Source organism: Barbus barbus (assembly GCF_936440315.1).
Source record: "Barbus barbus genome assembly, chromosome: 2".
Classification (NCBI taxonomy): Eukaryota; Metazoa; Chordata; class Actinopteri; order Cypriniformes; family Cyprinidae; genus Barbus; species Barbus barbus.
Window position 1 is genome coordinate 1307643 of NC_136730.1, and position 137358 is coordinate 1445000.

The 137358-nt window shown below is 39.6% G+C and overlaps 5 protein-coding genes across 6 annotated transcripts in view; 3 read left to right on the forward strand and 2 right to left on the reverse strand.

The window, feature by feature from the left end:
* The window catches only part of LOC306877996 (butyrophilin subfamily 1 member A1-like), a 29152-nt gene extending 16122 nt beyond the window's left edge, over nt 1-13030 (forward strand). Inside the window, exons 2-7 of the mRNA XM_079430074.1 lie at nt 2579-2935; nt 6157-6282; nt 6369-6389; nt 6618-6656; nt 9855-9896; nt 9994-13030. Coding sequence (XP_079286200.1) covers nt 2579-2935; nt 6157-6282; nt 6369-6389; nt 6618-6656; nt 9855-9896; nt 9994-10589 — 1181 coding nt within the window. The 3' untranslated portion in view covers nt 10590-13030. The remainder of the gene's footprint in view (nt 1-2578; nt 2936-6156; nt 6283-6368; nt 6390-6617; nt 6657-9854; nt 9897-9993) is intronic.
* Nucleotides 13031-59287: 46257 nt separating this feature from the next.
* Nucleotides 59288-73724, forward strand: LOC306888478 (butyrophilin subfamily 1 member A1-like). The gene is made up of 9 exons (XM_079446815.1): nt 59288-59611; nt 59720-59773; nt 68432-68791; nt 70295-70588; nt 70947-71051; nt 71139-71159; nt 71603-71641; nt 72582-72623; nt 72722-73724. The coding sequence occupies exons 2-9, from the start codon at nt 59722-59724 to the stop codon at nt 73321-73323; spliced, it is 1515 nt and encodes a 504-aa protein (XP_079302941.1). The 5' UTR covers nt 59288-59611; nt 59720-59721; the 3' UTR covers nt 73324-73724.
* Nucleotides 73725-80354: 6630 nt separating this feature from the next.
* Nucleotides 80355-120072, reverse strand: LOC306888467 (uncharacterized protein). 2 transcript variants are annotated; one of them, XM_079446795.1, is made up of 10 exons: nt 119949-120072; nt 113060-113169; nt 111924-112008; nt 111065-111260; nt 110910-110978; nt 108401-109308; nt 106402-107168; nt 104191-104388; nt 99274-99529; nt 80355-80478 (listed from the first exon to the last, which is right to left on the reverse strand). In XM_079446795.1, exons 1-9 carry the CDS (start codon nt 120059-120061, stop codon nt 99279-99281), a joined length of 2697 nt encoding a protein of 898 aa, XP_079302921.1. In that variant the 5' UTR covers nt 120062-120072; the 3' UTR covers nt 80355-80478; nt 99274-99278. The 2 variants fall into 2 exon arrangements, with proteins under 2 accessions (XP_079302921.1, XP_079302920.1); XM_079446794.1 differs by lacking the exon at nt 80355-80478 and having other exon boundaries at nt 99095-99529.
* On the forward strand, nt 84760-95391 carry LOC306888487 (C-type lectin galactose-binding isoform-like). The gene is made up of 4 exons (XM_079446825.1): nt 84760-84812; nt 91207-91575; nt 93129-93214; nt 93373-95391. Exons 1-4 carry the CDS (start codon nt 84779-84781, stop codon nt 93511-93513), a joined length of 630 nt encoding a protein of 209 aa, XP_079302951.1. The 5' UTR covers nt 84760-84778; the 3' UTR covers nt 93514-95391.
* A 6700-nt stretch (nt 120073-126772) lies between the features above and the next one.
* On the reverse strand, nt 126773-133573 carry LOC306881813 (uncharacterized protein). Its single transcript, XM_079436098.1, has 3 exons — nt 133300-133573; nt 131477-131791; nt 126773-128181 (listed from the first exon to the last, which is right to left on the reverse strand). Exons 1-3 carry the CDS (start codon nt 133381-133383, stop codon nt 128026-128028), a joined length of 555 nt encoding a protein of 184 aa, XP_079292224.1. The 5' UTR covers nt 133384-133573; the 3' UTR covers nt 126773-128025.
* Between the last annotated feature and the right edge of the window lie 3785 nt (nt 133574-137358).

Here is a 137358-nt window from a genome sequence, read left to right on the forward strand (position 1 = left end):
ATTTGAACTTTATTAAAATTATTTATTTATTTATTGTGTTGGATATATTTTGTTCCTTTGTGCAGTGGCTCAGGAGATGAGGCTTTGAGTCTGTATAAATATCAACAAGCTAAAAAAAATAGTTTTTTCAGATAATGTAATCTTATTAAAACTGATTTTATAAAACTGGTATCGAAAAAAGTACCGTTCAGGAACCGGTATCGAACTCAAGGTATCGGTATCGAAAATTTTTGAACGATACCCAGCCCTACTTGCCAGTATGGCAGTTTTTTGGATATTATAAGTCTGACCGTAGTCAGACCAAATGTCGTCTGCAAATTATGCAAGACCGTCGTCCCCGCCAAGACTGGTAATACCACGAACTTGATGTACAACCTTAAAAGCAATATCAATAATTATCGATATCGACCGATATGAAACACTTATATCGTGATACAGTTTTCAGCCATATCGCCCAGCCCTAGTGGTGATTGTGAAATGGTGATCAGGTGTGGGTGTGATAATTGAGAACAGCTGTGCGTGATTAGGGAGTGCAATGGATGGTGGGAAATGGAGTCCAATGTGCTTGTGAGTGAAAATAGTCACTGTGGTGAACGGGTGACCTCTGGTGGTGAGTAAACTGAAGTGCATGGCCAGGATTCGTAACAATAGTAGGTCATCCGGGTATTTCATGCATACAGCAAATGTACATACTATGAGCAGCATACATACTGGATGCTGCAGAAATAGTAAGAGTAGTATGATAGTATGGCATTTCGAACACAGCCCCAGTTATGTTTTTTAGTTCATGTAAAGTGGTTTAGGATAATCTGAGAAACTAAACTCTCTACTCTTAACTAACTTTTTTAAAAATTACTGACAAAAACTTCAGTTGTAGGCTATAAAGTCAATAGTGTGCAGTGTTGGGGAAAGTTCCTTTTAAAAGTAATGCATTACAATATTGCGTTACTCCCTAAAAAAGTAACTAATTACGTTACTTAGCTACTTTTTATGGAAAATAATGCGTTACGTTACTTTTGATTGTTTGATTGATTGTTTTTAATACAAGAAATTACATTAATACAAAAGCCCTGTATCTTGTGAAGGAAAAGTAAATTCACGTCTGTAAAGTAAAAATTGTGGCCTAATGGTTAGAGAGTCGGACTTGTAATCCGAAGGTTGTGGGTTCGAGTCTCCGGCCGGCAGGAATTGTAGGCAGGGGGAGTGAATGTCCAGCGCTCTCTCCATCCTCAATACCACGACTGAGGTGCCCTTGAGCAAGACACCGAACCCCCAACTGCTCCCCGGGCGCCGCAGCATAAATGCTGCCCACTGCTCCGGGTGTGTGTTCACGGTGTGTGTGTGTTCACTGCTGTGTGTGTTCACAGTGTGTGTGTGTGTTCACTGCTGTGTGTGTGCACGTTGGATGGGTTAAATGCAGAGCATGAATTCCGAGTATGGGTCACCATACTTGGCTGAATGTCACTTCACTTCACTCACTTCACTAAAACTCAGGATAAGAAGGTTTAACACTCTTCAGCAATAAAAAAACAATGAAGCACAATTGTTAGTTTATCTAAAGTCATTTTTGCTTATTAGTATGGCTGAACTGGATCATCAAAGGTCAGCAGCAAAGACATTGGTTAATAAAATGGGATAAGATACATTTGTGTTGTTTAACATTTAATTATTGCAGTTTGCGTCATATTCTGAGTTTGCATTTCACTGTTTTAATTCATTTTGATGAATACTAAATCAGTTTTTTGCGAGTGGGATGAATTAATGCACATTCACATTTAGTCTAGAACTACAGTAACAGCATGTTCACACAGCACACTGTCAGTCAGTAAATGAGAAACTTTTTTGAAAAAGTAACTCAGATATTTTCTTGTAAATTAAAAAGTAATGCGTTACTTTACTAGTTACTTGAAAATTACGTAACTCACGTTACTTGTAATGCGATACTCCCAACACTGATAGTGTGTGAAGCACACCCGATCAGTTTTCTGTTCGTCAATGCAGATAATTCACGAATTCCACAATCTGAGCGGGAAATCGTACGCTCTTACACGAAATTCCCGATTACCTGGATTCCTAGTAAAATAACTGGATTTCGTCAGTGAAAATATGCTGATTATAAAAAAATATATTTAAACTTTACTACAGATTGAAGATTAACACACTGTATCCCTGTGTCCCAATGTTCATACTATCCATCCTAAATAGAATGTGAGATTACAATAAGTGTGTCCCAAAGCATAGTATGTTGAAATGAGTATGCCAAAAGTCCCCGGATGGTCCACTATTTCAGGTCAATAAGCGTGGATCCGTGCACACTCTAATGGCTAAAATTGCCCACAATCCATTACGCTTTGGCGAAGGATTTGGTCCAGAACTACAAACACGTATAAAACGCGTTAGAAAAACTACAAACGTGGTGGATGCGGGGGATTAACCTTAGGTAGAGAGGTTTGCAAAAAGGGGTTTGAGTGTGATCTTTTTCTTCACCAAAAGAGTACATACTTTAAGGTCAAAGTATAAGTAGGCACATTGGGATGCAGCATTCATTTCACTGAGCGTGTCTTTCTGTGTCTCTCAGAGTCGTTCACTGTAGTGGTTCCTGGTGATCCTGTAGAGGCTCATGTGGGATCCACAGTGATTCTGCCCTGCTGGATCTCTCCTCCTGAGAACGCTGAAGCTCTGGAGATCCGCTGGTACCGCCAGGACTTCAACAACCCCATTGTCTTCTATCATGATGGGAAGATCCAGGACATCCAGGAATGTTTCAGGAACCGAAGCTCTTTGACTCCACGGTCAGATCAGTCTGGTGGACTGAAGGATGGAGACATCTCTCTACGGCTGGAGAAACTCACATTTCAGGATGAAGGTCCATTTCACTGCTATGTGAGTGGAGAAAGTTCATATGGAAGCAAAGTCGTAGATCTCAAAGTCACTGGTGAGTCAAAAACTACAATTCATTATCAGTGGTGGCTGGCCAATAAAGGGCAATAGAGCTCTGCCCTCCCTGAGCCATGCACACAAAATAATAATAATAAATTATAGAACTTGAGGTTTGTATGATACGATATTATTGAAAATCATCTGTGTAAAATATATGCTTTTCATATATGTCTTTTCTGCCTGTCGGCATGTCTGAAGTTCAGCTCTGGGACAAAATCACCTTCTGGAGGTGGGTTTATATAACCGTTTAGCCAATAGCTGTAAACATATTCAAGACATGACATAAAAGTTAGCGATCAGCATCCTCAACATCCTCAAATCTTATCCAAACATGAGCCACTGCTAAAGTCAGGACTGGACTGTATGGGCTGAATAAAGCAAGCCAGTTTCTCACTAATAAAGTTTTGATGGATGGCAAATGTAATAGAGGTAAAGACGACTACAACAACATACACTTCCGTGTCCTTTAGCATTAATATACAACATCACATATACAACTGCATGCTCTCTGCATTAAAACATAAGGATCTATTTTGGTTTTGGTCTAAACAAAATGAGCAGAAAGGCTTATTGAAAAATTGTAAATTCATTATCTGCCAGCTGTTTTTATAAAAAGATAAAAAAATACTGGCGATATATGAAAAACAATTTAAATGGAAAAAACGGGAGGGTTGACAGGTATGATATACAGTCAGGTTAAAGGTAGGGCAGGTGATTTTGGTAAAGGTAGCGATAGCAAACTAGCTTTGAAAACAAGACCCCACCCTCTCTGTGTAATCACTCTGCATAGCCACGCCTCCAAAACACACAAACACACTCCGTCAGACCAGAGACCTGTGACACGATGAGAGATGGCGTTGGTGGAGGATTGCAACGCTGTCAGATTACCTAACATCTCGCTGGAACGCGCTGATAAGCATGTCTGCTCAAACAGTGTGCGCAGAGATATGCAAATACATATTTTGACAGGCAGGCATGACAGCCTATCTCAATATTTGGACCGAACATTTTTATTGGATGAACATTTTACTGTCCTATGCCTTCCACAGATAATATAAACACATACAAATAAATTCAGAACACTTCATTTAGTGATTGCTATCAGGATGTGAACAGACTTTCAATTAGCATAACAAAATATGTTTTTGAACCAAATCACCTGCCCTGCCTTTAAAGGAACACTCCACTTTTTTTTTAAAAATAGGCTCATTTTACAATTCCCCAGTTTTAAACTGTTCAGTTTTAGCGTTTTTGAATGCATTCAGCCGATCTCCGGGTCTGGAGGAAGCACTTTTAGCGTAGCTTAGCATAGATCATTGAATCGGATTAGACTGTTAGCATCTCACTCAAAAATGACCAAATAGTTTCGATATTTTTCCTATTTAAAACTTGACTTTTTTGAAAGTAGTCCCCAGCTATATCATAACTAGTTAGCTAGCTGGGGACTACTTTCAGGCGCTGGTAATATCACTGCTCCTGCTGCACTCGAGAGTATAGTTCCTAGCCATATCGGTCTAGAAAATCACAACTTTTCATTTTCCGTCAGTCTTAGCACACGATGTAACTACAGAAGAGTCGAGCTTTAAATAGGAAACTCTATTTAAAGGGGAAGTCGTGGGGAAGTCGTGGCCTAATGGTTAGAGAGTCGGACTTGTAATCCGAAGGTTGCGGGTTCGAGTCTCCGGCCGGCAGGAATTGTAGGTGGGGGGAGTGAATGTTCAGCGCTCTCTCCACCCTCAATACCACGACTGAGGTGCCCTTGAGCAAGGCACCGAACCCCCAACTGCTCCCCGGGCGCTGCAGCATAAAATGGCTGCCCACTGCTCCGGGTGTGTGTTCACGGTGTGTGTGTGTTCACTGCTGTGTGTGTGCACGTTGGATGGGTTAAATGCAGAGCACGAATTCCGAGTATGGGTCACCATACTTGGCTGAATGTCACTTCACTTCACTATGGTCATTTTTGAGTGAGATGCTAACGGTCTAATCCGATTCAATGATCTATGCTAAGCTAAGCTAAAAGTGCTTCCGCCAGACCCGGAGATCGGCTGAATGGATTCAAAACGCCAAAACTCAACTGTTTAACTCCAGGGAGTTGGAAAATGAGCCTATTTTTTTAAAAAGTGGAGTGTTCCTTTAAGCTGGTTGGTTTAGTGGTCTGTTGGCATCTCCTTGTGCTTCTGTTTGGTATTGCAGCTTGATTAATATAACATTTTTTTCCTCACAGTTTTTGCTGTTGCACTGTATGCATAAATTATGAAGAAAAATAATAATAATAATAATAATAATTTACCTTGAGCTTGCAGAAAATATAGTTTTGTGCGAATCATCCTCAAACTCAATCCTGACCTTGGTAAAACAATTATTTTTGTTTAAAATGTTTCCAGTCTTAATACTTTTCCTTCTGTTACACTAGGATAAATCACACTGTGGTGTTGGCTAAAACTGTTGAATGTGGCACAGCCGTACCAAGAGAATATTCCACCAGCCGTACACTGTTCATTATGCTTTCATGGATCTACGCCTCATTAAAGGAGTAGAGGAGAGTGGGGTGATTTGAACCTGTGGGGAAGTTGAGACACTCCTTGTGTCAAGGCAGCCTTTAACAAAATTGGTGATGTGACCACACGCATTTGAAGATTTATCCATTTTACTCTCCCTGTGATGGAGAGATCAGCTCAACTTACCCTCTCCCTATTTACCCCTCACTGGGGGCAGGTTGAGCCAAGAGACCACTTTGTTTTGGAAAGCCATATTTTGAAAGCAGTTTATTTCAGATCTAAAGTGATTGTTCCCAGGGATGCACCACATCCTGAAATGTATGTACATATTTAAGTTGGACCAATTGCTGTCATGTGCTCGCTTTAAACGCACCGTAAGTAAAAACTGACACAACTCACCCCGCTCTCTCCTGGTTCACGATGCTCCAAACTCATGTGCTTCCCATTCCACTGGTGTTTATCAGATTCAGTAATGTGTCCATATGTTCTGTTCAGTATATTCTGAGGCATTTTAGTCACGCAGTCACTTTTTGTGAAGAACAGACTGACATTGAACTTATTTTAGGAAAACTTTAACATTATTTAGCCAAGTCTATTGTGAACATATGAACTGAACATGAGCATTAATGCTAATGGCATTTCATGCTGACTTTCACTGTTGTTGTTGTTTTTTAAACTTAACTTAATATTTTTTATGTATTAATATGTTTTGTTCCAGAGAGTTCTGTCTCAGATCCATCAGATTCATCAGGTCCATGGAAGGCTCTTTTCTTCACCCTCCTTGTCTTTGCTCTTCTGGGTTTGGTTGGGTTTATCCTCTACAAGTACAGAGAGAAACTGACAGGTACAGTCTGCTTTAAAGATTTTAAAAATATGGTTTTCAGAAGGTTTTTTTTCTCATGTGTTGATATTTTTGTATCTGTTCTGCAGGGAAGAAACCAGCTAAAGAAAGTAAGTAACATGAACTCATTTATTCATGAATCTGATGAACCCCGTCAGACACAGCGTTACAGGAAGAAAATGCCTGTTTTTGAGAAGACTTTCTGATACAGCTAAAGAGGTCTATGTTTTATATGCCAATCAATGCCTGAGAGGATTCAAATGTAATTTAATGTGGTTTATAGAGTCTGGAGTATTTGTGATAATTAAACTTTCCATTGCTATTTTCTCTCATTTCAGATAGTGAGGAGGGAACGATGGAGAAACTGATAAAAGAAGGTATTTGAAGACATTTGTTCTTTGCTATGTTTTTTATTTTACTTTACCAAATCAAATCAAATTGTATTTCTATAGCACCAATAAAAACAGCAGTATTTGACCACTGTGCTGTACAAATATACAAAAGATAAATATCTAAAAAGAGTCAGAAGAGGACAAAAAGACTGCAAAGCAATAGCATAAGGAGTTTACATTAAAAAACACCAATCAGAAAATCCTACTTTAAAAATCAAAGACAGATGTAAGCCTGAGAGACAAGCTTTTAACTTGGATTTAAATTCAGACTCTGTGGAAATTAGTCTTATGGATAGGAAGACTCTTCCACAGTTTTGGACCAGCACTAGAAAAAGCCTGGCTATCCCTCGACTTGAGTCTTTGTTGAGATGACCTTAATAATCTAGCAGTATTGTATTAGATTCAAAAGATTAGAAAGATATTTTGGAGCTAATCCATTCAGAGCTTTAAATACAGAAAGCAGAATTTTGAAATCAATTCTATAACAAATGGGCAGCCAGTGCAAGACTGTAATATTAGGGATATGTGATCAATTTTCCGCGTGCCAGTCAAAAGTCTGGTTGCTGCATTTTGAACCATCTGAAGACAACTAATATTGGATTGACTCATTCCAATATAAAGAGAATTACAATAGTCATGTCTTGATGAAATGAATGCACGAATCACTCTCTCAAACTCTGCTAATGTTAAGAAACTCTTTCGACAATAATCTTAATTGGGGAAAAAAAGCTAGATTTAACTACAGCATTTATCTGTCTATCAAACTATCAAAAATAACACCATCAAAAGCATCTGGAACAACTGTTGGCCCAAACATAATAACCTCAGTTTCTCAGTCAAGAAAACCAAAACTTAATATCAGACAAGCATGCCGATAATGAGCTCAAGCCTTAAGGGCAAAAAAATTAGAGTGTCATCAGGGTAAAAGTGAAATGACACCCCATGTTTAGAAAAACAGCATATACACCGAGAACAAGACCAAGTCCAGAATGGAGCCCTGAGGCTCAAAACAGAAGCCGAAGAAGAAAGCCCATCGAGACAAATGGGTTTTTCTGTGGTCCACAGTATCAAAGGCAGCACTTAAGGCTAAAAGTACGAGTATCACAGAATCCCCCGGGTCAACAGACTACAAAGTTGTTATATGATCAAATCTTTAATAAAGCTGACTCAGTACTATGGTATTTCCTAAATCCAGATTGAAAAACTCTGCAGTTGTTCCAACATATCTTTCTCTAAGATTTTAGACAAAAAAACATTTGAAAATAGGTGTATAATTGTGAGGATGGTTGGGTCAAGATTTTCTTTTTTTTAAGCAAATGTTTAACAGTTGCGTGTTTTAGGTATTTAGGAACTACACCTGTGAGAAGGGACTTATTTATTATAGCCAAAATATTAGGCCCAACAACATCAAAGACCGCCCCCCCCCCCCCTCTCCAAAAATACAAACACTTGTTGGAATAGTCATGCAGACGTGCTGTCTTTCAGCTGCTTAATAATATCCTAAAGTGAATTAAGAGTAACTTGCTGAAAAGATGAAACACACACACAGAGAGAACAGATGGATCACAGCTTAAAGACACAATATTCTGTCTCACATCGACATTTTTTTCTGTGTAAAATCTGTCACATAGACAGCACTCACGTGACTCACAACTGAGGTTAAAACCGTGAAAATCATGGTAACACTTTCTATGAAGCTCATATTTATAATACATTATAAGGGCATTCTTAAGGCATTATAATGAATGCATTATAAACAACCTTATAATATGTTATATCATTTTATAAATAATCATTACAACAATTATAATACATTAGAATTCTTACGCATTTGTGGTTATAACTGTTAAGATTATGATTATTTATAACACAACGAACACCATATTAAATCTACGTTTACATTGATAATGGACTATATATGTTGACATTATTAAAGATCAGTACAGTGCATCTTGTAAGTGGTTAGGTGTGGAGTGTTATTTGAGTGTTCCCTGTGAGGCTAATATAAAAAAAAATGCAATGTTTATATGTTAGGTTACATTTTATTTTGATGTCCCCTTAGTTTATTGACTATAAGCAACTCTGTAACTACGTGTCAACTAACTGTCATTAGAGTATTAGTAGGCTCAGGTTAAGGTCAGGGTAGGCAGATGATGACGTACTCATAAAGTTCCTTATAGTCAGTTTGTCTGATGGGGAGCCATCAAAATAAAGTGTTAGCATATATTTATCAGACATACTGCTAATACTCTCATGACTGCTAGTTGACATGCAGTTTGCAGAGTTACTTAACAACAGCTGTCTGAAGGATACCATCAAAATAATCAAACTGTATTAAAATAAAAACAGTTCAAAGAAATCTGATCTTATGGCTGTTTGAGAGAAAAAATATTACTATTATATTATTATTATTATTACTATACTTATAAGTGGCCATTGATGGCTTTAAGTAAAGTTTTTTCTATTTATTTATGTCACAAAAAGGGACAGTGTACGTTAATCAACATTCATGAATGTAAATGTATCCAAATGAGCCCAAAGGCTAGTTTTCATTGGATTCCCTTTGCCAGATGTTATAAGGACAAAAAACTAGAGGAAAAAAGAAACAAGATAGAAGAGATGGCAAGATATGAGACTTATAATACATTATAACTATGAGAAATATAATGTTCACTGTGTTATAAAGCATCATACTCTTAAAAGCTATAAGCACTAATGAGTAAATATTATAATACATTAAAACTGTTCTTATGAATATTCATATGTGTTATAGCTGAAATAAACATGAATATGGCATATTTGATGAGTCTGAGTGGAGTAATGTGGTAGATGCGAGTGGAAACAGACTGAACTATCCACACACATTCAATAAACCAGCACTGATTTCACAACAAGAGCAATCATGATATTTATGAACCTGTTTATTTCATTGAGGAACATCAAGAGGTCTGAAAGCATCAGTGAAAATGCTTGTTTTTACAATTTATCATATCATTTATCATATTTCATAAGTAATTTTATCAGAATAAAGAGCACCTTGTGTGACATTCCCACTGTCACACAATTATTCACTTATTGTTATTACTGTTATTTACTTTCCAGAACAGACTCGTTTGTTTGATACTGTAGATGTTCTCAATTATAGCTGTAGTTTACTCACAAATGTTATCTTTTTTATTTTAGTTGTGGAAGACGTGACTATAGAAGAACTGAGGAGACATGCAGGTATGATGTAATCTCAGTTATATATGCATGTGTGTGTCAATACCATATCATATACAATAAGCATTAATAATTGTTGCTGATGTATTTTTCCTCACAGTTGAGATCACTATAGACCGTGAGCGTTCACATCCAGATCTGAGGGTTTCTAAGGACTGTAAAATCCTGAGGGACAGTCCAGGATATAATCACACTGGAGAGGGATTTCCATATCAATTATGTGCATTTGGAGCCCAAAGAGTCAGCTCTGGTCGTCACTATTGGGAGGTAGAGCTGGCACTTAACAATACACCTCCTAAAATCTACTGGTGTATTGGTGTGGTGAAAGAGGGAAGTTCTGCTTCAAGAGACAGATCTGCTTTAACTCCATCAGCTGGTTTCTGGTTCTTGTGTTCAGACGGTCCTAATGGCTTTCACACCAACACTGATCCACCAGTTAAACTCTCTCTGACACCGAGACCTGAGCGACTGGGAGTTCTGTTAGATTATGATGACGGTCAGCTGTCATTTTACAACGTCACAGAGAGAAAACATCTCCTGACCATCAGCAGCAGATTCTCTGGATCAGTCGTTCCTCTGTTCAATCCTGGTGTGGGAGACAAGAGTGTACTTAAAATCCTGGATTGTCCAAAACCTGAAGAATCAGCTGCAGAGTCCAGTCAGCCTTTACTGAGTAACAACAGCTCAGACGCCTGACTGACCACTGCAGTGTGTTTAAACTGGATGTAAAGGAGGATGTATGTGCACAAAAACACAAATCTTCATCTGATCACAAGGTCATGGGTTTGATTCCCAGTCTACTTACGTAACATATTTCTGATCTTTGGTCAAAGTGTTCAAGTGGTCATAAAGACCTCAAGAATGTGTAGAACAGGGCTGGACATCTCAGGATGTGTTTACTCAGCAAGTCTTAATGCACAGATCTGATCTTTTGACCATATCTGATTTTTTGGCCCATCCGTTTACTTTCATTTTAGACACAACTTGTATCCAATATCCATGTTTATATTAATTCCTGCCCAAACTGATTGTCTGCAATGATAACTTTACAGTGCACATGGTAGACCTTTGGGTTTTTAATGGCTGTTATTTCTATAATTCACATCAAGTGGCCATTATTATTTTCCAGCATGAACAACAGCAGTCATGGATGGTCTGCAGCACAAAATCTGACTGAACAGATAAAGACTGAAAAATAACGGTAATTTTCATTTGTTAGGCTATTTTATCTGCAGCTCGTTAGAGGTAGATTTCTTTAGTGAAATAAAGTAACGCCAAGATGATATTTATAGAAAATAATTACCATTGCTGAGAAATATGATGTAGCTTTTAGGAGTGAAGCTGTTGTATTTATAAAACTCATGGGGCAGGGTTTGTGCAGATGTTTGTGTTTACACGTGTGCAGCAAATTCTGTCCATAGGATGTTGTTCCAGAACTGTGAAGGCTTTTTTAGATGTCGTTTGGCAAACTCCTCTAATCTGGCCTTCCTGTTTTTGAGGCTCACCAATGGTTTACATCTTGTGGTGAACCCTCTGTATTCACTCTGGTGAAGTCTTCTCTTGATTGTTGACTTTGACACACATACACCTACCTCCTGGAGAGTGTTCTTGATCTGGCCAACTGTTGTGAAGGGTGTTTTCTTCACCAGGGAAAGAATTCTTCGGTCATCCACCACAGTTGTTTTCCGTGGTCTTCCGGGTCTTTTGGTGTTGCTGAGCTCACCGGTGCGTTCCTTCTTTTTAAGAATGTTCCAGACAGTTGTTTTGGCCACGCCTAATGTTTTTGCTATCTCTCTGATGGGTTTGTTTTGTTTTTTCAGCCTAATGATGGCTTGCTTCACTGATAGTGACAGCTCTTTGGATCTCATCTTGACAGTTGACAGCAACAGATTCCAAATGCAAATAGCACACTTGAAATGAACTCTGGGCCTTTTATCTGCTCATTGTAATTGGGATAATGAGGGAATAACACACACCTGGCCATGGAACAGCTGAGAAGCCAATTGTCCCATTACTTTTGGTCCCTTAACAAGTAGGAGGCACATATGCAAACTGTTGTAATTCCTACACCGTTCACCTGATTTGGATGTAAATACCCTCAAATTAAAGCTGACAGTCTGCAGTTAAAGCACATCTTGTTCGTTTCATTTGAAATCCATTGTGGTGGTGTATAGAGCCAAAAATGTTAGAACTGTGTCCATGTCCCAATATTTATGGACCTGACTGTATGTTTATGGGTCATACAGATACTCTTATGTATTGAACTATGAATGTTTATGTGCACACAGGAAAATCAGGTACTATAGCCTTCACATTGTGCATTTACTTTTCACACTAAACAGAGGAATAATTTAACAGAATAAATGTGAATGTATGTAATGGTGAACATTCAGCTTCTGTCTACACAGATGATGAGGAGAATTGTTTTTACAGTCTTTAGCACATCATAAAGAGTCTTTCTCAAGCACTGAACTCTTCCATAATGGGGACTGGGACTGTTCTAATATGATCTAAGTGTGCTGAAGTCATATGATAGTTTTGTGAGCTGAACAGAACTCAAACTGACACAACAGACCAGGTTTCTCAATACAGACTCCAAACACAAGAGCAGAAGTGACTCAGTGTGAGATACCTGTCCAGAGACACAGCACACTACTAAGTTTTGGCTTTATATATGACACTTTCACTTAACATTTTCTGAAAATCATGCTCAAATGGACTTAGGTTTTTGATGAGTGAATATGTGTTTTGTCCATCATTAGAACAGCCACATCTGAGAGAGTAAATTAATCACATTACATTTTCATTAATTTACAGGTTATAAAATCATTTTTCATGTTTTGTAATACATTTGGCCAAACTCTCATGATATAAATGATGAACCACTATGCACAGGATATATGCTAAGACTCTTCTCCACTTTTCAAACACACAAAAACATGAGCCGTTATAGGCAACTAACCCTGACTGCATTTCAAAGGTGAATCCTGTATTTATTTGAGGGATGAGGGATATATGTCACTCCTGAAACTCTGCTGAATGTACAGAAATTGTGGCCATTGGTATTTTTTAACATTTACATTTAAATGTTTTAAAAAACATTTACAAAAAAAAAAAACTATTAAATGGGAACACTGAAAAAACATTTACAGTGCCTTCTTTGTTTTATTTACATTACAGACCATCACTAATACTATTCCTTTTATTATAAAACAAATATTTGTTAATGCATTATTTTATTGTAAAGGCAATAAAATAATACATTAGTGGAAATAACCCAGTGTATCAGTAGTATTTAACCCTACAAGATAATTAATTTCACAGGTTGGGTCAAATGAGAGACTCGGTAACTTGGGAAAAACAGCACTTTGGTCAAAGGTAATCCAAAGGTTGTAGGTTCGAGTCTCGGGCCGGCAGGGATTGTAGGTGGGGGGAGTGAATGTCCAGCGCTCTCTCCACCCTCAATACCACGACTGAGGTGCCCTTGAGCAAGGCACCGAACCCCCAACTGCTCCCCGGGCGCCGCAGCATGGCTGCCCACTGCTCCGGGTGTGTGTGTGTGTGTGTGTGTTCACTGCTGTGTGTGTGTGTGTTCACTGCTGTGTGTGTGTGTGTGTGTGTGCACGTTGGATGGGTTAAATGCAGAGCATGAATTCCGAGTATGGGTCACAAATACTTGGCAGTATGTCACTTCACTAAACCAACCCAGCACATGTTCTGCATTATCAGCAGGGTTAAGGTTGGGTTATTTTTTAACCCAGCAGTTGTTACAGGGTAATAATCTAATTACGAGATCATCTGACCATAATTTTAGAAAGCGAAAGTTAAAAAAGGTGTCTAACGGCTCAAATTCATCTAAAATAACCACATTACTGTGATTTAACGGACGATCTCGTCTCTGGTGAGTTTGTTTCCTCATTAAATACAACAGTCTGATTGTGTCTCTCATATCATTTTTCTCTGGGAAAATCTTCCTCAGAGTTTGTTTTATGTGAGTCTGTCTGTATTTTCAGAGGCATGTTGTGGATTATTATCGCTTTACTGGTGAATCTCTTCATAGAGACTTCAGGTAAGAACACACACACGCCTGCATTTCATTCAGTGTTCCCTTACTATAGCCTAATCAAACCATTGTTTTATTATAGCAAATGTGTAGCTACCATGTTTTTTTTTTTTTGGTGCATTGATTACCATTTGTTTATCCATAGATTCACTACAAATACCATGATTAAACGATGGTAAATGTAGCAAAACCATGGTTAATTTGCGGTTACTATTGTTTAACTATAACCATGTTTTTTGGTTTTATTTGTAGTAAAACCATGGTTCATTTTTGCAAGGGTTCAGAGTCTGACCACCTTTTTTACTGAAGAAATGCAAGAACAGAATACAAATAACACATTAGGGAGCGATAGACAACTGTACAAAATACACAATAATACTGTTAGCACTGCTTTCATACAGTTACTTTACGTTTTGATATAATGAACAAGTATTAGATCAAACTAAAGTCATTCAAGAAGTATATAAGAAGTATTGAAAAAATAAAAGTATTTCCAGCCCAGAGTTGATCACACAAGAATAACTGGTTTGATCATCCTAAACGAGTCATATCCTCTGGGTTTAAGTGCATAATAAATTATGTTCCCAAAATAAAACAAACTAAAAATTTAAATTGTGTATTCCAATTATTCGTCCTGCAGTAATTTGAGCAGTGTGTGGATCCTCGTTTATCTCAGGACTAAAGCGACACTGACAGCGCTGACAATCAGCATGCTCACACTTTTATAAACCGTTTCAAATACAGATGTTTTTTTCTTAAGTTCAGCCAGGTTCGTTTCATTTTAAAGTCAGAACTGGTGACCGTCTATTGATAATAATGCAGGTGGATATTCTTTTACGCTACTGATTGAAGCCGGATGTGACGACACAAACTGTGATAAAGGTCTATTAACAAGCGCTCATTGGTCATTATGTAAGAAGCTAATGCTGACAAATAAAATAAATTGTCAGTTTTAAGTAGGGCTCAATGACCAGTTCAGTGACATTTAAAGCAAGAATTGCAGCCTTTCTTGTTTGGTCTTGGTATAGCTGCAAGCAGCAACCACTGGGGTTCAAGTGCTTTAAGGCCTTTATCACTTGACCCGTTGTTCATAAAAGATTCCATGCTTTTTTAGAATCATGTGCGGCATGTCCTCATCTAATTTCATTAAGTTCTACGTAAATCAGGCAGGAAGAGGGCCATTTCCAGCCATTTCATGGGATCTGCCATAGAAATACAACATTTTTACACCTTTTTAACAGTTATAGCCCCACCTATAGGCTGATCTCCCTAAAAGTTTGCACACTGTTTTATAATCATGTGCCGCATGTGCTCACCTCATGATGCAAAGTGTTTATATTTAGGAATTATAGGCTTTTGGGTAGACTTGGCATGCCCATTTTCTAAATGATCCTGCTATTGCTATCCAAAGACCAAAGTGCAACATTTCTTTGATAAATATTGACCAAGAGCAGGTGCTCTTAACTCTGGCCCTCGAGCTCCAAACCTAATTAAACACACCTGAACAAGCCAATCAAAGTAAATCAGGATTACTAGAAAGTTACCAGCAGGTGAGTTTGATCAAGGTTGTAGCAAAACAGAAAGAAAGTGGACCTCGAGGGCCAGAGTTGAAACCTCTCTGTCTTCCGGCTTTGCTACTGTTCGGACGCTCTTGCTTATTGCTCTGCGCTTTGCTCCCTATTTTTGTACTTTTCTCAGATCTCTCTAAGATTTTAACTTAGCTCAAACAACACAGTTTTTGGAAAAAGAAGACTCTTTGCCTCCCACTGCCAGCAGTTTACATTCCGGAGACGGAAAAACACAGAATGCCTCTTGTGGAATCCACTTGCTGCATGAACTGCCACAAACTTCTGCAAAGGATTGCAGTTCTTGAAACAAAGTTACTTTCTGGACTTCCAAAACAGGTGGAACACACAGCAGATTGTCATCATGGACCCCCTTATCATACAGCCGGTGAGTCTTGTGAATCTAGTGTATCTCAACAGTTTATACAAAGTGTAGAGGAACAAGCTGAAACTAATCGACAGACTAATCGATGGCACTTGAGACATCAGATTGTCACGAGTATCTCGTATTGCTGCCATAGCATCCTCTACCCCAGATACGGCTATGACAAGGCTTGCAAACATTGGTATTCTACCACCCCCTATACATCTTGAGAACAGATTTGAAGCATTAATGAATGTGGGTCAGGAATCCACAAATGTGACAAACATGGATTGAATCAGCCAGCAGCTAACATTGCTACTAACAGGCGCTCAAGGTCGAGCAGACAGCGGCACTCAGCTCAGAGCGCAGCCGAGCCCATGACTCTGATAGACAACTGTTTAAACTGGATGACCTCCACCCAAACAAACTTGGTGCAAGAGTGCTGAAGGACAATATCTATTTCTCCCTCCGTCATCCTTCAGTGGTGTGTGCCAATCCACTTAACCTGAATGGCACACACAGACCTGGATGGACATAATTAGAGTGACCACAGGACCATATCAGCTTCAGAGTCAACATGTGGTTGAAACATCCCACAAGGACACTGATAACACCACGCAGCCACAACAACCACTGCTCATGGACATCCCGGCTGAGCCCTGCCAACAGAGCTCATCACATGCAGACTGTGACGTATTACAACAGCTCCAGGACTTAGCACCCAAGGACGACTTTCTGGAAACCCAGGACAACATATCACAGCCTCCGGAAACACCAGAGCCAGAACCCCACTCACCAGACACCCTCCAGCATCTCCACTTCTAAGTTCAGCAAAGAGACAGCACTCATTAAGATAATAAATTATATTAGCTTCTGATTCCGGAAAAATATCAGTGCTGGTACTATTATAGCTTAGTGCTGCGTTTGACACTGTCGATCATAACATACTTCTAGAGAGACTGGAAAACTGGGTCGGGCTTTCTGGGATGGCACTCAAATGGTTCAGATCATACTTATAAGGGAGAGGTTATTAGATTAGATTAGATTAGATTCAACTTTATTGTCATTTATGCAGAGTACAAGTACAGAGCTAATGAAATGCAGTTAGCATCTAACCAGAAGTGCAAGAATATAGTGTTTTATATACATATAAGTGCAGAGTAAGTGAAGATATGATTTACAGAATATACAGTGGAATTGCTATATACAGTATTGAGCAGAGTATATACAGAATATAAAATAGGAATGCAATGTAGGGATTGTATGTACATTATGAACAGAGCAATGTAGATTATATAGATTACAGATTATATATACACATTATGAACAGCAGAAACGTGAGAACAGTGGTAATAAATAAATACAGCTGGATGAGTGTGCAAGGTATTGATAGAACAATGTATTCTATGCAAAATAGCAGTAGTGCAATATTTTATAGAAATAGTTTACTGTGCTTGTACAGTAACAACTTTAAACAGTTTATAGTGTAATGACTTGAACGATGTGCAGTCTGTGCAAAATATGAGTAGTGCAAATGCATGTGTTTAAAGTACTGTGACCAGTGCAGTAATAAGCAGGTGCAGGTTAGATTGGTGGTGTGGCGTTCAGAAGTGTCACAGCCTCGGGGAAGAAGCTCTTCCTGAGCCTACTGGTGCGAGAGCGTAGGCACCTGTAACGCCTGCCGGATGGAAGGAGGGTGAAAAGTCCATGGTTAGGGTGAGAGGCATCCTTGATGATGTTTCTTGCCCTGCCCAGACAGCGCTTATAATAAATGTTCTCAATGGAAGTTAACTGGGTGCCGGTGATCCGTTGAGCAGTTTTCACCACCCGCTGGAGTGCTTTGCGGTCAGATGCGGAGCAATTGCTGTACCATACTGAGATGCAGTTCGTGAGTATGCTCTCAATGGTACAGCGGTAGAATTCCACAAGGATCCTGGGATTCAGGTGAACTTTCTTAAGGCTCCTTAAGAAGTAAAGGCGCTGCTGTGCCTTTTTGACCAGAGTAGAGGTGTTATGGGACCAGGTGAGGTCATCAGAGATGTGGATGCCAAGGAACTTGAAACTCGACACACGCTCCACTTCAGCTCCGTTGATGTAGATGGGTGTGTGTGCATGACTCCTAGTCCGCCTGAAGTCCACAATGATCTCCTTTGTCTTCTGGGTGTTTAGCTGTAGATTATTGGTGGCACACCATACAGCCAGGTGCTGCACCTCATCCCTGTAGGCTGATTCATCGTCATCCTTGATCAGACCTACCACCGTGGTGTCATCTGCAAATTTGATTATGGTGTTGGAGCCATAAACAGGAACACAGTCATGGGTGAAGAGGGAGTACAGGAGAGGGCTCAGTACGCAGCCCTGTGGCACGCCGGTGTTCAGGGTGATGATGGAGGAGGAGAGGTTATCTAACTTGACGGACTGAGGTCTGTTAGTCAGAAAATCTAGAATCCAATTACAGATGGGTGTGCTGATTCCAAGCTGGCTGAGCTTGGAGATCAGCTTGGAGGGGATTACTGTATTAAATGCAGAACTGAAGTCCATGAACAGCATTCTCACATGTGTGTTTTGACTGTCCAGGTGGGTGAGGGCAGAGTGAAGCGCTGTTGAGATGGCGTCCTCTGTTGACCTATTGTGGCGATAGGCAAATTGGAATGGGTCCAGTGTAGCAGGGAGACAGGATTTTAGGTGGGATGCAACCAGTTTCTCAAAACACTTGGCAATGATGGGGGTGAGTGCAACAGGACGGAAGTCGTTAGGGACCGAGGCAGTGGAATGTTTCGGTACTGGTACGATGGTGGAGGTTTTGAAGATAGTGGGGACAGTTGTTTGGGCCAGGGACAGATTGAAAATGTCCGTGAAGACCTCAGCTAGCTGCTCCGCACAGGCTTTAAGCACACGACCAGGTATTCCGTCAGGGCCAGCTGCCTTCCGTGCATTCACCTTACGCAAAGTGGAGTAAACGTCTGATGTGGAGAGAGTGAGAGGCAGTTCACTGGGTTGATGCTCAGCTTTGAGTGAGATCTCCTTATTATTTTGATCAAAACGAGCATAAAAGTGGTTGAGCTCGTTTGGGAGGGAGGCAGAGCTGGAGGGGGGCACAGAGTTAGGTGGTTTGTAATCCGTGATAGATTGTATGCCTTGCCACATACGCCGGGGGTCTGAAGAATTGAAGTGTTCTTCAATCTTCTGTTTGTGTGTGAGTTTGGCCTGGCAGATACCCTTCCTCAGGTTGGCTCTGGCTGAGCTGTAAGCCTCCTGGTCTCCAGACCTGAAGGCTGCATCTCTTGCTTTGAGCAGGAGGCGAACCTCTCTGTTCATCCAGGGCTTCTGATTGGGGAAGATTTTTATTTTTTTGTGTGTAGTCACTCTGCTCACACAGCTGTTGATGTGCTCCATGACAGAGTTGGTGTAAGTGTCAATGTTAATCTGAGAGTTTGTGGTGGCCTGGGCAGCAAACTCACTCCATTCTGTGTGCTGGAATTGATGTTGAAGAGTGGAGTCAGCACCTTCCAGCCAGATTTTAACAGTCCTTGTTGTAGGTTTCACACGTTTGATGACCGGGGTATACTTGGGGAGCAGGAACAAAGAGAGGTGATCAGACTGACCCAGGTGGGGGAGGGGTGTGACTTTGTAGGCATCACTCACATTAGTATAAACGTGGTCCAATGTTTTATGTCCTCTTGTAGTGCAGGAGACATTTTGATTAAATTTAGGGAGAACAGATCTAAGAGTGCAGTGATTGAAGTCCCCAGCAACAATAAAGGCTCCATCCGGGTGCAGGGTTTGTAGTTTGCTAATAGCAGCACAGAGTTCTTTCATAGCCACGTTAGCATTAGCGTCCGGAGGTACATAAACTGCAGCAGCAACAATGCAAGTAAACTCACGTGGTAGATAGAATGGCCTGCACTTGATAATCAGGAACTCCAGCTCAGCAGAGCAGTAGGTATCAACAATGACAGAGTCTTTGCACCATGATTTATTTACATAAATGCATACTCCACCACCCTTGTTTTTACCAGAGGTTGCTGCTACTCTGTCAGCCCTGAAGAGAGCACGTCCATCCATATGCACCACGCTGTTTGGGACATCGTTGCAGAGCCATGTTTCAGTGAAGAACATAACATTACAGTCCATAAGCCATTTCTGTGTGAGGGTCCAGATCTTTAGTTCGTCCATCTTGTTCATCAGAGACCGTACATTGGCAAGGAAGATGCTGGGCAGAGCTGGTCGATGTGGGTTTAGCCTTAGCTTAGCACGCAGCCCTCCACGCTTTCCCCGTCTTTGTTTACGGTCTCGACGCCGACGCCGAGCACTTCCGGTCGGTACGAGTGATCCGCTTGTCCGCGGTGATCTCAGTAGCTCCGGCGGGAGTTCGCTGAAGTCGAAAGGATGATCTAAAACTATGTTGGAACACTGTTTGTTGATGTCCAAAAGTGATTGTTTACTATAGCTGTAGTTCGCATAACTGGATCGCGCGAACACGAGTGAAATAACCAGGTAAATTAACACTATTTTCCAAAATCTGGTAAGACGCTGAGCCTCGCGATGTGTTCGCGCCGCCATCTTCCATACCATTATGTGAGTATAGGAGAGCATAAGTCTAAGTGGACGGCCATGACATGCGGAGTCCCACAAGGCTCAATTCTTGCACCGCTCTTGTTTAACCTGTATATGCTCCCACTAAGTCAGATAATGAGGAAGAACCAAATTGCCTATCACAGCTATGCTGATGATACCCAGATTTACCTAGCCTTATCTCCAAATGACTACAGCCCCATTGACTCCCTCTGCCAATGCATTGATGAAATTAACAGTTGGATGTGCCAGAACATTCTTCAGTTAAACAAGGAGAAAACTGAAGTCATTGCATTTGGAATCAAAGATGAAGTTCTCAAGGTGAATGCATACCTTGACTCTAGGGGTCAAACAACTAAAAATCAAGTCAGAAATCTTGGGGTGATTCTGGAGACAGACCTTAGTTTCAGTAGTCATGTCAAAGCAGTAACTAAATCAGCATACTATCATCTAAAAAATATTGCAAGAATTAGATGTTTTGTTTCCAATCAAGACTTGGAGAAACTTGTTCATGCCTTTATCACCAGCAGGGTGGATTACTGTAATGGTCTCCTCACCGGCCTTCCCAAGAAGACCATTAGACAGCTGCAGCTCATCCAGAACGCTGCTGCCAGGATTCTGACTAGAACCAGAAAATCTGAGCATATCACACCAGTCCTCAGGTCCTTACACTGGCTTCCAGTTACATTTAGGATTGATTTTAAAGTACTTTTACTCGTTTATAAGTCACTCAATGGCCTAGGACCTAAATATATTGCTGATATGCTCACTGAATATAAACCAAACAGACCACTCAGATCATTAGGATCGAGTCAGTTAGAAATACCAAGGGTTCACACAAAACAAGGGGAGTCTGCTTTTAGCTATTATGTGGCCTGCAGCTGGAACCAGCTTCCAGAAGAGATCAGATGTGCTAAAACATTAGCCACATTTAAATCAAGACTCAAAACTCATCTGTTTAACTGTGCATTTGTTGAATGAGCACTGTGCTATATGTCCCAACTGACTGCAATTAATTTTATGTAATCATTTTCTATTCTTAACTGTTTTAATTTAATTTTAAATTAATTTCCATATCATTTTAAAATTCCTTGTTTTTATTATTATTATTTTAATTCCCTGTTTTTATTTCTGTGATTTATTATTTTTAATGACTATTTCACCTACTTTTATGTAAAGCACTTTGAATTACCACTGTGTATGAAATGTATTTATGAAATAAATTAACTTGCCTTGCCTTGCCTCTAACCTAGAGAGTCCCATTAATTATTGTAGTGGTTTTATCAAGGTTGAGCCAAAAACATAGGATGGTGGGTGCACTTTGGTTCCGCTAGGGGGTTCCGGATTTTTATTATATAATTTCTTATAAAAGAAATTATGCAACCTGCGACCAGCAGATTAGGAGTTATGAGCAATTTTGGACTTTTGATCACTGTTGCCCCCTCAGGCCATTTCTGAAGTGAAGTGACATACAGCCAAGTTTGGTGACCCATACTCGGAATTCGTGCTCTGCATTTAACCCATCCAACGTGCACACACACACACACACACAGCAGTGAACACACACACACACACAGCAGTGAACACACACACACACACACCGTGAACACACACACACACACACACAGCAGTGAACACACACACACACAGCAGTGAACACACACACCGTGAACACACACCCGGAGCAGTGGGCAGCATTTATGCTGCAGCGCCCGGGGAGCAGTTGGGGGTTCGGTGTCTTGCTCAAGGGCACCTCAGTCGTGGTATTGAGGGTGGAGAGAGCGCTGGACATTCACTCCCCCCACCTACAATCCCTGCCGGCCCGAGACTCGAACCCACAACCTTTGGATTACGAGTCCGACTCTCTAACCATTAGGCCACGACTTCCCATTTGGGGCAATCCTTGGTGACGTTGTAGACGGTGTGGGTACTACCATCCCTCTAAGTTTCAAGTCTCTATTACATAATGTTCACATGATAGAACTAAATTATTCATCACTTATTGATTCTCTCTAATTCCTCTTTTTTATCTTTTAAATTTTCCTTTCTAGTTTACCGCTTATACTCAGAAAGTATAGTTTTGTGGACATTCATTCACACATAGACTAGTCATTATTCATGTGGCGACACAGCATTTGACCAATGGATTTACAAAAATCATTTCAGTGAATCAGAAGTGTTTCAACATTGCATCAACTACTGATGAACACATTCATTTTTATTTCAATTATCAAGGTTATTTAACCATGTATTATTAAGGCTTTTGTCTTTCAAACTCATTAAAATCCACAAATTCTCGTTACTTCTTATTTGCAGACATTCTCAAACTTCTTGTCATCTGAACCTGTTTTCACCTAATATATTTACTTTAAAAGGCTGGTCAATCAGCAACTCTGTAAAAGACAATATCTCCGTTTGCATTGAACTTTGAGCATCGTAACTTTGCAGATGTTGTTTATGCTCAAACAGCATCATTACACACTAACTAAAGTTAAAAAAGAGAAATCATAATCAATGACCCCTTTAAGTACCCCTGAGATTTTAAAATACATATTTTAATAATTAAGTATCACATTTGCATGTTCATGGTTCTCCGACATTGGTTAATGGTCATATGGCATGCAGGTAAACATAAAATATTTTTTAGTAAGTGAATTATTTTGATTTTTATTTTAAAATTATTTATTTGAATTTTACGTTTTTAATGATATAATTACATGTTTGCCTTTCATTAAACTCACAAACCCCTGCAGTTCCTTTACAAACCCCAGTTTGGGAAACCTTGATGTAATATAATGTTTAATGCACTCCATGTTGTTAATTAGAATGAAAGGAATATATTTTCTCACTCAATGTATTTTTACATCATTATGGTACAAGATTATCCTGTTTCAATCGATGTGATAAACGAGTTAGTTCAAAAGTAATCTAAAAGTAATCTGATTATATTACTAAAATGTGTAATGTAATGGATTACGTTACTGACTACAATTTTTGTCATGTAGCTTGGAATCAGTAACGGATTACAATTTGTAAGTCATCTACCCAGCTCTGCTTACAGTTTGTTCTGCCTGATCACTTTTAGAGGAGAACACTGATCTTTGGAAATTTTAACAGTTACAACAGGGTTCATCAATAGTGTTCATCATTGCAACAAATCCACAAATTTTTGTTGTCCCTCAACATGAAATTCCAGATCAGATGAATTCCAATTTTTCACCCATGAAAATTCACTGAATGGTAGATGTGATCACACCTATAATATAATATTTATATAAATGCACACACATTGAAGAATAAGGGGAAGGGAAGGGAAGCGGTGTGTGTGGCCAAGTACGGTGACCCATACTCAGAATTAGTGCTCTGCATTTAACCCATCCAAGTGTACAAGTGTACACACAGTAGTGAACACACACCCGGAGCAGTGGGCAGCCAATGCTGCGGCGCCCGGGGAGCAGTTGGGGGTTCGGTACCTTGCTCAAGGGCACCTCAGTCGTGGTATTGAGGGTGGAGAGAGTGTTGGTTATTCACTCCCCCACCTACAATCCCTGCCGGACCTGAGACTCGAACCCACAACCTTCGGGTTACAAGTCCAACTCTCTATCCATTAGGCCACGACTGCCCCATAACACACTGTATATTTCACTGAGCGTGTCTTTCTCTGTCTGTCAGTGTCGTTCACTGTAGTGGTTCCTGATGATCCTATAGAGGCTCATGTGGGATCCACAGTGATTCTGCCCTGCTGGATCTCTCCTCCTGAGAACGCTGAAGCTCTGGAGATCCGCTGGTACCGTCCCGATCAGTTCAGCAACCCTGTACTGCTCTATAATCAAGGAAAGATCCAGGACATCCAGGAATGTTTCAGGAACAGAAGCTCTTTGACTTTCCGGTCAGATCAGTCTGGTGGACTGAAGGATGGAAACTTCTCTCTACAGCTGGAGAAACTCAGAGTTCAGGATGATGGTTCATTTCGCTGTTATGTGAGTGGAGAAAGAGCATATGGCAGTGAAGAGGTGGTTCTCAAAATATTGGGTGAGTAGCAGTTTTTTAAGGATATACACCTTATTAAAACAATAGTTCAGACAAACATTAAAATTCTCTCCTCCATGTGCTTTTCTTTGATTGTTGGGGATTGGCTGAGGATTGTTGAAATACTGTATTAAGGCCTTTCCACACTGAGCGCGAAACAGCGACACGAATTTCAGACGCGATGACGCAATGGAATAAAACAACAGCTTCCTATGGGTGCTTCCACACAGACCACTAACATTCGAACACCGAAAATGTGAATTGTAACACCGAAATGTTTTTTTTTCGTCCAGTCTGACGAATCTTTTCAGTCTCGAAAAGCGAAAACATGGGCCATCCAATAAGATTTGAGCTAGGGTGACATGACCAGAGCAGCTGCTGATGCACGAAAGCGTGAGAATGGTGCGAAAACCAGTATAAACAAACACCGAAGAAGAGAATCCCAGATAAGAGAGTGGATACTGAGTTCAGGATATTTGAGAACAGATATAATCTCACATGTTCTTCACTGAATCATGTGATCTGTAGAGCAGAGTCCGTTTTCTTCCACGTGCGCGAGTGTTATGAGACAGAGCGCGCTCACTCTCCAGACCTTCCGTATTAAAAAAAAGAGTGAAACATTTTTCTACACATGAAATATGAAAGGAAATAGACATATGACAATATATTTTCTGTATATTTTGTATGCAGCTCATTTTATTTTTTTTATAGCAATAAAGGATGTTTATGACTAATATTAGCAGTGTAGCATTATTAAACATACAAAGAGTGCATGTGTATGCTTATTATTATAGAACCAAAATCAAATATAAATCACAATTGGAGGTCATTAAAAGCACTCAATGATGGTTTAAAGTGGGTAAGCAAATACATTAATAATTAAATACATTTTCAAGTGTAGCTTGATGCTAATTGTACTTCTAATTATATTTTAGGATGTAGCCTATTCTTTTAAGCATTATAGATAGCTTATGTTTCTGGTGTAGAACCAAACTTTGTTTATCTTAATTTAGATGTTAAATCCATATACGCAATACATATCTGAGGAAAAATACATCGTTGGTCAGCGCCCCTTGGGTGCAGGTGTGAATTAGAAGGCGGCGAACATTCGTTTCACGCTTGGTGTGAAAGCAACATTCGTGGGTGATTCGCCTCGCTTTTTCGCATCACGCTCAGTGTGGAAAGGCCTTTACGCATCCATATGACTTGTGCACTAAATTCCAAGCCCTATGATTGCTTTATGTTGTTAGGTTGTTATTTGCAAAAAAATGTTGACATCATGCCATCAAACCTGGTATGATTATTCTTAAGTTAAACTTGAATCATATGAATTACTATTGTGATAATGGTGCTTTTTTGTAGTGGTTGACCAATATGGATTATTTTTGATGGTCAATACCGATATCAACGAGCAGGGTGACCGATATATACTATTACATTATTTAATTTAAGGATCCCAAAAGATCCCATGTATACAAACTGCTACAATTTTATTTTTTTCTTTGTAAATAATATTTACTAAAGTAATTAGAAATAATTTATTTAAAAAAATTAATTTGAAAAAAAAAAAATCAGTTACACATTTTTTGATTGTCAACTTTAGACTATTAGTCTACTAATTACTACTAGTCTACTAATGAGAGTTAGTTGTCATGTAGTTGCTAAGTTACTAGTAGTTAGAAGAATGTCTGAAGTTAATTATCAAAATAAAGTGTAACCAATAAATTAGTAAAATACATTTACTGTTATACTTTAAATAGCAACTTCTTGATTCTATAATTTCACATCACTGTCAAAACGAAATGTTCAAAATTTGCCATACTGTATATTGGTTGATAACAGCATTTTTTTTTTTGTTTTTTTTTTTTGTAGCTCAATAGTACCCATATTTATATATACTGTATGTATGTAGTATAGTATGTTACAGAGGCCTTATTCTGCCTTTTGTGTTTGACTTATGAGAAGTAGTTTTAACGGTTTACTGGAGGATGAATAATTGACCGAATGTACATGTTGAATGGTTTAAATAACCTGGAAAGACAGTGTGTAAAACAATATACTTACTGTAGGTAGTTTTTGTGTGTCTGGAGAAGATCTGAACATCTGTCTGTCCTCCTCTCATCAGCTTTAGGGTCCACACCTGTCCTTGTTCCACAGCCTTTTGATGATGAACGCATGAACATCAGCTGCAGGTCCAGCGGCTGGCATCCAAAGCCCAGCGTCACGTGGACATCAGATGATGGAAGGGTTCTTCGTCCTGGAGGATCATCTCACAGTCGTGGAACAGACGAGATGTTCTCTGTCCACAGCTGGATTGCCATCTCTCGCTCAGATGCTCAACTGGTCTCATGTTCAATGTCCATCAGAACAGGAGAGTTCAAAGAAAGCAGGATTGACGTACAGGCCATCATCATCTCTTCAGGTTAGAGAACATTTTCACTTATACTTCATTCTCATACCAGGATATTAATATTTCCCCATCAAACAGTCTCTGTTTACTCCTCTATTGAAGGCTGATTTGTTCACATTTGTATAGCTGCACAAACCAATGGCAAGGAGCTGACTGCTATACAAGTTAGCTCAGGGCGCCATTTCATCAGACTTTCTCCTTCAGCGAAGAGACCATCTCTTCGCTGAATCTACTATCAAGAAGCCGAAGCAAGAAGAGGTAGAAAGAAGGAAAGGGAACCCCTCCATGATGCCGAAGGGCAGTTTTTACATCGCCTCTCAGCACCCACGCAAGGACTACATGCTCAATGAGATGGAATGCTCTCACTGAGAGCATGTCTCGCTCTTCACTCACAGATCACTTTCTTCAATGAAGGCAGCCCCCGCTCTTCAGTTTCTCCTCTCTCAACAAGCTCGGAGAAAGAAATGGTGGAGTCATAGTGATCCTCACTATATCCTGAACCAATATATCCTGATTCAGCTCCTGGTCAAACTTGGAGCAATGGTCAGACACAAGACTACACACGAGGATAACTTAAATAGAGGGAGAATAGATTAATTAACTAGTCACAGGGGTGATGGCAGCTAAAGTAGTTAATAAGGTAACGATGGGGAGGAGAACCACGAAGAACATGGCAAACTGTCAAAACAAAACCCACTTGATCTCAACAACAACACGTACAAAAGACAAGACAAAACAACAACCTGCTGATCAGACCGAAGTCATGACAGTACCTCCTCCCCAGGAACACCACCTGGCACACCCAGGAGGGGCTCACCTTGTCACCGACGGAAGTCCTTGATCAGAGTGTGATCCAGAATGTCCCAGGCCGGTATTGAACTCCTCTCCTCTGTAGAGTCCATGACCAATCCACGTGAGGGTTGTGCTGCCCCAACCACGGGTGCCCCGCTCCAGAACAACAGGAGCACCCATGGAATCAAGGAGGTACAGCTCAATTACCTCACGGTGATTGCCAGAGACCACTAAACATACTGAAGGAGTGGAGTGGGTGATGGAGGAGAGGAGAAGGACATTGGGGAAACGGACAGAGATGGGATAAGGGAGAGGAATGGCAGGAATGCCCCACTGCACCGCAACAGAAATGTCCAATAAATTGCTTTCAGCTCCTGAATCAACAAGAGCAGAACAGGAGTGAATGGTGTTCTTATATTTAACATAGACAGGGAGCAGGGTGCGAGACTTGGGGGACTCGAGACACGGAAAAGCACCCATCAGAATCCCCCGGCTTACTGATGGTGCCCAGCTTTTGAAGGACACTGGATGGCTCTGTGTCCAGGCTTCCCGCAATACAGGCAGAGACCTCGAGCCAGTCGATCCTGCTTCTCCTTGGCTGTGAGACGAAGACGTCCCACCTGCATGGGCTCAGGGACAGCTACAGAGGGTGAGGAGGTAAGGGCAGAACTGGGAGCCCCCTCGCCCAATGTCTAGGAGGGTTGAGCAGTCCACCGCTGGCAGTGACGCTGAAGATGTCCCTCCACACGCAGTGCCAATTCCATGAGGGAGTCAAAAATCACAAGGCAGCTTGTGAGTAACAATTTCATCCTGGATCTCATCATCCAACCCCTCCCGAAACCTAGTGCGCAAAGCAGCTTCATTCCAGTCGCAGGCAGCCGTCAGTGTTCTAAACTGGATGGAATAGTCCTTGACTGAGCAACCATCCTGATTCAACCGTGCCAGCTGGGAGGCTGCCATGTCAGGAGAATGCCCTGTTGTGTCATAGCGATCCTGACTGGGTCTGCTCCTGCTGAATCCATTTCTGGTCTGACCGTTCTGTCAGGGAAAAACATGGATTCAATTGCAGGTTCAACTCAAATGTGTATTAAAATCTCAAAACACAAAATTTGACTGGGCCAGAAGACCGGGAGCCGTAATTCAGGGCAGAGAATGGAGACAGGAAGAGGGAAACAGTCCAATCAAGCCTCCAACTGGGGAACGGGGAACAGAGAACTGGAGAAACGAGAGGTAGAGAGGGGACAGAAGAGAAGTCAAACTAAATACTAAACTGTACTCGGAGCCTAGGAAAACACGGCAGGACAAAACACGACTAAACGGAAAGTAGGTCACGAGCGAAGCATAGCGTGTTCACACCACAACGGTCAGACACAAGACTTCTTCTTTTGATTTTAATGGCGGGTTGCGAACCAACTTCATAGGTGCATACCGCCACCTACTGTGATGGAGTGTGAAGAGAATGAACCGTTTCTCACCTAAATCTTATGTTCTATTCATTATTCCACAGTTATTACGGTATCTTAGGATTGCCCATAGTTGTTTTCCTGCATTTGGACCATCATTCATCATTCTTTAATTCCTAAGTATTGTAAATCATCTTTAAGTCGATCCCTTTCTCTTTCATATGCCGAGCATATCATCAGGACGTGTTCCACAGATTCCTCTCTTAGACAAACATTACATAAACCAGTATTATGTTTCCCTGTAATGGATAATGTTTGGTTAAGATTTGAATGTCCTGTTCGTAAATTAGTTAAAATGACTTGTTCCCTTCTACTTATGTTATGAATTATTTTTCTTCGCTTTATACTCCTTTGTACTTTGTGATAATGCCTACCTGTATGACATGAGTCCCAGTATATCTGCCATACAATATTGCATGCATTTAATATTAACTGTTTACCTTCTGTTCTGCTGAGTGCAATATTTATACTTGGAACCTCCATATTTAAGGATTCATTAGCCATTATATCCATCTCTTCATTCCCTAGAATTCCCACATGTGCAGGAACCCATATAAACAGAGTAATTCAGACACAAGACTACACACGTGGAGAACTTAAATAGAGGGAGAATAGATTAATTAACTAGTCACAGGTGTGATGGCAGCTAAAGTCGTTAATATGGTAACGATGGGGAGGAGAACCATGAAGACGAGCACATGGCAAACTGTCAAAACAAAACCCACGTGATCTCAACAACAACACGAACAAAAGACCAAGACAAAACAACAACCTGCTGATCAGACCGAAGTCATGACACCTACTGTATACAAAGTAGCCAGAACAAGAGATAGGAGAAATTTATTTTGCATATCTGACAGTGTAACATTAAGTAGAAGTATTTTGAATGATTTAAACCTGTATCCTGTTTTCTGAGTAACATTGAGAATATCACTATATATTGTTGCAACACCGCAACCACGACCAGTCTGACGGGGCTCATGCTTATAACTGTAGCTTGGTGGAGTAGACTCATTTAGACCAAAATAATCATTTGGTTTCAGTAGGGCTGCATGATTAATTGAATGTGATTGTCATGCACATCTTGTCAGTAAAGCCGGTTCTGTGTTTAGTAGTAAATCTCCATCACCTGCTTTCAGATAGAGCATCATTTACTACACAGAGCCATAGTTCTAAGCAAAAAAAAAATTGCAGTCGATATAATCGTACGATTATAAAATTGAAGAAATATTTGCGATAATGACAGCTGTTTGCGTAGCTTCTAAGTGAACTACGGCTCTGTGCAGTAAATTCTGCTCTATTTGAAAGCACGTGAAAACACCACATTTAATAACATGTTTTTACCTCAAACTCACTTCATAACATCAGCCAAGTGTTTGAAATAAATCCTTCCATGAGATGATGTGGCTTCTTAGGCACGCAACATATTTCATAGTATTCTTAACAGTGATAAAGGCATTGCATTATAGATATACTTTATTATAATGAAAATTATAAGAAGAGCTCAGATAAACCATATATTGTCATAGTCGTGTGTTTATTAGTCACGTTGAATCAAGCAGTTAAATCTTCTGTTTATTCAGCTGCAGCGATTGGTTTAATCATGATCAGGTTTTTCTAGATCCTGCATTAAATTTATATTTTGACCTCGCTATTCGGGGACCAGACAGTCTGTATAGATTGAACAATGCAAGTACTTCTATCATTTAAGTGGGTAGAACAAAGGTCATCATAGTAGTTATTTGAGAATTGGCTTACTAGATGGAGCGTAGCGTCCTGGAGATGTTGTCCGACAGGAGTTCCGCTCCGACTCTGCTGGGGTGCAGGCCATCAGCACGGAAAAGCCTAGGACGCTCCCAGAAAATATTCCAATTATTAACAAAGAGCAGTTTCTGTTCTTTACACCATGACAATAACCATTCGTTTAAAGCAAACAGTCTACTGAACCTTACGTGTCCTCGTTGATACGTGGGAAGCGGTCCTGACACGATGATCGTCGTCGCGGGTGATGTGCTGCGTACCGTCTCGATCAGGCTCCTGAAGTCCCTCTTCAGTGTCTCCGTCTGCCGCAGCTTGGTGTCGTTAACCCCTGCAAGAATCACAACAGCTGCAAAAGAAAATGATGGTATATAAAATTGATTTTAAGATTGAAAAATAGGCAATAAAGAATTAACTTGATGTAGCTTCAACTCAAAACACGCGGCAGCAACAAACAGGAAGTGATATATTTTTGCTGGCACAGTTGTAGCAAATGAGCTCAAAAGACAAATATGAATAATTAATTATAATAAATTATAATTATTAATGTCAGCTGCCAGAAGTAACTGTAGCATAATTAGTATTGCAATCAAGTAATCTGTTCATCCAGCAAACATTCAGTGAAATCCTATATCAACTCTAAGAAATGATCATTTCTTGGCCACAGAAAATAACTGTCTTAAAGTACTTATACATTAGAGCATGTAGCAAAATCGGCTCATTAAACAGACTTTATTATGCAAGTAGTGAAGCAATACTCGTGTAAATGTGCACAAAGTTTTTTTTCAACTAAATCATGAACACACACATCCGGATGAGGTCTTGGTGGTTTGTTAGTTCAGTGGTGGTGAAGTTGCAAAGTTTCTTCCAGGTTCGAGGATGATGGCAAACTTCAGTTGGTTATTCTGACTCAGTTGTTGACTTGTAACTTGGTTGCGGTCAGAGCAGAGATCTCCAGTCTTCTCCTTACAAACAGCAACCATAAAAAGGGCCCAAGAGAACTAGGGTTATTAATGTAAAGGTCTTTTAACTTCTGCAGATGGAACACCTCCTGAGTTTGGCTTGACTGCTGCAAAAGGTGAAATTTCAGGAAGCTGACTCATTTGCATGATCAGAATGAGCTTGCTGTTTTGTGTCTGTTTATACTCTGATTAATATAATAAACATACAGTGTCTGTTTATAAGTGGGTGATATACACCAGTGGACAGAACCTTAAATGAGGATAATTTTGATATGAAGCACCAACAGGGTTACATTATCTAATAACTCTACCATAAGGCATGCATACAGTACAAAAGACAATATACAAAACCGTAATAATATACAGTGTCCTGAGAATATGCTTGCTCATCCAAAGAAAGGTTTGTCTGTGAATTAATGTAAATAAGTCCTTTTATTATGGGGTTTATGCGTCTGTTTCAAAGTGAACTGAGTGAGAGTAACAGCTCTCTCTAAATTCCTTTGGGTTATAAAAGCTGTCTTGCTGATGCACCTTAAATATAACAAATAACATTGGTCGGATTGGTCCAGCTATTAGAGTTTTCTTTTACATCATCAGTTCCACTTATTTTTCAACCACACGTCATAGAGATATGTTTCACCATCTAATCAAACAAAAAAATCAAATCACGTCCATTATTTTTTCTCTTGGATTATGAGTGAAGTGACATACTGCCAAGTTTGGTGACCCATAGTCAGAACTCGTGCTCTGCATTTAACCCATCCAACGTACACACACACAGCAGTGAACACACACACACACACACAGCAGTGAACACACACACACACACACACACACAGCAGTGAACACACACACACAGCAGTGAACACACACACACACCGTGAACACACACACACACAGCAGTGAACACACACACACCGTGAACACACACACAGCAGTGAACACACACTGTGAACACACACACAGCAGTGAACACACACACACAGCAGTGAACACACACACAGCAGTGAACACACACACACCGTGAACACACACACACACAGCAGTGAACACACACACACCGTGAACACACACACAGCAGTGAACACACACTGTGAACACACACACACCGTGAACACACACACACACACAGCAGTGAACACACACACACACACACACCGTGAACACACACACACACACACCGTGAACACACACACACACACACAGCAGTGAACACACACACACACACACACACCGTGAACACACACACACACACACACACACACACACACCGTGAACACACACACACACACACACCGTGAACACACACACACACACACACACACACACACACACACACCGTAAACACACACACACACACACAGCAGTGAACACACACACACACACACACCGTGAACACACACACACACACACACACACACACACACACACACACACACACACACACACACACAGCAGTGAACACACACACACACACACAGCAGTGAACACACACACACAGCAGTGAACACACACACACACAGCAGTGAACACACACACACACACACACACACAGCAGTGAACACACACCCACACACACACACAGCAGTGAACACACACACACACACACACACACCGTGAACACACACACACAGCAGTGAACACACACACAGCAGTGAACACACACACACCGTGAACACACACACACACAGCAGTGAACACACACACACACACAGCAGTGAACACACTCACACAGCAGTGAACACACACTGTGAACACACACACACCGTGAACACACACACACACAGCAGTGAACACACACACACACCGTGAACACACACACACACACACACACACAGCAGTGAACACACACACACACACACACACCGTGAACACACACACACACACACACACACACACACACACACACACACACACACAGTGAACACACACACACACACACAGCAGTGAACACACACACACACACACACACACCGTGAACACACACACACACACACACACACACACACACACCGTGAACACACACACACACACACACACACCGTGAACACACACACACACACACCGTGAACACACACACACACCGTGAACACACACACACACACACACACACCGTGAACACACACACACACACACACACAGCAGTGAACACACACACACACACACACACACACACACACACACAGCAGTGAACACACACACACACACACACACACACACACCGTGAACACACACACACACACACACCGTGAACACACACACACACACAGCAGTGAACACACACACACACACAGCAGTGAACACACACACACACACACACACACACCGTGAACACACACACACAGCAGTGAACACACACACACAGCAGTGAACACACACACACACACACCGTGAACACACACACACACACACACACACACCGTGAACACACACACACACACACACACACACACACCGTGAACACACACACACACACACACACACACACAGCAGTGAACACACACACACACACAGCAGTGAACACACACACACACACACACCGTGAACACACACACACCGTGAACACACACACACACACACACAGCAGTGAACACACACACACACACACACAGCAGTGAACACACACACACACACACACAGCAGTGAACACACACACACACACCGTGAACACACACACACACACACACACACACACACCGTGAACACACACACACACACACCCCGTGAACACACACACACACACACCACACACACACACACACACACACACACAGCAGTGAACACACACACACAGCAGTGAACACACACACACACACACACACACACACACACAGCAGTGAACACACACACACACACACAGCAGTGAACACACACACACACACACACACACACACACACACACACACAGCAGTGAACACACACACACACACACACACACACAGCAGTGAACACACACACACACACACACAGCAGTGAACACACACACACACACACACACACACACACACACACACACACACACACCGTGAACACACACTCGGAGCAGTGGGCAGCATTTATGCTGCGGCGCCCGGGGAGCAGTTGGGGGTTCGGTGTCTTGCTCAAGGGCACCTCAGTCGTGGTATTGAGGGTGGAGAGAGCGCTGGACATTCACTCCCCCCACCTACAATCCCTGCCGGCCCGAGACTCGAACCCACAACCTTTGTTGGCCACGACTTCCCCAATTATCTTGTTTCTTGTTTCAAATGCAAAATGGGTTGCGAATCGGTCTAAGATTTAACAATTATTTTTCTACTTTAAATGGCTTTCATTTATATATTTTGAAAGCGTTTAGATTCACCTGGTTTCTCATCTTCTTCAGGTCCATGGAAGGCTCTTTTCTTCACCTTCCTCATCTTTTTTCTTCTGGGTTTGGTTGGGTTGATGCTATACAAGTACAGAGAGAAACTAACAGGTATAATCGTATTGATAGATTTCATCTTAAGTTTTAATGTATCCAGCATCTCATGTGTTGTTTTTTGTTTAAAATCTGTTTTGCAGGAAAGAAAGCAGCAAATGAAAGTAAGTAACATGAACTTAATTTGACATCTAAACACAGTCAGGAACTGGGAGCTCTTTTTTTCTCATCTCTAATTTTGCTTTAGGGTTTAAAAATGCTTAGTACCATGTTTATTTTATTAAAGGTCTTTTCTTGTTTTAAAGATTTATAAACTATAATATTTTGTCCATTTCCATATTTTGTATAGATCTAGATTTTTTTTTTTTGGAAACCAGATTTTTAATGTTCTATCAGATTGTTGGACCTCGCTGTTTATTTAACAACTGTTACAGACACAATTTCTTATAAACGTCTGTTAGAACAGAATGTGTATATAATAAAATGGTAAAGTAATGCATGAACTAATAATGCTCTCTGTACACTGATCAGCCACAAAATTAAAAGCACCTGCCTAATACCATGTAGGTCCCCCTCGTCCTGCCAAAACAGCTCTGATGCGTCGAGGCCTGGGCTTCACATCTAAATGTGTTCTGTGGTCTCTGGCACCAAGACATCAGCAGTAGATCCTTTAGGTAGGTCCTGCGAGTTGCGAGGTGGGGCCTCCATGGATGGGATTTGTTGCTCAATTGGACTGAGATCTGAGGAATTTGGAGGCACTTTCATGCTCTTCATCATGTTCCTCAAACCATTCCTGAACAGATTTTTTTCAGTGTGGCAGGGTGCATTATCCTGCTCAAAGAGGATATTTCCACCAGGGAACATCACTATCATGAGGGGTACATGATCTGTAGTTAGTATGTGTCAGAGTAACATGAACATGAATGCCAAGACCCAAGGGTTCCCCAGACTTGGCGCTTTGGAAATGCTTGTCTAGCCACCACCATTTGGATATCAAAGTCACTCTTTTTGCTTTTTCCTGTTTCTAACACATGTAATTCAAGAACTGTCTGTTTACCTGCTGTCTAATATATCCCACCCCTTGACAGAAGCCACTGTAGCGATATAATCATATGTGATTCACTTCACCTGTCAGTGGGTTTAATGTTGTGGCTGATTTAGTGTATGTTCTCAGTTACAGGTGTAGTTGTCTTTCTCTAAAATTGTTTATTTCATTTTAGTTGTGGGAGAAATAAATATAGAAGAGCTGAGGAAACATGCAGGTATGACATCAGTTCAGTTATATATACCGATATGTGTGAAAATGATCTCAGATAAACAAAACTAGAAGGTAAATAATGTTTTTTATTTTTTCCTCACAGTTGAGATCACTATAGACCGTGAGCGTTCACATCCAGATCTGAAGGTTTCTAAGGACAGTAAAATCCTGAGGGACAGTCCAGGATATAATCACACTGGAGAGGGATTTCCATATCAATTATGTGCATTTGGAGCCCAAAGAGTCAGCTCTGGTCGTCACTATTGGGAGGTGAAACTGGCACAAAAAAATACACCTCCTAAAATCTACTGGTGTATTGGTGTGGTGAAAGAGGGAAGTTTTACTTCAAGAGACAGATCTGCTTTAACTCCATCAGCTGGTTTCTGGTTCTTGTGTTCAGACGGTCCTAATGGCTTTCACACCAACACTGATCCACCAGTTAAACTCTCTCTGACACCGAGACCTGAGCGACTGGGAGTTCTGTTAGATTATGATGACGGTCAGCTGTCATTTTACAACGTCACAGAGAGAAAACATCTCCTGACCATCAGCAGCAGATTCTCTGGATCAGTTGTTCCTCTGTTCAATCCTGGAGCTGGAGATCTGAGTCCACTTGAAATCCTGGATTGTCCAGAACCTGAAGAATCAGCTGCAGAATCAGAGTCCAGTCAGCCTTTACGGAGTAACAACAGCTCAGACGCCTGATTGACTAACACCGTTTAACCAGAAGCATCTATTTGCACAAATACGTACACAGACACCTTTCCCTCTAACACCCAGAGCAAAGCATCATCACATCAGAGTTTATCAGAGTGGGACCAAACACAAGACGACTGAAAGAAAACAGAAGTGCCATGAAAGTGTCTTAGTTCTCAAACAGCATTCTAGAATAATCAAACATCTCTACTGAATTCACCTCATTTATACTCCGTTTGTGAGGTGTGAAATTACACTAACACAAGAGAGGTCCATTCAATCTAACACATTCTACTGAATGAGGAAAATATTGAGTCCAGATATAAATTATGCTTGCAAACCCAACTTCTTTCCCATGCACATTTATCTTGTGTCTGCAAACACAGAGATGATGAGGTGAATTATTATTACAGTCCTCAGTCCTGTCCATCTGGTCTGCTGATATCTCTTCTCAAGTACTTCACTAAAACACAACAAAGGAACCTACTAGAACTACTTTTTTACTTTTCTGCATTTAATGTATGTGTACTAATCTATACTTTAAGCTTGGCATTGTGTATTAGGAATATCGTTGGTTCTAATGACAAAGTGCTTGAGATGTTCATCATTTGTAAGTCACTTTAGGGGAAAAAAAGGTACAGATATTTGCTCAGTCTAACAGGAGTTACAAACAGGACTAAAAGTCTTTATTCCTTTAGGAAAACAATGTTTTTCTAGTCCAAAAATGTGATGTTTTGCTGTATATTGATGGAGTAACGTGATATGTAAAGTGTCTGATTAAACCTTGCTTTTGCCAAAATACTATTAATATTTTTAATGGATGATCATTGTACTTTGGGGTCTTTGGAATACAATTATTTTATAAATCATTGTTTTTTTATATTTAATTGCAAATTGATTCACGTTTCCTGTGTTTAATAAATAAAGTAAATTAAAACATATGGAGGCAACGATTTTAACAATATACCTGCATCAACAGAAAATTAATTATGATAAAAAAGCGCAGAAGGAGACAGTTGAAACTGGCAGTGTATGTGTGCATCATGTCTTTTGCGTGAATTATTGAGATTAATCTTGCTCCATACACAACAGTGCAGACTCCAAACAAACCAGCAGAAGAATGACTGACTCTTGAGATGGAGCGAGTGTGAGATACCTGTCCCAAGACGCTGCTCAGCAGGTTGGTCTACACCTTCTTCAAGGCGTCTTCATTTGATTTCTTGCTTTTCTTCTTTTGGTTGCATCACCAGCTGCTGATTTGGGGGCAAAGTCATCTCATGATTGGATTTGATGCTGTCAGGAGGAAATGCAAACGTGTGAGAAACTTGTTAACTGCAGTTCCTGTTGCATATAACACAGTACCCTAACCCCTAACCAGAACTGATGCAATGTTTCTATAGAGAGAGAGAGAGCAAGAAATGAACAGAGGGATGTAGTGATGTTCATGATGTGTCATTATCAAGGCTGACTATGACAAAAACAAGGTCTGCAACCAAATGCTCTAACATCACAGTTAGCAGAAATCAATCTAAACTTGTTAGTAAAGATTCAAAACAGAAACAGATGTTATTTCTTCTTGGCCTGACTGTAGAAGCTGCTTTCTCTAGCACAGTAAAGTTGGCAAGATATTGACAGATTCAACTTTTTCGGATCAATAACTCACTGCGCAAAGACATGTCCAAACGACGTCTTTTGTACGTCATTTTTGAACGTCTAATTTTGGTCCCCTGAAGGTGCAGACGTCCACAGGACCTCTGTATAAGGGCTAAATGTAGGCCAAATATGGTCGCTGTGGACGTCTTTTCTACATAAAACTAAAACTCATTTTAGACATCAATTTATACTGCTTATATGCTCTGTACATAACTGTAGTCCCATTTCAGAAGGTGGCATACTGTTCAAGTTCATTTTCCTATAGCTTCATTTGATGGTCTCAGCAGCACATGATAAATGGAAAAGCATACAAAGGTGTAGTGCACTTCCAATTCAATCCTGCTGCTGAGCCGAACGAAGCTACAGGAAAAAGGTCCTTCACCTTCTGGAAACATGGGACTACAGTTATAAACAGGTTTACAAATAAATCACAACTCAATTACCACTCACTTATTTCCATCTTTATTGTTTTTAACTGGCACAAACGTCACTAATAAGCTTTTGACTAGTTAAATTTCCTGCCAACTACCATTAAAATCAAGGAAAATAACTTAATGGCTTGCATACATCAATTCAATGTTGTGCATCGTGACCTAAAATCTTTGTAAAATCAACACTGATGGTACAAAAAAAATAAAATAAAATAAACGTTTCACAGCCCACCTTGCGTGGGTCTGTACCACAACAAATGTACAACAATAAAAAATTGTGTTTAACCAAATGTGTTTTGTGGTAAAATTGAACCATAAGCAACTATATTAAAACAGGAAAGGACAATGTACAAAAGATTCTCCACAATGGATAATCAGTCCTGAGTGACTGCTGCGTGTCCTCCACTTCTTGCGGTGCATGCTTCAGATGCTCTGAAGCGGTCATCCTTATGAAGTCCTCTGTTGCTGTGTCATCAAATTTCATGACTGCATCTGCTCAAGTAGAAAAAGACAACGGATTAGAAATATGCAAAGGCAATCTGCAGTCATACACCAAGTCCCCATATGTGTAAGCAAAAACATGTTTACTATGCATCCACTACCAATACTGGATTAATACAAAACCACCTCACTAAATGTTAAAATTGCCATGGTAGACATCTGGCAGTGAATTTTAAATGTAAACGTTTTGTCCAGTCAAGTCATTATTCAGACTGGCAGGAGCTAATTATCTTTCCTTGCTCACCAACATGAGCAGGAACCCAACAGAACTGTACATCACAATGCGAATGTTAAGTTTTGCTTATCACAACACATCCAGGGTAGCTAATATCAATCAAAATACGCAAGATAAATATGGTGAACTTACCATTTCATGGTCAGCTCAGCTGCAGCGTATTCATTAATTGCACAATTGTGTGTGTGTGTGTGTGTGTGTGTGTGTGTGTATTACGATTCATTCTACTTTGAATTACTTGATATTTTCTCTTAATACCAGTCGGACAACTTGCTAAAAGCAGGTGTGATGGATGCACGCGCTGAACATGGAAGAATCAACATTACTCAAGAGTCAAGACAAGCCCACAAAATGTTTCCTCATCCAATCAAATAATTTAACCAATCCTGAACTACACAAAACCTTGTGTAAAACATGAGTGAGAGTTAATTTGTGTTTAAACTACCTTTATTAATTAAATAATTAAATAAATGAAATTGTTTTAACGAATCTTTTTTTTATGACGTTTTTATAAAGGCTCTATTTTTTCCTCCCCCACCCCACATGTAAAGGCTAGTTAACGGTAAATGTTGCTACCTATAGCATAAATGTTAAAACATCAACAAAATGTCCAAAAGAAAGTGTGGAAGTGATATGAGAAGCTTTTTAGTGAAGCAGCCACGCACAGTAAGTTACTTTGCTTAACACGAAAACATATTATATTTAACTTACGTGAATATAGACATACTGTCGCTAATCATGTTTTCTGGCGGCCACTGGAGCACGCTGTGATTTAATACAAAACTGAATTAAAGGACTATGAACTAAAGACTTGTACTTTTTAATTGTTTTAATTGTGAAAATCCCAGTCATAATATAGAATTGTCCTGTTGCCTAAAAGTGCTTTAACTATTATTCAGCCTTCAATGATGGACAAATGCCAATATTGCTTATGATTGCAAATGTAAACATTTAGATCCTGGACTAGTAATTTTTTCCCCAGAATCAGACAAATGTGCCTACTGACAAAGAACAAGAACAGGGAGCAGAAAATGTAGAGGTAAGAGTAAGACTAAAATACAGTATTAACATTGTAGACTACTGTTACATTATGTGTAATTATGTTTGTATTTTGTTGGATGTTTTCTTTTTCTTGAGTTTCAGATCGCCGCTGATTCGCTAAGTGTTGCCGCCTAGCAACGGTAATTGGATGATCAGCTGGCGGTTTCCTTTAAAACGCCTCTTCTGTTTCTCAGAAGCGAGTTGGTGTGACTTCGGGCCGGTCGCACTGCTCCGGGCTTCCTGCTATAACAAACTCCTACTTCTATGGGTAAAAGTTTACTATAAATCTGAAAGTCTTTTGGGAAGGGATCTACATACCAACTTATCACACTCGTTAAACTGTTTGATGTCAAAAAAAACAATAAAACAGAAAACTGACTTTCTTCGCAGAGATGTATTATGGAAAAAAATAAACAATAGTGAAATGCACAATAGTAAACACAAAACAAATTAACAAACCATAACCCAATAGTACAAATGACTCAACCAACAAATATGCATACAAAATGAATAGTCATAATGATATGAGCATGTAATGTCGGATGCAACGAATGTGGTGATACTTATATGCCACAGTCCATAGGTGAAAGAAGAACTCTTCTAGTCTAGACAATGTAGATGCACACAATTACTCAATCCTTGTTAACAGTCCAGGCCAAATTCAATACTCCACACAGCAATTCCCGACACAAGCCGAAAATAGTTCTTCTCTTCTTGATTAATATCCCGTTTCGGTAACCCAAGGCAAATGAGATATTATGCAGGTAAATTAATCCTTTCTAGTCCCAACATGTACCATGAAGTAGAAAATGGACCATTGGTACAAAAGAGGGTAGGTAAAAGGAGTCCTTCTACAAACAAAATATTAAGCATTATTATAAACCTCACCAACAATGGAATACAATTTATGGAGCCACCATTGAATGTAAGAAAAAACCTTACTTTCAACGGCATAAAAACGGTACGTTTCCCAATCAGGACATCAGTAAAGGCAAGGTTACCAGAGGGAAGCCATGCTTTCCTCTTACCAAACAGCTCTCTCTTCTTCTACTCCCTACCTGTATTTATGCTCAATCAAAAAGGAACAATAGTGCCCCTAATGGTGGGTAGTAGAATAACACTATAAGTAACATTTAACTGTTACATACCCCCCCCGATCAGAAAGAGACTTGTCATAACCATAACAAGTTTTCAAATTCTGCACATGATGAGTCTCAACATTTTCAGAATCATTAAGAAAAGAAACAGAATAGTTGACAGGACCAAGACACTTGACAATCTTAGCTGGACCCTTCCACTTTGCGGCTAAATCAGACATACAGCGTTCAGCACCTCTGGATATGCGTGGATTCGGGGGCCTCTGCAGTGCCTTTCGGCGGCGGAGTGGTGTGGACTGTAGATATCCGGATAACTTGGTTAACACAGGCTTATACTTTTGACATGGTTGACACTCTTTACAATACTTCCACACATCAGTTCTCACATTTGGCCAATAGGCTATGTCCAGAAGTCGAAGAAGGGTTTTTAATCTTCCAAGATGACCGCTTAATGGGTTATCATGTACATATTGCAAGAACTCTTTACGAAAACACATGGGTATAACGAGCTGTAGCTTCTGTCCTTTATTTCCATCAGGTACACTGCAAAACAGTACTCCATTCTCGAGCAAGTAATGTACTCTTGAAAGGTCCTGAGAAGTTTGCGAGCTAGCCTTTTTACATAGCTCCTGGATTTCCAAATCATTTTGTTGTACAGTAGTGATCTGATCAAGATCTACCGGTAAATTTGTTGGAAAAACAGTCGACTTGGTAGCTTTAACTACAGCCAGCAGCTCTGATGATCCTGGATGTTCTTGGTTTCTGGACAACACATCGGCTACGACATTACATATACCTTTTCTGTATTTAACTGTGAACTGAAAGCCTTGCAGACGTATAGTCCACCGTGTGAGATGAGAGTTTGGTTTAGGATGCTGAAAAACCCATGTGAGAGCTGCATGATCTGTGATGACTTCAAAAGGTTGCCCTTCCAAGTAATGTCTCCATTTCTCAACAGCCCATACCACAGCCAAACACTCTTTCTCTGAAACGGAATAAGCTTTTTCTGCTCCTCTTAATAGCCTAGAAGCATAGGCTACCACATGCTCCTCTCCCTCTGTTTCCTGGGTTAATACAGCCCCCAAACCAATCTCACTAGCATCGGTCTGTACCTTGAATGTCTTACTGAAATCTGGAGGGGTTAGTACTGGTGACTGTGTAAGATCCCTCTTTATTATCTCCAAAGCACGCTGACATTGCTCAGTCCAAATCCATGAAGCTTTCTTTTGTTTAAGAGCATGTAAAGGTGCAGCTTTTGCTGAGAAATTTGGGATAAAACGGTGGTACCACCCTGCCAAACACAAGAAACGCTGAACATCCTTAATCGATTGGGGTATCGGAAAATCCTGGACAGCAGCTACCTTTGCTGGATCAGTTTTTACTCCTTCCGCTGAAACAATGTGACCAAGAAAAGTCAGTTCTCTTTGGATGAAGTTGCATTTTTTTAGGTTGAGAGTGAGGCCAGCATCTTTTTTGTTATCAACATTTTTTTTATTTTTCATACATAACACAACATAAAAAAACAACAATATATTAATAAAATAAAATAAAATAATAAAATAAAACAACAGACATATACTCAACATCTCAAAGTCCAGTCAAAAGGAGGGAGAAAAGGAAGGACAGAAAAAAGAAACCCATAAGTCACTCCTCCATACAGTCACGTATTTCAAAGAGAAAGCACTGCCAATCATCAATGGTAGAAGGCTTGGCTCCATTGATTCGTGCTGTTGTACATTCACAAGACACTATTTGCAAGAGGCTACGGATCCAATATGTTTTCCAACACATATGCGGTGTAAACCAGTTCTGTATTATTGTCTTCTTCGCAGCTGTAAAACCAGCAAACAACATTCTCTTTTGCATCGAACTTATACAAAGACCAGAATCATCATTAAGAAGACACAAACTTGGGTTAACTGACCAATCAATTTTCAGTAAGGATGATAAAACCAGGTTTACATGTGTCCATAGACTGCTAGTGATAGGACATTCCCAAAACATATGCAGAAAAGTACCTGATGATGTAGTATTACATATATGGCAGTTGAAATTTGATTGTAGTTTCATTTTGAATCTTTTGTAAGGAGTTATGTATGCTCTATGAATAACTTTGAAGTGAATAAGACGATGCGCCAGATTTTTAGATGTTAAACTGAGATTAGACCACACCCTCTGCCAGTCGACAGATAAATTAAGGTCAGATAATTCCCTATTCCAAATAGTTTTAATAGAAAGAGTTTTCATAATGCAATCAAGGATCTTATTATATATTAAGGAAGCAGATGGCCGACCAGAAGATGGCGCAATCCAGTCCCGCATAGGATGAGAGGAAACGGGAGAAGACCAAGGAACGCCATACGCTTTGAGAGCGGAACGTAATTGAAGAAAGACAAAATATGCAGATGCTGGAAGACAAAATTTAGTTCTTAACGTCTGAAATGAACATAGGCCTGGTTATCATATATATCACCGCACGTGTTTACACCTAAAGAAGACCAAGAGGGTTGGACAAATGGGCGATTTCCGCATACAAAATTAAAATTGTGCCATAACGGTGTACTATTACAAAATTTGAAGGGTCCTCCAATCCGACGTTCAACCGTTTTCCAGATTTTAATAGAATTGGCCACAACCGGACCAAATTTATAATTATCCCCTTTTTTCCCTGTGCCAGTAAATAAAATATCTTGGAGTCTATTTGGTTTAACCTTGTCAGCTTCAATCACTCTCCAAGAAACTGTGGATTGAGGATCAACCCAAGTATGAAGAGCCTTAAGCTGGAACGACCAATAATACAGTTCAAAATTTGGTACAGCCAGTCCTCCTGCGCTATTAGGATGTTGTAATGTGGTAAGTTTAATTCTGGGGCATTTATCATTCCAGATAAATTTTGTGATTATGGAGTTAATCTCCTTAAAGTAACCTGGAGGGGGAGAAAGCAGTATCATAGAGAAAAAAAAAATTAAATCGAGGTAGCAAATTCATCTTAACAGTGGAGATTCTTCCTTGGAGGGAAACGTTAAGATTCTTCCATCTTTGAATGTCATTCTTGACCTTAACTAAAATATTATTAAAATTGTCCCTGGCAATCTTATGAATGTTTTTATATATGGTAACGCCCAGATAGGTGAAAGAGTCCTTAATAGGGATGAATGAGGGAATAGAAGAATTAACTTTAATATTATTAATTGGCATTAAAGCAGATTTGCTCCAATTTATTTTATATCCTGATAAGCTACTAAAATTATCAAATTCCTTAATTATATTAGGGACTGAAACATCAAAGTGGTCTAAATATAGAATAATATCATCAGCGTATAACGAAATACTATGATTATGATCATGAATCTTAATCGATACTTCAGACTTCCTGATGGCTTGTGCTAAGGGTTCAAGAGATAGACAAAACAATAAGGGGGAAAGTGGACAGCCCTGCCTGAGTGAGGCCAGCATCTTGTAGACACTTGAAGACCTGGTTTAAATGTTGAAGATGCTCCATTTCGTTCCGAGAATACACCACCACATCGTCTATGTACACCAGACAACATTTTCCTCTTAAATCTCTGAGTACATGTTCCATCAATCTTTGGAATGAAGCAGCAGAGTTTTTCAATCCAAAAGGAAGGCGTAAGAATTCAAATAGCCCTGAGGACGTCACAAATGCTGTTTTCTGGATACTATCTGCTTCCATGTCCATTTGCCAATAACCACTTTTAAGGTCAAGTGTGGTAAACACAACAGCTCCATGTAGTGACTCTAAAATGTCTGGAATTTGTGGCATGGGGTAAGCATCAAGATGCGTCTTCATATTCAGTCCTCGACAGTCAATACAGAATCTTGATCCACCGTCTTTCTTTGGAACGATTACCACAGGAGAAGCCCAAGGAGAGATTGAAGGACGTATGATTTCTTTGGCTAACAACTCTTTGATTTCAGTACCTATGAACTGCTGCTTATCCCTAGAAACTTTGTAGGCTCTTTTCCTGACTGGGATTTCATCTGTGGTAATAATGCGGTGTTTTATCAGGTTTGTATGTCCAATGTCGTGGGTACAAACGGTCGGCCAGTCTAACATAACATTTTCTAGATTCCTTTTAATCCAGGGTTGAGTGTTTGCTTTTTGAACAAGTTGCTGAACAGTCTGCAAGGTGTCATCAGTAACTGGAAGATTGGGTATAGCAAGATAAAAATGCACCGTGGAACAGACATCATTGTTCAAAAACGAAAAAGAAAGATCTGACTTAGCTCCTATGGCAGAAGGCAACATGTACTGAGCTTTTTGGAAGTCTAACACGATTCCCGTCATCAGTAGAAAATCCATGCCTAAAATGATTGGCACGGTCAAAATCAGTATCTCTCATAATGAACAACGTCAAATCCACTTGCAATCCTTGAATTTCTCCTCCCCAATTTACCTTTCCCAAAGCTGTCTGCCTCTGTCCATTGGCTAGCATGAAGGACTGTCCTTGGCACTGCTGGTACGATTCTGCTTTACACAATTGTTTCCAACAGGATTCCTGGATAAGGGATAAAGTGCTACCAGTATCCACCATGGCTGAGAAATATCTGTCTCTGATAACTATGGGAATATAAACAGTTTTAATGTCTGATCGTGTTGAATTTGGAGTGGATTGCATGACTCTGCTATTAGCTATATGAGGTTTTCGTTGAGATTCACGAGAATTTTGTGTCCTCCTTTGTTCTTCCCCATTCACCTGGCTCCAATATCTTTTTGACTCATCAAAATCTCGCTCTGTGTGCCAATTTTTACCAGTTCACCCACATCTCTCACAGTTCCTCTCATCAGGCTTGCTAGCCGTGGATTACAATTCCGTAGTATAGCTTGTACTACTTCTCTTTCAGTCATCTCCTTTTTCCATCTCATGCACAAAGCACGGTAGTGAAAGGCAAAGTCTCGAATATTTTCCTTGACTCCTTGTTTCCTTTCTAATAACTTTCTTGCAGCCACTTCTTCATAATCTTCACTCAGAAAGGAGAGTAAGAAAGCTTCCTTAAACTGCTTCCAATTTCTGGCATGCCTTCTTTCAGCCATCCACCAATCTTTAGCTGTTCCCTTCAATACAGTCGTTAAGGCAGCCAATATCTCGGGGTCAGAAAGAGGACGAACAGCAAAATACTCTTCACATCTTTCAATAAACTCTACAGGATCTTCATCCTGAGTATTGCTAAAGTCAGGAAAGTCGATTTTTTCAGGAGGGTTGTATTGCATTGAAGTCTCATGGACTGTTATGGGACTAGTGAGCTGTACATCAAAAGTTTGATCTCTTACATTCTTGACTGGAGTGGGTAATGAAGAACTTAGATGGGGCTGTTTGGGAGTAGACATGTTTGACATAAGAGATTTAAATTTTTGGTCAAGCTGGATATCTCTTCTTTTTAGACAGTCTACCATGGATCGTCCCAAATCTTGTATGGTGAATTCAAGCTTTTTCTTAATTCTGTCACATTCACGTTCTACAAAATAATGTATTCTCTCTTCGATGGTTTTACATTTGTTTTCCATCTCACCCTGAGAGACACATTCATCCACTCTCTGATGACAGTCTTCGACTCGGCCTTCAAGTGATGTTATTCTTTCATCCAGTCGTTCATTAAAAAGTGTAACAGATGGGATTGACTGTCCTAGTTCTCTATCATCTTCAAGTGGAGGAGGGGGTGGTAAAGGAAAATTATTCAGATCCTCACTGGAACGATCCTCCTCATCTTCCTCAGAGTCTAGGTACAAATCACTGAATGTATTGATTAATTCTTTGAGTGGCTCTCTGTGAGCGTTGAAGGACTCCGATGCAAAATCCAGGCTAGGTACGGCCCCATCCTCACCCAGAGCATTATGGCTTGTCATACTGAATAAAGACTCAAAACACAGTAAAATATCAGTGAGTGAAGTTAATTAGTAGGTCCCTGTTCGGGTGCCATTATATAACAAACTCCTACTTCTATGGGTAAAAGTTTACTATAAATCTGAAAGTCTTTTGGGAAGGGATCTACATACCAACTTATCACACTCGTTAAACTGTTTGATGTCAAAAAAACCAATAAAACAGAAAACTGACTTTCTTCGCAGAGATGTATTATGGAAAAAATAAACAATAGTGAAATGCACAATAGTAAACACAAAACAAATTAACAAACCATAACCCAATAGTACAAATGACTCAACCAACAAATATGCATACAAAATGAATAGTCGTAATGATATGAGCATGTAATGTCGGATGCAACGAATGTGGTGATACTTATATGCCACAGTCCATAGGTGAAAGAAGAACTCTTCTAGTCTAGACAATGTAGATGCACACAATTACTCAATCCTTGTTAACAGTCCAGGTCAAATTCAATACTCCACACAGCAATTCCCGACACAAGCCGAAAATAGTTCTTCTCTTCTTGATTAATATCCCGTTTCGGTAACCCAAGGCAAATGAGATATTATGCAGGTAAATTAATCCTTTCTAGTCCCAACATGTACCATGAAGTAGAAAATGGACCATTGGTACAAAAGAGGGTAGGTAAAAGCAGTCCTTCTACAAACAAAATATTAAGCATTATTATAAACCTCACCAACAATGGAATACAATTTATGGAGCCACCATTGAATGTAAGAAAAAACCTTACTTTGAACGGCATAAAAACGGTACGTTTCCCAATCAGGACATCAGTAAAGGCAAGGTTACCAGAGGGAAGCCATGCTTTCCTCTTACCAAACAGCTCTCTCTTCTTCTTCTTCTTTTTTGTTTTTAACGGCGGTTGGCAACCTGCTTTTGGTGCATTACCGCCACCTTCTGCTCCGGAGTGTGAATCAGACAATAGGCTTACAATCTAGTTTCCTCATAAAAAAAAAATTATAATAATAATAAAAAAAAAAAAAAGTTTTTTTTTTTTTTTTTAATAAAATAAAAAAAAACCTTATAACACTTAGACACAATCATTCTTTACCCAACATACTTTCCCATTCCCCTGTTTATCTTCATAACCTATTAAACAAACCTGTTTCCTTTAAGAAATTTAACAATATTCTAACCTGTGCTCTGTCATCTATGCTCAACAATCCTTTTAATGTTAATTCCTGCACCCCTAATTCCCTCACATTATTCCTCATTATCATTCTCTGTTCCTCATACCTCCTACATCTTATTACTACGTGCTCCACTGACTCCTCTTCTTGACACCACTCACACAAGCCTGTCTCGTGTTTTCCTATCAATTCTAGTGATTTGTTTAGAGCTCCGTGCCCCAGTCTTAACCTTGTCAATACAATTTCCTCTCTCCTGTTCCCACCACCTAACCTAGTTATTTTTACACTCTTTTGAATTTGATATAAATGCCTTCCTTTCTCCTCTCTATCCCACCTTTCTTGCCACATTTGGTTAGTTTTTTCCCAGATGATACTTTTGACCTCTGCTTTACTTATTTTAATTTGCATTTCTATATTTCCCTTCTTTAAAGCCTTCTTTGCCAATTCATCCACCTGCTCATTCCCTTTCACCCCTACATGTGCTGGAATCCACATAAATTGTACCAGTCCTCCTTTATTTGCTATCCTTGTAACTGACTGAAGGACTTCATATAATACATCCTGACGGCTTTTTGTGTGAAAAGACCTTAAACTCACTAGGACTGAAGATGAATCAGATAATATCAGCACCTTTTCTTGTCTTGTTTTTTCCACCCACCTTAACGCAACTAATATTGCCACCATTTCCACTGTGTAAACTCCTAAAAAATCTGATGTTCTTCTATTAATTCCTATTCCTTTAGCAGGAATTGCCACCCCATATCCTGTCACTCCTGTCTCAGGTTTCTTAGAACCATCTGTATATATATGTATGAATTCTTTATAGTCTTTATTTATGTGGCGCTTGAATGCATTTGCCAAATCTATTTGATCTTTTCCTTTCCTTTTTAACTCTAATAAATACCAGTCAATATCAGGCCAAACAAGTACCCATGGAGCCACCATCGGATATACAACTACAGGGCTCATCTTCATATCAAATACTCCAAATTCTTTTGCTACCTCATTGCCTATTCGACTAAAATTATCTCCGTTATATCTTGTATTCTCCCATGTCTCCTGCAACACTACTTTTGTGGGATGGAAATCATTATGTCCCTGCAAATTAGCCCAATAATTTGTCATCAACTGCCTCCTTCTTAATGCTAACGGCATTTCTCCCATTTCTACTTGTAGTGCAGGTACTGGTGAAGTTTTAAAAACACCACTACACACTCTTAATGCCTGTGCCTGAATCATATCTAGTTTCTTTAATAGAGATTTGGCTGCTGATCCATAAGCTACACTGCCATAATCCTACACAGATCTTATCAGTGCCACATATACTGTTTTTAATGCAGAGCAACTAGCTCCCCATTCCCTACCTGTCAAACATCTCATCACATTAATTACTTTTTTGCATTTTCCTTCTATTTTCTTTATATGATCTGCCCATGTTAACCGTGAATCAAAAATAACTCCCAAAAATGTGAATGCTTCAACCCTTTCTAATTCTTTCCCATACATATTTAACTTCATCCCTTCCCAGCTCTCTCTTCTTCTACTCCCTACCTGTATTTATGCTCAATCAAAAAGGAACAATAGTGCCCCTAATGGTGGGTAGTAGAATAACACTATAAGTAACATTTAACTGTTACACTGTTACACTGCTAGCAGCCAGACCAAAATGTGTTTTTTGTCCTTTTCTTTCTTTGTTGCTTAGTTTGGAATGTGGTAGAAATGTAGGAGAGACCTGCCTTTTTGGTTTAATCCTCATTTTTCATGATGTTTATGTTTAGAGTAGTTTAGGTAAGGTTGGTTGTATTTATTTTTCTTTTCTTTGGGGTAGGTTATTTATATTGCCGTTTTCTTTGATTAGATTGGTTTTTGTTTGTTATTTTGGCTTTGGGTCTCTCTGACGAAAAATGCCACTTCATTAATTCTTTTTATATTTAATTGTATTGCTTTAATGATTTTCTGGTTGGGCTGTGGGTCTCTTTAGGAGATCCACTAATTATTGGTGTTTCTTATCTTTTTTGTAATTCATAATAAATTTACTTTATAATTTATTGTGATTTGTTCGGGTTCTTTTTTGATCTGACGGCCTGCTGGAGGTCTTTTTGTTTTTGTTTTATTATTTATTGCGTCTCACCCCTAGCGGCCGTAATAAAATGGGGGCTCGTCCGTTTGACTGTTTCATCTAATTTATTCTTTATAGAATTTACCTTGCTGGCGAGTAAACTTTTGTCTTTTTCTGATTGGCGGTTTTTATTTGTAAAAGGGGGAGTGTTGGGTAACTATGGAGTTTAGTATTGAGGATTTTAAACAGTTTCCTACTGTAGAGGCGTTAAATATATGTCGTAAATCTGACTTAATCCTTATTGCAGATTATTATGATATAGCCATCTCTAAAGCGGACACTAAACAGGCAATAAGAGAGATAGTGCCGGAGAATTTAGTGGCGGTGGGGGTTTTGATAATTGAACCGAGTCGAGGGATGTCGACGCTGGGTTGGTGACTGACGGAGATGGGGCAGGGGCTTCAGCTCAATTTTCGATGGTAGATCCGAATTCATTGATTGGTCTAAATACAGTAGATCTTAAATTGGCGATACGACTTAAAGAGCTTGATTTGCGAGTCAAGCAGCAAGAACATGATACACAGCTGCTGCGTGTCAGGCAGTGTGAACTTGAGGCTCGTCGCGTTTCGCCTAGACCGGTGAGTGGATTACAAGCCCCGATAGCATCTGTACCTAGCGGTCCTCCTGTGGTTTCTCCTGTTCTACGTTCTCCAAGTACAGGTGAGTTTGACATCAGTAGACAGATTCGTTTAGTTTCTGCTTTTAGGGAAACTGAGATTGATTCTTATTTCAGTGCGTTTGAGCGGATAGCTGTCGCTCTGCATTGGCCAAGAGAGATATGGTCGCTCTTGTTGCAGTGCAGACTGACAGGTAAAGCTCAGGAAATTTCTGCAGCTTTGTCCATCGAGGAGAGTTTAGATTATGATATTTTGAAGGCCTCGGTTCTTAGAGCTTATGAGCTTGTTCCCGAAGCTTATCGTCAAAAATTCCGTGGTCATTTAAAGGCCGCCAATCAGACTTTTGCTGAGTTTGCCTGTGAGAAGGGAGCTCTTTTTGATAAATGGTGTCAGTCCAGCAAGATAAATGATTTTGAGCAACTTCGTGAACTTGTGTTATTGGAAGATTTTAAAAACACTACAACAAAATTGTAGTACATTTAAATGAGCAAAAAGTAAACGTGCTGGCGCAAGCTGCCGTTTTAGCTGACGAATTCGTATTGACTCATAAACATGTTTTTGTTTCGTCGGTGCGTCATGAATCTTCTCAATTTGGAGCTGAGAAAAATGTGAAAACCGTAAAGACTATTATACCAAATCAAGCTGAGTCACGTGAGGCTCATGATTCAAATTTGAATTTGAAATTGAATTTGAGTGTTTTTATTGTCACGGGGTTGGTCACCTCATTGCTGGGTGTCCAGTTTTGAAAAAGAAGAACCAGTCTCCGAAACGTCAGGCTCCGAAGAGTGTTGGATTTGTTCGTGTTACCGGTCCGCCAGTTAGTTCTGATGAGCGAGGAATTGATCCTGGATATGATCCATTTGTTTTTAGTGGGGTGGTCTTTCTTACTGGACAGGAGAGAGATGAAGTTCCCATTCGTATTCTTCGAGATACTGGGTCGGCCCAATCTTTCGTACTTGGAAGTATCTTACCATTTACTAGGGAGTCGTATTGTGGTTCCGATGTACTGGTTCAAGGGATTGAACTAGGAATAGTCAGAGTTCCTTTACATTATATAAATATTCGATCTGATCTCGTTTCCGGATTTGTTAAAATCGCTGTTCGTTCGCAACTGCCTATTAAAGGAGTTGATTTGATTCATATACATTTTAAATAAAATACATTTTAAATAAAAAATTATGAAAAAAAATCATATACATAAATACATATTTTTACTTTAATATTACAATAAACATTTTACATAGTTCACATAAATTAGATTATTAAAACTATTTACACCCCCCCCTCAAAAAAAAAAGAAAATCATTCACATACTTATTTATAATTAGTCATATAAATTCAATTCATATTGCATTTTTAAATAGCTATAAATAATTAGAAAACACTTAACTATGTAACACATAACAACTATTTACAAAATATGAATTCGTCAATGCTCATGTAAAATTGCTAAAACTTTAATGAACTATTTACAGAGACAGGCAGCTGATAGCTTGGGTGAGGCAGGGCAAAACTTGCCTGTGGAGATCACAAAGTTGCAGCAATCAATACAGCCAACTCCTTCCATAGAGCCAGGACAGAACAACTGAACCATTTTGTTGTGTTTATGTACTTGTCAGGAGAGGGCGCTGTTGTCCACATGTTGATACCTATAAAAGGTGTAGAGTAAGAATGGAAGTGGTTGCACCTGCTGCCTAATCATGTAGATGCCTGACACTGTTATACCGCTTGTGGGTTTGAATAAACCTTGAAGAAATGAGAAACTTTCTTGTCTTCGTGATCACCTGGACTTAGACATAACAAATTGGCGACGAGGATTTTGCTGTTCTACATGAAAGATGTCTGCTGTTGCTTCTTTTCCTACGCCATTCTTACCATGTCCGGGTGAGCCGTCTATTCCTTTTGGCGTCTGGTTAAAGATGTTTGAGAATTACTTACTTGTCATAAATGCATCAGGAGATGACTGGCCAGTTGCAAGAAAGCGAGCTTTGTTTCTTCATTGCCTGGGAACAGAAGGGCAGAGATTATTCTATAATTTACCAAACCAAGGAGAAACAATGGAGGATGCTATTGAGACTTTGAAACTACACTTTATTCCTCGGCGTAATGTTGTGGCTGAGCGTCATGCGTTTAGAAAACAAATTCAAGCACCAGGTGAAACAATCCTGCAGTATGTTGCTTCTCTTCGGGATTTAGCCACCACATGTGAGTTTGCATCTAATAATGAGGAAATGTTGCGAGATCAATTAGTGGAGAATGTAAACAGTCATCGTATTAGAGAACGTCTGTTATTAGAGACTGATTTGACTCTTAATAAGGCTATTACTATTGCTACACAAATGGAGGCTGCTGGTGAACAAGCTAAACTTTTTTCAAATCCGACTTCAGTACCTGTGCAAGCAATACAAGCAACAAGTGTGTCTGCTGTTGATTGTTACAAAAGACAATCATCTTTGAAATCTCTGCCTGTGCCTTCACAGTCTTTTGCTACTTCCTTGGCTCGTGCATGTTATCGATGTGGATCTACAAAACATCTGGTAAATGATTCCAGATGTCCTGCAGTTTCTGTAAAGTGCAATAATTGTCAAAAGTTGGGACATTTTGCAAGAGTGTGTCGTTCACAGCAAACACGATCTGTACATGAGATTGAACTGCCTGAGCTTCAGATTCTTTACATGCATGATTCAGTATTTAATAAGATAAAGTGTACTACTACTATCATAACTGCATCGGTCTCTGTACCTGTGGAGTTGATTGTGGATTCTGGATCTTCCGTTTCCATTTTGCCAAAATCTGTGTGTGAAAAACATTTTAAACAAGACTCTTTGCTGCCTCCTGCTGTTAAATTGGTGACGTATTCACGAGATCCAATACCAGTGCTGGGTTGTCTACCTGTTACTGTTACCAGAGATAATATGACCTGTAATACTTCAATCTTTATAGTTGAATGTGGCACCGCTCTTCTTGGAATGGATTTAATTAATGGATTGCATCTCAAGTTTGAAGGTTCTTCCATACTTCCAGGACCGACTCAGTCTTCAGCCTCTGTAATGCGGCTTTCTGCTTCTGTGCCTGTTAATAAGCTAGGATGTGCAAAAGGATTCGTGCATAAGGTAAAAACTTCTTCAGTGGTGAAACCTGTACGTCAGAAACTTAGACGGTTGCCATTATCTGTTCAAAATGCTGTCAGTGATGAACTTCAACGCCTTCTTGACTTGGGTGTTATTGAACGAGTGGATGCATCACTGTGGATTTCTCCAATTGTAGTTGTTCAGAAGAAGACCGGTGGTATTCGCATGCGTGTAGACCTGCGAGAACCAAATAAAGCTGTTGTTGCGGACAGTTATCCTTTGCCTCATATTGATGAGATGATGTCTATGCTGCGTGGAGCAACTGTTTTTTTCTACAATTGATTTAGAGAATGCTTATTTCCAGCTTTTGTTACATGAAGAAAGTCGTGATCTGACTGCATTCATCACCCATGAAGGACTATTCAGATTCTGTCGAGTACCTTATGGCCTTGCTTCAGCTCCATCTGCATTTCAGAAAATGCTAGCAACTGTACTACAAGGATTGCCAAACGTAGCTAATTATCTGGATGATGTCATTGTATGGGGACATACAAAAAGTGACCATGACCACATGCTCAAAATGGTTCTTCAGCGCATACATGATGCTGGCTTACAGTTGAATGATTCAAAATGTCACTTTAATAAAAGCAGTTTGCGCTTTCTTGGTCATACTGTATCTGCACAGGGTATTTACCCAGATGAGGATCATCTTAGTGCAATGCTTCATGCTCCTGTTCCTAAAGATGTACATCAGCTCCGTTCCCTTCTTGGATTGTTGTCATGGTACAATAAATTCATTCCAAATTTTGCTACAGTTGTAGAACCTTTGCGTGCTTGCATCAGACAAGGTTCTGAGTTCAGCTGGTCAGATGAGGCTCAGAAGAGTTTCAGTACTGTAAAGGAGTTGTTACTACAAAGCCCTGCTTTAGCATTGTTTGACCCTGACTTGCCTACTGTCGTCTCAACGGATGCATCAGATTATGGACTAGGTGCTGTATTCTCTCAAATTCATGAAAACAACACAGAACACATTGTTGCATTTGCTTCAAGAACACTGTCTACTGCGGAACGCAAATATTCAACGATTGAAAAGGAAGCTTTAGCATGTGTCTGGGCCGTTGAAAAATGGAGAACTTACCTTTGGGGTCGAAAACTTCTACGTACGGATCATCAGGCCTTGACAATGCTCCTCTCCTCTAAAGGCACAGATCGCGCTGGAATGATGATCGCACGTTGGGCAGAGCGACTCTTGTGTTTTAACTATGAGGTGAATTATTATCCTGGCTCTCAAAACCAGGTTGCTGATTATCTTTCACACCTACCCTTGCCTGCTTCTGAGGAGGATTTTTCCGATACTGAGCCGGAGTTTGTTGCATTTTTGTCTTCTGAAATGTCTGCTGTGTCTCCAACTGAATTTGCTCTTGCCTCTGCATCATGTTCAGAAATGACTGCATTACGTGCTCAGATTGATCGTGGATGGCCCTCTTCTTCAGCTGCTGTGGGGGTTGTTCTACGTCCATATTTTCAAATACGTCATGAACTGGCTGTGCAAAAGGACTATGTGTTTAGAGGGTCACGTCTTGTTGTTCCTGTTGCATTGCGACGTGTTTTGGTGAATCTCGCCCATGAAGGTCATCAAGGAAAAGTGCGTACGAAACAGCGCATTCGTGAACTTTACTGGTGGCCTGGTATTGACTGTTTGGTTCAGGAACAGATCAAGAATTGTGAAGTTTGCTTGTGTTCTGATAAGGTTACAACTGTTCGTGCTGCACCTTTACAACCTGTACCTTTTCCAACTATGCCATGGGAAAAAGTGGCCCTTGACATTGTTGGCCCATTTGAAACTGCTACCTGGGATTGTCGGTACATTATGACATTGACTATCATAGTAAGTGGCCAGAAGTGGCATTCACTTCTTCAATCACAAGTAAAAATGTAATCAACTTCTTGACGTCAGTTTTCAGCAGATTTGGAAATCCTCATTACATTGTATCTGACAATGGATGTCAGTTCAAGTCAGTGGAGTTTGCTGCATTTCTGAAAGATCGAGACATTCAACATATATATACGTCAGTGTATCATCCAGCTGCAAATGGAGCTATTGAGCGATTCCATCGAGTACTGAAGAGTTCTATTCAATCTGCTATTCTGTCTGGAAAGCCATGGAAATCAACAGTAACAGACTTTCTTCAAATTTACTGTACTACTCCCCATGCTGTTACTGGACGGTCTCCTTCTGAGTTACTCTGTGGTAGAAAATTGCGTACTCGTCTAAATGTTCTCCCTCTTCCTATAACTTGTAAGGATCCTACTGTAAGTCAGAAAGTGTCATTGTCTCAAAAGAAGATGAAAACATACACAGACCTCAAACGAAGAGCCTGTACTCCTGAGTTCAAACCTGGAGATTGGGTGCGTATAAAAATTCCAGTTCATGTTCCAAAAGGTCATCCTAGATTCTCAAAGCCTTTGAAAATTGTATATCAACTTGGTCCATGCACTTACCAGTTATCAGATGGGAAAAACTGGCATGCATCTCATCTTTCTCCAGCTTGTGCACCTGTGGAAAATGCCAGTGAGAGTGAACTGGTGTCCTTGCCCCTCCAGTCTGTTCCTTCCTCTACAGTGTTGCCTAATGAACCTGTGAACTTGCCTAATCAAATTGCTTCTCCATCTGTTCCTGTAAGGTCTTCATCACGAGTGAAACGCCCTCCGCGTTGGTTGCATGATTATGTTACTTAGTACAAAAGACATTGATTATTTTGTGCTAAATGAGGAATTAATTCTAGTTCTAATATGTCTGGTTACAGAATGTAGAATATATTGTTAAACTAATTGAATTGGATGTAAATTTTGTATAGCTTTTGTCTATTGCACCAACTATGTTGAACAGCGTTATTGTCTGTCATGTTCACAAAGACAGAACAAATCAATTAGAGACAATAAAAATAAGCCAGGGATTCATAAAGGCCTCAGAGAGACGTGCTCAGGTGTTTGGTTCATTTTAGTGGACAAAGCTAACTAAACCTAAAAAGATGTTACTCTGATTTTTTTTTCTTCTTTTTTTACATCCAGTACAATATCCTTTTTATTTCTTATTACAGTTCATTCTGATGTGTTCATAAACATATTGATGTTATTGTTAATAAACAAGATTACTGTTGACTTCTAACAAAAGCATGTATATTTGTTCCTCTACATTTTGTCATACTATACATTTTCATCTTTATCACTTATTAAACACTTAAAATACTATGTAGCGTTAACTTGGAGGCAAAAATATATAAAATGACCCCAAAAAAAGTAAATATAATTGGAAATGAATAATAATAAATAATAATATGATTCTATGGTAGCACTTGTGATGGGTAAAATCGTGGAAAAGGCTGACATCAAACGGTTTCACTAAAACCATGTTACAGAATTAAAACATTAACAATAAAAGCCAATTCATTGTATTTTTACTTTCAAGAGGTCTCAAAACTATATGAATCTGTATATGATTCTTACCACCACTAAATCGCATTTGCTAGCTAACGTCAAGCCTAAACTGCTTCAGGTGCTTGTTCGAACGAATCGTTACTGAATTAAGACCAGTTTACTAAATGAATTATTTACTTCTTACATAACTTAATTTTTCCTATAACACTTAATCATGACTTGTAATAATAACCGTGACTTGTGAGTTTTTAACAATGGCTCAAGTGAACTCAGCTCGCTGCGTGGTTGAAGAAGAACCGTCGTCCACCTTCTGGTCATCACTTGATCACTTGATGACTACAGTGAGTGATGATTTGACTTGTGGATATTGTCCAATTAATCTTCTCAAAAATCTCAAATCAAATATTTCAACCTTGAAACAGTATCCAAACAATACGAACATCGTAAAAAGAAAGGTACAGGATCTGTAGACTAATTATAGGGAAAGGAAACTACATATCCCATGATGCATATCGCGTATCTCGCGATAGTTTCACAACGAGACTTAATATTCATCTTTGAGGACGTTGAAAAGCTTCTGACCGGCGGAAAAATTTGTTGAATGAATTAGATTGTGAAGAGTGACGATTTGTAGATGGTGCTTTTCCTTTAATACATACCTTACGCAATCTATTTTTCAGTTACTTTTTAAAAGTGGTGGGGACAATATCGAGCCTGGTAAACAGTGGTGGGGACATGTCCCACCCGTAAATTACGCCTATGTGGAACAGAATGATGACTCTTCTTCTGTCCATACTGTCATGATCTATACATCGCGGATTTGAGGCTTTCCCTCAGGTTATGTTTTTCCAAAAGAGAAAACAGATAAATCCTCACACGTGTCTTAGTTTCGTTTTTCCCTTATAGTCTATTCAATCTCCTCAAGCGTGTCATAACAACAGAAAACAACCACATATCCTATCTTCACACCGAAAATCTCTTTTCACAAAACCACCGCAAATTACACCGAATATAAAGCTAATTACACCGAATATAAAGCGCTATTCGTCACCTGATGACGTCTGCTGGAAAGCGAAAGTAAAAGCCCCGGAGCACGTTTGGACTGCACTGGTTTGAGGTTAATCTGGTTTAATCTTTGTCTCCAGTGAGTGTGTTTCCTCGTTCAATACGACAGTAATGATCGATTATGTCTCTTATCATTCTGGAAAAATATCCCTCAGAGACTGTTTTATTTGATTGTGTATTTCCACAGGCATGTTGTGGATTATCATCTGTTTTCTGGCGACTCTCCTGATAGAGACTTCAGGTAAGAATAAACACTACTGTGCTTCTAAGACTGATCAGATGCGTCTCTGCGTCGAGTTCTTAGATGTTTTTAAACTACATACATTGTATCTCTCGGTTACTGATAGAAATGAACATGAACGACCTTTGCTAATACAGGTGTGGCTAGCTAGCATGAGGCTTTATCATGGCTTCAACATCAGGGGCAATTGTAACCGTGTTATACCCCAGCCACAGACACAGTGTGTTTCTGCATTGACATGAACATTTATAAAACTGAATCTTTTTAAATATGAAATGACCATTATCTCCACATGATCTCATAGTTCTTCTGTTAATATGTTTATCATGCACCATTTCATTAAACTGTTCTCGACTCATCAGCTAAATAATATATTTAAATAGTTACCTCTAGAATAGTTGCAGTCTTCTGTAAAAAATATAAATAGACTTGCTTTTTGAATTATGCCTGACATTTAAGCGCATGTTAACCATATATATATGTGTGTATATAACATATATAATATTAGATAGTACAGCAGTAAAGTCCCTTTTTATTTAAGACAGTGGTTTAACATATTTTTCAGTGTTACAACTGCCCTCAAACACTGTTACAATTGCATTTAATTTAATATTATAGTCTTGTCCTTATTAGTGAACATATATCAGTTGCATTATTAATTAGCACTCCTATATAAAAGATGACTGGTGTACTGTATATCAAGTAGTCTGTGAATTAGGAAGGAAAATGTAAAAAAATGTTACAATTGCCCCCGGTCCCCCCTATAACCTAGATTGTGTTTATGGAGGTGATTTAGGGACACTACTCTATTAATCAGCGCTAATCTACTAAATCAAACTATAACAAGCAGCTTGCCTCCTTAAAACGACCTTTCTGCCTGTCAGATAACAATTATAAGAGCAAAAGAACTAATGAGCAAATATTCAGCGCACAATTAAAGATTCAAGCACGTTTAAAATCAGCGAAGTAGCTAGGATTCCAGCTATTCAAAAACGCCAGAAATACAGGCTGCCTTGTTGATTAAGTCTTGATTTGTTTTCACGATAAAGATGCTGCAGATTTACAATCAGTGTGACTAGTAAAGTGGCACTCAAATCAGTGAAATGTCATGGACAAAAACATCCATTGTCTATAGTCAGTACTGTAGCGATATATGAACAATAGAAGTCACTTTCAAACCATATGGCTTTCTTTTAAACTGATTATGTGAATGACTGGATTTTCGACATGCAAATTCGTCCAACAATGGTAAATATGACCACAACTGCAATTTCATTCATATATACACACACAGTGCCCTCCATAAGTATTGTAACAGTAAAGACAAAATTGCTCTGTTGTCTGTGGAGTCAAGACATTTACAAATATGATTAAAAGATGAATATGAGACAAAACTACAGAATTGTATTATTAGCCGTTTCAACACAAAGATGTTTTACCAAATAAAAAGAACAGCACTTTTAGAGTTCATCCCACTCATTGATGTGAGCATAAGTATTGGATCAGTTGAACATAAGGCAGATATAAAAGATTAAAAGCTATTATTTAGTTGCAGATCCCTTGAGCACAATCACAGCAGTGAGTCTGTGACCCATAGACATCACCAGACTCTTGGTCTCATCCTTTGAAATACTTTTCTCAGCCTTTAATGCAGCCAATCCCAATTGTTGCTTGTTTTGGGGAGTTTCTGCCTTTACTCTCCTCTTCAGCTGCTGAAATTCATGTTCAATCAGATTTAAATCTGGAGATTGACTTGGGCAATCTAACACTTTCCATTTCTTTGCTCTTATAAAGTCCTTGACTGAACTGCAGGGTGTTTTGGGTCATTGTCCTGATGCAATATGAAGCACTTCCCAATGAATCTGGTGGCATTTTCTTGAATATTGGTAGGCAAGATGGTTTTGTACCCTTCCAAATTCATTCTGCTACTGTCATCATACATTAAGTCATCAGTAAAGTTGAGAGGGCCTGTTCCAGAGACAGCCATGCATGCCCATGCCATGACACCACCTCCACCATGCTTTACAGATGAGGCTGGATGCTTGGGATCATTGCAGTTCCCTTTTTTCTCCACATTTTTGCTTTCCCATCACTTAGATAAAGGTTCATCTTTGTCTCATCGGTCCATAAACACAGTTCCAAAACTCTTCTGGCTCACCTTTGTGCTTTTCTGTAAACTCTACTCTTGTCTTTCTATGTTTGGTGCTGGTCAGAGGTTTGCATCTTGCTGTGTAGCATCTGTAATTCTGTGTCAAAGTCTCCTGAGGACAGTAGATTGTCAGAGCATCACCCCAGCTTTCTGGAAGTTGTTGCTGATTTTACAGACACGTCTTTTAGGATTCATTTTCACAGCTTTTATGATTTGTCTGTCATCAACTACTGTTGTTTTCTCAGCCGATCAGGTCGTTGTTGGTTGATTTCTCCATGCCCTTTGTTTTTGCTAGAGCTCTAACTGACTTCCTCATTTCTTTTAGCATCCAAATTGCTTGCTTTTCTCTCAAAGTCAGCTTCCTCGTCTTCATCCTGGTTTGTGTGTGTCATCATCGAATGCAAGATTCAGGATACAGAAGTAATGGATATAACTGATACGACACATTCCCTGCTTTTAATATCTGAAGAATTAATGCAACAGGACACAGCTGATCACTTAGAAAGACCTGAGAGGCAACTGCTCCAATACTTGTGCTCACATCAGATAGAGGGATGAACTCTAAAACTGCTGTTCTTTTTATTTGCTAAAACATGTTTGTGTTGATTCACCCAATAATAAAAGGTCTCATATTCATCTTTATTCATATGTGTAAATGTATTGACCCCCCTCCCCCCCGTTAAAACATACCTGTGGTTTATCACACCTGAGTTCAGTTTCTCTAGCCACACTCAGGCCTGATTACTGCCACACCTGTTCACAATGAAGAAATCACTTAAATAGGACCTGCCTGATGTGAAGTAGACCAAAAGATCCTCAAAAGCTACACATCATGTTGAGATCCAAAGAAATTCAGGAACAAATGAGAAAGAAAGTAATTGAGATCTATCAGTCTGGAAAAGGTTATAAAGCCATTTCTAAAGCTTTGGGACTCCAGCGAACCACAGTGAGAGCCATTATCCACAAATGGAGAAAACATGGAACAGTGGTGAACCTTCCCAGGAGTGGCCGGCCGACCAAAACTAGCCCAAGAGCGCAGCGACGACTCATCCAAGAGGTCACAAAAGACCCCACAACAACATCTAAAGAACTGCAGGCCTCACTTGCCTCAGTTAAGGTCAGTGTTCATGACTCCACCATAAGAAAGAGACGGGGCAAAAATGGCCTGCATGGCAGACTTCCAAGCAGTGTTAATTTTGTTGACGAAGACGACGACGAAAAATATTCGTCAACGAACCTTTTTTCTGTGACCAAGACGAGACATTGACGAGCTAAAACTAATATCTGATGATAAAAACTATGACGAAATTTATGCGCGTCTTCATTAACAAGACGGGACGGGACTAAAATGTAATTTAAGGACTACCGGACATTCAAAATACATCCTATAGGCTAAATTAACTGTCTTGTCTTTCAAAATGTGCGTCTCTGTCATTGAATAAGGTGCGTTTGTATATCTAGTCTCAGTATGGCAGCCGCAGTGGACGGATAGCCTACCACAACGCGAACTAGCGATCTGAAACAATGGCCTCAGCACCTGAAGGGTTAGGGAGTAGGTGACCAGACGTCCCGTTTTTCCCGGGAGTCACAATTCATTGTGGATTAACTTAAAGTCAGTGAAGGTGCGATAGGCGGAAACGCGCTGATAGAAGTGCTCTCTCTCGCGCACGCTCCACTTCTTCAGTTCTCATACAGCGCGCGATCAGTTCTCAGTGCTCAAATACACACACAGCAGTCCACATGTCTCTCATGTAGAGCATCTCACGGAAATACAGTCCGTTATGGTTTAAGTGAGCTTAAACAGGTGGGTGAAAACTGAATGTGTGTCAGTAGGCTATTACATACATACCTTCCGTCTTAAATGTACAGCATTCCTAATTATCTGTCATAAATGTTAACCAACAAAAGATGTTAAATAAATGTATACTTGTTAAAGAGAGAAGAATTGATGACTATTTTTGTTTGAATACTACATATAAAATAGCTATCGAAATAAATGTTGGTAACTGCAGTTTGACTAAAAGTAATGACTAAAAGTTGACAAAAATGCAATGACTTTTTGTCGATTAAAACTAGACTAAAACTATGAAAGACTCAAATGACTAAAATGTGACTAAGACTATTAAGCATTTTCGTCTCAAGATAAAGACTAAGACTAAATCAAAAATGCCTGCCAAAATTAACACTGGATCCAAGACGAAAAACGCTGCTGAGCAAAAAGAACAAAGGCTCGTCTCAGTTCTGCCAGAAAACATCTTGATGATCCCCAAGACTTTTGGGAAAATACTCTGTGGACTGACGAGACAAAAGTTGCACTTTTTGGAAGGTGTGTGTCCCATTACATCTGGCGTAAAAGTAACACAGCATTTCAGAAAAAGAACATCATACCAACAGCTGTTTTGCTGCTTCAGGACCTGGAAGACTTGCTGTGATAAATGGACCATGAATTCAGCTGTCTACCAAAACATCCTGAAGGACAATGTCCGGCCATCTGTTCGTGACCTCAAGCTGAAGAGAACTTGGGTTCTGCAGCAGGACAATGATCCAAAACACACCGGCAAATCCACCTCTGAATGGCTGAAGAAAAACAAAATGAAGTCTTTGGAGTGGCCTAGTCAAAGTCCTGACCTGAATCCTATTGAGATGCTGTGGCATGACCTTAAAAAGGCGGTTCATGCTCAAACCCTCCAATGTGGCTGAATTACAACAATTCTGCCAAGATGAGTGGCCAAAATTCCTCCACAGCGCTGTAACAGGTTGTTATCACAAACGCTTGATTGCAGTTGTTGCTGCTAAGGGTGGCCCAACCAGTTATTAGGTTTAGGGGGCAAGCACTTTTTCACACAGGGCCATGTGGGTTTGGATTTTGTTTTCCCTTCATAATAAAAAACTTCATTCAAAAACTGCATGTTGTGTTTACTTGTGTAATCTTTAATATTTAAATTTGTTTGATGATCTGAAAAATTAAAGTGTGACAAACATGCAAAAAAAAAAAAAAAAAAAAAAAAATCAGGAAGGGGGCCAACACTTTTTCACACCACTGTATATTAGGACTGGCAATCGATTCAAAAATGTAATCGCGATTAATCGCCGGATTGCCATGAGTTAACTCACAATTAATCACAATTTAATCGCACATTTTTATTTGTTCTAAATGTACCTTAAAGTAATACTTTTCAAGTTTTTAAATACTCTAATCAACACGGGCATAGAAAAATATGGATGCTGTATGCAAATGTGTGTTTATTATTGCAAGCATAGTCAACATAGAGCATGAAGAGTAGACGTTTCAAAGGTCATAGATGTTTTAAAAGAGCTTGTTCATGTCTATTAGACACATGAACAGAGAAATCCCAGGTTCCCATTACTTCTCTGTCTTTTCACTGAGTAATTTACTGACACAAACCTGTTTACATTTTTGCATGACAGGGCAGCTCTTCTTCTGAACATGCAAAATGTACATTTATTATTTATTATTAGATTTGTTTCCCTCTCTGTGCCCACATACTGTATTTTGATGAAGCTAAATTCTCAATAAAACTGTTTTCATTGGTATGTTTTACTGTTTCTGTTGTCAGACAACAGAATGCATATGAAATAGTGACTGAAACACGATCCATAAACGCGATCAACATAACCAGCTCTCACTTCCAAGATATTAATCTTCACAAAAAAATCATGATAATCGAGCCGTCGTCTGATGAAATTAAATACACACAAGATAAAGACAATAGCTGTGTTGTGATTTCGGCTATACTTGCATATAAAATCAGAGAAGCAACATAATATCTGTGTAACAGACTGTGTTTATCTGAATTAAAGCGCTGCTCCTCTCTGCCGCGCACTGAACAGAAACCGACCAGACGCAGAGAGAGAGAGAGAGAGAGAGAATTGGAATTTTAAATATATATTTATTTTAATAATGTTCTCTTAATTTACACAATTATTATTAATTTTATTATTAATTATTAATTTTAGAAACACTTTTTTTTTCTTTCTCCTTACACATACATGTTTAAAAAGTCATCACCATTTAATTGTTACACATAAAGTACACAATACCTCATTAACACCCCAGATATCTACAAACGTTGGTAAACAGTCCACCATCTTGTAGTAAGCAAACTCTACTTTTAATCTAGCTGCCACAAGTCCCAAAAACATAGGAACCACACTTATTGCATCCTGCCCAAGAAGTTTATTTTTTCTTGTTTTCCAGATTACTAATTTTGCAGTGCCAGATAAAAAATTAATTAAAACCAAAGTCCTTTTCCTTTGAACTGAATACCTAGGCCCTTAAATAAACAATTAGAAAAAAAACACCTCACCCAAAGATAAAAAACAATTATTTAAAAGGGAAAACAGATCCCCTAAACATAAGCACTGCACAAATAAATGAAACAAAGATTCTACCTCTGAACAACAAGGACAACCCACCCCAACACTGGGATTAAGATGCACCACACGTCTGTTCGTAGCTACTGCTCCATGTACAACTCTCCACTGAAGGTCACCTGTGCGCTTATTGACTGGGCATTTGTACAGAGTACGCCAGCAGCCTTTAGGGGAAGAGTCAAGTCCAAAAAAACCCTCCATTTTGTTGAAAAAACACCAGTCAAAAACCTGGCTTTTGACACTTTCACACAAGTCAAATACAAGGCCTTCTTCCCAGTTAACTCGAAACAATCCAAAACTGGGGTTCATCCGCTTCCCAATTCTCCACAGAAGCACTAACAACGAGTGAAGGAAATTCATAGTCAAGTCCTTCTGTCCACTCACGAAGCATCTCTGTATTGTCCATAAGATCTCTGTGCGCCTTTTTTTATCTCCCCATGCACTTCTGCAACAAACTGCTGTATCATTCTTGCAGATTTCACTTCAGTCCTTTGACTTATGACTTCCACACTGCTGCTCAGTACATGGCCCAACTTCGTATATCCAGCAGCCGTGAACGTAAACACGCAGATAATACAAATCTTGACGAAAAGAGAGGGTTAAAAAACAAAGGTTCTTCCAACAGCCAAGGCCCAGCTGATAAATCAGGTGATCTTGACGCAGTAAAAACTTTCCAAGCCTCAAGCATAGATTTATAATAGCGGGTAAGGTCTACTAATTCAGACTCTTGTAAATGCATAAGAAATAAATGCAACAGGGCTGTCGCTCTGTTCTTCTATAGATGATATCTCATTCTCAACAGACTCAATTGTTTCCCTTAACACTTTAGTAGATTTGGCAGTATACTCCAGGCAAAACGTTTTTATATCAACTTTTCCTATATCCCGCCACTGTCTTAAATTTTCAAAACTGCTTTTATTCATTTTCCACTGTTGCCAAAATATTTCAAAGTACCTACAAAATTCTTTATCTTGAAGCAATCTAATATTAAAATGCCAAAAAGAGGCCTTGTTTGAGCTCTGAGACTTACTTATTACAACCAATGCCAAATTACGGTCTGTAAAACCCATTGGAATGATAGAACAATCAATAATTTGATTACTCAGCTGTTTAGACACATACATTCTGTCCAAACGAGCAGCAGTAACTCTATTATTATTCACCTTAACCCATGTATATTGCCTCACATCAGGGTGTTTAACCCTCCATATATCCAAAAGATCAGTTGCCCTTATCAACCTTGATAAACAAGATGATGACTGAATATGGGGTTCTTCAGTATTTTGATCGACTGTAAAATTTTCTGTACAGTTCCAATCCCCCCCAACTATGACATTCCCATCGTTAAAGCATTTTTTAAACACATTACTTAACACACCAAAAAACATTAATCTTTCAAACCCTACATTTGGTGCATACACATTGATGAAATAATAAATTTCCCCATCAATATCAGATTTAATTACCAGGAGACGACCATTTATTGGTTCTTCTGTACTCAAAACAGTAACCCTTAAATCAGGTGAGAAGAAAATTGCCACTCCTGCACTCAAATTAGTTTTATGGCTTAACTTATACTGCCCTTTCCACCACAGTCCCCACTCAACTTCATTACCTACATCGCTATGTGTTTCTTGAAGATAAATGCAATTTTTTCTGCTCTATTATTTCAGATACTAATGCACGTTTGCGCATATCCCTCCCCCATTTATATTAAGAGAACCGACTCTTAAAACTTCCATATGTAACAGATAGAAACAGCATTACAAAAAGAAACACCACGTGATGCATGAAATTGGTCAGCTAAGTCAAACCCTTTAACATTCTCTTTTTTTCCTCTTTTTTATACTTTCTAATTGAGGTTTGGGCGCTTTTTTGAAGGGAAAAAGGTCTCTAAAGGGGTCTGCAATGTTGCTAAGTTGGCAACACTGTGCATCTCCATTTCTCCAACTACGGGTTGGGTCACGGGTCAAACAGAAAATACACGCTGCGTTAAAAAACATTTGTGCCGTTAAAATGAATTTGCGTTAACGCTTTATTAACATGTTAACTTTGACAGCACTTATATATATTAGATGACTATTGATATTTCACTGTCTTTCTGTGTCTGTCAGTGTCGTTCACTGTAGTGGTTCCTGGTGATCCTATAGAGGCTCATGTGGGATCCACAGTGATTCTGCCCTGCTGGATCTCTCCTCCTGAGAACGCTGAAGCTCTGGAGATCCGCTGGTACCGTCACGATCAGTTCAGCAGCCCTGTACTGCTCTATAATCATGGGAAGATCCAGGATATCCAGGAATTTTTCAGCAACCGAACCTCTTTGATTCCACGGTCAGATCAGTCTGGTGGACTGAAGGATGGAGACGTCTCTCTACGGCTGGAGAAACTCACACTTCAGGATGAAGGTCCATTTCACTGCTATGTGAGTGGAGAAAGCTCATATGGCAGTGGAGAGGTGGTTCTCAAAATCATGGGTGAGTAGACTGTTTCCTAAGGATCTACACCTCATTAAAGCAATCGTTCAGCCAAACATTAAAATTGTCTCCATGTTCTCTTTTGCATAATGAGGACCATCATTGAGGATTGTTGACATAAAACTTGTCCACAGGACTTGTGCACTAAATTCCAAATCTTAAGATTGATTTATGTGAGAAACAGACTGAAATCAACTCGTCGTTATTTGCAGAAAATATTGCCATCATGCCATCAAACCTGGTGTAATCATACCAGAGTTAAACTTCAGTCATATGGATCAGTGTTATGATAAGTGTTTTTTTGCAGTGGGCAGTCGATATGGATTTTTTTGATAGATGATATGAATGCCGATATCATAAAGAACAGGGTGGCTGATAGCGAATATAAAACCAGTATATTTAATATTATGCTACTTAATTTTATGTGGACTACTGAAATTAAATGTAACTGATAAATCTGTAAAACAAATTTACTTCTTGATTCTGTAATCATGTTATAATGCAAATGTTATAATTGCAAATATCAGCCAATATATCAGTGGATATTTGTAAAGTAGTGAGTGTACAGCTTGTATAACAGTTGAAATTAGCTGTCCCCTCAAAATAACTCAACACACAGCCATTAATGTCTAAATCGCTGGCCACAAAAGTTAGTACACCCCTAAGTGAAAATGCCCAAATTGGGCCCAATTAGCCATTTTCTCTCCCCGGTGTCATGTGACTCGTTAGTGTTACAAGGTCTCAGGTGTGAATGGGGAGCAGGTGTGTTAAATTAGGTGTTATCGCTCTCACTCTCTCATACTGGTCACTGGAAGTTCAACATGGCACCTCCTGACAAAGAACTCTCTGAGGATCTGAAAAAAATAATTGTTGCTCTACATAAAGATGGCGTAGGCTATAAGAAGATTGCCAAGACCCTGAAACTGAGCTGCAGCACGGTGGCCAAGACCATACAGCGGTTTAACAGGACAGGTTCCACTCAGAACAGGCCTCACCATGGTCGACCAAAGAAGTTGAGTGCACATGCTCAGCGTCATATCCAGAGGTTGTGTTTGGGAAATAGAAGTATGAGAGCTGACAGCATTGCTGCAGTGGTTGAAGGGGTGGGGGGCCAGCCTGTCAGTACTCAGACCATACGCCGCACACTGCATCAAATTGGTCTGCATGGCTGTCGTCACAGAAGGAAGCCTCTTCTAAAGATGATGCACAAGAAAGCCTGCAAACAGTTTGCTGAAGACAAGCAGACTAAGGACATGGATTACTGGAACGTTTAGTTCTCATCATTAGTTTATTAGTTCCCGAGCCATGTGTCTTTAATTATCTATGTAAGAGCGCAACAAGCCGACTCACTCTCTATCTTAGGACTTCAAAGTTCTTCTTTGACTGTTTAAGATCCTGGAAAGTCAAAATCTTCAAAAATCAGAAGAGAAGTAGTGCTAGGATACACTTACCGCATGTAGTTTTTGTGTCTGTAGAGGATCTGAGCATCTTTCTCTCCTGCAGCTTTAGGATCTGCTCCTGTCCTGTTTCCAAAGCCTCTTGATGATGGGCGTGTGAACATCAGCTGCAGGTCCAGCGGCTGGTATCCAGAGCCCAACGTCACATGGATGTCAGATGACAGAATGGTTCTCCGTCCTGGAGGATCGTCTTACAGTCCTAGAGCAGACGGGATGTTCTCTGTCCATAGCTGGACGGCTGTCTCTCAATCAGACGCTCAACTGGTCTCATGTTCTCTTTCTCTCAGAACTGGAGAGTTAAAAGAAGGAAGGCTGAACATACAGGGCATCATCTCTTCAGGTTAGAGAACATGGAAATGTGTCGATATCTAAAACAGTCACCAACTTTGCTTCAACTCCAGGCCCATGATAGTTTCCAGTACTTCTGTCCTGTGTCTGTAACTTAAGGCTTTTAATTTCACCTTTAATTTATATTTGTACAAATATAATTTATAATGTACCAGCATACATTTTTAAATGCATGTTTCTGGTCTTATTGTGCTGAAACAACTCAACCATTCAACCAATTTAAAAAAAAATCAAGTTCCATTATACATTCCATATTTTCTCAATCCTTTTTTAGAAGAAAAATATGTTTCTACTGTAATTGGTTCATATATTTTGAATGTGTTTAGATGCATCTGGTTTCTGTTTCTCAGATGTTTCATCAGGTGCATGGAAGGCTCTTTTCTTCACTCTTCTCATTTTTGCTCTTCTGGGTTTGGTTGGCTTTATCCTGTACAAATACAGAGAGAAACTAACAGGTAACTATCAGACTTCATCTTCAGATTTTCATCATCAGGCTTTGTATCCATCACCTCACGTGTTGATATTTCTGATCTGTTTTTCAGGGAAGAAACCAGCTAAAGAAAGTGAGTAACATGAACTTCATTTAACATCTGAACACAATCATGAATCAGATTAACCCTTTCAGGCATTCTTTCTATTTCATAAAAATCTAAAACTAGGTTGATTAAAATCTACACATGCAATATCATTAGAAATGAATGAATCTTACAAGGGAAATGTTCTTGTCTTGGACATTAAACACTATGCATGGAATGTGCTGGTGTCACACAAAATCCACAATGCATAGAGAGACATCAGATCCCATGGAAGATAAGATGGAAATCATTCTGAGATCAATTTAAATAAATTAAATACAAATAAAAAGATTTAGTTTGTTGCCCATTCACAGCAATGAACATCTGTCTCTGCCTGAGCGGGTTAGTGTCATTTAATGCGTTTCACAGAGTCTGAATTTGTGAAGTAGATTAACAATTAAACCTTCCACTGATGTTTTCTCTGATTTTAGATTGTGAGGAGGGAACTATGGAGAAACTGATAAAAGAAGGTAATTGAAGATGTTTGTTCTGTGCTGTACGTATTTTACAAGAACTGTAACTGCTAACATAAACATCTACATGTATACTGCAGCAGAAAATAAATAAGTTTTGATGACTCTCAGTGGAATAATAGTGTAGATGAGCGTGGAAATAAAATGAACAAAGAAAACAGTCAGTTTTGTTATTCTGCCCTTTTAAACACAATTTTATATTTTACAAACTATTGTAAACCCAATGTAAGAGGGCTGTCCAGGAAAGGATCCAGCCATGTAAAATGAAAAATACAAGATGCGAGATGCAATATGATGAAAACAGCTGCAGATATGGGCAGCTTCATCGTGACGATACTCCGTCCGTGAGTTATTTAGCTGAAACATCATATCACCCGGTGACTCTGCCCCCTGCAGCCCAGATTAGGAGCCCTAGGAACTCTGGCTTTTCTCAAAACTAAAATCACCTTTGAAAGGGAAGAGATTTCAGGCCATGGATTAGATTCAGACAAATATGACATTGCAGATGATGACAGTTTCAACAGGATTTTCCAGAGAACTGTGTGAGGTCCCAAGGCATCATTGTCCTACGTACAATATTTATTTGATGATCTTCAAGAAATGTCTCTATTTTTCATATTACATGGCTGGATCATTTCCAGACAGCCCTCATATACATTATTAATGCAATAAATGTGTGTCTGAGAAAACAATGTAATCAAATGAGTACCTTTAAAATGGAACATTTTCATAATGCATTGAAGCAGCTGGAATCAACACTCCCAGTCACATGAGCATCATTCACTTCTCATATTGGACTTCATTTTTTTAGATACCGATAACTGCAGATGTTAACTACAGCTATAGATTTATTCCCCTCTAAAATCTCAAATTACTTGTTTATTAGTTTTTTTTATTTAGTTGTGGAAGACATATTTAATTAGTTTTTTTATTTTAGTTGTGGAAGACATGACTATAGAAGAACTGAGGAGACATGCAGGTATGATGTAATCTCAGTTATATATGCATGTGTGTGTCAATACCATATCATATACAATAAGGATTAATAATTGTTGCTGATGTATTATTTCCTCACAGTTGAGATCACTATAGACCGTGAGCGTTCACATCCAGATCTGACGGTTTCTAATGACTGTAAAACCATGAGGGACAGTCCAGGATATAATCACACTGGAGAGGGATTTCCATATCAATTATGTGCATTTGGAGCCCAAAGAGTCAGCTCTGGTCGTCACTATTGGGAGGTAGAACTGGCACTTAACAATACACCTCCTAAAAACTACTGGTGTATTGGTGTGGTGAAAGAGGGAAGTTCTGCTTCAAGAGACAGATCTGCTTTAACTCCATCAGCTGGTTACTGGTTCTTGTGTTCAGACGGTCCTAATGACTTTCACACCAACACTGTAACACCAGTTACATTCTCTCTGACACCGAGACCTGAGCGACTGGGAGTTCTGTTAGATTATGATGACGGTCAGCTGTCATTTTACAACGTCACAGAGAGAAAACATCTCCTGACCATCAGCAGCAGATTCTCTGGATCAGTCGTTCCTCTGTTCAATCCTGGTGTGGGAGACGAGAGTCCGCTTAAAATCCTGGATTGTCCAAATCCTGAAGAATCAGCTGCAGAATCAGAGTCCAGTCAGCCTTTACTGAGTAACAACAGCTCAGACGCCTGACTGACCACTGCAGTTTAATCAGACAGATGTAATGTATACTAAAAACACCTGCGTGGAAAACCTGCAAACTACAAAAATCTATATGCGATGGTATGGTTCTGACAACATAATGTTTAAAAGTGGATTGTATTCCCAGTGATCACATGTACTTATAAAACGCATAACTTCAACAAAAGTCAATTTACTCTCTGACAACTACAACTGATGTTATCCTCGTCACTCCTATAATGCCACAAGACCATGTCAAATCAAAGTGCTGCGCATCTGAATCCTCCCTGACCACAGCAACGTACTCGCTATAATGAACCAAAGTTGACTGATCAAATAAGTACTCATATTAGAAGAGCAGCTCATTTTGATGAATACAGTATTGCAGCAACACAAGATGCCAGAATGAAGTGTAGAGCACCACAAGACGAAACTGCAGGGAAAAAACTATTTTCCAAAAATTTACACTGTGCAAATAGCTATAGATTCTATAACAGCAAGATTTTCTGCTATACTACTTATTGCAAATAGTGGTAATGATCTGCACCTCAGTATTGTAGTACATTATGAAACAGTACACAATAATAATTTATTGTGGGAACGTGGGAAGTCGTGGCCTAATGGTTAGAGAGTCGGACTCGTAATCGAAAGGTTGTGGGTTCGAGTCTCGGTCCGGCAGGGATTGTAGGTGGGGGGAGTGAATGTCCAGCGCTCTCTCCACCCTCAATACCACGACTGAGGTGCCCTTGAGCAAGACACCGAACCCTAACCCTACCCGCTACTCTTATTGTCAACTTTTTGATCATTTCCTTAATTTTTATTGAAAATAAATGCATTTCTGGTATGGAGGACCAAACCTGCATAAATTAAATATGAATAAATATATTAATGAATAAATAGATAAATAAATGTGATAATAGGAAAATAAATAAACAAATAAACAACTTGATAAAATAAATATGATTAATTTGTAGTAAAATAAATTTTTCCCCCCTTAATTTATTTTCTGCTTTTAGACATTTATACATTTAAAAAAAAAAAACTTTTATTTCACTAATTCTTTTTTAATGTATTTTTATTATTTATACATTTATTGTTAGATTAATTTATATATTTATGCATGAATTTTTTTGAATGATTTATTCCCACGTATTTATTTTTAGATTTATTTATTTATTAATTTATTTGTACTTTTCGGTGTGTAACATGTAAATGAGGGAGGTGGTGCTTGTGTAGCTTCAGTGCATCATTGGTTGAGAGCATCGTCAGGACAGCTAAGCGATAGAGATGAGAGCTTTCAAAGAAAATAGCGGCAAGCAGTAATTATTTGTCCAGTTTGCTACGGGATGTGGCAGATCAGCTGGAGAGTTGTAGGTTATTTTCACAGAACGTTATTCGCATTAGTGCCAAAATATTTAAAATATTTTCCAGAAATAAAAACAGGAAGCTGAAGCTGAAGTCTGGAACCATTGACATCAGACCCTAGGGTGATGACACCCAGTTATTAGACTAGAAACCAACCATCCACTGCTTGCCGCTATTTTCTTTGAAAGCTCTCCTCTCTATCGCTTAGCTGGCCTGACGATGCTCTCAACCAATGATGCACTGAAGCTACACAAGCACCACCTCCCTCATTTACATGTTACACACCGAAAAGTACAAATAAATTAATAAATAAATAAATCTAAAAATAAATACGTGGGAATAAATCATTCAAAAAAAAATGAATGCATAAATATATAAATAAATTTCAAAATAAATGTATAAATAATAAAAATGCATTAAAAAAGAATTAGTGAAAAAAATAAAAGTAAAAAAAATGTTTATAAATGTCTAAAAGCAGAAAATAAATTAAGGGGGAAAATTTTATTTTATTACAAATTAATGATTTATTTTATCAAGTCGTTTATTCATTTATTTATTTTCCTATTATCACATTGATTTATCTATTTATTCATTAATATATTTATTTATTCATTCCTTCATTTATTCATATTTAATTTATGCAGGTTTGGTCCTCCATATTCTGGTGCGATATGAGATTTAGAAAGGGAGAAAAAAAGTCAAAAAGCGGTTTTGAACTCGGGTCGATCACGTCAAAAAACAAGCACCTTGCCGTCTACACCACTGAACCTGATGTGAAATGTGCGTCTTTTATCATTGTTGACTAACCCAATCACACGTTGGTGGGCGGAGTTAGTGTAAATAGCCTCTGCCAACAAGGCACTCGTTTATTTTATATGCCAATCGTGCAGCAGCAATCCTCCACACCTATTCAAAAAGAGCATTCTCATGAGGGGGTAAAAACAGGACAAAACTATTTGATGTAAAAATCTTGATAACATAAGTGGACCTCAGAGAACAATACAAAATAATAAAAAAGGCAGTTCATGATCTCTTTAAAAAAAAAGAAAATGTTTTCATGATGGATTTGTTTGGATTTGTGAAATTTCGCTAATGTGACTGCACCTAAAGAATTCATATTGATTTATTAAAATGAGAATTGATTAAAATCGAGAAGTCAATATTGCCAACCCAGCCCCACTAAAATGTTTTTATTCACACTTCTTGGCTAATTCTTAGTAATTCATTTTAAGATAAATATTTGAAAAGCTCAAAGCAGAAGCTTCAGTTACTTGCTAACATTGTAATAATATACAATGTGTTAATTTCTGAGAAACATCTGATGTACAGTATAACAGGGAGAAAATACCCATCAAGTAAAATGATGGTAAAAGGACTTTGTTTTGATTATTAATCATGTAAATACAAAGGCAGCTACTGCTACATATTTGTGCAAGCATTTTAACATGTTAGAGCAAATTCCTGCGATCATGTATCAGATTTTGTATGTTTTACTGCATGTGTAAAACTGTTCTGTAAATACATTAATGTCTCATTTTGTACTCGTTGAATTGTACTCTTGTACTCTTTTTTTGAAATAAAGTGTTTTTTGGGGATTTTTAAAATCCATTTAACATGAAACTGCTCTATTTTTAGGATTATTTAAAATAACATTTATAAAATATTTATAAATATTTAGGAATATTTATACTATAGTAACGAATGCAACCTTGACAGGGGCATTCTAAAATGCTTAACCTGGCTTAATGCGTTAATTGAGAGAGTTTTTAAGAAAAAGAAAGAATGAATAAATATTTAATAGTAGTAATAATTCCATGTTAAGCGTTATCCTCCCATAGAATACTGTATGGACAACACGTAGCGTGGCTTAAAGCTTTAAGGCAGTGCTATTAAAAGACCAAACTCCGTAAACACATCATTAATAAAGCGTTCTATGTACAGACAAGCAAATAAGCCCATAATAACAACGCAATGCGTTTTACCCAAATTATCCCTGATAGCACACGTACATCTAGATGTCTATTTGACGTCTGCTTTTACATCTGCAAGACTTAGTTTTTAGAGTGTTTGCTCATCTACAATACGTCTATTGGACATCTCCTTTTAGATGTCTTTAAGGTGTTCATGATTTAGAATGTATGTAAAACTAAAATCTGACCCAGATCAGGCTATATGGTGTCACTTATATGGCTATCACTTTTTTTTAAATCAATTTAACATGCTTGCTGAATAAATGCATTAACATTCTTTTTATTTCTTTTTTTATTTTAACCTTTATTTAACCAGGAAATGTAAAAACTCTTGAGATTTAAAATCTCATTTACAAGAGGGTCCTGGCCAAGATAGGCAGCACATTTAGTTACACATGAAACAAAATACATTAGTTGACATACACAATTCACTCAAAACATTTACAATCAGGCGACTCTACAACTAGATCCTTTAAAATACATCTAAAATCATTTAGTGATACCAACTCTTTTAAGCATAACTTAGCTTGTAATTGATTCCAATCAAATGCAGCGGCATAACTGAATGCCCGTTTACCCATATTAGTACGAACTTTAGGGATGCTTAAAAGATAATAGTCCTGTGAGCGAAGCCCATAATTCTTTACATCTTTTTGAAAGATATTCTGCTGTAAATATGAGGGAAGTAAACCTAAAATGACTTTATATATAAATAAATACCAATGCTTAAGTCTACGGGATGACAATCCCGGCCATCCAACCCGAGAGTACAAAGAACAATGATGAGTAAATAAAATAAATAAAAATACTGACCCCAAGTTTTTGAACATTAGTGCATGTTGTTACAAAACATTTCTATTTTAAATAAATGCTGTTCTTTTATTCTTCAAAGAGTCCTAAAATTATCCCAGGTTATAAAGAAATTAAGCAGCACAACTTTTTCCAACACTCATAATAAATCAGTATATTATTATGATTTCTGAAGATCATGTGACTGAAGACTGGAGAAATGATGCTGAAAATACAGCTGCAGATCACAGAAATACATGATATTTTAAAGCACATTAAAATAGAAAAGTATTATTTTAAATTACAATGTTTCAAAATATTACTGTTTTTGACTGACTGTATTTTTGATCAATTAAATGCAGGCTTAACGAGCATAGGAGACTTATTTCAAAAACATACAAAAATAGTAATAGTGCACACTTTTGACGTGTGTGTGTGTGTGTGTTTACAGTAAATGTGCATAAAAACTTACATACCCACATATATACTGTATGTAGTGTGTGTGCATTTATTAATCTGCATGTAGTTTATACTTTTGTCTTAAAAAAAAAAAAGGTTTATGCAAAACACGGTAGCCAGCATTGAATTGCATTCATCTTGTTTATTTGTGAGCACATGATGGCTCAGATAGAGCATTCAAATGCTTTCTAGCACTGTTCCACAGCAACAAACTTGACCAAACTAAGCACACATGATCAAACCAGTGAAATCAGTAATGGGCTGTAGTATTAGCTTACTAGCATTCATTTAGCGCTGTAAGAAACATGCATGTTCTGTAAAGCTGCAGTGACACGATATGTATGGTGAACAGCGCTGTACTAATAAATATGAATATTCGCATAGTAGGGATGGCTCGATACCACAATTTAGACGTCGTTACGATACTAGGATCTAATACCTCGGTATCAATACCACAGGTGACTAATAACCAGCCTCAAAATATAAGTGTATTGAAAACTATTTTATTAAACACACTGCTTGAAACTCTGCATGAACAATTGTGCTATATATATATATATATATATAAACTACATAAACATAGGTCAAATTTTGATTTTGGAAGAAAAAAAACTGACGAGATAAAATTAAAATAGGATCATCTCTTCGTATCTTTTCAGTCTTTATCAAATGGTGCAAAGAGAATGTATCAGAATGTAACAAACCCCAGTGTTGGGGGTAACGCATTACAAGTCACGCAAGTTACGTAATCAGATTACTTCTTTTCAAGTAACTAGTAAAGTAACGCATAATTTACTATTTAATACTAATTATACTATTTAATTTACAAGAAAATCTTTTCTTCTTTTATATAAAAAAAGTTGTTTTTTTTCCCAAAAAGTAACGTCAGTTACTTTGTTTTCCCATGTGAGTGAGTCTCCTGTCCCCATGTTGAGAGAGATCAGAAGTACAGAGGCGCTGTGTGTGAACATGTTACTGTAGATCTGAACGTGCAGTAATTCATCTCGCTCGCTAATCAAACACTGATTTAGGATTCATCAAAATGAATTAAACCGTGAAATGCAAACTCAGAATATGATGCAAACCTGCAATAATTAATTCTAAATAAATAACACAAATGTATCTAATCCCATTTTTATCAATCAATGTCTTTGATCCAGTTCAACCATACTAATAAGCAAAAATGACTAGATAAACTAACAATTGTGCTTCATTGTTTTTTATTGCTGAAGAGTGTTGGACGTTTTTCTCCTGCGTTCTACGGTACAGACGTGAGTTTACTTTACATTCAGACTTATTTTTCCTTTTTTTTGCTAGCTCCTTTGTTAGCTGCAGATTTTTGGACAAGAAAACGAATGTGTCAACGCTGTCACTTGATAGTCTGGACCTTAGTGGGCTACAGATCAGGCCAGAGGTACTGGAAACTCTCTCGGAGGCCGAGCTTGATGCTGCAATGCAAAGGTAATATTTAAATGTTGAAAGAATGGGGAGGCTTGATTCATGCATTTCCACCAAGAAAGTGGGTTTTGTGTGGCACTGGTCTCTTCCACGGTCTTGTATGTGTGGAGTTCTTCTTTCAGTCTGTCAGCTGGCATCTGTAGATATTCTCTCCCAGCTTCACGTTCATCTACCTTTTCCACCTCTTTTTTTTTCCAGATACAATTGTTGACAGGAGGCTACCCAAGTCTTGTTTTTTGGCACCTGTTTGTTCTTCCTGCTCTGCCTGAGTTGACTCCATTTGTTGACTGAGATCAGCTGTGGCAGCCTTTTGCATAAGTACTTCAGTCACGTCCTTCTCCTTAGTTACAAATGTGTTCTTAAATCTAGGACCATAGAAGGTTGCTGAATTACGAAGGATTTGCAGCTCTGGGAGGTGCTTTTCTTTTAAAAGCCTTGACATTTTGTTTGATCTAGAAAATGCACATATAGTCTTTCTAAGCCTGGACAGACATGATGCCACACGGTCCAGGCTTTTAGCCTTGTTCACTGCCAGATGTAGGCTGTGACCGAAGCAAGGAACCCAGTGATAAGGCTTCTCCTTAAATGCTTTTATGTTTGAGGATGCATTATCTGTTGTGATTCCACTCAGACGTGTCATATCCAGTTTCCATGTTTGAATGATTGTTTCTTCAAGGACCTCTCTAATGTTATCTCCTGTGTGATCTGAACGCATTGCTGCACATCCAAGATACCAGGATTTCCCAAGAGTCTCTAATGAAGTGAAGTGTAACAGCCATATACGAGTCCACTGTTCGACTCGTCCAAAGGTCTGTTGTACAAGCAAAGTAAGACTGGCTGGACAGTTGTGATTCAAGCACAGACCTCGTTTCATTGTATAAAGTGGGAATCTCTGTCTCAGAAAAGTATTTTCTCTTGGCATCTCATATCTTTTGTCAAGCTGTTCTACAAGGTTTCTGAAACCTGTTTTATCAACAACTGAAATGGGAATTTGGTCCATGCAAATAAACTCTGCTACGGCCCTGTTAAGTCTCTTTGCTTCTTTGGAGCTTCTTTCATATGTTCTTGTCACCGACAGTCCTTCTGAAAGAGTAGGCTGGCTTGAAGATGTTTTTTTTGTTCCTTTCTGTGGGTGTCAAAAGAAGGAATAATTACATTTACATGTCAAGCATCAGCTGTCATGCATCCACATTAGCATTAATCTCGGTTATTTTTAGTGTTTGGGTTCATATTAGGTTAATGCACATTGTTAACCTGGTAAACATGTATTAGTGTATTTATAAAGAATTATTGATTGATCTAGAAACATAAATGCTATAAAACTGGCATGTAGCTCTTTTGTAAAGTGTTAGTCTAATGTGCACATTAGTGATATTCATCCTTCTCTCTCTTCCCTTTAGAGGTCGTCACAGCAGTAATATGCCCTTCATCACTATTACTAATACTAAAAATAATATTACTGATCTCCTTAAAATAAGTCTAAATCAAATCAGTTGCAAGAGACACTCAACTGTTGATCTTTTAACTCCTTGAACAAATCATGAAGTGTGAGTGATGTTTGCTAAGATTTGTGGCAGCACATGATTTATAGCAGACCGGTGCATTAAGGTCGGTTGGTTCACCTTTTTCATCACTTTTGTAGGCAAAGTAATGCCACATTTCACTTCTGCCACTTTATTTATTAATTTCAGATGTGTAGAGTGAGTTTAATCTGTTTGATCCATTGCCGTTTCTCAGTTGTCACGCTTGCCGGTTTCACGATAGTTTGGGTAACACTGCATAGTGGTGAACTTCAGAACAAGCTAATGAAATACCGAACTGAGCAAAATTATGACATCGTACTGTTTGAAAAATAATATAGCGGTATTTTTCCAGTACCCTTATTGCGTAGACATACAGACTGACTATGCAAGTGAGATGTGCTCTAATAACCTCCCCTGACTCTTAGCACAAGCCATAATAAGTTTGTAAGTGACACTGTTTGTCTCGCTTCAGTTTAACCAAACATTAGACTGATGTCATCCATTGTACTAACAAATGATCCAAACTTTTCCATGATGGAGTTAATTGGAAGCATCCAGACTGCGATAATTTTACCGCCATCTTTTAATTCTTTTTTAAATACCGTAACTTTTAGCGTTTTCACTAGACTTAAAAGGTATGCACTTTTTTTGTCAGATCTGAGATTTAAAAATGGCGCTACTGGAAATGCTTCAGGACCAGACATGCGCAGTAGTGTTCCAACGCCTTTGTTATTGTTTACATCCTCGAAATGTCTATCTAAAAAAGAATGCATTTAATGTCAAATTCTGATACAGTAAACAATTTCTGTTTTATAATGTATTGGATATATTCTTAATGCTAGTCATTTTGCTTTGAGCCACATGGATATACTAGAAAGTAACAAATGACTGTGATTGGTCCATCCCCACCATAGGAAAGAAAAGTAATCTCACATTGAGTGTACTCTAAAAAAAAATCCGTAAAATTTACGGTAAAAAACTGGCTGCTGTGGTTGCCAGAAGTTTACCTTAAAAAATTACCATAGCAACGCTTTAGGGTTTACGGATTTAACTTAAATTTACAATTAAAAAATGTATTTCTTTAAATGATGTAATGTTTATATACCAACCTATTGAAGTTCTGAAATCTGTTCTGTACCCAATTGTCCTCGCTCAACATTAAGCATTTGATGATCTGAAATCGTTAGGTTGCTGGATGGAAATCTGTGACTTGTGGAATTAAGGCAGCGGGTTCGAATTTCACTCCGTTAGTTCTTATAGTTGTGATCCTATATTGAAAGCCTCTCCATTCACAATTAAGTTGCTTTCGACTGAAAATAAATCGTAAACTGCACTGCATTTGGACCAGTATTTTCAATGTACAGTATTTGAAAAATAATATTTTTTGAACATTAAAGCATGACAACATTTTCTCGTACACCAAATGCACAAAATATAATGATCTTTAAAATAGCATCATGACCCCTTTAAAAAAGAAAGAAAAAAATCCCCACATCATCTGCTTCACTGCCTGCTTTGACTAGTCAGTCATGTGTAACTCAAAGTGGAAGTACAGGGCACAACCCAAATGAGTTTCGCAACATCAGAGTGTCCCTGATACTCAAATGTGTGGCAAATGAATCCTAAAAGAGATTACAGTGAATTTTCATTTGGTTTAAAGGTGTGATTTACTGCTATATCTGCTAATATTCTAAGCAACATACTGTGACGTTGATTACAGTGGTACTGATTATAGTTGCACAGTACAAATGTGCAGCATGATTAAATTATGCATATGCTGTTATAGGATTATTGTTTTGCTGTTTGCTGACTTCATTTAAACTTGTTGTTGTTGTTGTTTTGTCATTATTGTTAGTTATTGGTTGTACTGTGATGTAAAGAGCTTTTAATTATTTGTTGATTGCCACCATTCTTGAGGTTTGTGAGTATGTTCAACCGCTTATATCTGGATATATACACTCACCTAAAGGATTATTAGGAACACCTGTTCAATTTCTCATTAATGCAATTATCTAATCAACCAATCACATGGCAGTTGCTTCAATGCATTTAGGGGTGTGGTCCTGGTCAAGACAATCTCCTGAACTCCAAACTGAATGTCAGAATGGGAAAGAAAGGTGATTTAAGCTATTTTGAGCGTGGCATGGTTGTTGGTGCCAGACGGGCCGGTCTGAGTATTTCACAATCTGCTCAGTTACTGGGATTTTCACGCACAACCATTTCTAGGGTTTACAAAGAATGGTGTGAAAAGGGAAAAACATCCAGTATGCGGCAGTCCTGTGGGCGAAAATGCCTTGTTGATGCTAGAGGTCAGAGGAGAATGGGCCGACTGATTCAAGCTGATAGAAGAGCAACTTTGACTGAAATAACCACTCGTTACAACCGAGGTATGCAGCAAAGCATTTGTGAAGCCACAACACACACAACCTTGAGGCGGATGGGCTACAACTGCAGAAGACCCCACCGGGTACCACTCATCTCCACTACAAATAGGAAAAAGAGGCTACAATTTGCACGAGCTCACCAAAATTGGACGGTTGAAGACTGGAAAAATGTTGCCTGGTCTGATGAGTCTCGATTTCTGTTGAGACATTCAGATGGTAGAGTCAGAATTTGGCGTAAACAGAATGAGAACACGGATCCATCATGTTTTGTTACCACTGTGCAGGCTGGTGGTGGTGGTGTAATGGTGTGGGGGATGTTTTCTTGGCACGCTTTAGGCCCCTTAGTGCCAATTGGGCATCGTTTAAATGCCACGGCCTACCTGAGCATTGTTTCTGACCATGTCCATCCCTTTATGACCACCACTTCCAGCAGGATAATGCACCATGTCACAAAGCTCGAATCATTTCAAATTGGTTTCTTGAACATGACAATGAGTTCACTGTACTAAAATGGCCCCCACAGTCACCAGATCTCAACCCAATAGAGCATCTTTGGGATGTGGTGGAACGGGAGCTTCGTGCCCTGGATGTGCATCCCACAAATCTCCATCAACTGCAAGATGCTATCCTATCAATATGGGCCAACATTTCTAAAGAATGCTTTCAGCACCTTGTTGAATCAATGCCACGTAAATTAAGGCAGTTCTGAAGGCGAAAGGGGGTCAAACACAGTATTAGTATGGTGTTCCTAATAATCCTTTAGGTGAGTGTATATTCCTGGATATATGGAATTATTGAAATATATTCCTGGATATACAAGTTGTTTTACAAAGCATACAAAACATAGTTTTACAAAGACTATGTTGTTTACATATCTGATGAAGTTATCCATTAAGGTTTGTCATTTGTAAATAAACACAAAATTGATAACGTTGAACCTTTTACACATTCTTTTGTCATCCAGGAAACAGAAGAAAAAGTAACTGTTGTGTCGGTTGCTGTGACAAGTATTTTTCTATTAGCAAAATAAGACAATCAGCATTGCATGAATAACAAATTTATTTGGGCTTAACAAAATATCTTTACACGGATGAGCTAAAAAACTATTGTTGAGAGAACTCAAACGTCCTACTGCATCAAGTTGCCTTATTTTTTTTACGTTTTCTCAACTATTTATATTTACAGTGTACGAATTGCCATGTGATTGTGTTGGGTTTTAAAATACGCCTAAGGTTTTACAGCGGAGTTTATTTTTTCAACACTAGGCCTTTTTCCCTGTTGTGTTTCCCATGTTACCTGTGTGTGTTTGTGGCTGATGGGTTCTTGTTCTTGCAGACGCTGTGAGAGTGCAAGCTCATCTGTTGACATCAGAAGTGTGACTGGAGTGTCTTAGAAATGCAAATCTCTGCTGGCTCTCTTTGAATGTTATTTTCAATGTAAAACATGTAAAATATGTGGAAAGATGACACACAACCTGTCTTGTCTCTGAAAAGAGCAGTTGGAGCATTTGTGTGGCATCATGAGGATTGATTTGATCTTTGTGCTGATATCAGGTGAGTTTCGTTCGTTTTGGAAATAATCATTTCCCCAAACTTTAAAACTGCAGCTTTTTAATTTATGGGTTATGCCATAAATTCCTCTGATGTTGGTTAATGGTCAAATTACACGTAAAAAAACCAAAAAAGTAAATTCTTAAAAATACATTCTAAATTCTTCATGTTCAAATATTCAAAATGTTCTGAATACAGTTGTAATTCTGTAAGATGTCCTCAGAAATGTTGGAAATTAAATGTGCAAATTAGAGCCTGACCAATATGGGTTTTTTGGGGGCCGATCCCTTCTATTAGGGAGTAAAAAAAGACCGCTATCGATATATCGGCCAATATTCTTTGTGTATATTATATTACAGTCCCAGTCAAAAGTTTGGACTATATATACATAGAATATATATACATAAACACATTATTAACAATGATAATTCAAATGTGGTGATCAAACACTTATAATGTGACACAAATATGTAATAGAGGCAGGGTATTTAACAATTTATCAATAAACTTTATTATCCAAAATGAGCCTCACATCAGTGCACTTAACAGTACACTTCACGTTACTTATTATAAATAACTTTAAAACACAAATAGAAGTGAAGAAAATAAACAAGGTAACTGTGTAGGGCAATAAACGACGGGGGCAGGTTTATGCAGGAAGCTTAGCTTTTCCAAATGTAAACATCTAAAATGAACAATATTCCCCCCCCCCACAAATTCTGTATTGTGTATTTTCTGGTAATCAAATGAACACACAGAGCATGATGATTCGTATTTAAATAGTCTTTTTGCAGTTTAATGTTCACAGACCCTTGTCTATATCAGAATTTGATTTATTCATCTCAAATATGGATTCCGTGCTTCCATCCGTATTTTTTGCATCGTGGAAATCATAGGGCCCTACTAATGTAACAAAAGGAGTATGATAAGCTCAATGTGAAAGTAAAAGACGGAGACGTTGTTGATTTACTTTATAACATTGCCTCTCACCAGCTAGGTGACAACGTAGCATTAAATCACCTTTCAACAGACTCAAGCCACCACTGCACTGCCGTCTATTGGACTGGAGAAAGATACAAACTTTTCAATCTGCTACGTTACTGAACTATGCTGTGTAAGCATGAGTGATATCATGATGTGATACGCATGAGTTCTGGGACATGGCATGGCTGATATAAACACAAGCACTGACAGCCGTTATCAGCTCCGGTGTGCCGCAGCCGCGTGCAGTGATGTGCAGATCAGCTCTAACATCTGCTGTTAAAAATGACCATCCATCATCATATCATCATGCAATACTAAGAATTAGAATCAGTGTGATGTGAGGATCAAATATAGGTGTGGGCGGGTGGCGGGCGGACAGTGTTGGGAGTAACTAGTTACATGTAACGGAATTACAAAATAAAAGTAATTGTAATCAGTTACAGTTACTAAGAAAAAATGTGTAATTAAATTACATTTAAACGGATCGAACACACACACACCGTGAACACACACCCGGAGCAGTGGGCAGCATTTATGCTGCGGCGCCCGGGGAGCAGTTGGGGGTTCGGTGTCTTGCTCAAGGGCACCTCAGTCGTGGTATTGAGGGTGGAGAGAGCGCTGGACATTCCCTCCCCCCACCTACAATCCCTGCCGGCCGGAGACTCGGACCCACAACCTTTGGATTACGAGTCCGTCTCTAACCATTAGGCCACGACTTCCCATATAGTAGAGCAGTTATGGATTTCAGATATTGTTCAGATATGTTGCAAGCCTTACACATAAATGTAAAGTAAAAATCAAAGTTAAGAATGCGCAGATAGAAGAAACTGAGAGGGAGTGTGGGGAGACTGTGAAAATTAGCAAATATTCATTTTGGAATCTGAAGCGGCACATTGCCAAAAAGCACGAGGATGTGCTACGCAATCATGGTAGTGCAGCAAAAGGTGAGCTAGTTACATATCATAGTAAATGAATAGATAAGCAGGTAGGCTAAGCTTATATTCTGTTGTGCAGAGCCCCGATCATGACATGCAGAGACAAAATCACAGCCACAAAATTAGAATAGGCCTAGTTCTCTTTTATGCTAGGCCTAAATTATGGCCATGAATTAAGAATTAATTTCCTCATTCAGTCTAAATTATGGCCTAAATTAGGCTACAAGTTAAGTAGCCTATTCATTCTCTTGTTTAGGCTTAACTGCCACGAATTCATTCGTTCGTTAATTTGTTCTTTCCCTAGTTTTAGTAGGCCTAAATTGTGGAACGAATTATTATATTTTGTAATTAATTATTAAAATGATTATTGCTTAAAATGCTGATGTCGTAGAAAAAAATTGTTAATTCGAATTATATTCAGAGCTCCGTAGTTATTAAATAATGTCAGTTAAACTGTAGACCTATAACTAAAATACAACTGTAGGGTATATAGGCCTAAATACAGAACTATATAGCACAGAAGATATTAGCCTACACCACTTAGGCCTATTAAAATATTATTTAAAAAAAACTGACCCAAACCAATAGGTAGACCTACAGAATTTAGGATAGATGTAGGCAACAGTAAATTATAATCTAATATAACGCACGCAAATTTGTTCTTTACAGAGATAAATATTTTTTTTCCCTCTCCAGCGTCCAGTTCTCCGTGTCAACTATATGGAAGAAAGAATTAGATGACGCATTTTTTAAGATGGTTTAATTGGATTATAAACCTCTGACAAAAGGTGAACGAGAGGGTATGCGTCATTATGTCAGCGTTGCCCAGCCCGGGTACACCACTTCATGCTACAGTACAGTGCGTGAAACACTGATACCAAATGCTCTTAGTGACATGGAAAGCAGACTTAGGGAGCTGTTGCTGTTAGGAGATGGCTTCGTGCTTACGCTAGACATATGGACAAACAGAAGAGGACACAGCTTTCTGGGTGTTGTGGCAAGTTTTGTTGATGAAGTGTTCAATGGTCATACTGTGTTGCTGTCCTGTGAACATCTTAAACGACACCACACAGCAGAGAATATTTTTCATAAAAATGAAGGTGTTTTAAAATACTGGAATTTACTAAGACGTGTTGTCAGTGTGGTGACTGACAGCACAAGTAACATGATAAAGTAACATGATAAAGACTTTCAACCTCCCAGGGTTTGATGAAAGTGCAGGAGAAGAGGAGGGAGAGGAAGGTGACACAGAGGATGGTCAACCTTTCCCATTCCAGACAAATTTTTTGCAGATCATGGAGAACATGACCGCCACATACATCACCGAAAACAATCTCCATATGCGATGCCCTATCCATTTACTGCAGCTCGCCCTAAAGGATGCAATAAACAGCCATGCCGATGTGGGCAATGTCATCACACGAACAGCAGAACTTGTGGAAGCTGTGAGGAAGAGCACCCTAAACACAGAGGAAGCTGATAAACTGGGTGTGCGTCCCATTCAACCATGAATCACCAGAGGGAGTAGTCAGCTCCGCATGATTGAATCTGTAAGCGTGTCATGGAGCCCCGGCCACCCTCTGCGGTTGACACGCTGGAGGAATTGATCAACACCCTCCGTGCCTCCCTCCTGCCAGCACCAGCTCCGACACCTGCCTCTGTGAGTCCCATGGCCATCCCTGCTTCCTACGCGGGTGACGCGGCTGGGTGTGGCGGCTTTCTGCTCCAAGTCTCTCTGTACATCGAGATGCAGCCGCAGAAGTTCGCCACTGAGCGCTCAAAGGTAGCTTTTCTCACTTACCTGCTGAATGGTAAGGCGTTGCTGTGGGCAAAGGCGATTTGGGACGCCCAGAGTGTAATTATAAATTCCTATGAAGCATTCACCAACCATTTCAAGGAAGTCTTCGGGGTCGCTGCGGGACGGATTTCAGTACAAGACCGTCTGCTTCGATTACGTCAGGGGGAGTCCTAAGTTGACGATTACACTCTGGAATTTTGCATGCTTGCTGCCACCAGCGGATGAAATGGGAGCCACGCTGTTGAGTGCTTATCGTCTGGGGTTGAATGCCCGCCCAGATGGCGATCTACGACGACAGCGTAGGATTGGAAAGCTTCATGCAACACGCCTCCCGCATTTCGCAACGCCTCACCGCCTGTTATGAGGACGCAGCCGTACCCCAGCTAGCCTCACCCGCCTCCGGGCCTCCAGTACCAGAACCCATGCATGTAGACTCCGCTCGTCTGCCACGCACGGAGCGTGCTCGCCGCCTCGCGGCTAGACTGTGTCTGTATTGTGCTTCCCTGGATCATTTCACCAGGGATTGCCCTGTGAGACCTCCACGCCCAGCGGTGAGTACACTCCAGATAGAGCCTGATGTTTCCGCATTATCGTTATTGCCAGTACAACTCCTCACCCCAGAATCCTCTGTTTCACATCGTGTCAGACCGGGGTCCCCAATTCATCTCCCGGGTGTGGAAGGCCTTCTTTCAACTCCTGGGGGTGACAGTCAGCTTATCTTCCGGATATCATCCCCAGACAAACGGCCAGACTGAGCGTAAGATCCAGGAGCTCGGTCGCTACCTCCGATCATACTCATCCGATCAGCACAGCTGGAGCCGATTCCTCCCTTGGGCCGAGTATGCCCAGAACTCCCTCCGACAATCCACCACCGGCCTCACCCTATTTCAGTGCATACTTGGCTTCCAGCCCCCGCTCTTACCCTGGACAGAAGAGCCCTCAGAGGTTCCAGCTGTTGACTACTGGTTCCGCGAGAGGGTATGGGACTCGGCACACATCCACCTCCAGCGGGCAGTGCGGAGGCACAAACTCTTCGCCGATGTCCAACGGTCAGAACCTCCGAGATACCAGCCAGGCGATCGGGTCTGGCTATCTACCCGGGACCTCCGCCTCCCCTGCAAGAAGCTGAGTCCCCACTACATAGGTCCCTTTACAATACAGAGGCAGGTCAACGATGTCAGCTCCAACTCCCCCCAAGGTACCGAATCCATCCCACTTTCCATGTCTCACACCTTAAACCTTTTTCCCCTTCCACCTCAGGATGCACCGAACCGGACGCACCTCCTCCTCCAGAGGTGTTGAATGGAGCCGAGGTCTATCTGGTCCATGACATTCTGGACTCACGGCGACGGGGCGCCCGGCTCGAGTACCTGGTGGACTGGGAAGGATACGGACCAGAGGAAAGATCCTGGGTGGCCCAGGATGATATCCTGGAGCTTTTGCTCCTGGAGGAATTCCATCAGAATCACCCCAATCGTCCCGCACCCAGAGGCCGTGGCCGCCCCCGTCGTCGTGTTAGGGCATCAGGAGCCGCCCCTAGGGGAGGGGGTAATGTCAGCGAGTCTCTGTCACCACAGTCACTGCAGTCATCACCACCCTCGTTTACAAGATCAGTCACCTGCTTTCTGATTCCCCGCACCTGCAACCTCCATCATATCTACTCACTCTCCACACTCCTTCCTCTTCCAGTCTACCGTTCACACCTAGAACCAAGCCAGACCTATATACTTACCGGTGTGCTTCCTTACCTCAGAGTTCCCGTTTCTCCACCGCTCCTGTTCTCCATCGCTCCCCGGATTCCTGCTAGTGATCCCAGCCCGTCAGTCAGTCACGGCAAGGCCAGCCATCAGCACCTAGTCACGTTGGGCTTCACTCACGCAATCGTCCTGGTTTCTCTCCTCAGTTCCTTAAATGGAAGAACGTTGTTTGACCACATTCCTCTGTGTCTCCTATCCTGTGTCGTGACACCAGGTGTATTTTTTGAAGATCTATGCACATTTTATCTTTTGTGTGTGCATTTGTCTTTCAGTGAGCCTGTTTTCAGTGTTCAATTGCACAACAACGGCAGCTATTTTCACAGAAATAAAGTTAACGAAAATCAAATACACTTTTTCAAGTTTTGCATTTTAGGTAGGTTTGCTAAGGTGCTTAACAATATGTTTTTAGATTCATATATTTAATACATTTTAATTAATGCATTACAATTAATAAATTTAAGAAGAATGTAAGAATTTCGCTCTGAAACATAATTGATATTTATCGAAATGCTTAATTTTAGACAATTATCCAATAATTTAAATACAAACAGAAAACAATTAGGCCTACTAGAGAAAGTTTATGTTGGAGCAGGATCTGAGCTGGAATTGGTTTACCGGCGAGCGTGAGCGGAATATTAACGGGGCGCTTGCTTGTGCGGTTAACGTAGCGCTTGGCTCACATGCTCTGTACACTTAGATGTTCTTACGTTTATCTTAAGAAGTACTTTTAAGCATAAAATTAGTGTGCAAAAATAGATCACTTTAAGTACATTATGGAAGTGTACGTTTTTCACCTGGGATGGTTGATCTAAAGAAAATTCTAATGGACTTTTGCTACTTTTAACTTTGCCAATGCATTCTGAATTTGATATTTCAACATTATAAATAACATGCCATAAACAGATTATTGTCTCTCTCTGCAGCTCTGAGCTCCAGTGTAAACTCTTATGTGTTTTACCTGGTGTCTGAGAAAATGAACTGGACCGATGCTCAGACGTACTGCAGACAGCATTACACCGATCTCGCCACCTTTAATAACCAGACAGACATCAATGATCTGTTACAATCTCTACCCAGTGGTTTCAGCAGTATGATGTGGATTGGACTCTATCGGAGGGATGAGTATACTCCGTGGGTCTGGGTCTGGTCCGATGGGAGCAAATCCCTCTTCACACCGTGGCATTCTTCACAGCCAAACAATGCTGGTGGCCAACAGTACTGTGTGAGCATGTCTAATGGATACTGGAACGATTGGTGGTGTACAAATAAATTACCATTCATTTGCTACACTGGTAAGTTGTGTACAGTACAGTAAATGCCTAACCATTTAATTTCATTTAACCACCCAGCGGAACTGAAAACCAGGCATGTTGCTTGTCATATTGTTTAATTGAGTTCTTTTCATGGCTGAGACACTGATTGAACGATTACATGCGACGCAAAATGTTCATGTTTATTCCATGCCATAACTAGCAAATAGGAAGAACTTGTCACACCACAAGAGCATCAAAATGACAAAGGCGTAGTTACCTCTTTTGAAGTTTTTTTTTATTCCGTTGCAGAAAAAAAAAAAAAAAACTCAATTGTACGAAAAAAGTCAGAATTTTGAGTTTATATCTCGCAATTGAGTTTATCTCTCGTAATTCTGTGAATTCCATTAAAGTTTTCCTCAGAATTGCGAGGGGAAAAGTCAAACTTTTAGAAGTTCCCTCCAAACTCCCATGTGGGAAAATAGGAAGACTTGAAATGCAAAAATAAATAGGAAGAACTTGTCACACTACAAGACCATCAAAACGACATTAGTTTTTTTGAATTCCCTGATGAAATTAAATTTGAATTTGAAAGATGAGGTTGTGTTTTTATGGAAAGCAGCAAAACACAAAGCTTCCTGCGATTATTGGATGGCTACATAATCCCTTACATACATTATGGTTTTATTGTAGCTAAGCATGGTTTTTGTATTGACTACAATTTGTGTAACCACAGTTTTACTACCAATGCATGATTTACTCTTTGGTTAGTGTAATAAAACCTTGGTCAATCTGTGGATACCCAGGTTTAAGTTTTATTCACGCATCAAAAAGATAGATTTTGGGATGTTTGCAAAACTAGGAGTTTTTAAGCTACGTTCCATGCAGGGCTTAAAACAAAGCCTTTTGAAACTATACTTTTTAACTGAATAAATTTGATTGGCTTCATGATTAACAGACGCATGATGTTTTAAAAATTATATATATATTTTCTTAATAAAATCAAATACAAATGGTTAATAATAGGGGTGTAACGGTATTAGTACTGAACATTTTCACTACAGGTTTCTCGGTTCGGTACGCATGTTCATTGTAAAAACAAATACACTTATTCAGTTAAAAAGTATGTATGTTTTAAAACATGGCTAGATATGGAACAAGCAATATTCAGTTGAAATGTTTGAGATTGAAACATGTTGTATTTATTGATGATAAATGTATAACGCTGCTTGTGTATTTAATAACACGTTCAGTCATTCAGTTTATTAGCACTATTACGGAAATCTGAGGTTTCATTTCTGTATGACTGACGGTAATTATGCATCGCATCAAATTTAGTTCATGTTAAAACTGTAATCCAAGTGGATGGACAGTTTCTATGCAATTCAAATACATATTTGAGGATATATAACGATGATCCAAAATGCAGATGATAGCTGTAGAGTATATTTTGCTAAAGACACATTTATAAAGAAGAAACAATAAATAGTAGACTGAATAATTAAAAAAAAAAAAAAGTTTGAAAGTTGTTTGTCACCTATACTGAATATATGTTGTTATTGGCCTGAGTGCTTCATTATGTGTGTCTCTTACAGAGAAAAAGAGACAGATGGTGAGACTGGAGGTAAAATCAAGCCAAAATGTGAATGATCCAGTACTGAAGAGTACCATTTTGGCAAAGGTGCGTTTAATATACTGTAATGTACTTTTTTGTTGATTTTGATCGTCCTTATTTGTAATTCGCTTTGGATAAATGCGTCTGCTAAATGACTAAATGTATATAATGACTATAAACTTAAGAAGAGTATTGAGTAATAGATGTCTGTTTCTGTCCTGCAGTTAGAGCAGATACTGAAGGAAAATGGTCTGGCAGATGCTAAGGCCTCGTGGAGGAAGTTTTCTGGGGAAAATGTCTTTCACAAGATGTGGTATCAGAAGAGTGATGCTTCGAATGCATCCTGCAAGAAAACCACGAACTGATCGTCTCATAATAGCATTTGTTGTGTCATTTTAGATGCTTTTAGAAAACGTGGGTCACTGAGACATCGGTAGATGGAGCTTTATATGCACTTCTGTACTATTAGGCTATTTTTGTGTTAAATGCCAAAATACAATTATTTGGAAATTTTATATAATAACACAATCGCCCTTGCATCTTATACTGACTATCCTTTTAGCCACATTTTGAATGCTTCTTTTGCATTGTAAGAGTTAGTTTTTGAATGTTGTACGTGTCTAAGCTGGAAAAAACAAACATTCAAAATAAATGTAAACTGGAAAGCAAGATGACACCTGTAGGTCAACACCTGTCCTGTAGGGGGAGCTCAATAAAACAACAACAAGAAAACGACTTCTTGATATGCAATTATGTAAGAGCTACACCAGGGGTCGCCAGCCTTTTCGGCATGACATGCCATTTTTAATTTTTCTGGTTAACCACTGTGCCAACCCCCCCACTCCTTTCTAATTTTAAATTTTTAAATGCAAGCATGTTTTTCTAGTACATGAGCATATTTAAAACATTTGATTTTCATGCAAATAGTTTCTGATGCATTTTTTTCATAAATGCTTTTTTTAAATTCTCAAAAGTTTCTTTAATAACAGATATTTAGTGTGACTGTACTGAAAACCACTGTATGTGTGTGTGCATTAAATCCGTTCTGGTTAATCACCATTCTATATTAATACACTGCTTTAATTGAAACGCACGCACCACTAGCGGCACTAAAATCATTTGGTTATGGTTATAACCTTGGTTTCTTTGAGGGAGATGAGTGAGACATCTCACTATGGGATGTATATATTCTTTTTTTTTGTGTGATTCCAGCACTGCCTGTACCAAAGCAGACTTATAAAATCTCACAAACGTATGTGGAGAGGCCCAGTCAGCTGCCGCACACACATCTTCAATAGAGATGCCCTTAAATATAGCCCAAGACGCAGCCATTCCCTCCTGTAGCTGACCTTTCACTGAATAGGCCAGCTTTATAGCCTCCACTATCCAGTGAGATAGTCGCTCCAAGGGTTCAAAAGGGGCTTCCCTGAAAGCCTCCAGGACCAGGGACAGATCCCATGTTGGTAACATAGGTCTGGTAATTGGTCTCAGACGGCGCACACCCTTCAGAAATCTACTTACGATAGAATGCTTTCCTACTGTTTCACCATTAAATCCCATATGACATGATGAAATGGCTGCCAGGTACACCTTGATTGTGGAGAAGGCTTTGCTGCCTTCTAGTATCTCCTGAAGGAAGGTAAGAATGCCCAACACTGATGAAAGAAATGGTAGCTTCTGTCTTTGCTGACACCATGTCTCCAACCTTTTCCATTTTGCCTAATACAGAGATCTGGTAGTCCACCCTAGCACTCTGAATGGCCAATCAGAGTGGAAGAGAGGCGGGACTACTGACTGTACTACGGCTGAACAAACATGGAGAGGTTAATATTACTTGTCTCTGAGTATTTATTTCTTTACTAGATCGAATTGCCGGACTACCATAATATTATTATGAAATATAATGTTTGGAGAAACATTTAATTTGTGATGCCTCTGCCATTACTTCAGCAGATTCTGTATCATAGCAACCACAGCATCTCAATGGGAAAAAACCCTGCACTCTCAAACGCTCACAGCCGAGCGTTTTCAGCAGAGCCCCTGGCGTTGTCAGCTGGCAAAAAAACGCTTTGGTGGACACGCGGCCTAAAACATATTTGGGACAGTTTTGGCAAAGATATGGCACAGTGAGAACTGGCTAATGTGGCTGTGATCCTAACTTGTCCCACATTTGACATGGCAACTATGCCCCATATATTATAAAGCAGATGAGGGCCACTTCTTGTTTGGATGTTTCACTTGACACTGGCTAATTGAAAAGGAAGTTTGAAATTGTAAATATGGCCTAATAGAATTTGTCTACTTTTAGTAGGAGGCAACACAGTTAACTGATGCAGGATGATCTGGATATGAGTCTTAAGAAGGCTACATACCCACCCAGACCAGTGTCAGCCCAGATCCGGCCCACATCTGGCCTGCATGGATTTCACATGGATCTATGCTGCTGTCTGGGCAGCAAATAATTTTTTTGGAACATGCTTTTAATGGCAGTTTTTATATGTGTACTGTGTAGCATAAAAACAGATGTGCACTATAATGATAGCTCTTACAGTCAAGGTTTCTGTTAAAGGTGCCATAGAATTAAAAAAGGGTCTTTACCTAGGCATAGTTAAAGGAACACTCCACTTTTTTTGGAAATAGGCTAAATTTTACAACTCCCCTAGAGTTAAACAGTTGAGTTTTACCGTTTTTGATCTCCGGGTCTGGCGGTAGCACTTTTAGCTTAGCTTACAGCTTACCTGTTGTGTGTGAATGAGCATATGCTGATACGGACTCAATCTACCATAAGTGATGCAAACTATTATATGATTAATAAACAAATACAATTATTGAAAAAATTATTAATGGAAATGCATTTGATTCTTTTAAGATAAGGCAATACAACATTTTAATGTAAAGTAGCAGCCACAGTAAAAAACACTAATAACTTCACGTTTGACAGAATCAGAAACGGTTTTAAACGTACAACCCCAGTTCCAGAGACGTCTTGTAAAATGCAATAATATCAAGAATCTGTGATTTGTTCATTCTCTTTAACTTATTTAATTGATAAAAGTACAAAGAAAAGATTTCCAAAGTTTCCACTGACCAACATAAATGTAAATATGAACATTATTATTTATTTTTTGACGGCTACAACACAATCTTTTCTTTGTCAGAAATGAGCGATCTGAAAGAAATATACTATATTTTAGTGCCATAATGTTTTTAATGTATTATTTAGTATTTTATGGTACTAAATTATATTTATGCAGTAGTTATAATCCATTTATTACTTTTGGCTACTTTTTGAGCACAGATCTGAAAATGAAGTTTTAGATTTAAGTTTGGTGTCTGTTTAAAGTTTGCAAGTTAAACATGTTTTACTCTAGAGTTGTGGCTTTGATTTTCATTTCCAGTTTTAAACAAGTTGTGTTACAAATTCGAGGTTGATATTACAAAAAATGAGCTTTCAGTAAGATTTAGTTTGACTGCAATCAGAACAAGTGTGACTGTTTGTCGGGAACATTTAACCTTATTAAACCATGTCTTTTATTTATGCATGTATGTATGGTTGCATGTGTGTGTTCACATAGCAAGTGGCAAAACCTTCACCATTTTATACCATTTCGATGAAGTAAAAAAAAAAAAAAGCTAAATTTTTCAGTCAAAAATGACCAAAGAGCACTGGAGGTTATTTAGCATTGATGGCGACTGATAGCTTTTACTATCCTGCAGCATGTCAGCTTGTGTTGTGTAAGAAATATGAATTATAAATGACATCCAGATACACACGACTGATGCTTCATGTGTTTGTAATTTAATAAAAAGACATGACAGTCTGAAATGCAAAGGTTTTTCTTTGCAGTGTGACATTAAGCTCTGTATTTGTCAAGATATCATCTCTCTAAAATCTGATATACCTTTACAACAGCATTAAGAAAACAACTTTAAAACGTAGTACTTTCATATAAGTCATATTTACAGAATGTACATCATCATCACGCAGTGAAACACTCTACTGGCTAATATCATGTTACGATACGTCACTGTACACAGATCAGAGATCAGACCACTGTACAGGAGAGGGATTTCACCAAAGACAACACGCACTTGTGTTCGGATTGGCACAGGCGAGCAAAATAACGTCCAACAGAATGAAACGCGACTGATCCCAAACTCAATGATCCCGAATCACGAGTGATGCTGCATAGAAACGAGTGAATGTGACTGGGTTTAATATCAGCTGCAGCCGGACGAGATCAATATAAAACCAGTAACACAACAAAAGAGAAGGCAAACAACACTTCAGAATACACACAGATCAATCTCACAAACAGATCCAGATCATAGATCACTTTTGCATGAAGAACACTGGGATTTTGTGTTTTGGTGCTATTTTTTTAGACATTTAAGAACTTCTTAGCTACAAATATTATTCATGTAAAGCAAAACAAATTAAAATATTCTGGAAAAAAATAAATTAAAATGGCAAAATATTTGTACACTAGGGCACTATTTCCTGTATTTCCTCTGCTTATGTAAATAAAGCCAAAGTATTACAGTAATGAGAATGTAAAGAGAACCACTACTGATAATGACAAATATAAAACACAGAAAGTAAAATGTCAAGAAGTTATTTTGTTTTCTATATTATTCTACAGCAAAGATGATTTTGTTAATTTGAAGTAAACCAATGGTTACCTAAGAACTTTCTTAAAAAAAAGTTTTTTTTATTTGAGGAAAAAAGATAAAAATGTAATTGCAACTTTTTATCTCACATTTATGATTTTTTTTTGCCCGAAAACAAAACAAAAGACAAAACAAGTCACCCATTAAATTGTTTTATCATGTAGCACAGAAAAGCCCTGCTGATATTACTGGTAATGCAAAAAGAAAACAGAAAGCAAAGCAAAGAGGTTCTGTTGACCTGAGTGTGACCCGGATGTGTTGTTTGTGAGATTGAGCGGATCTCCAGATGCAGACTGACGTCTGTCGAACACAGACTCCAGACGCGTGAGGTCAGACCGACCTCCAGCTTCCAGAAAGAAACGCTGGTCCCAAATAATCCAACACGGTTTACACCGCTCCAGAAAACCAGTCCGGATCCATCAGAGCCCAACTCCACAGAGAATGACGTCAGTCGCGTAAAAACAGTCCGTACAGAGAGAGAGAGAGCGTCACCAAACCTGCTTCAGTTCATCACCGCTGCGTTTCTGAAGAGTCTGAAGACCGGTGTGTGAAACCTCAGTTTGACAGAGAAACGGTCCGAGAAACACACACACGGGGGAATGTGGGAAGTGTGTGTGTGTGATTGCACTGTGCGCTAGCTTAGAAGAACAGTTATTACACGAAATACAACACCGTTCTGTCATCTGTACGTGTGTGTGTGTGTGTGTGTGTATACATGTGTGTCTCTGTGAGTGAGTGAGTGTGTGTGTGTGTGTGTGTGTGTGTGTGTGTATACATGTGTGTCTCTGTGAGTGAGTGAGTGTGTGTGTGTGTGTGTGTGTGTGTGTGTGTGTATACATGTGTGTCTCTGTGAGTGTGTGTGTGTGTGTGTGTGTGTGTATACATGTGTGTCTCTGTGAGTACATGTGTGTCTCTGTGAGTGAGAGTGTGTGTGTGTACATGTGTCTCTGTGTGTGTGTGTGTGTGTGTGTGTGCATGTGTCTCTGTGAGTGTGTGTCCCTGTGTGAGTGTGTGTGTCCCTGTGAGTGTGTGTGTGTCTCTGTGAGTGTGTCTGTGTGTGTGTGTGTGTGTGTGTGCATGTCTGTGTGTGTGTGTGCCTCTCTGTGTGTGTGTGTGTGTGTGTGTGTGTGTGTGTGCGTGCGTGTCTCTCTCTCTCTGTGTGTGTGTGAGTGTGTGTCTCTGTGAGTGTGTGTGTCTCTGTGAGTGTGTGTGTGTGTGTCCCTGTGAGTGTGTGTGTGTGTGTGTGTGTGTCTGTGAGTGTGTGTGTGTGTGTCTCTGTGAGTGTGTGTGTGTCTCTGTGAGTGTGTGTGTGTCCCTGTGAGTGTGTGTGTGTGTGTGTGTGTGTCTCTGTGAGTGTGTGTGTGTGTGTGTCTCTGTGAGTGTGTGTGTGTGTGTCTCTGTGAGTGTGTGTGTGTCTCTGTGAGTGTGTGTGTGTCTCTGTGAGTGTGTGTTACTGTGGTCAGCTGACGGCGGGGGCCGTGTTCCCGTCTCTGCGTCCCTGTTTCTTCAGCAGCTGGATGCGGTTGTGGCAGTAGAACTTGATGGCTCTCCAGTCGCGCTGGTTGCTGACAAGCAGAGGGCAGAGCTGCAGGCATCTCTCACAGTCCGCTTTCGCAGGAACACGCAGCTCCATGATGTTCCTCTTCAGGTGCGTCTCCACCGCCACGCGCTCCGCCTCCGACCACGGCCGCTTCAGTACGCCGCGCTTCCCTGACACACACAACACCATCAACACCATTAACACACACAACACCATTAACACCATCAACACCATTAACACACACAACACCATTAACACACACAACACCATCAACACCATTAACACACACAACACCATCAACACACACAACACCATTAACACACACAACACCATTAACACACACAACACCATTAACACCATCAACACCATTAACACCATCAACACCATTAACACCATCAACACCATTAACACCATCAACACCATCAACACACACAACACCATCAACACACACAACACCATCAACACACACAACACCATTAACACACACAACACCATTAACACACACAACACCATTAACACCATTAACACACACAACACCATTAACACCATCAACACCATCAACACACACAACACCATCAACACACACAACACCATCAACACACACAACACCATTAACACACACAACACCATTAACACACACAACACCATTAACACCATCAACACCATTAACACACACAACACCATTAACACCATCAACACCATTAACACACACAACACCATTAACACCATCAACACCATTAACACAGACAACACCATTAACACCATCAACACCATTAACACCCACAACACCATTAACACACACAACACCATTAACACCATCAACACCATTAACACACACAACACCATTAACACCATCAACACCATTAACACACACAACACCATCAACACACACAACACCATCAACACACACAACACCATTAACACACACAACACCATTAACACACACAACACCATTAACACCATCAACACCATTAACACACACAACACCATTAACACACACAACACCATTAACACCATCAACACCATTAACACACACAACACCATTAACACCATCAACACCATTAACACAGACAACACCATTAACACCATCAACACCATTAACACCCACAACACCATTAACACACACAACACCATTAACACTATCAACACCATTAACACCATCAACACATCAACACCATTAACACCATCAACACCATTAACACACACAACACCATCAACACACACAACACCATTAACACACACAACACCATTAACACACACAACACCATCAACACCATTAACACATCAACACCATTAACACACACAACACCATTAACACACACAACACCATTAACACCATCAACACCATTAACACACACAACACCATCAACACACACAACACCATTAACACACACAACACCATCAACACCATTAACACACACAACACCATTAACACCATTAACACATCAACACCATTAACACACACAACACCATTAACACACACAACACCATTAACACACACAACACCATTAACACCATTAACACCATTAACACATCAACACCATTAACACACACAACACCATTAACACACACAACACCATTAACACCATCAACACCATTAACACACACAACACCATTAACACACACAACACCATCAACACACACAACACCATCAACACACACAACACCATTAACACACACAACACCATCAACACCATTAACACATCAACACCATTAACACACACAACACCATTAACACCATTAACACATCAACACCATTAACACACACAACACCATTAACACACACAACACCATTAACACCATCAACACCATTAACACACACAACACCATCAACACACACAACACCATTAACACACACAACACCATCAACACCATTAACACACACAACACCATCAACACACACAACACCATTAACACACACAACACCATCAACACCATTAACACATCAACACCATTAACACATCAACACCATTAACACACACAACACACACAACACCATCAACACACACAACACCATCAACACACACAACACCATTAACACACACAACACCATCAACACCATTAACACACACAACACCATCAACACACACAACACCATTAACACACACAACACCATCAACACCATTAACACATCAACACCATTAACACACACAACACCATTAACACCATCAACACCATTAACACCATCAACACCATTAACACCATCAACACCATTAACACACACAACACCATTAACACATCAACACCATTAACACACACAACACCATTAACACACACAACACCATCAACACACACAACACCATTAACACACACAACACCATCAACACCATTAACACATCAACACCATTAACACACACAACACCATTAACACACACAACACCATTAACACCATCAACACCATTAACACACACAACACCATCAACACACACAACACCATTAACACACACAACACCATCAACACCATTAACACACACAACACCATCAACACACACAACACCATTAACACCATTAACACATCAACACCATTAACACACACAACACCATTAACACACACAACACCATTAACACACACAACACCATTAACACCATTAACACATCAACACCATTAACACACACAACACCATTAACACACACAACACCATTAACACACACAACACCATTAACACCATCAACACCATTAACACCATCAACACCATTAACACACACAACACCATCAACACACACAACACCATTAACACACACAACACCATCAACACCATTAACACACACAACACCATCAACACACACAACACCATCAACACCATTAACACATCAACACCATTAACACACACAACACCATTAACACATCAACACCATTAACACACACAACACCATTAACACACACAACACCATTAACACCATCAACACCATTAACACACACAACACCATTAACACCATCAACACCATTAACACCATCAACACCATTAACACACACAACACCATTAACACACACAACACCATTAACACACACAACACCATCAACACACACAACACCATTAACACACACAACACCATTAACACACAACACCATCAACACCATTAACACACACAACACCATCAACACACACAACACCATTAACACACACAACACCATCAACACCATTAACACATCAACACCATTAACACACACAACACCATCAACACCATTAACACACACAACACCATCAACACACACAACACCATTAACACACACAACACCATCAACACCATTAACACATCAACACCATTAACACACACAACACCATTAACACACACAACACCATTAACACCATCAACACCATTAACACCATCAACACCATTAACACACACAACACCATCAACACACACAACACCATTAACACACACAACACACACAACACCATTAACACACACAACACCATCAACACACACAACACCATTAACACACACAACACCATCAACACCATTAACACACACAACACCATCAACACACACAACACCATTAACACACACAACACCATCAACACCATTACCACATCAACACCATTAACACACACAACACCATTAACACACACAACACCATTAACACCATCAACACCATTAACACCATCAACACCATTAACACCATCAACACCATCAACACCATTAACACACACAACACCATCAACACACACAACACCATTAACACACACAACACCATCAACACCATTAACACACACAACACCATCAACACCATTAACACACACAACACCATCAACACCATTAACACACACAACACCATCAACACACACAACACCATTAACACACACAACACCATCAACACACACAACACCATTAACACACACAACACCATCAACACCATTAACACACACAACACCATTAACACACACAACACCATTAACACCATTAACACACACAACACCATCAACACACACAACACCATTAACACACACAACACCATTAACACATCAACACCATTAACACACACAACACCATCAACACACACAACACCATTAACACACACAACACCATCAACACACACAACACCATTAACACACACAACACCATCAACACCATTAACACACACAACACCATCAACACACACAACACCATTAACACACACAACACCATCAACACCATTACCACATCAACACCATTAACACACACAACACCATTAACACACACAACACCATTAACACCATCAACACCATTAACACCATCAACACCATTAACACCATCAACACCATCAACACCATTAACACACACAACACCATCAACACACACAACACCATTAACACACACAACACCATCAACACCATTAACACACACAACACCATCAACACCATTAACACACACAACACCATCAACACACACAACACCATTAACACACACAACACCATCAACACACACAACACCATTAACACACACAACACCATCAACACCATTAACACACACAACACCATTAACACACACAACACCATTAACACCATTAACACACACAACACCATCAACACACACAACACCATTAACACACACAACACCATTAACACCATTAACACACACAACACCATCAACACACACAACACCATTAACACACACAACACCATCAACACCATTAACACATCAACACCATTAACACACACAACACCATTAACACACACAACACCATTAACACCATCAACACACACAACACACAGAACACCATCAACACCTTCTTTGCTGTGTGTAACCAGAGGACAAAAACCCATCTCGCTACTGTACTAGATTTTAATCACACTCCCTTTAGAATGCAAACTCAGATGAGATGTGATTGAGCAGGTAGTGCAGAGCTGACCTGATTTGACCTGAGCGCTGCGTCTCTTGAGTGCCGCTGACGGAGAGCTCGTGGACTGATGACGGCTGCTGCTCTTCTTCGGCCGCGGCGCTCGATTACTCGAGACTTCCTTCTTCCCAGCATCGGCCCTGTCTTTACCCTTACTGGCCTCTCCATCAGAGTCCTCCGAGAACGAGTCGGCAGAGTTCCCCGACATCACTGACACAAAGACAGCAAACAGATACTGCTCAGATACAGCGCTTTAAACACCTCTGTGCCTTTATGAGCCGCTCTAACAGCTTTCATTTAGTAGGAATCCTATTTGCCATTAAATACAACAAAAAGTAAAATAAAGTGGTCAGTCTTGTTTAGCAAAGGGAATAATTTAGCATAGTATAAACAAGAGGGCAGAAAAACCTTTAGCAAACCATCATTGCAAAGTATGCACATATTAGCATACATTTAAGATAATGTAATAAAACAAATGTAATATAAATGTAATGCAGCTGTTTTTGTTCATTAAGAACAAAAAGCTGCATGCAATTACTTTAAAGTTTCCTTTACGCTTCCGTAATTAATATTGGTAATGTCAAAACCACATGCATAACTACATTACTGATCAAAAGTTTGGATTATGATTTTTAAATGTCTCTTCTGCTCACCAAGCCTGCATTCATTTGATCGAAAATACAGTAAAAATACTGATATATTTTTAGAATGTAAAGCAGCCGTTTTCTCTGTGTATATCTGTTAAAGGTATCCCTGGGAATTAAGACTTGTATGGCTTAATATAACGTAAATGATGTCTCTTACTGAAATATGTAGTACAGAACCAATCAAAGATTTAAGTTATTTAAAAAAAAATCACATAGCTTTATACCATTATTCTGATGACATAAAATGGTTGCACTCGGTGAGCTACTAGCACTAACTGTTGCTATTTTTACTACAAGACATCTCGAAATAGACAACTCGGAAAATAAAATACTGATGTGGTGACCACAGCTACTGGAAGAGCTTACAGGTGGCGATGGATCCAAGTATCCATCATAGGTGAAGTATAGGTTTAAACCAAATGCTGTACCATCGATTTTTCCCCACAAGGAGTCTAAACGCCCCGGATATCGAAGGAAATGAGCGCTGAGAAACTCCTCTAGCGGCCGCGAGTCATGATTAGCATCGGCATGTTTACATCCTAACAGATGGCATCTAGCGTTTCTCATCTCAGCTGTTTGTAAGCTCTCTCAGTAGCTGTGACTCAAAGGCATCAGGGCTAAAGTGGAGAGAAAAAAGAAGCTGGTTTTATGAAGTTTTATTCGTCCACAGGCATCTTCCCATGCTTTTCTCCTCCTATTATCGCTAGGAAAGCAGTCTTACATCGCTTTTCTTGTTGCCCTTTCTGAAAATGACAACCAAAAGCCACACAATGTGGTATCGTATCAGTATTTTATTTTCTGAGTTGTGTTGCGGTAAAAAGCGCCAGTAGCTCGCCGAGTGCAACCATTTGACGTCATCGACACAATGTACTGTGCACATAAAATAATGGCGCCCCCCATAGTCCAAAAACAATGTCCATTTCTTTTAAATAACATACATTTTCATGGATTTTCTATTACATATTTAAATAAGAGACATAATTTACGTTATATTAAGCTATACATGTCTTCATATCCGGGGATCCCTTTAAACTGTAATTTATTTCTGTGATCATTACTGCAGTCTTCAGTGTCACATGATCTTCAGAAGTCATTGTAATATACTGATTTACTGATCAACAAACATATTTCTGTGAAAACCTACCTTTCAAAAGTTTATGATAAGTGAGATAAAAAAAAGATGGTTTTACTCATCAAGGCTGCATTAAATTGATCAAAAGTGACAGTAAAGACATTTATAATGTTACAGTAGATTTCTATTTAAAATAAATGCTGTTCTTGTGAACTTTCTATTCATCTGTGAATCCTGAAAAATAAAATTTATCACAGTTTCCACAGAAGCATTGTGCAGCACAACTGTGTTCAACATTGATAATAATCAGAAATGTTTGTTGAGCAGTAAATCAGTATATTATTATGATTTCTGAAGATCATGTGACACTGAAGACTGGAGTAATGATGCTGGAAATACAGCTGCAGATCACAGAAATAAATTACAGTTTAACACATTGACACAGAAATCATCTGTAACTATTTCCCCCGGTGTTTCTGGTGAAGTGCGTGTGTTCTGCGGTACCGTCCAGCTCGAGGCAGATGTGCTGCAGGCTCATTCCTCTGAACAGCACTCCCTCTCGCTCTCCGTAGAGCACCACTCTGCCCACACGGTCCATCAGCGCCGGGTCCTGGCCAATCCGAGCGCAGCTCTGCGTCACGTGATACTCCCTCTGCAGGAAGTCCTCCAGGCGTTTGGCGGCGCGCTCGCCCTCCTCCAGCAGCAGCAGCTGGGTGAGGATGGCCACCTGCCGGCGCGCGCGGGGGGCGGTGAGCGCCGCGGGGTTCTTAGCGCTGCTAGTGCGCGCCAGGCTCCGCAGCAGGTCGGTCCCGCGCAGCGGTGTGGCCGGAGAGTGATATGGCCGGGAAAACACATACGGGCTCTGGGGGTCCACACCCACGTCCGCAGACGTCTTCAGGAGCAGATCCAGACACGCCTCGGAGTGCGGAGGCAGGATGAGCGGCTGGAGGCGGCCGCGTTTGCCCAGGACGCTCACACGAGGGAGCTGGCCGAGGACGGCGCGCTCGAAGGGCGACAGAGCGGCGTCGCAGGAGGAGGCGCAGGAGGAGCGGCTGCGGTAGTCCTGCACCGTCAGCTTGGCCACCTCACACTCGCGGTGCCGGTTGTAGAGGATCAGCAGAGCCAGGCTGGAGTGGCAGAGCAGGCGCCAGGCCTCGGCGGAGGGAGGAGCGCGCGACAGCGACAGGAACGAGGAGTGCTGCTGCCGGCGGAGGAACAGCACCAGCGTGGAGAGCGATGACAGCAGAGGAGGCATGTGAGAGCGCCCAGAGCTGCAGGAGCGCACACACACACACACACACACACACACACACACACACACACACACACACCTTAACACAGCACAGCAGCATCATTTGGAAAACACAAGCACAGCTTAAAGGGTTAGTTCACCCAAAAAACGAAAATTATTAGCTTGTGTTTTACTCACCCTCAAAGCATCCTAGGTGTATATGACTTTCTGTTTTCAGACTAATCCAATCGGAGTTACATTAAAAATTATCCTGGCTCTTCCGAGCTTTATAATGGGAGTTAGGCGGGTGTTTCTGTCCAACAGTCCAAAAGTAGTCAAAGTGCATGCATCCGTAATAAAATGTGCCTCCGGGGGTGAATAAAGGCCTCCTCTAGTGAATCGATGGGTTTATTTTAAGAAAAATATTCATATTTAAAATGTTAGAAATGACTGTCGTAAGCTTCAGTGATGAATGCAGAAACACGGAGGTGAAACACAAAAAACTAAACAATATATTTTTTATAAGTATTTATAAATGTATACAATATAAAATATTAACATATATATATATATATATATATATACATATATATACAGACTCGTGGGACTAGCATATCTCACAGGGGTAACAGCTCTAAGTGAATGAAAACATCCTGCAAAGGATACCGTGTATAAAGTTACTGTCTCTCAAAAGAAAGAGTCGACTCTGAATCTTTGAAACGAGTCGTTTTTAAAATGAACATTGACGTCAACATGAAACATTGGCATATTGCCTGCCCTCTCGTTGGTCTTTTCGCATTGGTCTGAATGAAAATTCTTGGCCAATAGGTGCCGCTTTTGGAGCGGTTTCCCCGGTAACGCTGTACACAAATCAGCACTGCTTTATCAGGCGTTACAGGCCAGATGAGATGAAAATGAGACCATCCACCAATCACCGCAGATTAGCAGCACGCAGAGGAGGGGTTTGGAAAAATGTATAGTTGAGCGAATCGTTTAGGAGTCGTTGAGCAAGTAAGGTAAAAATAAATGCATATTACAAGACAATGAAAGCGTTTTTGACCTTGCATGTCAACCTGTTGTTAGGGACTCCCAAAACCAAAATATCAACCTTTCATAACCCATAATAGGGGCACTTTAAAGAAAAAAACCCGCCTACTCCCATTCTAAGGATTGGATTCGTCTGAAAACAGAAAGTCATATACACCTAGGATGCTTTGAACTCACAGCGTTTGCAGATATGCATTTACTGCTTTCGGTTTTATACAAACTCACCTGGTCATCTCTCCATTCTTCTCCTCTGCGCTTCCGTCTTCCCTCGTGTCAAACGCCTCTTCGTTCTCCTCCTGTTTCCCCGGCGTGGGAGGCGCCTCCTCTTTCGCTCGCTCTGCCTCCTCCTGCTTCTTCAGCTGCAGCTCTTTCTCCTTCTTCGGCGGCCGTCCCCTCCGGGCGGGAGGGTTGGGCGAGACGCCGGGGCTCTTCTTAGTGCCCTTCCTAGGCGTCACCATCGTCGCCGAGCTCTTCTTTGAGGAGCTGGAGGCAGGGGGAGGAGACAGCGAGAGCGAGAAAGAGACGCCTCCTGATTTGGGAGGCGAAGACAAAGCGTCTCGCTCACGGGAGAACAGAGAGGTTGTTCCTAGAGCAGCCGAGGGTGCAGCCGGAGAGGAGAAGGGGTGCGAGGAGGCGTCTTGGGCGGGGAGGTGCGACAGCTCCATGGCGGCTCGGACCTCGGGCTGCTGCTCGTGGTGTTTCTCCAGGTGCCTAGCGAGGGAGCGGAAGTGCCGCCCGCAGTACGGACAGTGCTGTCTGCGGGAGAGCGTGCCGCTCGCGCCGATGTTTATATTTATGTTATTGTTTATGTTGGTGGTGGGCGGGGCTAGAGGCTGCTGGAAGGGTGACGGTGATGAGGGGGCGGGGCATGCGAATGACAGGGGGCGGGGCTGAGCTTTTTTCTTGACAGTGGCCGAGGTTTTGCGTTTCTTGCGGCGTCTCATCATGCGGCCCCGCAGGTCCTCCAGGTCCTCTTCGTCATCGTCGTCATCATCGTCCTCCTCCTCGTCCTCTCGGTCGGAGTCGCTGGCCTCAGAGTGAGACAGCGGAGAGGAGGAAGGAGACAGAGACCATGACGGAGTGAGGTAGTCAGAAACGGTGAGAGACAGAGGGAGTGAACCCGGCTCCTCCTCCTGCAGAGAAACAAACCAGCTGTGAGCCAGACTTTCTCACCGTAAACATGCACGATTCAATAGCTTCAAATGGGAAAATGTTCCTACGCAAGACAAATATCTAACAGATTTAGGGCCTGTTCACTCCAAGACGAGCTTTCAGTGTGAAGATGATTTTACTGTTGTTTGACAAACATCACAGCAGCTTTTTTTAGTCTCATGGTATTTTAGTTTGTGAATTGGAATTAATATTTTGAGTTTATTTTTCTATTTTCAATTTTATTTCGATTTTAGTCAAAGTTTTAGGAATTTTGTTGTGTATTTTTTTTTTTAGTTTTTATTAAGCTTTTGTTTATTTAGTTGTAATTATTTTACTTTCAAAATAAATGAAAATGAAATAAGCTGAAAATCTGAAATAAGTTCTCTTTTCTTTTTTTCAGTTAAAGTTTATTTCATTTCAGGTAATATTTTTATGGTTTTAGTTAATAACTCCACATAATAGCAAATACAAAATAACAATAAAAATGTTCACTTATGACAAGCAGGTGTTTATTTTCTGTTGTTCAAATTGAGGGTTTATTTTAAGTCATTTTAGTTTCACGTAACACAAATGTATTTTTTTACTATAATATTTTAGTTTTAACTACAATGTTTGTTTTAGTTAACTATAAAACCCCCGCCTTTATGATAATGAATATTACTAAATAAAAATACAAAGCAAAAATGTTACTATGCTTAATATTTCACTGTATTTCGGTATTTCACTGTATTTAAGAAATTTAATTTTAGTTTTGTTGACAACAGCATTTCTTATTACAAGTTTGAGAAGATGGTTGATGGCTGGACAAATATGCTGAAATACAGTAGAACGTATTTTTGGTACTTTTCTTGTTTGATTTATTGTAGCATATTGTACTATTTGTTTTCCTATTTTCAGATAATCAAACAGACCAAATACCCAGAAGTGAGTAACTCCTTTTGGTCACGCTCCTATTTTTCACAAACACTGCAGTTTAGTTTAGATGCATGTGACGGACATCAGATTGCAGTGTTCATGCCACCTTTAAAGTAAATCATGACCCTGTACCACAAAATCAGTCATAAAGGTCTTTTTTTTTGTTTTGTCTTTTTAATTAAGATTTATACATCATCTGAACTACAGCCTGAGCGCTGAAATCTGAATAAATCATCTTTCCATTGGTGTATGGTTTGTTATGATAGGACAATATTTGTCTGAGATACAACTATTTGAAAATCTGGAATCTGAGGGAGCAAAAAAATCTAAATATTGAGAAAATCTCCTTTAAAGTTGTTCAAATGAAGTTCTTAGCAATGCATATTACTAATCAAAAATGAAGTTTTGATATATTTACGGTAGGAAATTTACTAAATATCTTCATGGAACATGATCTTAATATCCTAATGATTTTTGTCATAAAAGAGAAATGTATAATTTTGAGCCATACAATGTATTGTTGGGTATTGCTACAAATATAGCTGTGCTACTCATGACTGCTTTTGTGCTGCAGGGACACATAACTCATATAAATCATATTTACTCAGGCTGTGCATGTAAAGACAGTCAGTGTCAATGCAGTGTGATTTACAGTTGCATCAATCACCTTCTTGATGTTGCTCTCTGGGTTGAATCCACATTCAAACCCGCGTGGGGACACCGAAGTATGAAAGCCCTGTGATTTAACAGGATATTTTAGCTTAGCGATCACACAGATGCACAGAGCGTATAGCATGTTTCAGTGGCGTTCTGATCGTTTACCATGGTATTTTCTCCCCAGTCGGTCAGACTGTAGTCCACTGTGATCTCCTCGCCTTTGGCAATGTCTCGAATAGCTATGACGACGAGCCGGACCTGACTCCCACAATGCACCTCTCTAATCCTGCAGTTGGGTGGGGGGTGGAACAGCACAGGGCCGCGGACGCCGCTAGCCCCCTCTTCAGCTAGCTCAGGCACACTGCAGGACACAAACACACGGTACATTCAGAGTCAACACGGCTCAGGACTGTGCCAAAGAATTAAAAACATGCGCCTTTTTATCTCACAATTCTGCCTTTTTTCACAGCTCTGAGATAAAATTGAGAGATAAAAAGTCACAATTACCTATTTGTTAGTCCTATATAAACTTATTTATTTATTTATTTATTTAGTCATTTAGCAGACGCTTTTATCCAAAGCGACTTACAAATGAGGACATAAGAAGCAATCAAAACCAACAAAAGAGCTTAGAACTTAAAAAACTTAGAAACTTAGAAAACTTAGAAAACTTAGAAATTAAAAAATAAAGTAAAAATTTTGAGATGTAAATTTGAGATTCTGAGGTGGAAAAAAGTCAGAATATAAAGTCAGAAATATGAGGTGTAAGAGATGTAAACTTAGAACTACAAGACAAAAGTCAGAGCTGCAAGACATAAACTAACAAATACAAGAAAAGTCAGAATTGCGAGAGAAAAGGAAAAAATCTGAATTGTGAGCCGAGTCTGCAATTACTCTTCTAATGTGGTGGAAATAAGCTTCCAGATTAAGAACACAGACATTTGTTGTGTTCAGAACGATGTGCGCTGATGAATGTAGCGTTAACGAAGCCAGCCGTGCTCCTGGCGTGACTGTGTGAATGTACCAGAGCTGCGACGGGTCGGTGAGGTAGTATGGGCTGCCCGGCGGAGGAAGACTGTCTCCAGCTCCCTCTGCGTACTGCTCATCCCCTACAAAATATGAAAATACATTTTTGTATCATATTTCATCCATCACGCTTTTATGGCTCATATAGTCTGATAAAGTGAGAATATGGAGAAAAAAACAGCTCAGGCCAAAAATATGAATTTGCTGCAGATGCTGATGATATTTCTATGATGAACTTCTGATGCTTGTAATATACATCAGTGAGATCTTTATAACAGCACAGCAGATACTGACATAAAATGATCTGAATATCACTCTATATCTCCAGTAATGTCTATATCTCCAGTAATATGTCTATATCTCCAGTAATAGGTCTATATCTCCAGTAATAGGTCTATATCTCCAGTAATATGTCTATATCTCCAGTAATATGTCTATATCTCCAGTAATAGGTCTATATCTCCAGTAATAGGTCTATATCTCCAGTAATATGTCTATATCTCCAGTAATAGGTCTATATCTCCAGTAATAGGTCTATATCTCCAGTAATAGGTCTATATCTCCAGTAATAGGTCTATATCTCCAGTAATATGGCTATATCTCCAGTAATATGTCTACATCTCCAGTAATAGGTCTACATCTCCAGTAATATGGCTATATCTCCAGTAATAGGTCTACATCTCCAGTAATAGGTCTATATCTCCAGTAATAGGTCTATATCTCCAGTAATAAGTCTCAGTAAGATGAGATTGAAATGATCCAAACATATAATGCAATGATTGAGAGATGAAGAAATAAACGCTCCTCAGAAGATGTGAGATGAAGATCATTCCTCCGCTGAGGAACAGAGAAAGTAAAGCTTCTGGAAACAAACGCTCCTCAAAAGATCCTGATGATCAGATTTGAGACGCACTGATTTTACTAGAAAATGATTGATGGAGAATCAAGTAAAGCTGAGCTGCTTCAGTCCAGTAAGAGTTCATCTGGAGATATGACTGCAGTTATTCTGACCTTTACTTGATCAAAATCAGAGAAGATTTGACTCTGAAGCAGCAGCTGAACAATTACACTAAAAGAGCTTTCACTGGATAAGTCTGCACTACGAGGATGGATGCAGTAGATGTGTTTCAGTACCTGGGCTGTAACTGTGTTCAGACAGACTCTCCTCCTCGTCCTCCGTCACATACGCCGCTCTGTCACACACCTTCACCGGCGTCCCCTTCCTCTTCCTGCCACACACTCGCCTGCGCAGAACACACACACACCCCGTCAGACCATCACACACACACCGTCAGACCATCACACACACCCCGTCAGACCATCACACACACACCCCGTCAGACCATCACACACACACACCCCGTCAGACCATCACACACACACCCCGTCAGACCATCACACACACACACCGTCAGACCATCAAACACACACACCGTCAGACCATCACACACACACACCCCGTCAGACCATCACACACATACACACCTGTCAGACCATCACACACACACACCCCCGTCAGACCATCACACACACACACCGTCAGACCATCACACACACACACACACACACACACCCCATCAGACCATCACACACACACCCCGTCAGACCATCACACACACACCCCCGTCAGGCCATCACACACACACCCCCGTCAGACCATCACACACACACCCCCGTCAGACCATCACACACACACACCATCAGACCATCACACACACACACACACACACACACCCTGTCAGACCATCTCACACACACACACACAAACCATCACACACACACACCGTCAGACCATCACACACACAAACACACAGTCAGACCATCACACACACACACACAGTCAGACCATCACACACACACACACACACACACACACACACACACACAGTCAGACCATCTCACACACACACACACACACACACACACAGTCAGACCATCACACACACACACACACACACACACACACACCGTCAGACCATCACACACACAAACACACAGTCAGACCATCACACACACACACACAGACCATCACACACACCGTCAGACCACCACACAAACACACAGTCAGACCATCACACACACACACACACACACACACACACACACACACAGTCAGACCATCACACACAGACCATCACACACACACACACACACCGTCAGACCACCACACAAACACACAGTCAGACCATCACTCACACACACACACACACACAGTCAGACCATCACACACACACACACACACACCGTCAGACCACCACACAAACACACAGTCAGACCATCACTCACACACACACACACACACACACAGTCAGACCATCACACACACACACACACACACACACACACACACACACACACACGGTCAGACCATCACACACACGCACAGTCAGACCATCACACACACAGTCAGACCATCACACACACACAGTCAGACCATCACACACACACATACCCCGTCAGACCACCACACAAGCACAGTCAGACCATCACTCACACACACACACACACACACACACAGTCAGACCATCACACACACACACACACACACGGTCAGACCATCACACACACGCACAGTCAGACCATCACACACACACCCCGTCAGACCATCACACACACACCCCCGTCAGACCATCACACACACACCCCGTCAGACCATCACACACACACACCCCGTCAGACCATCACACACACACACCGTCAGACCATCAAACACACACACACACACACACCCTGTCAGACCATCACACACACACACACACACACACACACCATCACACACACACACACACACCGTCAGACCATCACACACACAGTCAGACCATCACACACACACACACACACACACAGTCAGACCATCACACACACACAGTCAGACCATCACTCACACACACACACACACACACACACACACACACACACACACACACACACACACACACACACACAGTCAGACCATCACACACACGCACAGTCAGACCATCACACACACAGTCAGACCATCACACACACACACACACACATAGTTAGACCATCACACACACACACACACACACACACACACACAGTCAGACCATCACACACACACACACACACACACGCACACCGTCAGACTCATGAGTCATGACTCATGAGTCGATTCAGTGTTCGGACTGACTGATTCAGATGAATGACTCGAGTCGATGGTGGATCGGGGCCAAGATGGCGACTGTGTAACATTCATGTGCTGAAGCTCTGCACTTGCTTTGTTGTTAACGCATGCAAAGGGGTATATAGATTAATAAAAATTTTTACTGGTCTAAGTAAGTCTTTTTTCATTCTTTCGTTATCCTAACTTTTTAAACGAGTGCGATGGAAGCAGATAGGCCTGTTCGAGGTGCCATGCATTCGTAAGCGAGGAAATCTCTCGATGCCGCTTTCAAGGGAAATGACACAGCGAATTCCTCTGGATCGAAAATCCCTCTACCTGACACTCCTAAACCACCTTCCAAGAAATCAAAAATGGTTGACAAGAGTTGGGTTAGACAATCAGACGGTCTCAAATGTACATCTGTTGGAAGTTCTAGAGCGAGTTGAAAAAATGCAAGCAGAATTTCTGACTCGTATGCAATCCCTCGAGATAACAGTGAAAGACAACACAAATTCGTTAAACAGTGACTGAGGCGCTCGAATTCACCAACAATCAAGTAGAAGAGATGACAAACAAGGTGTGCTCATTACAGAATAAGGTGAAATCACTGGAAAAAGAGAATCGTGTGTTGCGCGACAAATGCGATGAACTGGATTCTTACAAGAGGAGGTGGAATCTACGAGTGTCCGGTATTCAGGAGCAGCGAGGAGAAGATGTCCGGAAGATTCTCATCGATCTGTTCAGTAAAGTTTCTCCAGAGATCGCAGATCAGCTCATCTACACCCTTGATGTCGCCCATAGACTGGGTCCGCGCTCTGAAGGAGCTCGCTCAAGCCGCCGAATCATCGTGCAGTTTCTTTCACGCAACGTCCGAGATCACATCTGGAGAGAAGCCAGAACCGCCGCCGTCCTCAAAGAAAGGAAAATCAGGATTTTCGAAGACCTGACGCAAAGCACCAAGGACGCCCGGAACCAACTCTGGCCGCTTGTCGAGCAAGCGAGGAAGGAGGGGAAGAGAGCAGGATTCAGAGGCCCTTTAGCCTATATTGATGGTAGAAGAATCTCTGCTAAAGATCAGTTTGGCTGAATGATGCTGTGGCATCCGTGCACCAAATGACTTTTCTGACACTCGATCACGGGTAAACACGAACTGCACCGCGGATTGTTTGCCCTCTTTTTCCTGACAGGATGGACAGACTGTAGACTGTGCTATATTCAGATAATAGAAATCTGGAACCAGAAGAATTAAAGGTACCGTTACTTATTTGGATCCTTAACTCAGTTTATACTTTTATTTAGGGACTTAATCGTGTCGGACATTGGTCATAAATCTGGAATATTTACTTTTGAGTCTATCCTTTGCTGTTTATGAGACTGAGTGCTCGTTTGGAAGAAAATAATACATTTTAGTGACTAAAAGATAAACGAAAGAACTCAGAAAAAGATAAAAGAAAAGAAAACGAAAAAGACTTTAACTTAAGCCCTTAAACTCATTACGTTGCAGAGCTTGGCAAATTATTGCTTTTTTGTGTTATTCCAGTGAAGTTTCTCTGTTCTAATTGATATCTTGTTCTGTACCTAGTTCTTTAGGTAGTCTTATCGTTTCATTTTTATGTCTTTGTCTTTGTTTTCTTTAAATGCCAGGGGGTTGAAAAATAATGTCAAAAGGAAGGCTTTATTTCTATTTTCTAAGAGACACAAAGTAGATTTTTGTTTTTTTCAAGAAAGTCACTCTACATCTAAAGATGCCAGATTTTGGAGGTCACAGTGGGGCAAGGAAATATGGCTGTCACACGGGTCAGAATACTCTGCAGGAGTAGGGATTATGAAGTATAATTTTAATGGTAGTATTCTGGAAAGCAATATCGATCCTTCAGGTCATTTCCTGCACAAAGTTTTAGCACAAAGAATGAAAGATAGTACTATTATTGATGAATCGCAATCAGGTTTTATGGAAAAACGTCACATTACAAATAATATAAGATTAGTTTTAGATCTGTTAGATTACGAGGATCTCTTCCATAATGACAGTTTCATGCTTTTCTTAGACTTCTACAAAGCCTTTGATTCGCTTGAGCATAAGTTTATATTTCAAGCTCTTGCCAAATTTGGGTTTGGAGATCACTTTTGTAGAGCCATTAGAACACTATACAAGAATAATAATAGTGCTATTAAATTAAAACTTGGAACCTCACCAAGATTCAGTTTGTCACGTGGTGTAAGACAAGGCTGTCCTATATCTCCATATTTATTCTTACTTGCCTCTCAGCTTTAGCCCTGCATATTTCCAATAATAATTTACAAGGTATTTCAGTTGAAGATAGACTAATTCTAATTAGTCAGCTGGCTGACGACTCTACTCTGTTTCTGAATGACGCTTCTCAAATCCCTTTAGCTTTGCAACTGATTGAGTCCTTTTCCAGAGCTTCGGGTCTCTAAACGTCAACAAATGTGAGTTAATGTCAATTAAACACTGTGAAATTCCCTCTATATGCAACATCCCTGTGACAAATCAAGTTACATACTTAGGTATTGTCATTAATAAAGACCAAAAAACAAGATGTAAACTAAATTGTGACCCTTTAATAGTGAAAACACAAAGGAAACTCAATATGTGGCTGCAGAGAGATTTATCAATAAGAGGAAGAATCCTACTCTCTAAAGCTGAAGGATTGTCTCGACTGACTTATGCTGCTCTTTCCTTGGAGGTTGATAAAGGAACATTAAAAAAAGTTGACGGCATGTTGAACAACTTTCTTTGGAAAAACAAAACTCATTACATCAGGAAATCAGTAATAATGAATCCAATAAAACAAGGGGGACTGGATTTTTTAGATTTTGCTACCTTAAACAACACTTTTAAAATTAACTGGCTTAAGAATTTTCTTAAAAATCCCTCTTCCCTTTGGAATATTATACCCAATTATATTTTCTCTAAAGTTGGTGGCCTGAATTCTCTTTTACTCTGTAATTATAATGTCTCAAAAATCCCTATCAAACTTTCTAATTTCCATAAGCAGATGCTCTTGGCCTGGTCCCTCATATACAAACACAACTTATGGAACAATAAGGATATTCTTTACAAGAATAAATCACTTTTCTTCAAAGATTGGTTGGAAAATAACCTTCTTTTAGTCGGACAGCTTTTTAACTCACAAGGCAGGCTTTATAATTATTCAGATTTTTTACAGAAATATAATATTCCTGTATCTGCTGTTGAATATGCAATTGTTTTCAATGCCATTCCCTCTGGTGTGTCTTTTCTGTTGCAAGGTTCTGCATTTCCATGGCCGTGTTCTTACTCTCTGAATGTGACTGCCACAATGATTGGAGGTGTATGCTTTTCTGCAGATCGTCAGGAAAATAACTATAGAATCAGAGCTCTCTTCCAGGCTGAGATAGCAACAATCCCATATGTAATACCGTACTGGAATAATATTGTGGAGAATATACCTTGGGAGAAAGTATGGACCTTGCCTCATAAGTATCTGCTTACCAATAAAGTAAAAGAAATAACATTTAAACTGATTCACAAATGTTACCCGACTAAAGTCTTTCTTAGGAAATATAAGCCTGACATTGAAGTGAACTGCAGTTTTTGTCATTCTTCTGAAGAACACTTCATTCATTTGTTTTGGCAATGTACCCACACACAGAGATTTTGGTCGGAATTTTTGGTGTTTATTCAATCTTATTTTGTAAGTGACTTCTCATTTTGTTTTAAAGATGCTTTCTTTGGATTATTTGAATATTCTAAGGAGAATACAGGGAAATATTACATAATTAATTTGTGTTTTCTGTTAGCTAAATTTCACATTCATAAACAAAAGTTTACTGGCTCTAAACCTCTTTTTTCTTTGTTCAAAGTGGACTTGGATATGTATGTAGAAACTATACAACGTTCTACCAATTTGAAAGCTATGAAAACTGTATCTCTGTATTCGTCCTTTGTGTCATCCTAAAAGGTAATTTTATTACCCTTTTTTTTCTTTGTTTGTTACCCTGGCAACAAATCTGTGTATTCTTGTTTTTCTTGTTTTTTTTATTAATTTGGTATGTAATTGTACTGTTTTGATATTTTGGATGTCTGTCATGTTTAATAAAAAAAAAAAAAAAAGACTCATGAGTCGATTCAGTGTTCGGACCGACTGATTCAGAATAATGACTGATGAGTCGATTCAGTGTTCGGACCGACTGATTCAGATGAATGACTGATGAGTCGATTCAGTGTCCGGACCAACTGATTCAGATGAATGACTCATGAGTCGATTCAGTGTCCGGACCAACTGATTCAGATGAATGACTCTGTTGATTCAGGAATCAGTTTGACTTATTCTAACTTAGCTATAATAATAAATAATAATAATAAATTATTATAATTACATCTAAGAAAACAACTCAGCTAACAGGAAACGCTCTCTGAACATTCTTAATATTATATATTGATAACAATATTACTAACTGAAATAATTACTGAAATGTATTTTGTGTTTTACCTGTTTGGCTAGATCGTTATTAAACAGAAATAAACGCGGTCTCGCGCAGATGATCGGAAATAACCGCCATCGCTGAGTGAAAACATCTAGCGGATCCGGTTGCCATGGTGAACTGCTGTAACGGTCGCTTGCACGCGCGAGCGCGCTCCGCAGCAGTGTCCGTGCACGCGCACTCGCGCAATGTTTTGCTAATGGTTCGAGTCTCCGCCGCTCCTGACATTAACGGTGAAGCGGTACGGCCAAATACCGCAGTGCAGACACGCGCGAGCTCGGTGTAACGGCCGCGGCGTGTGCGCGAGCACAACAGAACCGAACCGGCTAACAGCTAGCACGAGCGCTAATCCGAGCGTTCCCCGCGAAACAAACGGCACGATCCGGTTCTCCGGCGACAGTGACTGACCCGCGTGGTGGCGGCGGCTTGCTTCCATCCCCGTCGCTGTCGAGGGTCGGGGGCTCCCGGTAATCGAACGGCGACCGCACGCTCTCCGCCATTAGCGCTGCTCCGGTGCGCATGCGCAGTAGCTCTGACTGGCCAGGCCCTGAGATATAAACACTCCCATCCTTACTGTACTACTGTTATTATTATTAATATTATTAATGACCGCAGCGCAGTCACGGCAAACCCGAACACATCAAGCGTTAGAGAGAGAACCAAGCCTTCAGAAATAATGCAATCTTAAAATATCAAGAGGGTTTTCTCTTAGTTTATAAAACTCCTAAAGTTGATTATATATATATATATATATTTTACATTATTATTGTGTTTCTGTGCATTCACAGTATATATATATTATTGTGTATATTAAGGAGTACTGATGTACAGGTGAAAATATCATATTCTGAGGTGCTACTCTAAAAAACGTTGGGTTGTTTACTGGACCCAATATCTGGGTTAAACATATTGGGTCATTATGTTGTGGTATTTCGCACTTTTGTTGGGTTGTTTGCATAACAACAGTTGGGTTAATTTAAGTTCCAACGGTCGACCGGCGCAGCTGTGACAGAACATAAACGGGTAAGTTAATATCATACAATATATGCATATATGTTTTATTTTTCCGTTACAAAGTCATTTTAAGCTCTTACACATTAATATCGCCGATTCTCTCCACAAATATGTTTAGATATTCACCCCTGTCGACTGTCACCGATGCTTGTTTTATAGCCAACCTACTTCTGTATTAAAGTAATAATAATAACAATACACGACTGGGATGCTTTTCCTCGCTTTCTCTGTTTTAACTAATACTTTTTGGGGAATTTTTCACACATTTCAGATATTTGACAACGCGATCGGCTTCAAGACCCTGCTCTTCCTCTCTGTGCCTCCTCCATCCGCCTCTGGGAGGGAGCTATGCTGTGTGACTTAAAACTACGACAAAATATGAAACATTTGATCTATAAAGTTGTGACTTTACTGTGATTTTATAGTAGGTTAGTGACATATTCCATATACAGCTTCACTGATTGTTAAAGGATGCTATGGATTTCTATGTAAAGGATACACTTAGGAAGTGGAACCTGGAAACTTCAATTGACAGATTTGCAGGTGAGAGATAATGTAGGAAGTCATTAAACATGCAAATTTGGCATTATTGCAAAAACAGATACCCCAAAGTCTATTCTTTGACAAAAAATACATATTTTAACTTATTTGATCATATTTAAATGTGTATTCACAATATTGAAAACTGTAGGAGTTGCTGGCCACATCCAGAATGTTGGCCCTCTGCTGGATGCACATGGTCAAAAGCCTTTTTCTTTCTGTAAATATAATTCCTACAGGGGTTTTTTTTCCTAACCAGCAGATAGCATTACAATTCTGCAACACCTAGATCAAGACCCAGAAACAACTTATATTTTATAATTTACATAAATGCTAAAATAATTTTTTTCACAAACATTTTGAAAAGTAAATAAAAAAGATAATTTATAAAATTTATATTATTAAAAATGTATATACAATCGTATACAAGACCTGAAACCAAACATTGTTTTGGTGAACTATCTGTTTAGGTTTAATTGTGTGCATAATTGATGGTTAAGGGTAGGAGATAGAAAATATAATTAGAAAACAGTGTTTCTCAATCCTGGTCCTGGTCTGTACATTCTGTATGTCTCTCTCATCTGACACACTCAGTGCAGCTCATGGAGCTCTCTTCTAACGAACTGATGATCTGAATCAGGTGTTAAATAAGGGAGACACACAAAATGTGCAGAGCAGTGGGTCCCCAGGACCAGGATTTAAATAAATAAATACATGCATACATAACGTACATTCATAATTTAAATGTTTCTGTTCTCATGTCAGATATGTATGCATGTATGTACCAAGAGATTCTTAAAAACCACATATAGCCAGAAGAATCATCTGACAGCAATACTAGTGAAACTGAGGTACCCACCGTAACTGAGGTGCCTACTGTGACACTGACTGTTGTGGGAAATTCAGCCTCATTTGTACGTATTTCCCTTTCCCTGATCTTTAAAATCACACATCAGATCAACCTTAATAAATTACAAAGTTTCGGTCAAAGAAATTGAGATATTTAACATCACTGATAAAGAATTCTGGAAAATATATATATTTTTTAAATATTAAACATATTAAGGGAATCCTAGCATTATAAAGTTATATACATTATGTATGATTCTAAAGTATTGTTTTTCTCCAATAAGGATATACGACAGATTTTAGAGGGATGCGCACATGGGTCTTCCATTCTCTCGTCTTTGGAACGAAACCACAACTTATGTCTTGAAGACAGAAGGAAAATGGTTCGCATTTTGGAGTCCCATTTAAGGGAGAAGTTTGGAGAATAGTAAGTGATGTTTTATTCATTGTTCTACTTTACATAAAGTCAGTCATATGCTGTAAATATAGTTTACTCATAAGTAATCTATATAATCCTTCTACAAGTCCATCACCAAACCAAAAAAAAGAGCTAGCTCTGGCCCTGGTATCACAATCCCCATGCCTTAGAGATTCAGAGGGCAGTGGATATGTGAGTATGCCCAGCAGTTGACAGAACTATGGTTACCTTCACACTGCAGTAGTATTTTGTGAATGTTCTTTGTGAATAACACAAATAAGATATATTGAAGACAATAATTTTGTCGTGGAGTTCAGCGTTAGCTCGGCTCGCTCCTCCGCTGACAGCTTGGGTGTAGCTCGGTCTGTCTGGCTGGGCCGGGCTCTGCTGTGGATGGGCTTCAGCCGCTGGAGTTGGAGTTGGGACTGTTATAGGACAGTCTCTGTCCGTACGGATCCGCTCTGGGCGCTGAAGCTCTGTGTGTACCCCTGGGCGCTGAAGCTCTGGGCGCTGAAGCTCTGTGTGTACCCCTGAGCGCTGAAGCTCTGGGTGCTGAAGCTCTGTGTGTACCCCTGAGCGCTGAAGCTCTGGGCGCTGAAGCTCTGGGCGATGAAGCTCTGGGCGCTGAAGCTCTGGGCGCTGAAGCTCTGTGTGTACCCCTGAGCGCTGAAGCTCTGGGCGATGAAGCTCTGGGCGCTGAAGCTCTGGGCGCTGAAGCTCTGTGTGTACCCCTGGGCGCTGAAGCTCTGGGTGCTGAAGCTCTGTGTGTACCCCTGGGCGCTGAAGCTCTGGGCGCTGAAGCTCTGTGTGTACCCCTGGGCGCTGAAGCTCTGGGCGCTGAAGCTCTGTGTGTACCCCTGGGCGCTGAAGCTCTGGGCGCTGACGCTCTGCGCGCTGAAGGTCTGGGCGCTGAAGCTCTGTGTGGACCCCTGAGCGCTGAAGGTCTGGGCGCTGAAGCTCTGTGTGGACCCCTGAGCGCTGAAGCTCTGGGCGCTGAAGCTCTGTGTGGACCCCTGAGCGCTGAAGCTCTGGGCGCTGAAGCTCTGTGTGGACCCCTGAGCGCTGAAGGTCTGGGCGCTGAAGTTCTGTGTGTACCCCTGGGCGCTGAAGCTCTGGGCGCTGAAGGTCTGGGCGCTGAAGCTCTGTGTGGACCCCTGGGCACTGAAGCTCTGGGCACTGAAGATCTTGGCGGTGCTCCGGTCGGGGCTCTAGATGAGGTGTTGGCTGGGATGTAGTTTCCTGAAGTGTGTCTCGTTGGGTTGGCTGGGTTAAAGCTGGTTCTACTTGTCTGGTTGGTCCTGTTTAGAGCGACATCTTTGAGTTTCTTTGCAAAAATATGTACCAGGTTCTTATAAAGGTGGACGTGGTCATATAGGCAGTCGGTGTCCAGGTCTGGATGGTGGGCCAAGTGTACGTTGGGCAGGAGGGCACAGTGTCTGGAGATGCTAGAGTTTATTTTATTAATTGTTATCTCTGTAATCTCTGGAGTAGAGTGGACAGGGTGATTTTTGAGTTGGGGAAGGTTTCTCTAGCGACGAAGGTTTTTCCACGACGGCTCTGAGGGAGTCAGACACTCGATCCTGTTGGCTCCGCAGGTCGTTGGTGCCCGTGTGGATTATGATGTGGCTGGGCCGGCCTAGCTGGGATTCTGTCAGGAGCTCCAGGGCTTTGTCGGTGGTGGGACACCAGAATTTAACAGCTCTGTGTCGGGGGAAAAGTTTCTTTGTATCAATGAATTTGCCGTTTGAATCGATGAGTAGAGCTACTTCAGGTTCCTCTGTGCTGGTTTGTGCTGGGCTGCTGTGAGACGAGGGCTGATGCTGTTGTGCTGGGGAGCCTGACAGGGGGCGCTGTGATGGCTGTGAGCTGTCTGGGTCGGGTCTCTCTGAGTCTGCGCTGAGGGGTGGGTGTTGACTCCCTGTGTTAGGTGAGTTTGGGGTGGAGGGCAATGTTTGAGTTCTGTGGGTCTGTGCTGGTTCTTCTCTGGCCAGGAGGAGTTCTCTGAGCTGCTCTTTCAAGGCCTGGATCTCGCTGTTCTGCTGCTCTCTCTCCTCCTGTATCTCTCTCAGCTGCTGCCTCATCTCTAGTGTGGACTTTTCTCTGTCCTGTAGCTGAAGTCTCAGTGCGGTCAGCTCACACTGATAGCTGTCCTTCTCCGTCTGAAGCGTTCTCATCTGCTGGGTGAGGGCTGTCAGTCTCTGTGTTTGCTGCTCTGTGTTCTGCTGGAGTTCAGTATGAGCTGCACATGTGTGTGACTGCTGCTGTTTGAGCACCGTTTCTCTGAGCTGCACCATCTCCATCTCCAGCTTCATGAAGTGCTCCTGAAGTATAGGGATGGATTTGAGCAGGGAGGATGGGATGTTCTCAGTTTTAGCCGTTTCTGCAGGAGTGGGCCTGAGATCTGAGCTGCTGTTCTGTGGATTCTGTTCTGATGACAGACTCTCAGATAGCAAAGCTTTCTCGTGTTTCACAGTTTCAGCTATTGCTCTGTAGTCAGCCTGGAATAACTTCAGGTTCCCCTGTACCATGACTGTTCCGTTTTTGTAGATGTTCACAGTCATCATAGTGCTATCGGGGTCTTGTGGTTCTCTGATTTTGACTTTCCAGCCATTACAGATTACAGATTTCTTTTTTTACAGAGGGGTAATGTTTAATGATGGCTTTATGCCAGGCACTGGGGTGATCAGAGGAGAAAATGAGGTTGCAGATTTCTCCAGTTTTGAATAAATCTGCAAACAGAGTCTCTGGATTGTTAGAAAGAAGTTTCTGTTTGTAGTTTTTCCTTGCAGAGTCAGTTCTGATCTCAGAGGGATACTGTATGGTGGTGAGTGGGGAGCTCATCTGCATATGGCAGTGGGGTGATGGGAGCTGCTGCTCTGATTGGCTGATTTTCTCTGGCTCATTTGAATTGATACATTGAGGAATGCCAGAGTGTGGGCTAGCCATAGCTTTAGCTTTATAGCATTTTAGCTTATAAAAATACAAAAATTATCAATGTTATGCCCTTATATTTGGAAAAAACAAGCAAACAAGCCAAAAAACGTTTTCCAGTGCAGTTTTGTTTGTACTCACTGCTTCTCTGTGAATAAGTGGATCTTCTCTTGTTTTAACCTTCCCTGCAGTTTTCCAGCAGGCCTGCTGCTAGAAGCTTGATGCTCTGATCCTCTGCGTTCATTATTTGGTTTTAAAAGCATAAATACTGTATTTTCTGAGTTCTTTTCATGAAAGTTTGTGTCTGTATGTGGTATTCTTCTAGATTTTTCATCTATTTCTCATCTCAAAATAGCAAACAAAAAAGAAAATTCAAGAGCTCTCTCTCTTTCTCTCTCTCTCTCACACACACACACCAGCTCCTCAGAGAATACTTACATAACACAGAGAACACGCTTTAAGTTTCATCCCATAATTTATTGATTAATATCGACATATACATGATACTGTGATCAATAATATAACAAAATAGAGAATGTGAGGAATATCAGCAGAACATTTGGCTGCAAAGCATCGTTAGTGTGTGTTTCTCACAGATAAACCCGACACAGAGACGCAAACATGCAGCGCTGCTGTGTTCAGATCAGAACAGTGCATAAACCTCCAGATGTGATTCACAGCATTCACAGCCGCAGTTAGTAGTCAGGAGCTACGCTGGCTTATTATTAGCAAAGAAGTGCATCACAGTGTTACATTTACATGACATCTCGGTAAAAATTAATAAATAAAGACATTAATATATTAATATTTCAGATTTTTGGTTGCAAGTCTATAGACGGTCTAAAAATAACACTTATCTTCACTGTTCAGTAATGCCTTGGATTTTGATATACTTCACAATGAAATCAGACTCAATCATACAGTAATTCACAGTCTAAATCACAGGCGGTTTGCTACATCATCTGTTAGTACAGTAAGGAGGTTAGTAGGTTTATAAAGCAGTGTTTGATCACTAGTGGCTCACTAACTAAACTATGTTATTCTGGGGCTTTCACACGTGAATGTATCTCATGTCGTTTTATCATCACTTTCATGTATGTGCAACTATTAACTGTTATCATCTTTATATCTAACCTGAAAAACTGTAAACTCTGTTAGTTTGTTTGTGGGTGAAATGACACTAGAAATGTTCAGGACTTTTGCGTGAATGCAATATCTGCATATCAGCATTCATCCTGAATAATATTACTTCAATCTAATATATATATATATATATATATATATATATATATATATATATATATATATATATATATATATATATACACACACACACATACATACATATGCGCCTTGGAAAGACAAAACTGCTTAAAAGTAATTCTGAGTATCACTGACTTTTTCATTGAATTCTGGATTTAGATCTGACGACTGATTTCTCACAATTTAGACTTTTTCTCACAATTCATTTTTTTTTTTTGAATAAAATATAAAAAAGGTAATTGCGACTTTCTATATCACAATTCTTACGTTTTTCTCCAAATTCCGAGTTTACATCTTGCAATTCTGAGTTATATCTCACAGTTCTCAGAATTGCAAGACAAAAAGTCAAATATAAACTCAGAACTGTGAAATAAAACGTCACAACTGCTCATTTTATATTCCATAGCGGAAATGTTCACACTGCTCTTTATCATACAGTAAAAGCATACAGTGACCATAAACGTTTTTTCTGCCATATATATCTGAAATCTCTTCTTTATGCTTTACGATTGACTGAGTCTATTTTTGAAGCTTGACAGCTTCTGTTCACTTGTCTGCTTTCACTGTTTGGCCCCAGATCAGTGTGAAAATCCTTCAAAATGTGATGTTTGCGTTGTCCCATGGGTTTGGACAGAGTAAATGATGACAGAGTGAAGGACTCAGTACTGACCTCTGCTGATTTCTGTGTGTAAAAGTCTACGATTCTTCTGACACCGATGATAAAATCAACTAACACGAGTGTAACTGAGGCTGAAGGGTGTGTGAAGCCCGTGATGCATTTCACAGAAGAGCCCTAATGGTTCAGTCCAGTCAAGCGCTACCGTATTAGACCTCAAGAGCACAGCATATTATTACAGATCTGTTTTTCACACAATATCAAGACCATAGAGGCACAGAATCTCATCTGAACATATCAATGCTCTCAGCTTGTATTGTCTCGTTTTCCAGAGAAATCAGTTTAAAGAAGATGAATTTACTTGATAAGCAAAATTATACAAGCCTTGTCTTCAGAGAACATCTTAAATGCATTTCACCCCAAACAATCTAATCTAATCAAAACTAAAGTAAAATCCTTGTTTATAAAACAAGAAAAACAATTTGTCAATGGGGTATAAAAGTGAACTTCTCTGAAAACAAGCCTCCAATCAAATGTATTTTTAAAGGCTATTTTTTTGGAAAGCACACTATTTATGCACAGATGCTTGAAAGATACTTAATCAGTTTTTTATACCCAAGGTTTCCACCAAATAACAACAAGTTCTGATTGATAATACTGGATCTGTTTCAGTCTTTGTCTAAACTAAAGATCACGTGATTCAGATTGAGTTCTAGACGTCTACGGTCTTGATCTGCGTTGGAGGATGTGCGCTAGTTTCCTGCACTAAATGTGGTCCTCAACTAAAAATACTGATTCCCACTGAATATGGCGTTTAGTTCAGGAAAACAGGCCGGGATCCGCACGCTGGGCGTCTAGAGGAGCTGCTCCTGCTGCTGGCCGTGTTTCTCGGTGTGGAATAAGTGAAGGGTTTGAGAGGCAGAATCAGTCCAGTGGATGAGCTCCAGCAGAACTCTGTAGGTCCAGAGTTTAGCAGCAAAACTATCAGAACCATCAGCTTCATCCTGACCCTGAAAATCACAACAGACAGTCAACATGAGAGAAAACTCTGCCTCTTTCTTGAATACACTTTCTTATTGTGTATGATTGGTGAGCCTCATTACATAAAAAACAAACTGTACTTTTAGCCAAACAGCTCCTGGTTAACATGATCAGAGTTTGAATGGTTTTTGAAAGAAGCCACTGTTGCTCACCAAGGCTGTATTGAATTGATAAGAATACAGTAAATACAGTAACATTGTGAAAAATGTAACAGTTTGGGATCTGTAAGAATAACAAACAGTTGTATTCATCAAGGACACATTAAACGGACCAAAAGTGAGATTAAAGACATTTACAATGTTACAAAAGATTTCTATTTCAAATAAATGCTGTTCTTTTGAACTTTCTATTCATCTGTGAATCCTGAAAAATAAAATGTATCACAGTTTCCACAAAAATATTGTGCAGCACAACTGTGTTCAACATTGATAATAATCAGAAATGTTTGTTGAGCAGTAAATCAGTATATTATTATGATTTCTGAAGATTATGTGACACTGAAGACTGCAGTAATGATGCTGAAAATACAGCTAAATAAATTACAGTTTAGCAGTTATTCACATAGAAAACAGCTGTTTTACACTAATTATATTTCACTGTTTTTACTGTATTTTTAATCAAATAAATGCAGCCTTGAGCAGAAGAGACTTCTTTCAAAAACATCAAATTATTTCAAACTTTTGACTGATGCGTGTAATGGTCACTTTTTATGAACCAGATCATCCTTAAGGATTACAGCAAAATACAAATTCCCATTTAATATCATGTTAAGCTGGGAAATGAGTCACATTGGGTTCACAATGACTTTAAACAAATAAAACTGCATACTTTTCTTGGTGTGTGTGTGTGTGTATAACAGACAGAATATAACATGACCTGCTGCGAGTGAGTGAGTGAGTGAGAGAGTGTGTGTGTGAGTGTGTGTGTGTGTGTGTGTGTACACAGCAGAGTTAAATAAAGTCATCAGCAGTCTGTATCCGCAGAGCTTCTAGATAAAATACACATTTACACACCCACTCTGTGGTCAGTTTGGGGCATTATAGAGCACAGAAATAGATGAGACGTGAGATTTACTCGTGTGTGAAGGAAAGCGTTCGTCTGCCACACATCCTGATGTAGGAGATCCACAGGACAGTGTTGGAGGGTCTAAAACTAAAAGTAGCAACACTACTAACTTACCTACATTAGTCAGTGTAGTGTGACGGCAGTTCAGCTGTTTGAAAATAGTGCAGCCCTTACAGTAAGCTACTTTTGCAAACAGTGTCACGTGACAGAAAACTACAGTGCTGTTTTTGTTGTTTGTCTTTACTACTACTGATTATATTATAAATTATATTTACTTTTACATTAAATGTTCCTTGAATTGCCCAATCTTAACTTGTTACAGTATATTTTATAAATTATCAGATCAAGTTTAATGCATTTACTCTAATCAGAGATTCATTCTCAAAATAAATTCAATTAAAAAATTGAATAAAACTAAATATATTTAAATTACAAATATGTCATGGCATGTTGTAACATAAACATAATGAAATGTAAGCAGAAATAAGACTTTTTAATATTTTTTTCCCCATGTAACATGAAAAAGACATGAAATATCATCTGAATACCTTTGAAACTTTAACTCGGTAAACTATAGCTTCACAACAGCGCTGTGGACTTCTGGAGGCCTGTGACTTACAGGACTAGGGATTTAGGGTTTAGCGGTGCGGGGTTTGATGAGCGTCCAAATGCTTATTGCTGCTTCAACTCCAGCAGACCAAAATAAAGCACGGGATACAGAGTACAGGACTTAACTGAAAGAAACATTCCTCTTCAGCAGCATATCAATGCAAACAATGAGAATGATTCAACACAGATATCAGCAGCTTTGCAAGAGTAAAGCAGAAACTGTAGTGACAGACTGATATTTGGCCATTTTAAGATCATCATCATTGGATAATAACGGTGTCCGCTCGGCATATTAACAGAGGTGCTATTTAGCTTGTGTGTAACAGATGTTAAATCTGCTTTGTCAATGGATAAAGGCAAACAAGTTTCACTGAATTCTGATTAAACTAGACACTACAGTTGAACAGGGTAAACACTGTAACTAATATAAAATACTGTAAACAGACAGAAACCGAACACATTTTCACCATGGTTTAGGAATAAAAGGTTATAAAAACTATTGTCAATGATATATCAACAAACCCCACAGTAAAAACTTTCAGAATATAAAGAGGATTAAAGCTGAAAACGTTGGTGTCTGTAAGTGCTGCTGAAGTGGAGGAAAAACTCAAAAAGCCTTTAAATATATGTATTGTAATTGAAATCTCCAGACGCAAATAGATAAAATGCAATTTAAAAAAAAATCAGCCAAATTATATATCAACAAACCCCACAGTAAAACCCTTCAGAATATAGAGAGGAATAAAATGTCTAAGTTTGGTGTCTGTAAGTGAAGCTGAAGTGGAGATAAAACTCATTTTGATGAAAGTGCCTTTAAAGATATTAATGCCATTTAAATCTACAGAGGCAAACAGTTAAAGAATAGCAAAAATAACACTGCATTTTGGAAAAGTTGACCATTCCAAGAAGTTGAAAAGTTGACCACTCAGTGATAAAACAATGGTTTTGCCTTGCTTTAAATACTGTGAAAATTATGTCTTTGTGTGTGTTATTTCCCAGGTGAAACATAATGTACTTAAAGTACTGTATTTTCATGCACTAATTTTGTACTTAATATACCAAAAATTATTCTTTAGTACTTAAGAAAATCTTCAGATCATCTAAGAGCACTCAACTGCGCTATTTTGAGACACCATGAATAACTAAATACTTTTTTAAATACAGAGATATGTTTAAAATACATCTTAGTTCATATTCATGGTGTCTCAAAATAGTGCAATTGAGTACACTTAGATGATTTTAAGATTATCTTAAGAAGTACTAAAGAATAATTTTATTACATGAAAATAGAGCACTTTAGGTACATTATGGAAGTGCACTTGTTTTTTTAACCTGGGATCTGGGGCTCTAGTTGCATAAAAGTTTGTTTTCTCAACTTTTATTTTTAATACAGGGGTCAGACGTGTTTTATATTATAGTGTTTTAATATAAATTATACTTTGTTCTATGCTTGACAACTAGCCCCGGCCTCCTCTATCATATGCTCTCTAGCTATCTACAAACACACAAACGACTCTTTATCGAACTGAAACTGCAGAATCGCAGTCAGTCGTGCTCAAAATATTGCGTTTGGCCAGAAGTGTGTATTACCGTGGTACACTGCAGCGGCGGGGACGGCGGGCATCCCCCTTCTCCGTTCTCCAGCAGGGCCCCGGTGCTGTGGACCAGATGCCCAAGCCGGTCCTTCACGGTCTTCCTCAGACTCTCATACTCTCCCTCCAGCTCCTCGCCCATCTCCTCCACCTCTCGGCTGATCAGGCACTCCAGCAGCTCCATGCAGCGCCGCAGGGCTGAGCGCATATGGCCCACCTGCTCCACGGTGCTCAGGGCCTCGGGGCAGAGGGCCAAGGTCACCAGACGCTCGCCGCCCGGTGCATGCTGGGACAGGAAGCTCTCCCGCTCTTTCTGAGGAGGAGGAGGGCTGTAATTAGTTATTACAGGAAAAGTGGCCCTTTAGAGGAAGATTAGTCACTCGGACCGCCCACTCCACGCTTACGGTTAATGCGCCGTGAACCACCTGTAATTAACCAAACGGCCCTCTGAGTCACATGCACAAATGCATTCGATATCAATTATGCACTGCGTGTTACGCCACCTCTTCAGACGAACCCAAAACTGGCTCTGATGTCTGCGCCGACGGCTCGCGCACAGCTAACGCCGCACACAGCGAAACGCAAATAGTCATGCGTGCTGAGGAAGGCAGGAGAAATGGACTTGTCGGCAAGTAAAATGTAAGAAAAGGTGTAGGATTTACATTTAAACAATCTTCACTCAGAAATTGCTAGTAAATTCCACAAATTACTAGAAATCAAATGCATTTTCTTTTACTATATGTGTGTGTGTTTAACATTATGTATTGATTATCTTATTACTTTGTTTTATTTATTTTATTAGGAAAAACAATTCTAATAACTTCTGCTGTCGATGTCAAAAGTCATGTGTAAAATTGAAATTTTGTATTTATTAATTTTATAGAAATGAAATACAGTATTTCCGCCCAAATTAATCAGTCACTTGGTAGAAGCCACATAATAGCAATAATAAATAAAAATCACGTATTGTTCTACATTTTTTATATTCTTTATTTCCTACTTAATAATACACTATAAAACTCAAATATGCAATGTTTTGTCAGATGTGGTTAAAGTGCTTCAATCTAAATGATTTACTTAACTGATTTTATTTAATTATAGTATATAATATTTGCATGCTGTAGATAAAAATATTTATATAATACAGTTACTGAATTAAAAAAGAAAGTCAGGTAAGCTGTGATGCATCTGAATGACACTTTTTGAAGCAGAAAAGCTAGTATTTTTCTTGTAAAACATTCTTCAATAATTTGTTTTATTAATTAGATTTTTGTTTCAATCATTTTAATAATGTCCTGAGTAGCGATGCTGGTTTACAGAGGAGAAAACTCTACAGTATTTCAGCAGTAACTTAGAAGCCAAATTATGACAGATTTACAGCTTATGTGACGCTTTCATCCTCAAAACCCATAAACAAAGCAACAGAATGAGGATTTGTGCTGGAATTACTGGGTTGAAACCAAGAGACACTGAATAAGCGAGCACTGCAGCCATAAAGACTGAATCAATCATCTGCTGCAGCTTGTGTGTTTACAGACCTGCCATAATTCTGCTCTAGTCAACAACACGAAGCCTGTGAATGCTCCTCAAATCCTGCAGTTGATCTGTTCAGGGTTTACTGCGCACAAAAATATCCGGATGTTTGAGAGGCACTGCTATAAACAACATTTCCATCATGAATGCAGAAACTGTCTGTTTTAAATCGCAGTAAGCACCCTACCTAGACAGCACTCCAGAACCACACTGAACCGGTCAGGAGACTAGTTTAACCAGCTGGTATTCTGCGCATCGGACCGAATAACGGGGGCCGGTCGTACTCACGTAGAGCTGGAGCAGACGCGTGCAGTCACGGTGCAGCAAGCGCGCGAGCGCCGCCGATCGCCCTGAGTCCGCTGCTCCCTCCATCGCGTCGCGCCTCCGTTACCGTGTCCTCGAGCTTAAATATCAGCCGACCGTGGAGAGCCCGAGCGAGCGAGCACCGGAGGGCGTGATGACGTCACCCCGCGCCGGTTCCGAGAAATTAAAAGCTCCGGGACTCGCGCCAGCTCCGTCTAATTACAACGCGCCTGAAGTGCGTCATAACCGCCGCACGCACGCCGACACACACACACACACACATATATGATATCAGGTAAAATGGGCCAGTTTAAAAGTTAACAGCCAATGACTGCAAAGAATTTGAACCTGTTGCCATAAGAGTGCTAGACGTTTAGCAAATGAATGTATTGTTCAGAGGTTGCTAACAGTGCAGGAGCAATGCCTCATTCTGAGAGCACACCAGAAAAAAGCCTGACATATCCAATATTACTTCTCAATAATAAACATGATAAATCAATAAAAAACAAATGCACATTTAGAAATAATGATTCATAACCCATGTCTTGATGGCCTCTCTGAGATAAAATACTGATTTTGTTAAATAATCCAGATTTTTATAAAGAAAAATCATGTTTAGTTACTGGCCCAATTTACCTGAATGTGTAAAGATAAAATGAGCCATTAATTTGAATTAAAATGGGTCACCTTCTGCGTTGAGTTTAAGTAGAAATTCTGGTGGTTTTTCCTTTTAAAAATTATTTATATTATTATATATTGTATTTTAGCATTTGTGACATACCTTTTTCACATTTTATTACAGACAGAAAGGAAAGCCGAGGGTCAGAAAGGAACATAAAGGAGATGGGGATGGGGATGGGGATCAGTGAGGAGAGGATGAGAGGAGCACTGGCAGAATATAGGAGGCCTAAAAGAGCCAAGCCTCCTTCAATGCAATTCAAATGGATGTTCTAATGTCATTTAAATGCTATTCAAATGCAGTGTTATGTTACATTATAAAATTAAACATAATTAAATGTGTTTTATCAGAAATGTCTCTATTTCACTTTGCAGTTTGACTGGCCCATTTTACCTGAACACTGCCATCTCAAAAAATGTGGGGCAGCTAATGTTTCAAAACCTGTAGGCCTTGAACAATTTTATTTTATTACATCAATTCAACACAAAAATATTAAAAACAGTCCTTATTAATCATAAGAACACAGTTAAATGTCATACATGGCTTTTTTTTTAGTGTTCCAAGCAACTAACAAAAAAGTGGCCCAATTTGCCTGATGTCACCCTATATAAATAAATAAATCATATTGCACATCTGTTTTTTTTTTTTTCTTTTAATGCAAAGTATAGTACACTTTTTAAAGATTTGTTTTTGGCATGTTTTGCCTTTATTAAGAGAAGTCAGTTTATAATTATTATTTGCACTGAAACATTTTAACTAATCGCACCACACACACACACACACACACACACACACACACATCATATTGTACATCTGTTTTCTTTAATTTAATGCAAAGTATAGTATACTTTTTAAGATTATGTTTTGCCTTTATTAAGAGAGGGCAGTTTATAATTTTTATTTGCTCTATCTGAAACATTTTAACTAATTCCACCTCAAAAAATAAATAAAAACATATTGCACATCTGCATTTTTCGTTTAATGCAAAGTATAGTACACTTTTTAAAGATTTGTTTTTGGCATGTTTTGCCCTTATCATGAGAGGACAGTGTTGATGGGAAGGGTCCTCGAGCAGGGTTCGAACTCGGGACACCCGTAGCGCAACACTATATGACAGCACTCTGAGGCTATCAGCGCTGACCACTTTTTCTTCTCTTTTTTCATTTAAAGGGATAGTTCACCCAAAAATGAAAATTCTATCATTAACTCACCATCAAGTGATTCCAAACCTGTTTGAGTTTGCTTGTTTTTCTTCAGTTGGACTTAAAACATACATTTTTGAAGAATGTTAGTAACCAAACAGTTGTTGGTCTCCACTGGCTTAAATATGGACAAAATACCATGGAAATCACCGAGGACTAGAAACAAGCTGTTAATATTCATCACAATATCGGACAGAAAGAAAAAAAATATGCAAGTTTGGAACAAGTTTTGGGTGAGTAAATGACAGAATTAAAATGTTTGGGTTGATTATCACCTTAAAATAAAAAATAAAATGCACATCTGAAAATGTAAAAAATAATAAAAAAGAATATTCTACAAAAATCATAAAATAAAACTTTGATAACCACATAAAAGCATGATATTCTGCAGGGCATAAAACTGAAACATTGTCAAGACTTCCAGTGTCTTTGGCTTGGGTACAATAACAGTCCGTTATGCTGTGTGATACTGTTTTTTCTTATTGTAATTTAATATCATTATCATAAACACACTGGTATATGTAACACAAATACAGTTTACTGCACTTGGTTATTCTTAGTTAGTCTCGCACATTCACTAAAATAGTTTACTTCTGTGCTGCACAATCAGGTTAACGAGAGAGCAATCATTCAAACAATAAAACAATTATGAATGTGAACACCAGTGTTTTGGCAAACAGAAGTCATATAAAATTACGTAAAATAAAGTTTCATAATATCCTGACTCCTGTCTTAATGTCAGTGTGGTTTTATTGTGTTTTTGTGACGATACTGAATGTTAGTTTAAAGAACAGGTTTAAGAAAGTGAACTATCATTCTGGACGACCCGGCATGTTATTCCTGTCTTGGAAGCAAAAGCTATAGTAAATGGTGTTCTGTCAGGCGCTGTTACTTCTGTGTCGTACATCAGCTTCACAACAAAAACATCTACTAAGTGACAGTTTATCCACTTCTGTCAAGAGATACAAAAGGCAGGAATTTCCACTTTGTGTCTGTCGGAGTCTCTGGCAGAAACTAGACTGCATTATTTCACGCCCATACTTAGAAAAGAGGACAAGCCGCAGTCTTCTAATGTGTGCAAATCAAACTCACTTTTGAAAGACTACAAGCTAACTCACATTCCTCCAGCTAGTCAAATCAGACAGATGTCACACGTGAAGTGGTGTGGCACACGCTCACGAAGCAAAGAAAATAAATAACACTCAGACTAGTAAAACTACGACAAACATTCATTTTTCTCATATCTTGTAGAATTTCCATTTTGGGTGCACTATCCCTTTAAATAAGTGGATTTGTTTTTCATTGACAGAATAGATGAACGATACAGTGTAGTACAATAAAGCATATGGGGATTTGGATGTGGCCTTATGAATGGATTAGAGCTTTAATCTCTAGTGAAGCACCTGGGCTTCGTCTCATATGGACATGAAATACAGCCTGAAAGCTGATGTCGGTAAGTTTGTTCCATTAGAGGGCGCCATGAACACTTCAAAGCGCCGCTGCGCTCTGTATGATCACGTGACCCGATGACCTCAAACACAGACACACTCAGAGATATCATCATCATCATCATCATGTCATTATGAAAATGATACATTTCAGCCCATTTTAACATTTTAACCGACAGACAGACAAAACAGTTGAGCAACACACCCAACAAGCGGCAATTATATCTACAACAGTGCGATTTTAGTGCATACTGCTATTGTTATTATTAATATTGAATTATTGTATATATTCATTTTAATTTTAGTTTATTTTTGTTAAGTGTTTGTGTACCATTGTTATTTTTAATTATTATTATTATTTATATATTAAAGCTAGGTTAATTTATTTAATTACATTTTAGATTATTTTATTTCAGTTTTAGTTTTAATTTAGGCAATTTCCAGTAAATAAATTTAGTACTTTATGCTAAACATATTTCAATTAGTTGTTAAAGTAACATTTAAAATGTTCAGTTACTTTAAGTTTGTAATCGAATATTTGATGTCATTTTATTTCAGCTACATTTCATTGAACAAAAATGTTTTTAATATACTTTTAATGATAATAATAAGCCTGGCCTACAATCTTTCAAGTGAACTATGTACACATGTGCAAACACTTAATTATGAAACTTTATTCTGGAGATTTATACTTAATTTCTTATGAAAATGAACA

Excerpts from the sequence above, each read along its gene's own strand:
- LOC306881813 (XM_079436098.1), bottom strand. The coding sequence starts at position 133,383 with ATGGAGGGAGCAGCGGACTCAGGGCGATCGGCGGCGCTCGCGCGCTTG. Across the intron at positions 131,792-133,299 it reads CGCGTCTGCTCCAGCTCTAC|AAAGAGCGGGAGAGCTTCCT; the intron begins GTGAGTACGACC and ends CCTCCTCCTCAG. Across the intron at positions 128,182-131,476 it reads CGCCGCTGCAGTGTACCACG|GGTCAGGATGAAGCTGATGG; the intron begins GTAATACACACT and ends TGTGATTTTCAG.
- LOC306888467 (XM_079446795.1), bottom strand. The coding sequence starts at position 120,061 with ATGCGCACCGGAGCAGCGCTAATGGCGGAGAGCGTGCGGTCGCCGTTC. Across the intron at positions 112,009-113,059 it reads TGAACACAGTTACAGCCCAG|GGGATGAGCAGTACGCAGAG; the intron begins GTACTGAAACAC and ends CATATTTTGTAG. Across the intron at positions 107,169-108,400 it reads AAGAATGGAGAGATGACCAG|CTCTGGGCGCTCTCACATGC; the intron begins GTGAGTTTGTAT and ends GCGCTCCTGCAG.
- LOC306888487 (XM_079446825.1), top strand. The coding sequence starts at position 84,779 with ATGAGGATTGATTTGATCTTTGTGCTGATATCAG. Across the intron at positions 84,813-91,206 it reads GATCTTTGTGCTGATATCAG|CTCTGAGCTCCAGTGTAAAC; the intron begins GTGAGTTTCGTT and ends CTCTCTCTGCAG. Across the intron at positions 91,576-93,128 it reads ACCATTCATTTGCTACACTG|AGAAAAAGAGACAGATGGTG; the intron begins GTAAGTTGTGTA and ends TGTCTCTTACAG.
- LOC306888478 (XM_079446815.1), top strand. The coding sequence starts at position 59,722 with ATGTTGTGGATTATCATCTGTTTTCTGGCGACTCTCCTGATAGAGACT. Across the intron at positions 59,774-68,431 it reads TCTCCTGATAGAGACTTCAG|TGTCGTTCACTGTAGTGGTT; the intron begins GTAAGAATAAAC and ends TGTGTCTGTCAG. Across the intron at positions 71,052-71,138 it reads ATACAGAGAGAAACTAACAG|GGAAGAAACCAGCTAAAGAA; the intron begins GTAACTATCAGA and ends TCTGTTTTTCAG.